This window comes from Grampus griseus (genome assembly GCF_964374135.1).
Source record: "Grampus griseus genome assembly, chromosome: 13".
NCBI classification, from domain to species: domain Eukaryota; kingdom Metazoa; phylum Chordata; class Mammalia; order Artiodactyla; family Delphinidae; genus Grampus; species Grampus griseus.
The window spans coordinates 50111525-50255703 of NC_139007.1; the positions used below are offsets into that span (position 1 = coordinate 50111525).

Below are 144179 nucleotides of genomic sequence, written 5' to 3' on the forward strand. Positions count from 1 at the left end.
GAAATACTAAACCCTGGGATAGCAGGGTTCTCAAGAAATGTTTATCATGGCAATACTAATACTTTATATTTGCTAAAAATGGATTGTTCACAAAATAGCTGTACCATATTGTCTACCGCAAAGAGAAGAATAAAGAAGATCCTAATTTGAAAAACACAGACCTTAATTAAGTACCATAGTCTTAAACTTCTGGGTCAATTAGTCATCAGAAGAAAACAAAAGGCAACCTTAAAGAATTATTCAGATTTAATAAAGATTTTAAGGGTTATTTGAATACTTCTACTTCTTTTAGAAAAACAACGTAAGTTTTAAAAATTATTAAAACTCAGATTAACACCTATAAAGGGATTCTGTCCAGCCACACCAGTCCAGTGCTCACCAATCCACTGCCGTACCATTTCTTGCAAAAGCCTGCCCTGCACTCTTGTGGTGGCTTCTGTCCTATGCAACAGATGGAAGAAAATTAATCCAAACTGTATAAGCCACTGCATTCAGACTTCCTGTATCTTTCATTGATGTTAGGGAAGAGATGGGAATTACTTAATGTATATGAAGGCACAGCAGCAATAAACACCTCTAAGAGCTAATATGAAGTACTTGAATGTAGACTATTTTGCATTTTACATTGATAGTGGTATGGTTAATGATGGTAATGATATTTGAAAATGTATGATTCACTTGAAATAACTAAAAGAAATGGATAGGATATATTAAATTTTTCTTCACTGAGGGCTAGAAATTAATTTTATAATAATACCAAGGAAAAACTTATATCTGCATTTTAGTATACTCCAAGCAGTTATTGTAATCATGCTACTATCTCAAAGATATGACAAAATGTCATCTCAATTATTAAATTATAATAGATAGATAGAAAAGATTTGATTTTATTCAGATGCAAGATAAAATCTAGAAAGGCTTTAGTTTTCTATTGATTTTCCAACAACAACAACAAAAAACTGTGCTTTGTGCACCACCTAGAGGAAATATGTAAAATTTATATCGAACATAGTTGCTTTGGTTATAGAGACTGAGTGAAAAATCTCATCATTAGAGTTATAAAATAGAAACTACTTTCATCTGCCTGAGGTGATTTTCAGGCAGTCCTGCTGGAATATGACTTCCAATCTTATCTAGATGATGTAGATGCCAGTTGGAGTCTAGCATAAATACTTATAGTTGCAGTTACTAAAAATTTTTCTTGAACATAATTTAAACTCGAATTTCCCTTCGTAAATTGAAAAGCCTACAGCTAGATTTTCTTCTAACATTAAACCAAAGTCTATCTATTTAAAATTAAATGTAACACTTGTGTTACCAACAAATAATTTAAATAACAAGGAAAAACCTCTCTCTCTTTTATTCTCCTTACCAAAAACAAAACAAAACCAACTGTATTACTGAAAGGGAAACTGAAATGTAGATTATAAAAACTTCCAAACCTAAATGTTTTATTACCAAAAAAGAGAAGGAAAAATAACTGAATTTCATGACCATTTTTATCAGATATCTTTCTGGGCCTCATAGCCTCTATGTAGCAAAGTGTGTTCAATTAATAGTTACACTACCCTCTATGAGAAAACATTTTTAATATGCAACTCTGTCTTTATGGCATATATTCAACTTATTTTCTAGAAAAATTATTGATATTACTTATAAACACAATTTTTTTAAATGAGAAGAGGGTCCTTACTATACTATATTGAAAATACTTAATCAAGACTAAAACGCTATGCCTTCAACTCTTCTCACTTATACTCTCTTCCTAATTAGTCTCATTCAAAAATAAAGTCTCAGTTAATAGTTTTACGTTATTGACTCCAAATTAGTATCCGTATACAGTATACAGATCTTACATCTACATATTCAAAAGCCAACTCAGTATCTCTATTTGCATATCTCAAGGACAGTTCAACTCAACCTGTTCAGAACCATTATGTTCTTTCCCCCCCAAGCCTCCTTCTCTTGCAGCTCCCCTTTGTTTAGGCTATGACACCATGAAACTTGAAAGTCATCCTTAAAAACTGCCTCTTCCTTGCTCTTCAAACTACTCCACTGTCCAAACCACTAAATAACTCTGAAATCTGTTCACTCCTGTCCATGTCCACTTCTGCAGCCCTAGTTCAAACAACCCACACTTCTGAATTGGGCAGCTGTCCTAAGGTCCAAACTCATCTCCCTTCATGACTCCCACCCAGGCTCAGTTTACCACTCAACAGCCAGGCCATTCTCATCACATTGCTCCCACCCCCGAAACCCTCTTACAATCCTTCAGTGGCTTCCCAGTGCTCCTAGGGATCAATACTCCAGTCTTGAATCTACCTAAGAAGGCTAGTTTCACTGATCTTATCTGGCCAGTACCTGCTTTATCCATCTCAGGTCACGCTGCTCCCCTTGTCCTCCACATTGTAGCCACTAGAATTCTTTCAGCTCCTCTAAGTGCCATTCTCTTTTCCCAGCCTGGACCTTTGTAAATAACTTTTGCTTTTTCTAGAACATGCTTCCTCTTACCCCATTTTAATCTAATCACCTCATTCTCAGCCTGTTCCTCAGATCTCAGCTCAAATTCACTTTCTCAGGGAAGCTGCCCTCTGAGATTAGGCCAGATCCCCTCTCTTATCTGCCCCCTTTGGTGTCCTCATGAGCATAGGAAAACTCTCTGGTTTTGCTTATCATTGTATTTTCAGTGCATGGCATAGAGTTATAACAAGCACTTAATATTTCTTGAATGAACAAATAAATACGTGAACGACAAAGGCCATTTTTGTCTTCATTCCAAGAAAAAAAAATCAAGATGAAAGACAGAGTACCTATGTTTATCTCCTCTCTTTCCCAAGACTCAATAAAAATAATATAGAGGTATACACAAAAATGATGTACATGGACAATGAGAAAGAGGATCAAAAGTATGGCACTCACCAAGTGATTGCAACAAATTTTGGGAAGACTGAAAGCAGTTGATGATGAACTAATGACTGATAAATTAAGGCATAGGAAGATGCTATAAGTATGCACACAGAGTGAGCTGTAGAAGAAAGCTAATCTGCCCGGTGGAATCCAGATGACTGAGAACTTTGAAGTGCCAACTACAGCGGAGAGCAGAAGTGAGGCCTGGGCTATAAACGAAGAGATTCATTGAAAGACTTCAGAGAAAACATGTTATCTCCCCCTACACCCTCCTCTCTCAGACAACATCTTTCTCAGAAGGTCCAATTACCTAGCATTCATCCTCATCCCAAAGCTGGGTGAAAGGAAGAAAGAAAGAAGAAAGAAAGAAGAAGGGAGGAAGGGAGGAAGGAAGGAAGGAAGGTGGGGGGAGGGAGGGAGGGAGAAAAGAAGAAAGGAAGTAGTAAAAGTAGCCATTCTTCTCTATAAAAATTGAATACAGTGCTTGAGAAGAAGTAGGGCAGCTTGTGTAGGAGTTGGAACTCTGACATTTAAGAGTCCCAAATTATAATGTTCATCTCGGCACCCACACACCTTCAACAAGCCTTGTCAGGGCAGTATAGCCTTTGACAAAAACTCGCTCAGCTTTTCTATTACCTCTTTCTAAAATATAAGTGAACAAGCAAGAACCACCAAATATCTGAAGAAAAAAAAACCTGCACTATGAATGAGAAAGATCAAAATAAGCAAAAATGGGGCTTCCCTGGTGGCGCAGTGGTTGAGAATCCACCTGCCGATGCAGGGGACACGGGTTCGTGCCCCAGTCCGGGAAGATCCCACATGCCGCGGAGCGGCTGGGCCCGTGAGCCATGGCCGCTGAGCCTGCGCGTCCGGAGCCTGTGCTCCGCAATGGGAGAGGCCACGACAGTGAGAGGCCCGCGTACCACAAAAAAAAAAAAAAAAGCAAAAATGACTCTAGGAAAAACAGAGGTAATTCCTCAACAAGGGGATTTTTTAAAAAAAACTTGTATCCTCAGAAATATTCAAGAAGATACCAAATCTATTGCATGTATAAAGCAAACAACAAAACAAGAACAGGATACTATTAAAGATTAAATATCAGAAAGCAAATGTGTTACAATATATGTCAAATTAAAATATGAATACTAAAAATCTTCCAGCATAATAGAACTAAAAGTCAAGAAATAGAAAATATAAAACAAGATGCCCAACATTAGAAAGAGAGAACAGATATCACAGAAGAGAGGTGATAATAATAGTAAATACTAATAATCATCCTAGAAGAAATCTCCTACAGCTAAAGTACTTCAGTGGAAGTCTGCTCAATGATATGTCTGGCTCAATTACTAAAAGGAAGACATTCACTGAGTCATAGCATTTTGAAACCTCAAAACAATAAACTAAGAGAATACACTTTAAATTTCTAGTGTGGAAACAAAAACAAATTCCATAAAAAGGAACAAAACACAGACTGTCCTCAGAATTATCAGCAGTACCCGATGATAGAAACCAGTGGATGAATGTTTAAAATTCTGAGGGAAAATGATTTTCCACCTAGACGTCTGTATACAGCAAAACCACCCATGAACTGTGAGGGCAGAAACAAGAAATATTTTCAGACATGTATGCAGTCGGAAAGTTCAGCCACCATGGTGCTTTCTGATGAAATTCCTTTTAGGATATATGCCAAAAAAAAGAAGGGATAATCCAAGAAAAAGTAAAATACCAGCAAAGAGTGGCTTCTTCTCAGAAGGGCAGTAAAGGTAAGCCGCAGGATGACAGTGGAGCACCGGAACAGCAAGTCATACTGGCTAATCATGAGGATGATGGAGGGCTCCAAGCAGGAGAGCTTGGCGGGAAAAAAATGTTCACAGTATCATAGACTGCGTGATGGGTAGTTTGAACAAAATGTAAAATACAGTAAAGGTAAATGATCAAGGAAAAAACAAAACCAGTTAGAAACCCTACAGGAAAGAAACAACTGTAGAAGGAAATATAAATAGAATGCACTACTTGCCTCTTCAGTGAATGACATTTATATTTTACACAATCATTAATAACATGAACAGTGTCTACTGAATTTTATATTTTAAAATCAACTTATGGACAAAGTATAAAGTCGTCGTGGTTATAGCGTAGAATGTATGTGGTGTGAACCGCGAAAAAAGTAAAAGTTCAGTGACAAAAGGTGAAGGCGGAAGGGAAACTAGGAAAACTGAAGAACAGGGCTACTGTTTGTGTTTATAGAGAAGTGTCAAAAGATACTCTATAGTTGGAGAAACAAGAAATCAAGATAGTAAAAAAATTATACTAGCTAAACTAAACTAAAGCTGCTACATAGAAGATTAAATTTTTGATAAAAATATACTGAGAAGCAGGGGAATACTGGAAAGCTTGGCAAAAATGAGCTAAATCCTGATCTATCATAGCAAGAAGTCGATAAAGAATAAAACTGATAAATCTAACAATAGATATATAAGCATATTTTAGCGATAGAGATTTACTGTGTGAGAGCTAAATTAACTTAACCACTATGCCTATTTCCTCGTCTGTAAAATAAGAACAATAATAGTACATACCCCATGGTGTTTATTGTGAGGATTAAATGAGTTAATATACGTAAAATCCCTGACCATCCCTCGGTGTCTTCAGGGTATTAGTTCTGGAACCTCCTCGGATATCAAAATCATACTCAAGACACTCAAGTCCCTAATATAAAATGATGTGATATTTGCATATAATCTACCTCATCCTCATGTGTACTTAAATGATCTCTAGAATACTTATAATATCTGATACAATGTGAAGGCCATGAATATAGTTACGTGTGCATGGCAAGTTCAAGTTTTGTTTTTTGGAATTTTCTGGATTTTTGTTTCTTATATATATATATATATATATATATATATATATATTTGTTGTTGTTGTTGTTGTTGTTTTCTTTTGTGCAGTACGCAGGCCTCTCACTGCTGTGGCCTCTCCCGTCGTGGAGCACAGGCTCAGGACGCGCAGGCTTAGCGGCCATGGTTCACGGGCCTAGCTGCTCCGCGGCATGTGGGATCTTCCTGGATCGGGGCACGAGCCCGTGTCCCCTGCATCGGCAGGCGGACTCTCAACCACTGCACCACCAGGGAAGCCCTGTTTCTAATATTTTTGATCTAGGGTTGATTGAATCCACAGATCGTAACATGTGGATATAGAAGGCCAACTGTACTGCTTGGTATATTGTGAGTGCCAAATACAAATGTGTGTGTGTGTGTGTGTGTATGTGTGTGTATTTTATGCCTCTTGATGAGTAATACGGGTGGAGATGGGGAAGGGAGCCACAGGGCTCTTAATATTCATTATTTACCCTTCTTATTTTTTATTTTTTATTTTTTCGATATGTGGGCCTTTCACTGTGGTGGCCTCTCCCGTTGCAGAGCACAGGCTCCGGACGCGCAGGCTCAGTGGCCATGGCTCACGGGCCCAGCCGCTCTGCGGTATGTGGGATCCTCCCGGACCGGGGCACGAACCCGTGTCCCCTGCATTGGCAGGCAGACTCTCAACCACTGCGCCACCAGGGAAGCCCTATTTTATTTCTTTTAAGAAGAATAAGTATTGCTCTGATAACAGGAAAAGTACTTGTTTAAAATAGCTTTCAAAATCATGTCTTACCATGGATTAAGGTTAGTTCCAAAGCTTAGAAAAGCCAAATTTAAATTTATATGATGAATTTTTAAGCTCTCTCATAATAGTAGTAAACATCTCTATAAAGTCAAATTGAATTAAAGGATTAATATGAGTGCAACTAACCCAAATTCTCATCCTTCTATGATCTTCCAGGCAAAAATGTTTTGGTGCTCTATTCCCCTTTGCTACATACACCAATTGTTCCTTTCTTTTTCCCCTTCATTTCCTTTAATTCCCCACCCCTACCCCTACCCCCCGAACCCACCCATCCCTTTTTCTCTTTCATTGTCTTCTATCCGTCTATACTGGTTGCCCTGCCTAAGCGTTAGGATGTTAGTGGCCTGTCTTACAGTGCTTACTTATCCCTCTTGGGGGTATTTAATACTCAGTGGATTGGTGACCATGGAAATAGTTTTCTCAGAAATTAAAATTTATATTGATAATATAACATAGTTATTGTAATACATATTATAAATGCAATTTATTCTATATTATAATGCTGGCATCGTTTCCTAGGATCTCAGAAATAACCACACTTTTAAAATGTAAGAAAATAACCTTTTAAAAATGTTTAAATAAATATTAACCATACTCTAAGGGTATTACAAAACTCTATTGTTCTAATGAATCATTGAAATACTCAGAGAAATCATGTGCCTTTAACATCATGTAGACACTTTAAAAAAAAAAACCTACAAATAGAGTCACTTGCTATGCATTCATGTCTTATCACTAAGTATAAAACTGATACTAACCAAGGTGAGAAAAATCTGATCCTAGGAAACAACTCTCTGAAGTACAATATTCAGTGATGTGGCTTTGCTAAGAATGAGCAATTTTAGTGCTGGGATAGTGGAACTTAGGAAATTAATCAAATTAAATACCATTTGGGGCTTCTTAAACTGAAATTCATCTTTCTTTAATAGACATTTTTTCTTATAAGTAGCCTTTTTTCTGCTGTATGTATTTTTCACTGAGCGGCCAAAAATAACGCGTGGATTCACAGGTCGCAGCAGGAATGCAGCGTGAACAGCAGAGGGAGCTAGAGGCACAGGCCAACCTGGGAATGTCAGTGAGCCTAGTGTCTCATCACTACAGCTGAACCATGCTCGAACTCCTAGGAGGCATGCGTATGCAAAACTCCGCACCCTGAGGGCGTACAGTGCGTACTGGTGGAAATAATTGAGAGATTTCTTTACTCTCAAAAATAGTGTGAAAATTTCAAACTACCCTTAATGGAGCTCATTCTTGCCAAATATTATTTCTTAGGCAAATATAATTAGGAAATTATATTTTTTAAATATTTTGGAAACACAATTAACATATATTTCACCACCTCCGTGATCGTCATTGTGAATATCATCAATCAGTGCAGAGTCTGGGATACTTTTATGAAGACTTGACGCCCTGGGTGGGGAATTAAGCCAAAACAAATCATCTGACTCATGACTTCTACTAAGAAGTACTTGCTAGGGTGGCCCAGTTACAGATTTATTCCCACAAGTGAGGCAATTTAAAATGCCTATTCACTACTCTCTACTCTATTGTCTCATGTTTTTCTCACTTATTTTTTCATATATTTCTTTTCCTTTGTATTTTACTTCTTTTAATCTTTCTTTCATTTCTACAACTCCTTTTCTCCAAATGACACCTATGTTTTCTTTTCTATTTTTATCCTTTGTTCCAATCACATTTTATTTCAACCCCTATATATATATATATATATATATATATTTTTTTTTTTTTTTTTTTTTTTTTAGCGGTACGCGGGCCTCTCACTGTTGTGGCCTCTCTCGTTGTGGAGCACAGGCTCCGGATGCGTAGGCTCAGCGACCATGGCTCACGGGCCCAGCCGCTCCGCGGCATGTGGGATCTTCCTGGACTGGGGCACGAACCCATGTCCCCTGCATCGGCAGGTGGACTCTCAACCACTGCGCCACCAGGGAAGCCCAACACCTATTTTTATTGCTCTTTAATTTCTTTTTCATAATTTATTCCTTTTTTCATTCATCCTTTTCTTCCATCTGCAAGCTTCCCCTCTTTTATAATCAGCCATTGTTTCAAAATTTTTCTTTTCCTTTTTCTGTTTTCATATTTATTGAAAAAGCTACCTCTTTTCCACTTTTGTGAAATGAGAATTACAAAATCTGCGCTGTAATCACTTATTTACTTATTTTATAAATGCTTAAGGCATGCCTACAGTATGAAAAATATGTGGTAGGCAACAGGGTTGCAGGGCGGGGTAGCAATAAGGAATGAATGAAAAAAACGAAAAAGACATTATTCATTTCCTTTGCTGCTCATAATATAATAAGAAATAGACACAAATAAATATCAAGGCAGTATAATATCAGTACTATCAGGAAAATATAATATTTTTCTATGGGGATATAAGGGATTAACATGAAAACTTTCTAAGGACACAACCTCTGAGGAATCTTGAGGGATGGAGGGTTATCAATGAGTGTAAATGGAGAGAACAAAATGAATAATAACACGAGGTGAGAGAGGGAGAAGTTTAAGCATGTTAAAGAATAACTGGGGGTTTTGTACGTTATTTGTCAAACAACGAGGATGGTCCGTCTGCAATATTCATAATAGACTCTCCCTTTCAGTTAACCTCTTCCACCTTCCTGTAGACTTGGTAGGAAAGACTGAATATCACAATTACTAATCCTCACCCTTCCTTTGCCTCTTTCCCCCTTCATAAAATGGGATTAAAATAGTACTTAATTCATAGGGGTTTGGTGAGAATTAAGTGAGTTAATAAATATAAAGCACTTTAATTGTTCCTGGAACATGTTAAGTGCTGTAAAAGTATTTCTTACTGTTGGTGTTTTTATTATATTAAGAGTTAATTGAGGCCAATTCAAATAGTACTCTACACTCTTTCCATGAAGTTTTTTCGAATCTCTCCAACTCACTCTGACTTTTAATTTCACTGTACTCCTAGACACTGTTACCCAGTTAATATTTATTCTCTAATTATTTTATGTATTTTCATTTTGTGTCTTCATTGGATCATAAGTTCCTTTTGGCAGGTCCCACAAAGTATTGTATGCTTGCTTGATTTGTCCATGAAACTAATATAATTGAGGACACCTAAGAGACACTCAAAGAAGCATCAGCTAAACTAATGAATGTATTCCATGTCTTAGAAGTGAATAAGTGACTAGTATGACATGTAAGCCTGCACATTCATTAGTGGAAAGTGAAAATTATAAGTAAGCTCAGAAGAAACCTGAGAACTGCTCAAATAAATAAACAGTATTTCACTGTTTCAGGGTTATTTGACAGTATCAGGGAACATTTGTCAGATATTTACTTTTACATATCTATTTATCCACAATGAATTCATTATTTAATTGAATTTTCACAACCACCTTCTGAGATTTTGTGAGTGAGGCTCAGAAAGGTCTACAGTCACACTGTCATTAATAATGACAGAACTGGGTTCAAATCCGTGTCTACCAAACTCCAAGTATGTGCTCTTCTATAACAGCTTCCATTAATAGACGTAAGATAAATTGGAGAAATAATTTTTTTGGATTAAACAGTTATATTACACAGGCAAAACAACTATGGAAATACCGATAAAGTGAGAATAAAAAATCACAATGCGTATTTCTAGAGTTATCCAAGGAAATTTAGCAAGAATTATCAAACGTCAAAAATTAACTAATATAAAAGATTAGAACTCTGTAAATTTATTGTAAAGTCTCAAATCATTACTACTGAAAAATTTTTTACAAGTGGTATGGAAAATCTTAGATACATGTTTATTGAGGGAACAAATAATAGCAATACAGTACCTTGATTTGTATTTCATGTTTTTAAGGGTCAACCTAAACTCTTTATTGACCCCATTAGTGGCTCATTTCTTTGATAACTTGGAGTAGGGTTAATACATTAATAAATGGAGACTGTCTTTCTGCCAGTTCCATTTTTTTTCTTTTTACGTATCAAGTATTGCTTATTCATTAAACCTTTTCTAGCTAATGACAAATATCACAGAGTAAGGTGAACTTCTTCCTTACCTGGGCCAGGACTGATGCCCAAGAAAGCGAACTCAAGGAGTAGTTGGGGTGCTGTAATGCTCACCTGAGGTATAGTTTGCTAAAACTGCCATGACAAAATATCACAAACTAGATGTCTTAAACAACAGAAGTTTATTTTCTCACTATTCTGGAGGCTAGAAGTCCAAGATCAATGTGTTGGCAGGTTTGGTTTCTTCTGAGTCCTCTCACCTTGGGTTGCAGATGGTCACCTTCTCATTATGTCCTCACATGCTCGTCCCTTGGTCTGCGTGTTGTCTGTGTCCTAACCCTCTTCTTATAAGGACACAAGTCATATTGGATTAGGGCCCATCCATCTGACCTTATTAATTACTTCTGTAAGGGCCCTGCCTCCAAACAGTCACATTTTGAGGACCTGGTAGTTAGAATTTCAACATAGAAATTTTTGGCAGGGGCGGTGGGGGAAGATACAATCTAACCCATAACACCTAGCATCAAGATCTAAATCATCTATCCAGTTAAAGCAAGACTTGAACTGTAGCACCCAATTACCTAACTAAGCACTAGGTAAAGCAGGAGAACCAAAACATGTTTTTGTTTGTATTTTGGGGTTTTTGTTTTGTTTTGATTTTGCAGATTTTGATATTTTTAAAAAGCATCAAAGCAGTCATCATGGAAAAAGCAGAACATTTTTGCATTTTCTTATACTTATTATAACTTATTGTTATATACTTATTATACTTATTGTACTTATGTTATATATACTTATTATACTTATGGTTACTTGGCCTCTAAGGGTCTTAGCCAGTCTGTGGCCAATCCTGGCTAAGGGCTAAGGGAGCAGCCCAGGTAAGTGGATGGGTAGCCAAGGCAGGGCTCTGACCTAACATGGGAATTAGAATGCAAATCAGAAGACTATGACTGAATTCCAGTTATAGGGTCCAGAGGAGTTAAGAGAGTTGAAAGGGAAGGCTGCCACTGTGGACGGGGAAAGCCACACCCTCACTCCACGCACATCAGCTAGGAGACCTGGGATACCAGGTTTGGTTTGGATTCCTTTAGAGTCCCCGAAGGGTAAATCCTAAACAAAGTGGTGGAAAGACATCAGCTTTAAAGTGAAAAAGTTCTGAATCAAGACACTAAATATGAATCATACTGTTTGTGAATCTATGAAAATGTGATCACACCTCTTTGGGTCTCAAATTCAGTAAATATCTCCATAAACACTAGTTCTTTTTCTTTACCCTTTTTGCACAGCTGAGTGGGACTGGAGGAGATAATTACCAATTACAAATGTAATCTAGTGAAAAGTAAACCAGAACTAAACTGGGCCGGTAGCAACATGGAATGTATCTTCAGTCACCAGTGTCACAAAGTCACATGTAGTAAATCTACAGTTTCCTGACTTTGCATTAATATGTTATGGAAGTATCTAAGAACAAAGGTATCTCCTTTAATGTCTATCTAATAGTCAAAACTTCCCTGAACACCACATATTAGAGTATTTTCTGTTAAGCTTAAACATTTGCTTATTGCCATAGTAGCGTGGTGTTGACATTTCTGGTTGCTAGGAGCGTCATAGTGTTGGGTACGTATACAATAGCATCTGTCAGCTCAGATGTGGGACCTTTTAATCAGCAGGACTTTCTTTTCCTATGCTGGTACAATAATCGAATGTATAGATTTACCATGCAAATTATACATGAATATCTGATCTCACTAATCCAGAGAAATAAAACACGAGTATTTAATAACTTATATTTAAGGATTTTTTTAGAGTGAAAGAATAAATAAATAAAAGCCTTGAAACAAAGTGGATGCCCGCCAGTAACATAATGGCTGAATATATTGTGCTGCACACACACCACGGATAACATGGAGTCATTAAAAGAAGTAAATTACAGCTACGTCAGTTGACTTGAAAGAATTTCCATCCTGTGTTGTCAAGTGAGGAAAGCAAAATGCATAAGACTATGTATCTATAGTAATGTTCATAGCAACATTATTCACAATAGCCAAAAGGTGGAAGCATTTAAAATTTGATTATGTAATTCTTAATATTTTATAACTTTAAAACATATTAATATAACCTTAATTTTAAATACTTTTACATTTATTTTAAAATACATTCTGTAAAATATATTCAAATTTGGATTTTAAATGCAATCATGCTTTGAATACAATTACATTTTTAATTATTTGATCATTACCATTAGAACACAGATTATGCAAAAATCTTGATCTTGACAAGATCAAATCTTGACAACCTAACTAATGATTTTGTTGAAATAAAGGCAAGAAAAAAAGTTTATAGAATAAACATATAATGATTTATGAATTACATATGTCTTTATTTTATTAGTCATCTAAAGCACTTCCTATTCAATGGACACCAGACAAAACTAATTAAATTTGGTCTTTTGGATATTTTGCCAATTTATTGTCATTATAAAACTGTAGTTTTACATATATCTTTCAAATATTATTATGAAAATATATTTGTCAAGGTAGGAAGATTTCTACCTTGTTTTTAGTTTGTTAACTTGATTTGTGATGTTCAAAGGTTCTAAAATGTGTATGCGGGCCTCTATTTTTACTTTTGACCCAGGCTACCCGAATCTCCTGAATGGGCCTGGAAAGCATTCTGAATACAGGATTTATGAGAGTCCTAAGGTTAGAGCACCCAGCACCCAGAACGGCAGAGGCTACTGGCTCAAGATATCTTGTTACTCAGTTCAGTTGAGAGTGGAGAAAGCCTATTGGCTTTCTGTTTCTAGTTGATGTTTCTAGTCGATACATGTATCCTGAAGTTCATTCATTTCGCCAAGGAAAAATCACTTCCACATCCATATTCCTAATTAACAAAACTTTTGGTGTTGGTTAATTTTTTTTTTGAATCAAATTAAGATAAAGCCTTCAGAGAGTGAGCTTTGCTTAAGCTTTCAAGTGCTAACTAACACCCCTGGAGTCTGCATACCTAACTAGGGCGATTCAAATGTTAACTAACTGCCCTTAGGGTGCAAATTACACTGAACTATCACACTATATACCACTGTTTAAATAGCAGTATTTTAAAGTAAATTATAGCAAATGTAACAATCACCATATATAAGGGCTTTATAATCATGAGTTCTGCCATTAACTAGCAGTTCTTTAATATGTTCTCGCATTCAAACAATGCCCAGACTTTTCTCTGAAAGGTCAGAAGTCATTCAACTCTATCCTAACAGACCTCAATTTCATATCTGCTGTTCAGAACCCACACTGTGAGCCCAGAGACTAGAAAGGACATCTCCCTTTCCATCTGGTCCCTCGATGCTGCTCATAGTAATTGGCTAAACTGTAAACAGGTTAGAAGTGGTTGCCACCTCTCCCTACACACCTCCTAGATCATGGCCCACATCTCTGACAGTGGTACCTCCTCACTGAAGCCAGTTTCTCCAGTTCAATCTTGTGTTCAAGGTATGGGTAAATTTCTGTACACAAGTCATATAACCCAACACATTTAATCATTGAGGGGGCTCAGATCTCCACCATCAAATGATTTGAATAAAATGATCATTTAAACCCCACTACCTAGAAAGATGAAGTCCAAACACCTATCTTGGCTACCACCTCCACGTGGAGCAAAACCAGTCCCAAGGGAATGGAAACCGGACCCCCTAGCACGATGCTATTCTAGTGGAAGGCTCACATCACAGGCCATGTCGCCAATCCACTACATTTTTCTAATGCTTCCAGTTCTTTTAAGTTTTCTGGCCTTGAGTTCTCTTCCTTATCAATATCTTTCAGCTTGGGTCTGGGCCTCCTCTAGGATATTGGTTTGTGGGGTACATAGATTCCTTCTCTTTATCAGCTATCTGTTGGGGTGCCTGTGAAAGAATACCTCCACATTGCTTCCAGAAAGGCTAAGAACTGCATTAAAGTTGTAGATCTCTCATTTGTACTAGCTGCTATACGAGTCACCTGGCTTAGCTTGATAAATCAATGCTTCCTGTCCAACATCAGTAGCTTGAAGAGGCTGGAGTTACGGTGACGAACCATCCTGGTTTGCCTGGGGCTGAGGTAGTACCCGGGACATAGGATTTGCAGTACTAAAATGGGAAAGTCCTGCACAAATCTGGACCAGTTTGTCACTGTTGTTGGGTGATTGGCTGGATTTTAGCACATGTGGCATACAATGGAAGTTTCATGTACAGCAGTGCCAGCCCAAGGCTGGTACAGTGATACTAACACATTTCCTACTTAAAAATCTCCTCCGGCCAGTCCCTTTTACATCCAAGTTGTAGCCTTAGAAAGAAAGAAGATTCTTCTTTGAACTTCCTGAAAATTTTAAGAAATTAACTTTCACAGTCTCCTAGCCCTCTACTTATTCAAAAGCCATAGGGTCTTTAAACATTTTGCTGCTATCGCCAAAGGTTTGTTTGTTTCAAAGACAAATGACCTCAAGCCTGGGACTCTATGACATTCCATCAACGTCTGGCATTTCCAGGATTCTGATACTTATTCCACAAATAGCTCCTCAATCACATACCTTTCAGCTGAGCTATCCTTAAGCTCCCCTTCTCTTCATTTTCTTCTCCTATAAACTAAAAAGTTTGTATGGACTGAGCCCTAATAAGTTGTAAGGTGTTTCTTTATTATTAAGTAGAGTACATTTTATGCAAAATGTATCAGAAACTCAAATTATTCATTAACAAATATTTATTGAGCTGTTGCTATATTATAGCACTGTGCTAACTGCTAAGGATACAAGAGTGAACAACGCAAGCACAATCTGCTAGGCTAGTGAGGGTTGCTGAGAAGTAAATGAGCAATGCAACGTGGCAAATACCATGAGGGTCAAGTTCCACATGCTATGGGGGCACAGGGGAGGAACAAGTCATCCAAATTTGGGGGTCATGGAAGATTAAATGGTTGGTTAGCACTTATCTGTTCACATATTCATTGCTTAATTCAATAAATATTTATTGAGAGTCTTATGTGTGCCAGCACTGTGAGAGCCATTTTAGATGAGAATAAATGTAAATATGACTTAGTCTTTATGCTGAAAGTGTTTCATAGCCTAGTATGAAAAAAACACATGTAATAAATGACAAGTAGTTATTTATTTAGTTATTAATAAGTGCTATTATAAAGGCCTCCAGGGAGAGTTTGACTGAAAGAGGTGACTTCAGTATGGAATTGTACTTGACCTTGAAGGTTAAGGAGGAACTTTCTTTTGGGATAATGGGGAAGAAGAAGGGCTCTCCACACAGAGGCAACAGCTCGTGGACATATGTAGAGGTATGGAAGCACATGATCTGCAAGGTAAGTACAAGATTTGGGTGTGACTAAGGGTTAGGTGTTTGTGGAGAGTGGTAGACAATGACTGAAACTGTAGGTGGCATCAGATCACAGAAGGTCATTTTATGCCATCTTTAAGGGGTTTGGATTTATTCTGAAAATAATGGGAAGCCGCTGAACAGTTTTAAGTCAGGAAGTGACCTTTTCAGATTTGTGTCTTGGAAAGATCTCTGTAAAGATTGTGAGCGTGGACTGGAGGAAGAAGCAGTTTATCAAATTCTCAAAACTCACTCTGTGAAGTGAGTATAACAGGTATTTTTACTCACATTTTACATGGAAGAATCTAAGATTTAGAGGTGTCAAGTGATTGGCTTAAGGCCCCATAGGCCATTCCAAAATTGACGAAAATCAACACTTGGTCCAGATAGGAATATAAATAGCTGGAAACCTCTATGCAGTTAGCCTTTGGCTTCATTCTTGCTATCCTTGAAAATAATAATTACAAGCTAGTTCTGGTTGTAGTGCCGACTCCAAGTAGTTTTGCATAATAGATTAGATAGAATTTATACAATTTGAATCAGACACTTTGAAGTTTCAAAGCACACCACAGTATGCTTTTCTATTTCCTAGGCAAAGGTCTGGGTCACTCATATTTTCTAATGTTATTCTATATCTTCTAAATCTTACATTCCAGGCTGCAAGTGAGCCATGGAAATATTCCAACTTTTCTAATTTGTAGCCAACAGGAGGCAATTAACTTTAAGAAAGTGACATTTTTATCCTCTAATATTGTAAACATTTCAAAATTGTTGACACTGGCTCAAGTATGTTTCTTCTGATATTTGTGGGATATTGTAGGTGGCAAATAATTGTGAATTAGTTTGATTTGGTTTTCTTCCCTTCTCAGTTTTATATTTAGGTGCAAACGAGCCAATAGTGATTTTCTTTTCCTCCAAATGTCTCTAATCAGTACTTAAAGTTTTCAAACAGTTTATTAATTACAATCAATATTAAAGATTATGTTCATAGAAAAAGAAAACACAGTAGTTTAAATTATTCCTGGAAAGTCTGGATTTTATTGAGGTGAAGGGTGAGTAGCAATAAGTCTGTAAATGTTAGCAAGGGAAAGTCAGTTTACTAATTTTTCCTATATAACAATGATTCTCAAAGTGTGGTCCGAGGGCCAACAGTTTCTGCGTTACCTGGGAACTTGTTAGAAATACAAATTCTTAGCCTGAACCCCAGATCTACTGAGTGGAGCTGGGGAGTGGGGGAGAAGAAGCAGTGTGTTTTTTCAGAAGCCCTCCAGGTGATTCAGATGTAGGTTAAAGCTTGAGGCACATTGGTATAAAGGAAGAAAGCGTATGTTTCAGACTATGAAAGACATGGTTTCCATTCCAACCCCAGACATTTGATTTTAGACACATCATCTATTTCCTGGTGCCATCATCACATTATCTGGTTAATAACCCCATAGCTGGCCTTGTGAGTATTATAAGTGATAACTGATCATCTGTTATATTGACAGTCTTCCGCCTCCAAGTGATTTGGATACATGCTTAAGTTTGAGAACCACTGGTCTATAAGTGTAATATATTGGAAGCAGACCAGCTACGTAATTTGAGAGGCCCAAAGCAACTTGAAGATACAGGGTCCTTTGTTCAAAAACTAAGAATTTCAAGATGGTGACAGCAGAGCATTAAACCAAGTAAGGGGCCCTACTAAGCATAGGCCTACAACTATACAGGTTGAATGCCCAAGAGGAGTTTTTGCTTGTATCTAACCACACCATTTTGTTTTGTTTTTAGATGGAAACAATACAATGCCATGAAAGTGGGCCACATTTTCTCCTCAGACACTATCTCCTGTGCTGTCAATCTCCACAGGCAGACGGTGCTCATTGGCCTCCCCATCTTTGCTCAGTGCTGTTTTCTTTTTAGCTAGCCAAATGCGTTTGTACTTCAAGACCCAACTTAAGGTCCCCATCCTCTGAGAATTCTTCCCTTACGACCCTAACTCACTCAACTCTGTCTTTCTAAATGTTTCAGTACTAGTTATATGACAAACTTAGCTATTTTTAAAATATTAATGATTGCTCATCATTGTGTTCGTCTTGTGTCTTAAGTCAGAGTATAAACATCTTAAGTATTGAGATGGTGTCATCATCATACAACGGAAAGAACATAGGCTTTCGAACTCAATAAAGCCTGAGCGTAAATACCCTCTCTTGTTTACTAGCAGTGATATAGGTAAACTTGCTCTTGAGTCTCAGAATCTTCATTGGAAAAACGGGATAATAAGACCTACTGCACTGGGTTGTTGTGAGGATTAAATGATATGTGTAAAACCCTGGGCATATTTAAGTGCTCATCAAATATTAGTTCATTTATTGGATGTCTCCCACCACACATCTGATTTTGTTTCAGCAAACAGATCATTGCTAGACACAAAGTCAAACACAAATTTCAATAAATATATGCTTGTTGGAAATTGTATGTATTTTATTTTTTATTGTATTAAATTACATGTACCCAGGAGGTAAACCAATCCTATGTTGAATTTCTTATAAAATGTTAATTATTATCTCTGACTTGTTTGTACATTCTTATGTTTACATTCTGACTCATAAAAAATTTTAAATTTTGTACAATTCTTTATATTTTCAAACCTCCTGTTATTAATGTTATCTTAAGGGATGAAAAGAGAGACAGTTTTATTCCCAATGAGGAGATGGGAAAGACCGGCACAGACAGATTAAGGGATAGCTCTAATTACACACACTACCAGTGTAATTAAATATCCACTAATGTGTCCTTGAAGCTGGGTCTAAACTCATATGCTGACTCCTTGTCCAATATTTTTTCCACTATACCAAATCTGTAAAGGACATACAGCGATAATTATCTTAAGAACATACCTGTAAAGTACCTACAGGAACAATTATTTTAATTGATTAAAACAGAATAAATGATACTATTTCTTTTTATGCTGCACACATAGTGCGCATTCCATGTCTGTTAAACAGCATGTAAGCTGCCTATTACAGTTCTTGGTTCACTGTAGTACGTGCTTAGTAAAGAGTGACTTATTTAAATTCCTCTATTTGATAAATGTGTTTTATAGGAACGATTTTTTTCCTAATGAAAATTTAAGGACAAGGTTCATTATTATTAACACAGTTTCAATTTGGGGCCTAGCAAATCATTCTTGAAAGCTGTTTTTTCCCCCCCCCGTGTGAAGTATTACACTCCTTCCTCCTGCCTGACTGGCGCAACCCACACTTTGCCTACCAAACTTATGACTCAAAGGCCCCTGAGGACTTTCTGTAGTCTTCCAGCCATAGCCCAAACATCCAAAGCTGCTTCCACGTGAAACAACCAAACACAGTCCCCCAAGCAGAAGATCCGCTACAGCGGGAGCTCCTATAGACAGGGCGAATGAGAAAGCAGCGTCCCCCTTTGCTCCCACCCCTCCCCATCTGCAGCATCCAATTGCTTTCCTCTGTTGTGCGGTCGGCTCCTGGGATTGGTCGGGAACGGGACCGGCGCGAGACCAGTGAGCACAGGCCGAGCGGGGAGACTGGTCAGTCACGTGCGGCCGCCCGGTTACCCCGCCTCACTGCGCGCCTGGCGGGGCGGGGCGGGGCGAGGTGGGCGGGGCCCGGGAGCTGCTGCGCCTGCGTTGTGGGCGTTTTCGGGGAGCAGCTGCTGCCGCCGCCGCCGCCGCCGCCGCCGCCGCCGCCCCCGCCTCCGCTGCCGACGCCTCCGCCTCCGCCGCTACCGCCGCGTTTGGGTGTAGAATTAGGAATTCCTGCGCCTCGTTAACAATGAAGCAGAGTTCGAACGTGCCGGCTTTCCTCAGCAAGCTGTGGACGCTTGTGGAGGAAACCCACACGAACGAGTTCATCACCTGGAGTCAGGTAAGGGTGAGGGCACGGCGGCCTCCGAACCCCCTAACTAACGTCCTTCTCTCTCGCTCTCTCCCGCGGGGTTGTCTCTCGCGGCCTGCGGCTCAACGCCCTCTGTGAGGCCCGCGGCGCGGGGGTGGCGGGGTGGCATGGGGCTCGGCGTGCAGCCTCGCGGGGGACCCCGGTATTGTTCGCGCGGGGAGCCGCGGGGGTCCCGGCCGGTGCTGCTGGCTCAGGCCGCGGTGGGGGAGGGGCGGCCCGCGCGGGGCGCCGCGGCCCAGGAGACCCCGTAACGGTCCGATCCGGGCGGCGTTCGGAACCAGCCCGGCGGAACGAGGGCGGCCGACGAGCCGAGGGAGCGGGAGCCACGTTACTGCACACTCATCCTCCGTCCTCCCGCCGGGCTCGCGGGCTGCGGCTCGCTGGGGGCACGGGCAGCTCTGGCCGGGATCTTCAACGCGGGGTTTATGTGAGGCAGTCTTTACCTTCACGACCTGATTCTCGCCCCTAAAACAGACACACAGTTCACCTCGCATCTGAGATCTTTATGACGGCAGTCAGGGAAGGAGGCACATGTTCAAACACAGGTTACTGCTTATCAGCAGGCTTGAAAATATTATATAGAAAATGGTAACGTTATTCTTTCGCGATTCTGAGCCATTTTTATAAACGGATTTTTATGATTATTCTAATAAAAGTGCCAATAGACAGGTGTTCAGTAACATAGTGGAGAGCAAAAACGAATCACTGAATTTCACTAAACAGTTGCCGGCAGTGTGGTGTATAGATGTCTTGATTATTGGTTTGATCCCAATTCTGCCGCTAAACAGGCTCCTTATCTCGTCTGACCCAAGTGTCGTCGTCCATAAGATGAATGGGTTACTTAGGTGATCCAAGACCCCCCTCTAGTTCCAAATACTGATTCTAATTAGAATGATTATTACATAAACAGAGCATTTGCGTTACAATACACTTAGGCTATTGGAATCGTTTTGTGAAGGGGAGTGGAGTTCTCTTATTGTAGATGGTCATCTGTTTTGGATATTATCTTGTTTAGAGGCCTGGAAAAGAGTAAACTACCTGCACAGTGCCTGGCACCTGTTAAGTGCTGAGTAAATGTTATCTCCCCTCTTTCTCACTTTCTTTTCTGTTCTGTTTCCTATGCTAGGAACCCTCAGTTTTACTATTTTATCTTAACAGGGAGCACTATATTAAATACGTGAAGTTTTGACTACTGTAACACCACAGTCTGCCTTATATTGCTGTCATTTGTTTATTTTCTTTATCTCCCTCTAGGACTTAATTTTCTTGAAGGTCAGTAGCATCGAGTGGATGTTGTGCATTAGGCATTTGATGAATTCTGTACAGTTGTACAAAGAAGGGGTGGGGTGAAAATAAGGAAGCCAGCCACCAGTATACACTTAAAAATAAACAGATGTCTCATGCTTTTCATCAGTCATAAGGATTAAAAGTTGACAAGGATGGATCAGCACAGACTGCAGTTACTCAGCCTTGTGCATGTGTAAGAGATTGGACTGAGAGTCTCCCCACTCCCAAGCTGACTTTATCACACCTATTTGTCTTGGGTGGGCCTTCTTGTTTTTCTTGCCTAGAAATGGTACCTAAATATATTGGAAATTGGTTTTAGTTAAGCGGTATTCTGTCAGCAGGTCTAATAAATTCTCATTAGCCAACATATTCTAATACTACTTTAATTTTATGGGCAGTATCAAATGTGTAGAGTTTCATACTAATCCATAAATGCATCATTTTATGAATTTTAAGCTAAATAAACCACTTAAAAATCATTCTTATTTTTTTTCCATTATTAAGTCTAAGCTTATGTTTTGGCTTCTCATTTTTTAATACATAGTGGGAGAATTAAAATATAAATTCAGGGTTTCCCTGGTGGCGCAGTGGTTGAGAGTCCGCCTGCCGATGCAGGGGACACGGGTTCGTGCCCTGTTCTGGGAAGATCCCACATGCCACGGAGCAGCTGGGCCGGTGAGCCATGGCCCTGAGCCTGCGCGTCCGGAGCCTGTGCTCCGCAACGGGAGAGGCCACAACAGTGAGAGGCCCGCGTACTGAAGGAAAAAAAAAAAAAAAAATATATATATATATATATATATATATATATATATATATATATATATATATATAAATTCAGTGAGGACAGGGACAGTATCTGTGCCAAGGGATACAGTAGGTTCTTAATAAATGTTTGATTAAGCAGTGAAATCCTTGGACTATGTAATGGAAATGGTAGGAATGATAAAAGTGGAATGATGCCTGAAGACAATCTCAAAGATCATCTGGTTTAGTCTCATTATGTAGATTTGAAGCTTAGGTTAGATTATTTGTCTATAATTACAAAGCTAGCATTATCGGAGGTGGGGCTCTAGCATAGATTTCTGAGCTCCCAGATCATTCTTCCATCAACGGCCCTACACTTAATACAGGTCGTCACAATATTTAGTTTTTATACCAAAATGTTACTCCTCCACAAGTCAGTAGACAATTCTGGATTAATGTCTTAGGCTATGCTTAGTTGCCTAAGGAAGTTGTCTTACATTCCCACAGATTTTTCCGAAAACAGTGTTAACAATGAAAGGTAAAACTTTAATTGAACAATGATGTTAGATGGAAAAACCAAAATAATTTACTCTCTTCTTTTAGAAGTTGCTATTTATGGTTGTTTCTGGTTTCCTTCAAATTTGTTTTGCCGGACTTCTGTTGAGGTAATTTAGCATTTATACTCTCTGAGTGAAAATCATATTAAGACCTTTTAGAAGTAGAAGATGTTTTGGAAAGGAGGCAATCTTTTATGCAATTGTTTTCACTTGTGGAAAATAATTTACTCTAGCTAGAGTGTAAGGCAAGGGGAGAAAACTTACCAACTGCAGTTTGAAAAGCTTGGCTTAATATTCCTGAAGACTTATATAACTTTAGTTTTCCTTGAAATTTGTAGTATGACAGAAATGAACTAATACCCCCATTGATGTCATTAATTGTAGAAATATAATATTCTGAACAATCAAAATAATACTGTTATAAACTCAAGTAATAGAAATGTCTTTAGATTCTGAGTGTCTTTAAAACATACAGTACATCCCCCAAATTCCCCACTGATATTTCTTTTCCCTTTCTTTTTTGTCTGTTTTTACATTTCCTATAGCTATTTTGGCTCTGGTAGGCAGTCTGTTACCAGAATCGAGGACAGGGATAGTACTGTTGAACAACCTAAAGCTGTTTTAAATGTAACAGAGTCCTCAACAGAGGGCACAGGTTTAGCTTGGTAGCAACTGGGGAAACTTGATCTTCAGGGACAAGAAGTTGTGGAAGTTGATTGGAAGTTCTTGCCATTGATCGTAAGGAACAGCCTTTACTGTTACTGATATATGATACTCAGTGTATGTTGAAGTGAAGCAATATTAAAAAAAGAAAGAACTGGAAAGTCACTGTTTTACCAGTGTTACTTCCTTTGTCTCAGTTCTTCAGGTTGCTTGAGAATACCAAGAAGTGATTTCCACCAAAGACTTCATACCCATCTGTTCTACCTTTTTGTGCCCTATGGCAGTCTGTACTTCCCTATCCATCTCAAGTCAGCAGAGACAGATCAGGAAATAGGAGGGAAAGGGAGCAAAACCAGAATTTGTCCAGTGTTTTCTAGCTGTTTTGGATGAATTTGAACAGTAGATCTTTAGACTTCCCAGTGTTATGGTATTGTTTTGAATTTCCCAGCAGTACTCTCAAGTGAAAACAAGAAAGGCCAAAAATGTGGCAGAATAGGGGTTAAATCCACTTTAGATGGACCTACAGAAAAGTTGACTGATTCACAGACTAGTATTTTTTATTTGTATACATAAGAGAAAGAGCTAGAGACTCACAAGGAATGGTTGGTAAACATTAAGAAATTATAGACCGGTTGTTTAAAAAAGAGACTTCTATTTTGGAAACTTTTAAAGTAATGGGGCTGAAGTATTAGATTATTATTAAGAGTATTTTGGACGTTTATAACCAAGAGTACCAGTTTGAGCAGAAACAATTACTATTTGGAAGCTTGCTAACATTTATGGGTTAGGCCTAAAGAGAAGCTACCATCCTTCTCACCCTACTGAGTAATAGTGGCTTTTTGTCCCTTATAAAATGCATAGGGAGAGTTCTGTGTTGCAGTGCTTAAGCTTCACAGGTTTAAACAGCAGTAAGGTAGAAATTTTGCACTCAAAGAAGTTACTTATTAATTTTGAAGTAGCGAGTGAAGGAATACCATAAGCAGAGACGCAGAACAATATTAGTGAGTTAGGGTTGTGTGTGTTTGAGAGAGAGAGCAATATAAACAAGATGCATTCATCTCCTCATTTGATATATATAATCCAAGAGTTGAAATTCTAAAAATATAATTTGGTCCACTGTGATCAAAGACTCATTTATTGTCACTCACAATAGTTGTGACTCTGTTACAACCAGACAGTGTGCTAGGTAGTAGGAATCCATTCAGTAGTTAACAAAATAGCTGCCTTCATAGATCTTACATTTTAGTGAAGGATACTGATAATTAAAAAGTAAGCAAACACAAATAATATAATTTCAGTTAGTGATAACAAAATAAAGCAGGGTAAAGAGAGAGTGCAATTAGGAGACAGAAATCACACAGTATTTTGAACAGAGAAAGTTTAATAGGATAACTATATTAGGAGAATTGGGGTAAAGAAAACTCTAAAGAAGATAGGCATAGCAGTTATAAGAAGCAGCCATCACTGGTAGGCCTAAGAGCAAGTGCCCAAATAAGAGCCCTTCCCCGAAGTCTAAGACCTTGTTGGAGAGAGAATGACTATATTTCACTGAATGGCAAAGACTTCAGTGATGCCACACTAGTGGGACTTACTAGAAATCCATCCTTCAGAACTTGCTGGGAAATATGCTTTCTAGGGCAGGGGTTGGCAGATTATGGCCTGTGGGCCAACCATGTGTTTTAAAAGTAAAGTTTATTTGGAATATAGCCATGCTCAGTCTACTTACGTATTGTCTGTAGTTGCTTTCTTGCTACAGGGGCAGAGTTATGACCTGCAAGCCTAAAATATTTATTATCTAGCCCTTTAAGAACATGTTTATTAGCCTATGCTTTAGGGTACCCTAGAAAGCTATTCATGGAGAGATGTCTGGCCAGAGATACTCTGATTTGAAGCCTCCCACGGGAGAGGGGAGTGTTGGGGGAAGCTGCTGGCCTTAGGGTGCTGCTGCCTTCTGTGCACTGCAAGAGCTAGGTGCTGGAGAACCTGCCTGCACAGCAGGAACCTGCCAAGGACACACTGGAACCAGGAAGGGTAATCCCTTCCTCTTGTAATATCTCTCTAGTATCTTCTATGACAAAGCTTAACACCATGCTCGAAAAGAAAGATATTTAAGACTCAGCTCCATATTTGCAGAGCAGACATTGAAGAATGAATTTGGCGCAGTAAATTCATAACTAGCATGTAAAATGAGTGGAATCTGTTGTATTTTAGGTAGAGTGACGATGAAGCCTCTTTGGGGAGGTGATATGTGAGCAGAGATCTGAATGATTAGAAAAGATGGATCTGGCAAAGGGGAATGGAAAATGTAAAGACCTTGAGCATAGCATGTTCATATGATTGCAGAAGGCCCATGTAGTTGGATTATCTTTAGATAACATGAGAGTGAGGTCAGAGAGGTAGGCAGAAGCAAATGGTGTAGGGCCTTAGGGCATGGTAAGGAGATTGGAAATGAGGGAAGTAGTTAGAAGACTATCACAGTTTTCCACTATGGTATTGAAAATAGCGTGGTTAAGACTAGGGTAATAACAGTGGAGGTGGTGAGCAGCAGATGTAATATCTACTTTGAAGGCAAGGTCACGGATCTTAATGATAAATTTTCTGGAGTTGGAGGAGAGATAGAAACGAATTAGAATGACTCATGTATTTGGCCTGAGCAACGGATGGATGATGGTACCATTTGCTGAGATGCGGGAAGATTCGGAGAAGTGCAGGTGGGGATTCTGTTTGGCCATGTTAACTTTGAGATTACAAATGGATCGCTAGTATTACTTCAGGCGTGTTTTGTTTTGCTTGCATTTCACTGACCACACTTGGTCATATGACGACACCTTATTTCAAAGGAGCTGGGGAAGTGCAGTGCTGGAAAGGAGAACAGCATGAATGACTTCTGTACTCCAAGACCTTCAAGTGGCAATGTTGAATAGGTTATTTAGATAACGTAAGACTGGCATACAAGGTGGAGTTTGGAGCTTGTGAGTGGTAAAGCCATGGGACTGGATGAGATCATCCAGGGAGACAGATGAAGATAGAAGGACCTGCAAGATAGGGTATTCTAATATTTAGAGAGTATGAAGACAAGAAAAAGCCAGCAAGAGAGATTGAGAAGGAACAGTGAGAAAGGAGAAAACACAAGGGAGTGAGGTCATATAAGTTAATGGAAGAAAATGGTTCAAGAAAGAGATGATCAACCATGTCAAATGCTGTTATACTTTTCTTATACACCTCTTCTGGTGTATATAAGCAAAAATTTCTGTAAGGTAGTTACACCTACATTGAGGAGTAGAATTTCTGGAAAATAAGGTATGGCACGCTCAACCTCAAGATCAAATTATTTTCCGGAAAAAATCAGCTTGTACTCCTTTTAGCCATGCATGAGATTTCCCATTAATTTGTCTCTTCAAAACTTGATATTCTCATTCTTCTGAGTTTTTACCAATCTAGTGGATATAAAATATTATATCAATGAGGTCTTAATTTATATTTCCCTGATAATTAATGTGTTCAAACACCTTTTCATATTTATTGGCCTTTGTGTTTCGTATTCTATGAAATGTTTGACCATTTTTCTGTTGGGTGGTTTATCTTTTATTATTTGTAGGAATTCCTTGTAATTCTGCATCTTTTTGGATGTACGTGTTGCCTCTGTCTTCTCCTAGTTGTGGCTTATCTTTTTTACTTTCTTTTGATGAGTATAAGTTCTTAATTTTAGTATAATTTAATATATCAGCCTTTTTTGTGGTTCATGTTCTTTGTTTCTTCAGGATGTTTTTGCTTTCCTACCCCAAGGAGAGAGAAATACTTTTCCATATCTTTTTTTTTTCCTGAAAATTTTAAAGGTTTGAATTTTATATCTAAATCTTTAATTCACTGGAATTGATTTTTGTGTGTGGTATAAGGGATTCTGTTTCATTGTTTTCCATATTTAGTTGTTTTAGCCCCTTTATTGAACAGTTTCTTCTTCCTCTAGTGATTTGTGTTGCTACCTCTGTCTTATAAGCAAAATTATATGTAGATTGTGTTTTTGTGTCTAGGTTCTCTATTTTGTTCCACTGGATAATTTATCCTTTTTCTTGTATCACATGTCTTAATTACTGTAGCTCTGTAAAGCTTTTGGGAGGGCAACCTAGTCTTCAGGAGTGCCTTGACTACTATTGGTCTTTGCTCTTCCATATATGTTTTAAAATCAAGTTCCATTAAAGAAAAAAACAAAGCAAACCTATTAGGATTTTTTTTTTATTGGAATTGTACTGAAACTGTAAATCAGATTAGGGAAAATAGGTATCTTTATGATATGATATATTCATGGGAACAAATCATTTTTCTAAATTCATTTTGTTATTTAATAAAATTTTATATTTTTTGCAATTAGATCTTGTACAGCTTTGTTAGATTTTATAGATATTTTAAGTGGTATCCTTTAATGAAAAGTAATTGCTGTTGCTGGTAATTAGAAACACAAGTAACGTTTGTATATTGATAATAAACCAGTGAGCTAATCATTTTACTGATTTGGATTCTCAAAGTGTACATCCATAGGTGTCTGGATATGACAGTTTTGTTCTTATTTTGAGAACCTTATACCTTCAGTTTCATTTTTTGCAGTGGCTAAGATACCTCAGGGTGTCAGATAGAAGCAGCAATCATGGGATCCCTTTCTCTTATTTTTAAAGGAAATGTTTTAAATATTTCCCCTTTAAGTTACTAGCTGTTAAAATTGAGAATTTTTAATTTGCCTTTTTGTTATTGATGACAGAATTAATTGGGTAGCTTAGAGGGGACAGGGCATGCCGGGATGGAGAATACAGGAAAAAGTTGACTTTGGAGGAGTAGGATGATGGGTTTGAAATAGACAAGTGAGTGAGTCAAAGAACATTGTGTAAAAATGTTAATGATTGAAAAATTCAAGTGGGAAATTTGAGATGGTCAGGGGCAGAGGCATAGTTGTGATAATCATTATACATAATAAAGTCAGTAATTAGAGAAGTTGGTGTGGATGAGACTGCCTAAGGAAAGAGTATAAAAGGTATCATAATCAAGGATAGAAACTTAAAAAACCCACTACCTCTTGACAGCTGGAAAACAATTGAAAAGAAACATGAGAGATAGGAGACCCATTGTATAGTTTCGAAGCCATAAGAGCAGAGCATTTAAGAAGGGGAGTGTCAGTAGTGCCAAATGAAATGCCACAAAGAGGTGTAGGAAGATGAGGACTGAAAAGAGGGCATTGAATTTGGCATTTGACATTTTAGAAAAAACAGTTTCAGTAGAGGCACAAAAACTGAAACCAAATTTTAGTGAGAGTAAGTAGATGGCCCTGAATTGGAGAAGAGGGCTTTAAAATATTTGTCAAATTTTGCAGTGAATGAAAAGACAGATGGGGTGGATAGATTGAGAGGAAGTAAGGTAGAGGGAAAGTCCTTTTAAGATAGAAAAAGATGTATGCATTTTTAAATTTTAATAGCTACTACCTAATAACCAACAGTGGTTATTTTTAAACTTTAAAAAATTTGCCAATCTGATAAGTGAAGTTCATTATTTTACTGTACATTTTATTATGAATGAGATCTGATCTTCTAAATTTCACATTGAGTGTTTCATCTTACTGATAGAAAATTTTTAATTAATGCAGTTAATCGTTTGTCATAAATGTTGGATATATTTTTATGTTAGTAAGCTTTCAACTTTATTGAATTTTTTAAATGTCTGTTGTCAGTTAAGTTTAAGTTCAGACACAAGTAATAGAAATCCAGACAACAATGGCTTAAACAAAATAGAGATGTACTCTATAGAGATGTACTCTTACATCTGAAGATGTACTCTTATATCTGAAGATACTGAGTCACCTTCTCAACCTTTCAGCCATACTTAGTTCCTTCTACTTCAGTCATTACTGGAGCTCTAGCCGTTGGCTCCAGGTTCTGAGCAGGAATATGAGATGTAGGAGTTTGACACTTTGAGTCTTTTCCCTTTTAGAAGCTTTTGTGGAAGCTCCGCTCAATCCATTTTGCTTATATCTTGTTTGCCAGATGTGTTATTTGGCCACCTCTGTTTCTAAGAGGGACTGAGAAATGTATTTGTAGCATCAGACAAAATTGTGTTGTTAGTAAGAAATTAGAGGATCATCCATGTTGTTGCAAGTGGCAGAATCTCTTTCTTTTTTAAGGCTGAATAATGTTTCATTGTGTATGTATGTATAAAATATATCAATATATGTATAAAGTATGTATATATCTCACAATTTCTTCTTTCTTTTTTGGACATTTAGGTTGTTTCTGTGTCTTGGTTATTGTGAATAATGCTGCAGTGAACATGGGAGCCACAGATATCTCTTAGAGATACTGATTTCATTTCCTTTGGGTATATACCCGGAAGAGGGCTGCTGGATCATATGGTAGTTCTATTTTTAACTTTTTGAGGAACCTTCATACCATTTTCCATAATGACATTACCAATTTACATTCCCACTGACAGTATACAAAGGTTCCCTTTTCTCTACATCCCTCACCAACACTTGTTGGTTTGTTTTTTTGTTTTTTTAGGAATAGCCATCCTAAAAAGTATGAGGTGATGTCTCATTGTGGTTTTGATTTGCATTTCCCTGATCATCAGTGATGATCATTTGTATGTATTCTTTGGGAAAATGTCTAATCGAATCCTTTGCCCTTTTTTTTTTTTTGTGGTACGCGGGCCTGTCACTGTTGTGGCCTCTCCTATTGCGGAGCACAGGCTCCGGACACGCAGGCTCAGTGGCCATGGCTCACGGGCCTAGCCGCTCCGCAGCATGCGGGATCTTCCCGGACCGGGGCACGAACCCGTGTCCCCTGCATCGGCAGGCGGACTCTCAACCACTGCGCCACCAGGGAACCCCTCCTTTGCCCATTTTTTAATTGGGTTGCGTCTTTTTGCTGTTGAGTTGTGAGAGTTCCTTATATATTTTAGATATTAATCCTTTATTAGATATGTATTTGCAAATATTTTTATTCCATTAAGTTGTCTTTTCATTCTGTTGATTATTCTTGGCTGTGCAGAAGCTTTTTAGTTTGGTGAATTAGCTTGTAGTAGTCATTTCACTGTGCATGTGTGAATATATGTTAAATCATCATGTACATCTTAAATATATACAGTTTTAGTTGTTTTTTTTGTTTTTTGTTTTTTTTTGCGGTACGCAGGCCTCTCACTGTTGTGGCCTCTCCCGTTGTGGAGCACAGGCTCTGGACACGCAGGCTCAGCGGCCATGGCTCACGGGCCCAGCTGCTCTGCGGCATGTGGGATCTTCCCGAATCGGGGCACAAACCCGTGTCCCCTGCATCGGCAGGCAGACTCTCAACCACTGCGCAACCAGGGAAGCCCCCAATTTTAGTTTTAAAAAATAAAAAAGAAAGTAGAGAAATCAAGATAGAGTAGGCAGCTAGTAGTCTCCGTGAATACATTTATTAATTTTTACCTGTATGACTTCTGGGGTTTTTTATGTGATGCTTTCAAAAGCTTGGTTATAAAGAGTGAGGTAACATTGAGTTAGCATTGAGCTTTTGTTTTTTCCTTCCAAATGGAAAGTTTATTAACTAATCCTTTTCCCTCCTGATTTTTCCTCCTGATTTGAATGCTGCCCTTACTTATTACCTATTAAATTCTCAAATAGATTTGCTTCTGCTTCTGTTCTCTCTAGTCTGTCCATTCAGCTATTTGAGTATCCCTTCTTTAGTACCAAATTCTGTTGTCTGTGTAAGGTATGGTTAACACCTCTCTCTCCATTGTTTTCAGTATTTTCTTACCTATTTGTTACATAATTTTTATGAAATGAACTTTAGTACCTAATATTTGGTTGTGTTAGCATCTATTCACCTTGTCTCCAAAACCTTTTTTTTAATTGAGAGAGAAGTCAACGTACTGGTTAACTTAATTAGACTTGACATCTTTACAACACTGTCTCTCTGTAGTTTAATATTTTCTTAAAGGTCTTGTGTATTCTTAAAATTTATTTTTAGATACTTGATATTTTTCTATTGTTGGAGTTTTTTATTCCATTTTAGTTTTAGGTTTTTGTTGTAAAATACATATATCTTAAGATTAACCATTTTAACCATTTTTACGTTTACAGTTCAGTGACCTTAAGTACATTCACTTGTCATGCAGCTGTCACTACCATCCGTCTCCAGAATGTTTTTCATATTCCCAAACTGAAACTTCATACTCATTAGACAGTAATTTCCAGTCCCCTCCTCCTTAGCCCCTGGTAACCATTCTGCTTTCTGTCTTTATGAAGTTGAGTATTCTAGATACCTCATATAAGTGGAATCATACAGTATTTGTCCTCTTGTGACTAGTCTAACTTAGCATAATGTCTTTAAGTTTCATCCACATTGTAGCATGTGTTCTTCCTTTTTAAGGGTGAATAATAGTCCATTGTATGTATGTACCACATTTTGTTAATCCATTCATCTGTCAGTGGACGTTTGGGTTGCTTCCATCTTCTGGCTATTGTGAATAATGCTACTATGAACATCGGTGTACAAATATCTTTTTGAGCCCCTTCTTTTAATTCTTTTGGATATATATGTAGAATTTTAGGATCATTTAGTCATTATATGTTTAATTTTTTGAGGAACCACTGTACTGTTTTCCATAGCAGCTGCACTATTTTATATTCCCACCGGCAGTGCAAAAGGGTTCCACTTTCTCCACATCCTGACCAATACTTATTTTTTGGGTTTTTGTATTTTTGTTTTTTAATAGCCATCTTAATGAGTGAAGTGATATCTCATTGTGGTTTTGCTTTTTATTTCCCTAATGATTAGTGATGCTAGGCGTCTTATGTGTTTATTGGCCATTTGTGTATCTTTTTTGGGAAGAAGTATCTATTCAAGTCCTTTACCCTTTGCTGATCAGGTGGCTTGTTTTTCATTGTTGTTGAGTTGAAGTTTTTTTAATGTATGTTATGGGTATTAACCCCTTATCAGATGTATGATTTGCAAATATTTTCTCCGATTTTGTGGGTTACCCTTTCACTCTCTTGATAGTGTTCTTTACGCAAAAGTTTTAAAGCTTGAGGTAGCCTCATTTGTCTGTTTTTGCTTTTGTTGCCTGTGCTTTTGGTTATCCAAGAAATTTTTGCCAAATCCATTGTCATGAAGCTTCTCCCCCTTGTGTTTTCTTCTAAGATTTTTATAGTTTTAGCTGTCCTGTTTAAGCTTTTGATCTGTTTTGAGTTGATTTTTGTATATGGTATAAGGTAAGGAGTCAACTTCATTCTTTTGCATGTGAGTATCCAGTTTTACCAGCATGGTTTGTTGAAAAGGCTGTTCTTTTTCCGTTGAATTGTCTTTTTTTTGGCTGAGTTGGGTCTTCGTTGCTGCGCGCGGACTTTCTCTAGTTGCGGCGAGCAGGGGCTACTCTTTGTTGCAGTGCGCAGGCTTCTCGTTGCAGAGCACGGGCTCTAGGCGTGCAGACTTCGGTAGTTGTGGTACGCGGGCTCAGTAGTTGTGGCTCGTGGGCTCTAGAGTGCAGGCTCAGTAGTTGTGGCGCGTGGGCTTAGTTGCTCCACGGCATGTGAGATCTTCTGGACCAGGGCTCGAACCCATGTCCCCTGCATTGGCAGGTGGATTCTTAACCACTGCACCACCAGGGAAGTCCCTCCATTGAATTGTCTTGGCATCCTTGTCAAAAATTCTTGGACTGTATGTATGAGGGTTCATTCCTGGATTTTCTATTCTGTTCCATTGATTGGTCTGTCTTTATGTCACTACCATATTATTTTGATTATTTTAGAAGGAAATTTCAAATTGTTTATTTTTTATATGGAAATACACTAGTGACTTTATTTTTTTTTAAATTTTTTTTCATATTGGAGCATAGTTGATTAACCATGGGTTAGTTTCAGGTGTACAGCAAAGTGATTCAGTTATATGTGTGTCTATTCTTCTTCAATTTCTTTTCCCATTTAGGTTGTTACGTAATATTGAGTATAGTTCTCTGTGCTATACAGTAGGTCCTTGTTGGTTATCTATTTTAAATATAGTAGTCTGTACATGTCAATCCCCAAATCCCAGTCTATCCCTTGCCTCCCACCCTTCCCTGTGGTAACCATAAATTTGTTCCCTGAGTCTGTGAGTTTGTTTCTGTTTTGAAAATAAGTTCATTTGTATATTTTTTTGGATTTTGCATATAAGCAATATTGTATGATATTTGTCTGACTTAGTTTACTTAGTATAATGACCTCAGGGTCCATCCATGTTGCTGCAAATGGCGTTATTTCATTCTTTTGATGGCTGAGTAATATTCCATTGGATATATGTACCACATCTTATTTATCCATTCATCTGTCGATGGACATTTAGGTTGCTTCCATGTCTTGGCTATTGTAAACAGTGCTGCAGTGAACATTGGGGTGCATGTAATCCTTTCAAACCATGTTTTCTTCTGGATATATACCCAGGAGTGGGATTGCTGGATCATATTGTAGCTCTATTTTTAGTTTTTTTAGGGAACCTTCATACTGTTTCCCATAGTGCATGAACCAATTTACATTCCCACCAACAGTGTAGGAGGCTTCCTTTTGCTCCACACTCTCTCCAGCATTTACTGTTTGTAGGATTTTTGATGATCGTCATTCTGACTGGTGTGAGGTGGTATCTCATTGTAGTTTTGATTTGCCTTTCTCTAATAATTAGAGATGTAGAGCATCTTTTCTTGTGCCACTTGGCCATCTGTATGTCTTCTTTGGAGAAATGTCTATATTTAGGTCATCTGCCCATTTTTTGATCGGGTTGTTTGTTTTTTTGATATTGAGCTGCATGAGCTGTTTGTAAATTTTGGAGACTAATCCCTTGTCAGTCGCATCTTTGCAAATGTTTTCTCCCATTCTTTGGTTTGTCTTTTTGTTTTGTCTGTGGTTTTCTTTGCTGTGCAGAGGAGTTTAATTAGGTCCCACTTGTTTATTTTTGGTTTTATTTCCATTACTCTAGGAGATGGCTTAAAAAAGATATTGTTGTGATTTATGTCAAGTGTTTTGCCTATGTTTTCTCTAAGAGTTTTATAGTATCTGGTTTTACGTTTAGGTCTTTAATCCATTTTGAGTTTATTCTTGTGTACGGTTTTAAAGAGTATACTAATTTCATTTTTTTACATGTAGCTGTCCAGTTTTCCCAGCACCATTTATTGAAGAGACTGTCCTGTATTGTATAGTCTTGTTTCCTATGTTGTAGATTAATTGACCATAGGTGCATGGGTTTATTTCTGGGCTTTTCTATCCTGTCCCATTGATCTATATTTCTGTTATTTTGCCAGTACCATACCATTTTGATGACTGTAGCTTGGTAGTATAGTCTGAAATCAGGGAGCCTGATTCCTCCAGCTTCATTTTTTCTTTCTCAAGATTGCTTTGGTTTTTCAGGGTCTTTTGTGTCTCCATACAGATTTTAAGATTTTTTTTGTTCTAGTTCTGTGAATAACGCCATTGGTAATTTGATAGGGATTGCATTGAATCTGTAGATTGCCTTGCGTAGTATAGTCATTTTGACAATATTGATTCTTCCAATTCAAGAATATGTTATATCTTTTCATCTGTGTCATCTTTGATTTCCTTCATCTATGTCTTACAGTTTTCAGAGTACAGGTCTTTTGTCTCCTTAGGTAGGTTTATTCCTATGTATTTTATTCTTTTTGTTGCAGTGGTAAATGGGATTTTTAAAAAATTTTTCTTTCTGACCTTTCGTTATTAGTGTGTCAATTAGTAGCTAGGTATCTTACTGAATTCTCTTGTGGTTTTTCAGTTGATTGTACAAATATATAATTATGTTTATTGATAAAATATGACTTTCTTTCAAATTTTATCTTATTTTTGTCTTAATTGCATTGGCTTTAAAACATTGTTAAGTAATTATACTAGCTACATACTGTATTTTATTAGTTTTTGATTAGAAGAATGGAAATCTTTCTAATATTTAACTATAAAGTTTGATGCAGCTTTTGGTTTGATACATACTCCTAAACTTTTGAGATTGACATCAAAAAGTTTAATTGCAGTTTGGAGCTTAATTGAAATTTGTAGCTTAATTGCAGTTTGTTTTTGCTGCTATTAACAGGAATAAAATGATGGTCTGAAGGTGTCATGGAAGGACTGCCAAGTTTTGAGGTTCATATGTATCACCTAATTTCAGAGGATCTTAACTAATTGACGTTTTCAATTTTTTTCAGAATGGCCAAAGCTTTCTGGTTTTGGATGAACAAAGATTTGCAAAAGAAATTCTTCCCAAATATTTCAAGCACAATAACATGGCAAGTTTTGTAAGGCAACTGAATATGTGTGAGTATGGATAGCAGTTTAATTGGAGTACTGTCATCAGTCACTGATTAAACCTTTTCCACCATTAGGATGATAAAGGAAAATATATTCCATAGAAGCACCATTAATTTTTTAAGTTTTTACTTTTGTCTGTTTAAAATTTTATTCAAAATCTGAATTTTGAATCTTTTTCAGATGGTTTTCGTAAAGTAGTACATATTGACTCTGGAATTGTGAAGCAAGAACGAGATGGTCCTGTTGAATTTCAGCATCCTTACTTCAAACAAGGCCAGGATGACTTGTTGGAGAACATTAAAAGGAAGGTGAGCTATTGTTAACATGATTTAATTAGGGCGTTAACATGTAGTATACTTGGCCAAGACATATTTCATTTGTTGACATTAAGAAGGTACTGAAATACACAGGTTTTCTTGTTGGGACAACTTAGACTAATGAAGCTTTAATTATTTTGCCCTTTATTTTTTTTTTCCTCTGCGCTCAACTGTATGGAGGGCTCAGTCTTTAAACACTTTTTAGAGGAAAGGAAATGTTTACATTCTGACTTAGGATAAGGAGTCATCTATATGGTGATGGCTCACTCCTTATAATTTAACTTAAAATCATAAGTTCCTACTAGAAAGTCAGCTGTCTGGAGGGCGTTTTTCTTTAGTTCACTGCTGAATATCTAGTGCTCAGAATAAGTCCCTTATATATAGTAGGAATTTAAATAATACATTTTTGAATGGATGATATGTTTTGCTGAAATAAGATATTTTGACTAAATTCACAAGGTGGGGTGGGGGGCGGTAAAAGGGTAGTGGACCATGAAAGAACATGGTCTTAGTGTGCAACTATTCTGCATAAATTTAATTAAAAGTGGAATGCAATAATAAATAGGCTTGGGGAAATTACTGGGAATTTGACAGAAGAAAATGAAAACAAAAAAAAAGCCCTTAAGTTGCTCCTGCTTATGGAAACTTTTCCACATTAAAAATAAATAAACTGATTATTCCTTATCCTCTCTTTGAGCTATGAAGTCTATTCTTTTCCTGGGCTTTTGGAACTAAATCTCACTTCCTGGACAGGCTACAAAAACGTCTTATAACAGGGAAGTTTTGAATTATAATCATGGTGTTTAGTATTTGTTTAATTTCCTACATTTACTTTTTGAAAGGTTTCATCTGCAAAACCAGAAGAAAATAAAATTCGTCAGGAAGATTTAACAAAAATTATAAGTAGTGCTCAGAAGGTTCAAATAAAACAAGAAACTATTGAGTCCAGGCTTTCTGAATTAAAAAGGTAAAGTATTATTTCCAAATATAATCCTAATATGGGAGTTGGTGTGTATGTGTGTGTTGAGGTTTGGAGGTTAGTGCTTTAAGTACCTAGATTACATTGTTGAAGCCAAGATCAAAAGCCTTTTTCTTAAGTATTGATTGCCTTTATTTTTTATTTGTAGCCATAAACTTTACCCCAATATTGTATTTTCATGATGGTGTTGAAAGAATATATAAACCTGGTCAGTCAAAACAATTTGATGCACAAGTGTTACTGATGAAATAATAGATCATTAAGTTGGTGTAGGAAACTATGATTCTACTTAGGTTGAATTTCATATGTTTACACACATATGAGGACCAAAAGCCATACTACAGGGACTTCTCTGGACCCAGTGGACCCAGTGGTTAAGACTTCACCTTCCAATGCCAGGGGTGTGGGTTTGATCCCTGGTTGGGGAGCTAAGATTGCACATGCCTCGCGGCCAAAAAACATAAAAAAACAGAAGGAATATTGTAACAGATTCAATAAAGGCTTCAAAATTAGTCCACATAAAAAAATCTTAAAAAAAAATACAGCATACGCTACCTATCCTTTCTTTTATAGAAGTTTCTTAGGACATTTTCTATGTGGCCTATCTTTTAGGAAAAAATAGGACACAAAAAATAGGGAAAAAAGGACACTAGAGACTTGTCCTACTTGATACTTACTTTACATAGACTTGGGAAAGTGATATTCAAACCTTTTATCTACAGAAAAGTGCTGTATTTTGTTTTACTACAATTTTTGGCACCATTATCCTAATGCCACAGTAACAACTTGTGTATAGAGTAGACCTATATTTCTCTTCTTAGTAAGTAGTTGGAATTCTCTTATAGTAAATAGGCGCCAAGGTCTTAAGAGTATTTATTTTATGTATTGTCTGTCCCATTTCAATTGTGGGACGTTAGTTTAGCTATTCTTAACTCAAGTATCTTCATTGAGAGTAACCTTGGACTTTGATTCCCTTTTTTAATAAGCCTTAATTTGAAGCTTGCTAGTTTTGCATGTTTTATTTAAGCACGTATGTTGGTTTACTCTATGTATCTTGTGTCTGTTGAAGTGCCCTTTGACCCAGTTCCTTGAATCTCAGATTTAGCTTTTAAGGAGTGGGATCTCAAATTCCTCCTGTAAGTCTTAGTGGTAACCATTCTCCTACTTATCTTTAGTAGGCAGATGACGGTATCTTTATATTTCTGAGTCAGAAAAAGTACAGTAGTTATTAAGTATCAAAATCTTATTTTCTGTGCCCTCTATATTTAAATTCAGTCCCTTTTGTAATAGTTTGGATTGAGGAAGATGGCTTTTGTGTAAATTAACAAAAGAGCAAAAATTAGAGCATTTAATAGAGGAATTAATCTTTCAGGCCTTCTCAAAATTATCATTGCTGCTAACATTTAATAACTGCAATTTCAATGGAAGATGGTGAATGAAGGAAAAAAAAACTATTACTGCTGGGCATATAATTGGTTTGTCATGTATTTAGATATGCTTTTAAAAAAACACATCTTTTAATATGCTTTAAAAAAACCAAACATTTATATGCGTGTGTTTGAGACAGATCTTTAGACAGTTTTAGAGTCTTACAGACTTCAGCTCGACATCAATACTTAACAAATTGTCTGTGTGATCTTGGGTAAGTCTTCTCAATTCTCTGAGTCTCAGTCTCCTCATCTATAAAATAGAGATAATTCCTTTCTTGACAGATTTTAGAGAAGTTTAAGTAATACACATAAAATGTTTAGAATAGTGCCTGGCATAGCAAGTGTTGGGTAAATGTCATTTCCCCTTTAAGAATTGTTTCCTAAGCACAAGTCCTGAATTCACATGGTAGCCATAGTTGAAAAGTTAGGTTATTTTTTAAACAGGAAGTAATGAAGCAGATTGTCAGAGGAGTAAATGGCCTACTATGTATGGATGTAAGCATAAATCTTAAGTTTTCATGCATACATTGCCATGAGTAGAAGATACTACAGTTATGAAGGAAGGATTCTGGAGTTGTGTCAAGGTTAGTTGCCATTCTGTGTAATTGAACCAAAGTTTTCCTAGTCTCATAAAGATATATAGTAAAAACTAGTTCACGTCTGGTGTTCTTAATTAAAGATATTGAGGTCTGGCTTATCTGACTGAATTTTTTTATTTTTATTTTTCATAAATGATAACATAGTGAGAATGAGTCCCTTTGGAAGGAGGTGTCAGAATTACGAGCAAAACATGCACAACAGCAACAAGTTATTCGAAAGGTAAGCTTTTTTCTCTGTGACTGTAATCTGCATTTGTTTAATGAGTACCATTTGTGACCCCCTCCCCAGAAATCTCTATTGAGTAGTCAGTGATTGATATTAGTTTCTTATGTATTGGGTACACAGAAGTAAAACTATGAAATCAAACAAATTAAGCCAAGTGTTACATATTCTTTGTAATAAAAAAAATTTCTTATTATTACTAAATGTAGTCATTCCATACTTCCAGATAATGTTTCATTAGCTTTTAGTAAAATTTTTTTGCCTGATATAACAACTTTATTATACTTAATTCTTAGGAGTATAATCAATATTCTACCAATTTCTTAATATTTTATGTAAAAGACATAGCTTTACTGTGTGGGATTTTTTTTGTTTTTTGTCTTACTATTTTTTATTCTAAAAGGCATAGATATGGTCTTGGAAGATAAATGACTAATATTTTCAAATCGGTCGATCAAATTATGTGTTCAAAAAATGAGTTATAAGTGTATGCCACTATTCGTATGTGCAGAAAAGCAGTTAATGTAGTGTTGTAAAATAAATCCTAGATTTTAGTATATGAGCTGAAAATTACTGGGGGAACAGAAAATCTCTGCTGCAATTGTGTCCTTGTGATTTAATCTTCTCATATCAGCTTTCATATGTTAATAAGAGGTGAAACATAAAAGTAATTAAGGCAGCTATTTTTTGCTCATGAGTAAACTGGACTAAGTTTAAGCAACAGGTTTTATCAGGGGAGGGAGGGTGGGAGAGCTTCAGTTTGTTCCTAGTCAGAGGCCGTTAGCTAAAAATAGTGTTATGACTGAAAGGATATGGGTGTAGTGGAGCAGGGTTAGAACACAGAGATGAATGGTAGCTGTACCCTTTGGCCCATAGTCAAAATAGGTATACTGATTTTTAAAAATAAGTATGCAAGTGAAGGTTGAATGTAGGATTCAACTTTAAGTGTTTAGTCCAAGTACATGTATTTTTAAAACTTTCATATTTGATTCCAACTTGAAGCCCTGTTTAAGAATACCTGATTTTAAATGATAGGTGTACCTTAACCTGTGCTTTATTTTTAAAATCTGTTAATCTTTTTCAGAAAACAATGTTTTGGTTAAATATCAACTCACAATACTCCATAATTTGTTGGGTTTTTTTTTTTTTTGAAAGCAAAGATAGTTGATAAAATACTTATTAACATTTCAGTTTTTCATGAAATCTAACATTCTTTCTGCTCAAATTTGAGTTTGAATCTATGTGTTTTAGTGGGGTTAGGGAGTTTACATAATTCATGATGACAGGTGATAATTTTTTCTCTATTCCTGGAATTTGTTTCTAATTCTGCCATTTACTGTTTGGCCTTGGATTAATTGGAATAATATATGGGAGGTGTCTTTATAGAACTTGTCAGCTAAAGAAGTCCAATGATGTAAATGTTAAATGCCTCATCTTCTCCTTCAGGAAACGAACTCTACAACATAATGCCAAAGTGTCAGAAGAGAACTGAAATACACAGCAAATTTCAGGAGAAATTTAGCCAGAGATTCATGTTCTTGTAAATTCAGCCAACTAATGTTTTAAGAATTTTCCCTAACACTTTTTTATAAATTAACAAAAGTAATTGGACTATTTCATAGATATCTTTAAGGTTAAATGTTGTCTTTTCATCAGGTGTCAGCATTTTCTTTTGAATAAGCAATTTAGTGGCTAACCTCCTTTTCATAGACTCTAATGCTGTCTAACTCTTCAACTAAAATGTCTATATTTTTCTCCATGGCAAAGTTAATACTGATTGTAAGGCAAGCCATTTAGTAGCCTCGTTTGGGGGAGAATTACAAAATTAAAGCTATACGGTGTGTATTTTCAATGGACAATTCTCTATTTTAATTGTGTAATTATATTTCATAAAGCTTGTACAAGGAACTCTTCTGCAGAGTCTAAATAGTCATCAGTCACTTGGCCTTTATTCATAACATCTCAGTGATATACTGCTGCTTTTTTTTAAAATAAATTTTTTAAAAAAATATTTATATATCTTTGGCTGCCTTGGGTCTTCGTTGCTGCACGCGGGCTTTCTCTAGTTGTGGCGAGCGGGGGCCACTCTTCGTTGTGATGCTCAGGCTTCTCATTGCGGTGGCTTCTCTTGTTGTGGAGCACGGGCTCTAGGCACGCAGGCTTCAGTAATTGTGGCATGTGGACTCAGTAGTTGTGGCTCGTGGGCTCTAGAACGCAGGCTCGGTAGTTGCAGCGCACGGGCTTTGTTGCTCCGTGGCATGTGGGATCTTCCTGGACCAGGGCTCGAACCCGTGTCCCCTGCATTGGCAGGCGTATTCTTAATCACTGCGCCACCAGGGAAGCCCCTATACTGCTTTTAATAGTTTACTTTTTTAACTCCTTTAGGCAGTATAATTTCAAGACATACCCTAAACCAGTTCTCACATTCATATCAGTATCACCTGGAGGTCTTGCTAAACAACACATGTTGCTAGACCTCATCCTCAGAATTTAAGATTCAGCAATTCTGGAGTGAGGCAGAGAATTTGCATATTTAAAAAGCTCCTAGGCCAGTGCTGCTGGTCCATGGACCACACTTTAAGAAACACTATCATAAAATATGAAGGATTGTTTGCATGTCTTGATCTGTTTAATAGTCTTTTTCTAAATTTAATCAGACTCTGAAGATTAAATCAGCTTCCCGTGATTGTCATCAGGAAGCTTTGACAGATGTTCAGTGTCTCAATAATAATTTTTCTAGAGTTAGCCAATAAACTTTTTCTAACTTGAAAATAGTAAGATCTTTTCTGAGAGAGTTGGCAGTTTCTTTTGCCTCTAATTGTATTACCTGGTATAAGAAAAATATCTGTCAAACATCAGTTTTCTTTTCTGCGTCATAATCTTCTTGAAAGAATTTTAAGTAAAAATAGGGATCTGTATCCAGGCATGCTTGGTACTTATCAAGACAAATAATTGAACTGAATATTTGATAGATAAATAGGTGGATGGGTGGGTAGGAAGCTAGATATATAGATAGATAGATGGGTAGATGGATGTCCTAGGTACCTCTATATCTTAGGTAGCAGCAACTTTATCACAGGTTGTTCTTCTGCCTGGATGCTGGTACATTTCTTTAAATATCATTGTAAGATGCATCCAAATTTAAAATGTTAATATGTGAGAAACTATGTGACTTAGAATAGAGGACATACAGTACCTGCATTAATTTTATAAGACTTGTAATATAGACTAAATAATTAAGAATCTATGATGGAATATTTCTTATTTACATTTTCCTTTTAGATTGTCCAGTTTATTGTTACATTGGTTCAGAATAACCAACTTGTGAGTTTAAAACGTAAAAGGTAAGATTTTATGATAATACATTCTGACCTATCTATAGACAACCAAACGTTAGAATTTAATCATGAATGGTTTACATTTGCTGAGTGTATGCGTGTTGTCCCAGATGAACAGTCCTCCCTTGTTAAATTATACTTCTAACATTTCAAGAGTGGTGGTGTTTCCTACTATTGTCATCTTGCTGTTTTTGAAAGATTAGAATAGGCTAAATGGTCGTTTTACATACATACGGTTTATAAAGAGTTCATCTTTCATTCACATTAGCAAATTATTGTAGCATTAGTCCTCAGTGAGAGAAACTCTTAAAGAGAGGATACATGCTGAAAAAAGCATAAAAAGTTTTTACTTGATATCTCATGTTTAATCCACTCACAAGGGTCTTTAAAAACCTGTATATTGACCATGGGTTGTGATACCCATAAATGTCAGTAACTACCTTTGTCACAATTAAAACATAAGGAAAACAGTGGACAAAGGAATAGGTAGAAGGAGAAAAAGATTATCTTGTAAGGCAAAGGATTTTAGCAGAGCTTGGTTATACTTACAGCTTATGCTGTAGAATTAACTCTACTTCCATTGAGTCTTTGGGATATTACCTACTTTTTACTATGTAAGAACCATAAAGAGTTATGTAGTTCAGTCAGCAATGAAGTATATTTGGGGAGAGTAATTTATAGTGTTTATTATAACAAAGATAACACAGAAGAATGGAGAAGTAAAAGCCGTGGATACACTATCCCCCATACCCCTCCAAAGAGGTAATCGTTTTTAAGAGTTTCTTGTGTACTGAAATTTTTTATTCATTATTAAAATGAGTGTGTTTATATGTGGCTAAATTATTAGAAGCAATTTAAACTCCATGTATGTTTGCTCACTGAACTTCATGTATATCTTCTGATTTTCAGACCTCTACTTCTAAACACTAATGGAGCTCAAAAGAAGAATTTGTTTCAGCACATAGTGAAAGAACCAGCTGATAATCACCATCATAAAGTAATTTTTAAAATTCTGTTTTATATTTATTATCTCAAACTAAATTTTATTACAGCAGTATGTCATGCATTTGAAAAAGTTTAGTGAATAATCTAACTGTTCATCCTCCAGCTTTTAAATCATGACATTTTTTATCATTTGCTCTAGATTATTTTAAGAGATAAACTATTACAGATACAGTTGTCTCAGTTACCTGTTCCCAAGTTCATTTTTCTCTCCCTCTCCAGTCTCCCCTGTCACCCAGAGATAAATCACTATTTTGAAGTAGTATGTGTCATTCCCATGGCCGATTGATATGTGAATCCATGAACAATATTTGGTATTATTTTGCATATGTCTAAGCTTTATATAAATGATATTATTTTGTACATATCATTTTGCAGTGTGGCCTCTTTCACTTGGTCTTGCTTTTGAGATTTATTAAACATAGAGATTTAGTTGATCTTAACTACTATATGAGATTAATTGAATATTATGATAATGTAATTATGCACTTGTCCGTTGGTTATTTTAAGTTGTTTCCAACTTTTATTATAAATGTGTACAGACCTAGACTCTTTTACTGTAGCAATTTCAAAAAAATATTTTTGTTTACCTTCATTTTTTCACAAGCTCTCTGGGTAAATTGTCAAACTTATACCCAGGGGCAATTAGTTGAGTCCAGACTTCTTTTAATATCTGATTATCATTGTTACTTTCAAATCTTAGAATTCTAAATACTGCTTTAGATTTATTATTAAAGTATTGAGATTTTTGTTCTCAGGCAAGTCAGAGTTAACCTGACATCTGGTTCCTCTTCCCACTGTTTAAATTATCAGGCATACCTGTTTTTAGGATTGAAGACTCATGTAAATGAGTGAAGATTTCTTAATTTAACTTGATTTGCATCTTTTGCCTCTATATTATCTAGAGTTGAAATTGATAGAATTTTCTATTATAATAATGACTTTAGTTTGCTTTGGAGAATTGAATGTTTTTTTATTAGTGTATCCATGGTCTGAATATAGCTGTAGCTGAATTTAAAAAAATAATAATTGCTAAAATGCCAGACTGACATTTAGCTGTGGAATAGTTGAAGTGTTTTTTTCCCCCTTTTAAAGAAACCATTTAATGAGTAAGAATAAAACATGGCGTCAAACAGAGTAGCTTGAGATGAAATAATCTCCATCAGCCCAGTGGCTATCTGGTTATGTTCGAGATTTCTGATGAAGTCCTAAGACTTTTTTACTCTCTGGGTATAAAAAATCTTTAAAATTTGAAGATCTTTTCATAGAAACATTCTGAGGCATGTCATCTTTAATGTCCCTTACAGTAAAAGAAATAGTTAAGTAGCATGCAGATAATACATCTCATACCTCTGTAAATTGGTACTTCTAATACCAATTTAGTGTATAAGTCCCATAAGGGCAGAAAACATATCTGTTTTGCTTACCATCGTATCTCAGTGCCCAGTTAACATTTTTTAAATGGTATGTTGTTTAGTAGTCAAAATAATTTCAGTTTTTTGATATATTTTCTACCTGATTTTTTAGGTTCCACACAGTAGGACTGAAGGTTTAAAGCCAAGGGAGCGGATTTCAGATGATATCATTATTTATGACGTTACTGATGATAATGCAGATGAAGAAAATATCCCAGTTATTCCAGAAACTAATGAGGATGTTATATCTGATCCCTCCAAGTAAGGAGATTGTGAAATACAATTTTTGAAAATATTACTCTTTTTTTATCAGAGATCTAAATTTAAAACTACTTTATTCTTTGATAAACTAATATCTGACTCATATTTTAATTATTGAACTGAAAAATTAAGCCAAATTATTCAAGCACATAACCCCCCTCCCTCCAGCGAAAAGACTCCCAGCAAAAAGTAATGAGAATTCATTCTTATTTTTAAAGTTTGGAGTTAAAGACCTTTAATTGATTCTTTGTGGTCTTATATTATATGAAGTATCAATATTTTCATTAAACTACACACCCAAGAAAAGCCTTTTGACAGGTGGTTTGGGGAGAGAGTTTCCATGGAGAGTGACTGGATAGGGTGAATTTATTGAATTAGTCTGAGAATGTAATTGGTTATTTCTCGTATTGCTGATCTAGCTGTAGCCAGTACCCTGATATTGTCATTGTTGAAGATGACAATGAAGATGAATATGCACCTGTCATTCAGAGTGGAGATCAGAGTGAACCAGCCAGAGAATCCCTAAGTTCAGGCAGTGATGGCACCAGCCCTCTCATGTCTAGTGCCGTCCAGCTAAATGGCTCATCTAGTCTGACCACAGAAGATCCTGTGACCATGATGGATTCCATTTTAAATGATAACATCAATCTTTTGGGAAAGTGAGTCTCATCTAAAGGTTGTCTAAGTTTATTTGCTTTCTTTGTTTACTTCACATGTTCTTTTTCTCTTTGAATGATTTTCCTTTCAGGTTATGAACCTATGTAGTCAACCTTTCTGTTCTGGTTAGTGCTGAGCTCTGCAGATGGTATTTTGAGAAAGATTTAATTATCCCAAGAGCAGTCTTGGGATCTTCTTGTCAATTCCTCAGATTTCTGTAATGAAATACTTGGTTTTGAATGTCTTAAAAAAGTGTGTATGATTGTGTGTATTTGTGTTTTTATCAGGACTGTGGAATAATACAATCTCTATGAAGGAACTTATTTTATAGCAAAGGAAAACTAGAAGTTAGTAGCAATATAACCAGTAATAAGAGGTTAAACATTTTATAATTTATAGTATAGAGGAAAAAGATAAATCAGACTGGGTTATTGCAGAACCTTTTTTCTTTAAATACTAAAGTTTTGTATAAAGGCTGTGGGTTCTCAATTAACCAAGTTTTTTTGAATCCTAAATAGTGAATAGGATCTCTTAAGGTTAAGAATTGGTAAGGATTCAGCAATTGCTAGGAATATTTTGCCTAGCTAGACTGCAGTGTGATTTTAAACATAAAAGCAAGGAAACCTAATATTTGATTTTTTTAAAATCTTTTTTCCTTAGGGTTGAGCTGTTGGATTATCTTGACAGTATTGATTGCAGTTTAGAGGACTTCCAAGCCATGCTGTCAGGAAGACAGTTTAGCATAGACCCAGATCTCCTGGTCGAAGTAGGTACTTTGAATATTCTTTGTTGTACCGGCAGTTTGTGTATTTATGTATAGTATTTATAAATCAGTGCATCATATTCTTGAATTCTACACTGTTTTTGCAGTTTATTTTTTTAAATGAATGGTTTTGTTTATTAGAATGAACAGATGGGTTCAGGAAAGTGAAGGAGGGAGATCACTATTTGTCTCTGAGTAGAAGTTCAGTTAATCCCTGTGTAACAACATATCAACTCTGTTCAACAGTACTATTAAATCCAGGTCTTGTCTGGACTTGTTGCTGTGTTATGTTTTGCTCTAGAGTAAATTGTCACTGAATAGAAATCAGTGCAAATAGTGTAAATAATTAGCCAGGAAACAGCATGGAAGCACTTCTTAATACTTTGGGAATTAATGTTTTTCAGTCAAATGTATTATATGTTATTATATTTAAAAATTTTTTGGATTGAGTCCTAAGATTCCCCTATTCCAGTCCTCACCACCACCTATATGAACTTGATTCCTATGTTGTCTGGACTTTGAATCCTTGTCTATCATTTCTGGTACTAACCTTGCTCTCTTTTCTCTTGTTCCTACCACTCCTCTCTCTCTTACCTAAAGCTTTCTATGTGGCCTGGTTTTATCCAGATGAATCTTGTTCTTTCCCCTATTTCCATTTCCTGTTGTGAACATTTTCTGTTGTGTTATTTTTTTTTTTTGCGGTACGCGGGCCTCTCACTGTTGTGACCTCTCCCGTTGCAGAGCACAGGCTCTGGATGCGCAGGCTCAGCGGCCATGGCTCACGGGCCCAGCCGCTCCGCGGCATGTGGGATCTTCCCGGACCAGGGCACGAACCCGTGTCCCCTGCATTGGCAGGCGGACTCTCAACCACTGCGCCACCAGGGAAGCCCCTGTTGTGTTCTTTTACTTGAAAAGTTTTGTTGTTCTTTGTTTTGCATTTTTTTCCTTAAAATACAGCTTCTCTCACATCAGAGGATTCTACAGTTTGTCAGTGTCACATGACTTATTTTTCCTAAATCATCAGTGCCTCACAGGATGGATTTCACCTTCTTTGAAGATTTCCTTTCCATGTTATTCTCTTAACTGAATTCAACATCCATGTTAATGACCTATTTGGACTTGTTTAACAGTAACTTGACAGCCCTTCTTGATTCTATCAGTCTTTGTCCCCAATCTGAATCCAGAGACCTTTTAGAATATCTCTCCGTTAGATCACTAAGAAGGAAATAAAATCCTGTAATTCTGACTCTACAAATCCTCACAGTCTTCAAGTAGGTCATTTTAATTTAACTTTGGAACAGTTATCACGTTCTTTTGTCCTCACGACCTTATCCAGCCAACACTTCCCTATTCACAGAGCATAATTCACCATGCCCTGATACTCTCATCAGCTGTGGAATCTCATATCCTTTCTTCTTAGAGGAAGTACTTCCTTTTTAAAGCCAGTTTGTACACCTGCCCCCCGCTTCTCTGTTTTTCTCTCTCTATCCTTGATCTTTTCCAACTGCCTTCAGTGGGTACAGATCATCTCCATTTTGATGTGTTGCTCTACTCATTTACCATACTGCTTCTCCAATCCTTTTACTACAAAACTGTAGAAATGAGTGGCTGTATTCGTTACTTTTTTTTTTCCACTCTATATTTCCTTTGAAACCCTGGATTGTCTTGCTTATTTACTCAAAGCTTGTGCTGTCTTGGTATATCCACTGTAAGTAGCCTGCAGCTTTTTTTTTTTTTTTTTTCTTCAAATTAGGCCACTGGGCTAGTGGAAGAAGGTTTGTTTTGAATCAGACAGATTTGGGTTCCATTTTTGGCTCATGTTACTTACTAGCTAAGTTACTAATCTTGGGAAAGTTAACCTCTCTTGCTCAGTTTCCCCATCTGTTAAATATGGCTGATGCCTGACATGAAGGGCTTTTGTAAGGATTATAAGTAATTAACACTATTACTGTTTAACACTATTGATTTTCTACTGTAGAACTTTTCCTGTTGATTTTAAAGGCACTGGACCTCTTTGTTCTCTTCCTATCTCCCTAACCATTCTGTTTCCTCTAAGAGCTTTTCTTTTTCTTGCTGTCTTCTACTTGTGGATATTCCCCAAGGTACCCAGTCTTTTATCCTGTTTTTTCCTACCTCTCTTCTTTTTTCTATCCTGCCTCTCTGGAGGGATTTTAGCTTGTAGGATTGCTCTCAAATGTATATCTCCAGCTCTTAATATTTTTTAAAGTAACCTTTGCTTGAATTCTAATTCCATGCCTTTGGGATCATCAGTTAGATCTTGCCTTAAATTATTTGTTTTTAACACCAAACCTTTGTTTATTTTCTAAACTAGCTACCTTTTTAAGCTTTATTTTCTGTAGTGGTATCAGTCTTCTGTTACCCACACAGGATAGTAATCACAGTAATCTTGGTTTCTTTATCTCCTTGTTCACCAAGCCTGTGTATTTTCCAAAATAACATTCACAAACCATCCCTACTTTCTTTTGGGTTGGCCAGAAAGTGCCTTCGGTTTTTAAGTAAAAATAAGACAATTTTTCATTTTCACCAAGAACTTTATTGAACAATGTATTCACCATTTTGTTCCACTACCTTCTGCCATTTTTCATACACCTTCATAATTCCATCTTCCCAAAACTTTTTATCTTTTTGAGCAAAGAACTATTCCAGGTGCCTTTTACAGTCTTCCAGGGAATTGAATATTTTTCCATTAAGAGAATTCTGTAAAGATCGAAGTAAATGGAAATCTGAAGGTACAATATCTGGAATATGGCTGATGAATCCGAACTTCCCAGCCAAGCTGTAACAGTTTTTACCTGGATATCAAAGAAACATGTAGTCTTGCGTTATCCTGATGGAAAGATTATGAATTTTCTGTTGACTAATTCTGGATGCTTTTCGTCAAGTGCTGCTTTCAGTTGGTCTGATTGGGAGCAGTACTTGTTGGAATTAATCGTTTGGTTTTCCAGAAAGAGCTCATAACAGAGGACTCCCAATCCCACTATATACACAACATCACCTTTGGATGAAGACAGGCCTTTGGTGTGGTTGGTGGTGGTTCATTTCACTTGCTGCATGATCTCTTCTGTTCCACATTATTGTACAGTATCCACTTTTCATTATTGTATGGTATCCACTTTTCATCACAATTTGTTTGAAAAAGGAATGTTTTCTTTACATTTAAGTAGAGAATCGCATGTAGAAATATGTTCGAGAAGGTTTTTTCACTTAACATATGTGGAACCCAAACTTCTAAGCGATTAACATACATATTAACATAACAAACTTCATAGTGACTTTCAATGCTCAATTTGAATATTTTGAATATGTCAGCTATCTGCCACGTGGTGTAATGTTGCTTGTTCTAATTAATGTCTCGATTTGATCGCTATCAACGTCAACTGGTCTACCCAACCGTGGAACATCGTCCAGCAAGAAATCTCCAGCACGAAACTTTGCAAACTACCTTTGACACGTTCAGTCAGTCACAGCACCTTCTCCATACACTGCACAAATCTTTTTGTGCATTTCAGTTGCGTTTTTACCTTTCTTGAAATAGGGAAGCATAATATGCTGAAAATGTTGCTTTTTTTTCTTCCATCTTCAATATTAAAATGACTACATAAGAATTCACCAATTTTAATTTTTTTTTAAATGCACGCTGATATGACAGCTGTCACAATACAGTCTAGCAAGATTGTTTCAAATGAAGTTAAAGACAACTAAGTGCTACTAGAGCCATCTTACAGAAAAACCAAACGAACTTCTGGGCCAACCCAATATTTTCACTGTTGCCTCTCATCTAAGACCTTCATTGTTTATTTCATCCTTGAATTTTGGGGTATTGTCATAAAAAATCTACCCATAGGTTGCCTTATTCTCTGAGATGGCAAAGATGGTAAGAACATGTGTTCTTACCATGTGTAACATGGTAAGAACATGAATAAGTATGCTGAGAAGCTCATGGGTTCTTGCTGCAGAGTTCAGTACAAGTGACCCAGTGTGGAATCAGTAGGAGAGACTTGACCTTAGAATTCAACTCTGTCAGCTCCTCATACATGATCTATTTTCCTACTTCAGACCATGCGTCTGCTGGGAATACATGAAGGTATCCCTGAGTCAGTGGGTAGAGGGATTGAGGCAAAGAAGGAGTGAGGAGTTTATACTGCTGGTCCTCCTCAGATGCCACTCTCAGTAGGGACAAAATCTGGTCAGGCCTCTGAGGCAAGTACAAGCTGAACTGGTAGAGATGGGCAGTGATGTATAGTTACCTACTCTTAAGAAACTGAGTCTCTTCCTCTTCATGGATCAGTAGGAGGAAAAGTTATGAAAGGAAGAAATGTTAATGAAAGGAAAAGAAGAGCTGGGGATATTTTTAGGGCCACAATGAATGTGGAACTTTAAGGAAAGGAATCAGTGTTTAGAGAGGGTGGAGGAGCATCTCTGCATTTCATTCTATCCTGCAAACCATTTGGTGTGCTCATTCTCTTAAAATGCTTTAGTCAGTATATTTCATTACTCAGGCCACTCCCAAGTCTCTTATTGCTGACAGAATGTCCTGTCCATTCATTGGCCTTGCCGTACCTTTTGAACCTTATGTATACCACTTACTATTCAACTCAGGACTTCTGCATTATTTGGACTTACCATCTTATTTGTAGAACTTACCTCACAACCATTTCTTCCTCTCTGTTGTTGCTAATGCTGTAACAATGTACTCCTTCATCCTCTCCTTTCTAAGTCCTAACCATTCTCCAGGAACTACATGTCACATAGTTTTATCAAGACTTTTTGTTTCATCTGAGGGACGGGGTGTGTGTGTGTGTCTGTTTTCCTTTCTCTTAGCTCCTTAGTACTTTTGAGCCCCACCATCCATTATTATTGTAATACTGGATTGTATCTGATCATATGTTGCTATTTGATGTTATTCTTATTTTGCCTTTTAGATTGTAAGCTCCTGGAGAGCAGGAATAGTGTCTTCATCTTGTATTCTTCATGATGTCATTTATTTCTTAGATGCTCAGTAAATCCTTGTGGACTGGATGACTTTGAAGCTTATGACATAAACAAAAGTTATGTTTGTAAAGTGGCTGGTCTGAGGAATGCAGTAAGCAGTAGGCAGTGGTCTTTGCATTTATGGCTTCCCTTGCTAGGTGAGGTGAAAAGAACCAACATGGACTTAAGCCATTTGGTCGGAGGGCTCTACTTGAGGTGTAATTTAGGAACCACTGTCATAGAGCAGATTCTATAAGTTTATCACATAATTAGCAGGTAGTCAGTGAAGGCTCTTGTCAGGGCAAGGGACTCAGCCCTGGGTGCCATTTAAGGCCAGAGGCTTTTCGGGAGGAAAAAATAAAGGAAATGAAGGAGAGGGGAGGTGGGGAAAACCACTATTTGTCTCAAGTGATTTACCCTACTACTTTATAGAATAGAAATTCTTAAAACAGCTAATGCATGGGCTAGCTTGCTCTGCTTTTGTTCGTTTTTCTTTCCGCTTTTCTCTTCCAAACTTGCTTTACTATATGGAAACTTCCTAGTGCAGGAGCTACATCTTTTCACCCAACATGGCTGTATAGAAATTTTGAACACACAGTTAATTTTTTTTAAATATTTTTTAAACTTATCATCTTTCTTGTTTGGTCTTTCAGCTTTTCACTAGTTCTGTGCAGATGAATCCCACAGATTACATCAATAATACAAAAGTAAGTTTTAATTTGTGTTGCTCAGGACCCGTAGCTGTAAGAATTTGAAAACAGTCCTAGTAAGTAGAGAGCAGTATCACTCCCAGTTACAAAAAGCATTTTATATTCTTACCTAATAAATGTGATCAAGATAATAAAATTCTAGATGAAAAATTAGCTTTTGGTTATGGGGTGAATCATTGCCCAATTCTTCTGTGCCTTGTGCTGTTAAGTACCAGTGTGAAATCAGCCCTCAATGTGCTGGGAGATAAACTGACTAAATTTGGCATATTCAGGTATATCACTGAAAAAAATTATTAGAATATGATTTCTTCATGTTCTGTGTCTTCATTTTACATTCTTATTCCATCTATTAAAAACTTCTCAGCATTTTTTTATTGAAAATTTAAGGGTACCCATATTTTAAAATAAGTTCCTTCATTTTATTAGTATACAGTAAAAGCACAGGGATTTATACTATTTGTAGGTAAGGTGAGTTGAAACAGTGAAGTACGGATTTTGGACTTTTTTTTTAAGTAATTGTTTTATTTTCTTAAATGTATAGTACCTGCAGTTGGGATTAGCAGATGTTAACAAATTCTTTAGAACTGGTTTTTAATGAGTAATAAGAACAGTGTGAAGTTGTTAGAGCAGACCTTTAGAAATCATTCTGTTTCGTTGTATAGCTTATTGTCTTGAGTAGGTATATACTTCATTTATCTTGTATTTATACCAAATTGTTCTGTAATCCCTGTTTTTCATTGAATAAAAAGGTAAATCAGGTCCCCTGAAATGTGTACAAATTCTAGATTAGTGGAATCAAAATTTTTGTGTTCTTTATAGTAAAAAATGAACACATATTAAATAAATATGAGGTATTAGAGTGAGGAGGTGGAATTTTTCTGACCATTGTCATGTGTGAGGATGGCCTGACCACATTTTCTGCATTTTCAAAGTTATAGCCTGGGTAACTTAAAGTTGAAGGAATTTGTGAATTTTTGAACTAGAAGGTTGATTATACATTCAGTATTTGGATGATTTATATCAGGGGTTATCATACTTTTTCTGTGAAGACTAAATATTTTTGGTTTTGCATGAAGCCAGGTGTTCTCTGTCACAACTAGTCAACTGCAATTTGTAGTGCAAAAGCAGCCGTAGACAATACATAAAAGAATGAGTATGGCTGTGCTTCTGTAAAACTTTACTTTCAGTAAAGTCAGGATGCTGAATTTGGCATTTGGACTATAGTTTGGCTAGGTTTATATTATAAGAATCTGTGGACCACGTCAGTACTGTGTTTCAGTAAATATATTATTGAATGTGAGACCTTAAGTTGAATGAACCCATATCATGCATTCATTTAGTGAATGTGCTGTACTGTTTGTTTATTGTTAGACATTGAGTCGTTCTCTATTCTTGAATCATCTCCTGTTCCCAGAAGCTTTTAGAAATAGCAGTTAAACAGCAAGTTTACGTATTGCTCTATAGAAAAATTAAAATGGAGAGTGATTCTTTTTATCATAGTTTTAGAATCTAGATTGTTTTTAAATAATTGACACATCAGCTGTCATTCCCTTGCTCATGACAGGTATTATGTGACATGTATTACAGCACTCTTTACTAATGAGTCAGGATGCCTTATACTCCTCACTGTAGCAGTCTAAGTGGTCACTACTAATAAGCAACAGTTTGTATGGGAGATGAAACCCATTTGTCATCCTGGTTCTAATATGCATTTAGAATAACAAGAGTGGCATCCTTGGAAAATACCTATTTTAGGAAGTAGAAAAATACAGAAGGTATTATTTCATTAATGTTTATTTATAGTGAATGCTAAATGAAATATTTTAATGTAAATTTTGGTGGAAGTTTAAGTAGTTTTTATTATGTCTTGGAGTCATTATTATCTATGAAGCCTGGAAACTTGTACTGCTTAATTTTGTGATGAATATCAGGGAAATTATAGGAATTAGTATGTTTGTTACATCATATATAGTTTACAAGTGTGCAGATATCTGGGACTTACAGCTATTCAGGAAAAATTGTGAACCTCAGCACCTCAGTTTGAACATCGTTGAAAAGAACACTGAAGAACTTAACATTTAAAGATTAATCCCCTTACAATCAGATGTAAGGAGAGAAGACAGTGGTTGAAAGAAGCAATTTAAATGACAGAAAAGAATTGAAAGAGCCAAAAAGGAAATGAAGAAACACCACCTCAACTTTGAGGCTTCCAAATATAGGGATAACTAGTTTGAAGGATGTTATCCTGAGCTACTGTAAACGTGTTCAGTTACGCTAAATATTCTGTTTGTGAGTGAAAAGAAATGTGTAATACGTTTTAAATCAAAGCTGTTTAAAATGAATTTAATTATTTAAAGAATTATCTCTTCATTAGCAATTAGAAACTAGCCATCTTTGATTCATTACCATCTTCTACTCTTGTCAAATTCTGTCTGTTCTACTTTTGAAATGCTCCCTCCTTTTTGTACTTAGTGTCATCCTAGTTCAGGTTCTTTGTTTCATCCACCTGATGACAGCAGTAGTTTTCTTAGGCAGTTTCATTACCTCTACTCAAATCTCTTTCTCTCCCTAGTTCATCTTTCCTGATGCTCCCCTTTCCTATATATTTCAGAGAACATACCAATATTCTTATATTTTACCAGTTTTTAATTTTTTGCTATTTTTCAGGAACATATAAAATATGAGACAAGTATTTTTATATTATTTTTTCTCTTTTAGTCCGAGAATAAAGGATTAGAAACCAAGAGCAATGTAGTTCAGCCAGTTTCAGAAGAGGGAAGAAAATCTAAACCCAAAACAGGTAGGTATAAATGTAGTATTAGTTTTTTTAAATAAACATTTCTATGTAGAAACTGTGGGCCAAGGAAGGTTTTGCCATGCTTAACAATTGAACACAGATTTGTATTAGTCTCAGTTCTATGCATAACGTATCAAGGTTCCAGCATATAAAGGAAATTGAATTGGTGTGGTAATAGTTCTTAAAGATTGTCATTTTTTCCCCCCTATTTAACTTCAGGAGAACTGAAAGAACCCTCAATTCTTAATTGTTGAATAAAAATGTACATTTTCTGACTTGTACATTTTTAAATTTACTGACACAAAGTGTGATATTTCTTGTTTGGCTATATAAGGGTAATGATTGCACATATGCACATCTGCTTCTGTTTTTTCCACCATATAGCTTGAACTCTATATAAGCTGGTGATAAAAGATCAGTCTTCTTATCTTTGTTATAGATAAGCAGCTTATACAGTACACTGCCTTTCCACTTCTTGCATTCCTCGATGGGAACCCTGCTTCTACTGTTGAACAGGGGAGTACAGCATCATCAGAAGTTATGTCCTCTGTAGATAAACCCATAGAAGTTGATGAGCTTCTGGACAGCAGCTTGGACCCAGAACCAACCCAAAGTAAGCTTGTTCGCCTGGAGCCATTGACTGAAGCTGAAGCTAGTGAAGCCACACTGTTTTATTTATGTGAACTTGCTCCTGCACCTCTGGATAGTGATATGCCACTTTTAGATAGCTAAATCCCCAGGAAGTGGACTCTACGTGTATATATTCATCAAAATGATGAACTATTTATTTTAAAGTATCATTTGGTACTTTTTTTTGTAAATTGCTTTGTTTCGTTTAATCAGATACTGTGGAATCAAAAGCACCTTTTGCTTTTCTCACTAACCACACACTCTTGCAAAGCTTTCAAATGTTACTCAGCTACGTAGGTACATAAGATTTGATGCGTTAAATCACAGTATTGGCATATCTTTAAGTTGGATTCAAATGGCCATTTTTCTCCAATTACAGCAAATTGGATTTGTTTTTTACATGTATGTTCATTAACCCCAGTTAAACTTTTTGTTTCTTTGTTTTACTTGTTGATGCTGTCTTGTTTGCATTGAGTGTAAGTCACTATAACTAATGGTAGAACTCCTAAAGCTTTCTCTGTTCCAGTTGCTTTTATTAAGTATTTTTCACTTGACTTCTTTATAAAACTGGGAACATAAAGTGCCTGTATCTTGTAAAACTTCATTTGTCTCTCTTGGTTCAGAGAAGCTCATTCATGTCCAACAGGAAAGGCAACGTGTACTTGAGTGCTTGCTGTCTGAGGCAGTCGCAGCTCCGTGTACATAGAAGGGGGGTGGGTGCCGTCAGCCCATCCACCTCGCTGGACTAGTTTTAAGTAAAAGTTTTCTGGTTTGTTTGTGGTTTTTTGAAGCATAATATTTAGTAAAATAAATATAATGAATGTTGCGTACTAGTAGTGTCTGTTATGTGTCTTCTTTGGAGGTGACATCCATGTGACAGTTTTTCCTTTTCATAGGAAGTAGACAGACTTAAACTGTAAACTTTGTCTGTTATCCATTATTCTTAATATGAGTCATACCAAGATCTTTGTGCCTCATCTCAGAAGATAGACTGTGTATTGCAACAAGGAAGACATTTAATGCCTCCAAATTTAAAAATTATGCTGGCTTGCTTTCTATGTTGCTAATAAAGAACTGAGAAAAGTATGCTTCCAGTTGTCCCAAATTAGGTAAGAACATTATCACTGGATGCCAAGGGCCTATAATTTTTGCCCTGAGAGAAGATAAGAGAAACAGTTAAATCACTTCTTTCCTTTGGAACACTTGCTCAGAAGAATTAGACTTAATGCAAGGCCAGGGCACCATCACTTGAAGAATTGTACCTTCAAGCAGAGGACTGAAAGCAGTGAGCTAGTATCTGAATATTTTCTAGGGCAGTTGGATGAGCAATTGCCAAGATGGCCTTCCTGTTGGTTATAGTCTCAGTATCTTGGAACTCTCTTACTGTGATGTAAAATTTCAAATACAGCGTAGCACAGAGGGATAAGAAACCCTTCCTTAGCAGATCCTAAAATACTTGGCTCTGACAGTGGGATCTTGGTGAACTAATTTAAGAACCCAGAACAGTTTTCTGCGTAAGCTTTAGGGGTCACTTTCTTAGAGATTGTTAAGATGTGAAGAGCTTAGAGACTGAGGAGAAGAGAGCTTCAGAGGCTTTTTCTTTTTCGCTTCCCTTCCTCACTGTGGGATATGATTAAGTTTCTTCTCCTTTGGGGATAACTCTAGAAGTAGTTAAAAAATAATTTTGAAAACCTTATACCTCCTAGTACTTTTTAAGGTGACATTTAAATTTTTTCATCTTAAGTATTCGGGAAGAGTTTAGGATAGTGTTAAATACTGCCATTTAAAAAAATAGTTGTTACTTGCTTTTAAATGTATTGGAAAGAATCTAAATACCATAGTGATTTGATGTTCTTCATCATCCATTCCACTTCCTCCAAAGAATTTTATCCTACTTTTATTATGCGTGACAGTCATACATTGAAGATAATTGTTGCACTTCTCTGCAACAAAATTTGAAATTTTATTCTGTAACCTTAAGATTCTAAGCATTAAAGTTTGTCTCCAATTATAAATACACAGTTGATTAAAACAGTATAAACCTATGTGGCAGAGACTGTTAACTGATTGCTGAACCATTTCCTATCATGCAGTTAGATTATTTCCACCTTTGTAAACAGGGTAGCTATGTAATTGAATTCTAATAAATCAGGAAAAGTGATGTTCAGAACTTGCAGGTCTGGTCTGTGAACATCTCCCCCATGCAACCCTCCTCACCTTTTACCCATCTACTAGCTTGATGCAGAGGAATATGTGGCTTCCGAGTATACACAGGAGAAGGGAGAAACCTGGCTTCCTGAATCGCCGCTTAGAGGAGAGCCACCCATCAATCCTGGATATTCATTTAGACTTCAGGTGGGGCAGGGAGGCGGGGGACAAACCTTTATTATATTCTGTCTCTGAATTTTGGGGGACTGATCTGTTAGAGATTTTAGTGTTTGTTAATAGAATATAGTCCAAATTTTGATGAACTGTTAAACATACAAAGTAAAATTTTACCAGAAATACATCTTTTTGTGGGGTGAACAGATCTCAGGGATTTTTTTTCCCCAAATGTTTTATTATCTGGGGGTAAGTTTATATCAATATAATAAGAGCATCAATTTTTTTTGTTTTTAGAGTCCTAAGAAACTTTTATAATATAAAGAAGAGATTTTGTTACAGCAGTGTCACTCAATTATTTGAAGTCCTTCAGAATTCACTAAGTATTTTAAAATTTATTAGCTGGTAATTTCATTAGATCATCCTGATTCAATTTCATTGAAAGAAATAATCACCTAAAGATTTTTTAAACCAGTGTCGTTCTCTTACCAATATTTAAAATTGTTTCTACTTCTGTGTTTAGCGGTTTTATCCAAAGTGCCTTGGTATTAAGACTCAGAATGAATTAAGAGGTATTATATATCCTTTGTTTTGTCAAATGTGAAAAGAGTAATTGTTAAGGGGGATGATGCCTTGTCCTGAGGCATCTTTTCAAGCGCATCAACTTTAGGAAATTTCCATGTACGCATGGAAATTGAACATCTGGAAACTGATTCCTTTAAAAGTAACCTAACTTGTGTTTACTGCAGAAAGTCTGTGTGCTGTTTGGAAAACAAATAGCATAGTATGAATACTTTAGAGGGTACCCCTCATCTTCATCCCACCTCCAAGCTTCTTTTGCCTCAGTGGGATACAAGTAGGCCCACAGGAGAGCCTGTGACTTACAGCTAAGTGTTCTTTTGGGGTGTGTCACTGTGTGTTTCATAGGGATGGTATATACTCAGGAATTTAGAGGCTGAAGTGTGAGAACAAAAGGTCCACAGACTGGGAAAATGACACATGATGAACATACATAAAATGCTACATTTGAGAATTAGAGCCTAATTGAAATATCAAGCATACATGAAATATTTTGAGAATCAGTTGCATATTAGGCCATAAAGCAAGTCAAATTTCAGGGAATTGGTTTCAAACAGAGTAACTGCAATACAAATAAGCTAGACCTTGACAATTTTGAGGTGTACTGGCATAATATTTTGTAGTGCTCCTCAATTTGGGGTTACCTGATGTTTCTTCCCATTAGACTGGGATTATGGGTTTTGGGAAAGATCATAGAAGTGAAGTGCCACTTTCAACACATGAAAGGTAAATGCTATCAACCTGATTTTTTCACTGCTGATATTAACCTTGACTTACTAGATTGAGCCCAAAGCTTCTGTAATACCTCTTGTGCAGTCTCAAAACGAACCCAAGCAGCCCGATTTTGGACTTGTCAGCCTCTGTATTGTACACACACACACATACAAACACATACCCTATTGGTCTGTCTCTCTGGAACAGGATAGTACTAAAAAGGGTGGAACAATGGCCAAATAGTGACAAGTTGTCTATTTAGGTCTTCTGCCCATTTTTTGATTGGTGTTTTTTTTTTAATATTAAGCTGTATGAGCTGTTTGTATGTTTTGGAAATTAATCCCATGTCAGTAGCATCATTTGCAAATAGTTTCTCCCATTCTGCAGTTTGTCTTTTGTTTATGGTTTCCTTTGCTGTGCAAATGCTTTTAAGTTAAATTAGGTCACATTCACTTACTTTTATTTCCATTACTCTAGGAGACGGGTCCAAAAAAGTGCTGCAATTTATGTCAGTGTTTTGCCTATGTTTTCCTCTAGGAGTTTTATATTACCTGGTCTTACATTAGGTCTTTAATCCATTTTATTTTTGTATATGGTATTAAACAATGTTCTAATTTCATTCTTTTACATGTAGCTGTCCAGTTTTCCCAGCACCACTTACTGAAGAGACTGTCTTTTCTCCATTGTATATTCTTGCCTTTGTCATAGACTGTCCACAAGTGTGTGGGTTTATTTCCAGGCTATCCTGTTCCATTGATCTATGTGTCTTTTTGTCCCAGTGCCATACTGTAGCTTTGTAGTATAGTCTGAAATCAGGGAACGTGATTCCTCCAGCTCATTTTCTTTTTCAAGATTGTTTTGGCTATTCGGGGCTTTTTGTGTTTCCATACAAATTAAAATTTTTTTCTGTGAAGAATGCCATTGGCAATTTGATAGGGATTGCATTGAATCTGTAGGTTGCTGTGGGTAGTATGGTCATTTTAATACTGATTCTTCCAAGCCAAGAACATGGTATATCTTTCCATCTGTTTGTGTTTTCAGTTTCCCTCATCTGCATCGTAAGTTTTCAGAGTACAGGTCTTTTGCCTCTTTAGGTAGGTTTATTTCTAGGTATTTTATTCTTTTTGATGCAAAGGTAAATGGGATTGTTTCTTTAATTTCTCTTCCTGATATTTCATTGTTATGGAATAGAGCATTTTATTATTATTATTTTTAATACTATCTATCTTAATTGTCAGAGAAAGAAGCATCAGTTGGCCACTCAGGGAAAAAATGCCTGGAGGACACAGCAAGTGTAGAGTATCTATCAATCAAATGAATTAAAAATATTTTCCAAACTTAACTGGTCTCCCTCCTGAAGGTTCTTTAGGAGAACACCTCTTGAATTACCTTTGAGATCCACTCAGGAGTTTCTTACAGAGGACCAAAAAAGGGTAAATATCACCTTAAAACAACTCAGTTTTTCAGTACAGAAAATGGTCAGTTAACCCTCAGTGTCACGTACACAGGAAGAAAGTAGATCTGAATATTACACCACCTAAATTCAAACTGCTAAAGAATTAATACACCACACACTTTCTCTGAATTCATTTATTTAAAGATAGAACACAGCCATTTGAAATCATGAACACAATATCAACACAGGTGGGAAATTAAATTGTTATACTTCATTCACATTAATATCTTAAAAGAAGTAAATGTAGATTTTAAGATTCATTAAGACACTAATCACACAAGTAACTAAGAGTTTCTACCTAAGTTAACACTGATACTGCTTGATTTTCAGGTTGAAAGATTATAATCTATATATTTCAATTGGATGGCAGCAAATACAAAAGCATCTTTTGAACTGTATAGTATACTGTAAGCAGGGGTTTACAGCAGTCCATCATTCTCCTGGCCTGTGTGTAGAAGGCATGCTGGACACCAGCAACTCACATCACATAAATTATCCACCACTCACAAGGTGTAAAATCTATTATGCATATATTTGAATAGTAATTATTTTTGAATGGCAGAAAGAATGCCAGTTGTTTTGACAGACTTGGGATTTCCCAGCTTTGCCACTGATAAGCTGTGTTTAAGCCTATGCTTCAGTTTCTTTTTTTTTTTTTTTTTTGCGGTACACGGGCCTCTCACTGCTGTGGCCTCTCCTGTTGCGGAGTACAGGCTCTGGACGTGCAGGCTCAGCGGCCACGGCTCACGGGCCCAGCCGCTCTGTGGCATGTGGGATCCTCCCGGACCGGGGCACGAACCCACGTCCCCTGCATCAGCAGGCGGACTCTCAACCACTGCGCCACCAGGGAAGCCCAGTTTCTTCATTTTTTAAATGAGAAAACTAAATGAGACTTTGTCTACTGAAGCCTATTTTGCAGTTTCTTCCTGTTCTGTCAAAAGTTTATCAACTCTGATTTTCAAAACAAATTTCCAAGTGATTTTCAACTTCCTTCTAACCCATGATTATGCTTTTCAAGGCCTTTGTCTAAATCCTTCAGAGTTCCTAATCACTCCACTGAACCCACTGAACACATTTTAACACATCTGCATGTGTTTATAATGACCAAAACAAAGTTCACTATGTAAGTATGGAAGGCCATCCCTACCCAGGAATCATTACAAACCACCTTGGGTATTCAATTTAGTACCCACCACCAGCAATCTTTCTTTGAAAGCTCTGTATCTCAGTCTCCACCATAAGCCACACTGTTGTCTATCAAACATTCCACACCTGTGTAAGTTCCTTCTCTTCCTATCAAGGGAAAAATCTGAAAAGATTTTTTAGAAAACTGGCATTTAACTGACTTGTTTATAAAATTTTAGGATAGCCATGTTCTTTGCAGTATCCTGTAGGGCAAGGCATCAAATATTTCAGAAGGCAGCCATAAATTTCTTTTCATATTTTTCTAAAACAGCTTAAGTTATAACACAATTTAAACATCAAACTGTCAAGCAGTTTTGTTTTTATTCTTTTCACAGGTACTGAGCAAAGGATAAACCTAACAATGTCCACTTCTCCTAACTTACCACCACCAACATACTCAAAACTCTGCTTCAATCTAAAACACCTATCAATGTGCTTGGCAAGACTATAATGAATAAAATGGCAAGCGGTAAAATCTAATTCATGCCAGAACACTGGAGAAGTTACATGGGAAGCACACATATACGCAACTTTACAAAAGTTGGGAATACTGTTAATTTCAAATAAGTGATGATCAAAGTGAGACTTTCATGCCAGAAGTCCCGTTCAGTCAAAATCACGATTTGTAAGAACAAGTGGTGCCACCAGTGTCCAAACATACAGCACAATGCCAATCCAACTAGAAGAGATTTTCACCCAGACAGCTGTCCACTGACTTTTCATCTCACGAGAAGGCTCATACCTAAGATTTAAGGAAGAAAAAGTGGGGGAGAGGTTGGATTATCGGTCATCAAGCCATCAGGCTTCATTACTTCAGAAATATTCTTTGTATATAATTTGTGATAACAGATATATAGTTGCTGGACTAATTATCTGTTGCCTTGCTTTTCCACACCACTTTGATAGCTAATGTGAAGGTAAAATCAATTTTCTTTAAAGGAGTAGAGGACACAGGCCTCTGAAATAGCTCTTTTAGATAATACTCAGAAAATCTTTGTTTTTCTGGCTCACTAATTACAAGATAGAGAAATGGAATGTGACCTCTAGATAAATAAATAAGACATACAGTTTAGAATTGGTAAGTCTTTATGTTATAAAGAATATAATCTGTTCAGAGTGTATATGGGAACCCCCTCCACCTTCTCAGATTTAAGAAACTGGGAGGGAAATACATCCCAAAGTTAGCTGACTTTTATGTTGATGAAACATACCAAAAATATTTTTCATCTAATCTTAACATTTACTATTAACCTGACAGCCAAAGCTGTGAATTACTGAGAACTATTTGGGTTCGTATACCTTAAGAAACTGCAGTGTAGGAATTTTAAAATATATGTATTTTTCAATAATAAATGCTGGTAGAGGCTGCTCTCAAAGAAATAAAGCAAAGAATAATCTTCTCTCTACATCTTTTGATGGTATTCAGAGCCCTCTTACAAACTGTTAAGGATATTATGCATTAAAAATTATTAAAACTAGAACTGCCCTACCACATAGTTCAACTTGAATCTTAAATCTTTCAGTAGTCCTTTGGACAAAATTAGAATTTTTAAAAACAAAATATAAACCGCTATCTTCCAACTAACTAATCTTCAAAAAGATTAGTTTTGAAGTGATAAAAAAACAAAAATTAGTTTTGAAGAATTCTAAGAATCCATCTATGTTAGTGTATTCACATCTCAATTTTGAAATCTTCAAACATTTTAATGACAAAGTTTGAACAAAACAGAAGAAAGGTATCTTTTTATTGCACTATGTTGGGAACTGGTTAGTCAGTATTAAAAAGAAAAGCAAGCATTGTGTTTGATCAACTGTCAACATGTATTTCCCTAAGCAATGTGTTAGTTTCATGAAACTTTATTTCAGTCTCTTCAAGATGTGGAAATATTTCAATGATTGTTATTGCTGAAGCAAGGAAATAAAGCCTGCATTTCTGAAACTGATCTCACTATTCATTTAGTTGTAAATTTTGAAATATATTGGAGGATTAAAAAGTACTCCATACCACATTTAACAATGAAATCACAAAAAAGCCATCAGTTTCCACATGCAAAGTTTTCATAAAATATAAGTACCTGTACCAGTTGGTAAGGGTCATCATGATATAAAGCGAAGCCAGGAAAAGCATGAAGTGAAAGAAGGAGTAACTGTAAGTGACACCATCCTTTTCATTATCTACAGCTCGGTGAACATCATCTCTATCCTCCAGTGATCCGTCACTTCTGGCTCCACCATCTTCTATTAATGTTGATTCATCACTTGTTAGAGTCAGTTTATTAACCTGACTATTGTTTGAAGTACGGATGCTGCATGGAAGACAGTTTAGGAAGAGAGAAGGGAAAAAATGGGGAATTTAAAGATTCATATATGAATAATAGCTGGACTTTTAAAAAAATGAAAATCCATAATTTTTCTTACCTTGAATAAAACACACACAGTAAAAAGAGGATTAGTCCAATAATTCCTTGAGCATGCCACCACTGTACAGACTGCCCCTCCTTTGGGACAGTGCTTGTTGTATTATATCCAATTATGCTCAGTAGACTTGGGTTGCACTCTGTTTCTATAATGTAAATTAAGGTCAAATTAAAATCTCAGAATAGTATAAAATTTTTTTCAGAGCACAATGTAGTTCTTTTTAACTCTTATATACTCTTGCAAATTCAAAACATTCTGTTAGAAAAAGGCACAAAAAAAATACTTTAAGACAACTTTATTTATAGAGACCTTTTTATAAAAATTTTATAGTGCTAATTTTATAGACGTGCTTGGAAAACCATTTTCAACCTCATGCAGGAGCTGAGACATTAAGCTTTTCGTTGATCAGGAAACTGGTGAAATTTAGACGACCTCTAAAGCAAAGCTCAAGTAAAGAATAAAATTCAGATATTCTAAACTAAAATGCACTGGCTTTTCTACTACAAAGTGTGAGATAAACTCAATAAAATGACTATTGTTATTATCAATTTGCCAAACTACATTGTTATATAGTTTATACGTAAAATCAGTTACTAGAATTTTAGCAAATAGTTTGTGGAAATGAGCAAACAAGGCATAATGACCTAATGCTTATTCAGCCTTTTGACTCCCGTAAATAAAGAATTTAAATAGGGTTGGTATCCACTTAAGTGTCCCACATGTTTTCCTCCCACAAAGCCAGATATGTCAATTGCCACCTTATCAATGAAAAATGTTTTTTATCTTTAAGCCATTCATATAAGGATAATCCCTAAAGCAAATTACTATTAGTTTTTTTCTAGACACTTACCTGGACAAATATAAGGAATCTTTCTCTAGTAAACTAAAAAAAACAAAAACAAAAACATTTTCTCCAACTAGTGATAAAGCATCTATAAAATTTATAAACTCAATGAAATATAAGATTCAGAAAACATTTTATAATTTTTCTTTATTCTGAGAAAGACCATTTTTTTCCTTTTCAAAAAATAGTACAGTTGACTCTTGAACAACAAGTGGATTAGGGGCATCAACCCCCTCACACAGTCGAAAATCTGCATATAATTTTATGGCTGGCCTCCATGTCCAGCCATTCATATCTGCAGATCGTGTAGTAATGCAGTACATATATTTGAAAAAAATCTATGGATGAGTGGACCTGTGCAGTTCAAAACTCTGTTGTTCAAGGGTCGACTGTAATTATTAACTTCTAATTTGTTTCAGTGCAAATGACATATACAGGCTTCTACTCCCACAGAATGCAATAAAACTGGCCTATAAAAAGATTACAAAGACCAATTAATTATATTCACTTTTAAGGTAATCACAGACAAAAAATAATAGGTGGAAAAAAACTATACTATTTACAGTAGAATCAACAAACATTTTAACAGCTCTTATTTCCTTCTACGTATACTATCATATGCACTGTACAAATTAGGTATATTTCTTATAATTTTCATATAATTTCTTATAGTTTTGCTAGTGAAAGAAGAAACTAAGTGAAAAAATATAGCAATACATTAAAGATGAAAATAGTATTATTCCCATTCTCTTCATTTCTCTGTGAGCTTAATTTTACAAAATGACCATCTTTGAAAAAAGAAAAGCTGTAGGATTCATTAAAAAGAAACAAATCCAAGCAAACGAACATACCTGGTTCATTAGTCATAGCAGACCATGTCAAATACATTGTGTAGACCGTAATTACCGAAGACTGTAACAAGCCAGATCTTGGTTGTGATTCCTACAAAAAAATAAGCAAAACAGAAAAATATTGTTATCATTCAAGATTTAGGAAAACTTAAAAAATAGAAGCTTCATAAACATTAATGAACTAATCCAAGCTTACTTGGATTTTTGGCAGTATAGACATTATAGAAGCACCAAGGCAGAGGAGCATGTTGACACTGATGAACGCTTTATTTTCTGCACAACTGGCTGGATGAGTATAGTAAACAAAAAACAGGACGATAGCAACTAAAGACAGCAGATAATTCAGAGCTGTAGCTGATAACAAAGCTGTGAAAGAAATACATTGGACAATTAGATTTTATCACTAATATTAGGAATTAGGCATATGGCTCATTTTACAAGCAATCTTATTTCATTCAAAAATATTACTTTAAGCAACTAACATTACGTCAGCATTACACAGGCTATATAAGCAGGTAAAGATATTCTGAGCTTTATCACATTAAGAATTTTATAGTCTTTATATATAGCTCATTATGATGATGTGTTTTCAAGGACAGTAACATACTATGATCTTCATAGAGTTTCCAAAACACATTCAGATGTATTAGCCATTATTTTCAAAACACAGAAAAATAACTAGGAGGGAAATATTAAGGTTTTTAAAGAATGATAATCATTCAGTTGTAAACAAGGGCATTAAGAAAATTATTTTGCCTGCAAAACAATGCTTTTCCTCATCAACTAAAATCTTAAAAAAAATTATTCAAGAGTAAGTCGTCATTATTTAATAAGACAACGTAAGTTTCTTCTATCACACACACACGTTTTAGTTTCTGTGCTAATGTATGCTTAATATACATGTATTTATGTCGATGTGCCTCACTGACAGGGGATCCATCCAACAAATACTTACTGAATACCTACAAAGGCCCTAGGGATATAGTAGGGAACAAAGCAGAAACTCTTACACTAGATTTAACATTAAAAAATGAGATATTCTATATAAGTAAATTTTCCAAACGACCAAAGTTCATTTCTTTGAATACCAAACCCTTTATTTTAACCACTGAGATCGAATACCACAAATTAGTTGTATGAGAGAAAATATGAAGCTAGCAGACATGCTGGATTTAGCTTTCACTCTGATTTTTTTAAAAAAATTGTTCTTTTTTTTTAGCTGAAACTCAGATCATTTCACATAAAAATCCAGATTTATGGCTTCTTTTGGAAAAATCAGAAAAGTTAAGCAACACTGGGTTCACATTTCCACAAGGCAACTACTAGATGGAACTGAGCAGTAGCTATATGCATTTTAGATAAAGGCCTTTACACTCTCCAATTCATCACAGTCCCTTCTATTTGCAAAAGGATTGAAAATGCACTTAAACCTGGTTCTCCTCCCTCATTTTTGTTACCTGTTGTAATAAGCATCTGAAGTTTGATCCCTGTTTTAGAGCATAAGCACAGGACTCAAGCTCATCATTATAAATAAACATTAAAACACTACTGTAAAAATTCCCTTAGGTGTTAGTTACACATAAGGGCATTCTTTGCACTTACGCAAAATGTTTCAGAGTTGCTTTTTTATTTTTCCTGCTTGCTGCTGTTTAAGAATTGTACCACTGTTTGTTCATCTATTTCTAGCAGTCCTCGTCCCTTTAATATTTTACTTTTAACCTTCTGTAGGCTTCCCAGGAAATTAGGCTGTAAAATATACATGCATTCAGCAATAGGTTTTGGAACTTCTATTTTAGCCATTCATGGTCTTCTGGATTATTTCCTGGTTCTTGGGTATGTTCCTAGTTGACATGCCAAAAACTCTCTCTACAAGTAAAGTTGCTGATATAATGTGATAAGATGCCACTCACAAACTTAAGCTAAAAACCTCCTCACAGAAAATTATACCATAAAAATCGTGATTTTCCCATAGTCTACATATCTGTTCTCACTTTCAAACTTCAGCTATCTTGAAGATGTTCTGTAAGACAAAAAGCTTACCTGCGTACCAACATCTTGAGTTCCCTTCTTCCATTTTTTCAACCCATGATTCATTCCACGAATGGGCAAAATCAATGAGTAAGACTAGCTGTATGAGAATGAAGCAAAAGGCACCTGCCATGCCTACGTAAAACCACACTGAAAGAAAAAAAAAAGCAAAAAACCACAAATGAGTGACTGGTTCACTTTTCATTATTTCATTTTCACAATCAATATACAAAAGGAAAAATAAAAGTTTACATAAATGCCTTGATTTTGCCAACGGGGGTGGGGTGGGGTGGGGGGAACAAATAGTTACAGTTCCAGGCAACAATTATTTCAATTTCCTTATAAAATATCAACATCACACAATTAAAGGAAAAAAAAGATTTCTTACCAGTTGTAAAAGTTCCTTCTGGAATGAAGAAGGCCCCAATAATAATTGCAACTGCTGCAGCAAATTTAAAGAACCAGAATCTAAAACAACAAAAAAAATTTTTTATTAATAAATATTCATTCAACAAGTAGTTTCATGTATGAAATCTTTGAAGAGCTATTCTTAAAGAACAGCTACACTTTATGTGACTATTCTATTCTTTCTGAGGATATCCTGAAAACGAGAAGTGAAGAATATCATGTAAACTATTTTAGGAGAGTTTTAATTCATTATGATAAAATGAGAATATTAGTTTCATTTCACAGGTTTATTTTACATATACACCAATAGCTATTATAACTGGTGTATATGGAAGTGTAAATAAGGTACACTGTACAAATGAATAGTTTTGAAAACACACAATAAATGCCTGGACGACAGATTTCCACTAGCTAGCCAAATGAGTTGAAAGAACCAGAGAAGACATAAAAGTTTAAGAATTCTGCCACAGGAAGGCGCAAGAAGTGAGAAGCAGGTGTTCAGAGTCAGAGAGAACCCTAGATATAACAGGATCAATAACCTTATCTGAAGACAACTAGTAGAGATTTGAGGCATCAGCTACTTCAAATGTGAAAGCAATGCAAAACTACAAGGAACATGAAGAATCAAGAAAACATTTCACCACCAAAAGATAACAATAATCCTGCAATAATTGAGCACAAAGGCATAAAATATTGCAGTCTAGCAGATAAAGAATTCAAAACAGCTGTTTTGAGAAAACTCAATGAGCTATAAGAAAACACAAAGATAATTCAACAAAAACCAGGAAAAAAATATATGAATAAAATGAGAAAGTTAACAAAGAGACAGAAATCATAAAAAAGAACCAAACATACTCTGGAGCTGAAGAATTCAACAAAAGACATGAAAATTACAATAGAGATCTGCAGAAGGGCAGATCAAATGGAAGACAGAAAAAACGGACAGGAATTTTGATACAACCCAATCAGGGGTGAACAGAGAAAAAAAATGAAAAAGGGAAGAAAGCCTCAGTAATCTATGGAATTCAAGTATTAGAATGATTGGGTTTCAGAAGAAGAGAGGAAGAAGGGGGCAAAAAGTTTAAAGAAATAATAGCTGAGGGGCTTCCCTGGTGGCGCAGTGGTTGAGAGTCCGTCCGCCTGCCGATGCAGGGGACACGGGTTCGTGCCCCGGTCCGGGAAGATCCCACATGCCGCGGAGCGGCTAGGCCCGTAAGCCATGGCCGCTGAGCCTGTGCTCTGCAACAGGAGAGGCCACAACAGTGAGAGGCCTGCGTACCACAAAAAAAAAAAGAAAGAAAAGAAATAGCTGAGAACTTCCTACGTCTGGACATCCAAGTTCACAAAGCTAATAGATCACACTATTAGCTCAATGCAAACAAATCTTCTAAGCCATATTACATAATGAAAACTGTCAAAAATCAAAGAACAAGAGAGAATCCTAAAAGCAGCTAGATGAAAAAGACTGTAATCTACAAAGCCATTTCCATCAGGCTCTCAGTGGATTTCTCAGTAGAAAACCCTATAGGCCAAGAGAGAGTAGAATGACTTTAAGTGACATACTCAAAGTGTTGAAAGGAAAAAAATGCCAGCCAAGATTACTCTGTCCAGCAAAGTTATCCTTCAGATACAAAGGAGAAATAAAGATTTTCTCAGTCAAAATCCAAGGAATTCACCACCACTAAATCTGTCTTGTAAAAAATGGTGAAAGGAATTCTTCAAGTTGAAACAAAAAGACAGTAAATTAGTGACACGAAAACATACAAAAGTATACAACACACTGGTAAATGGAAATACACAGATTTAGAAAAATCTAATTCTTTAATAGCATGGTGTGTTAACTATGTAACTGTTGTATAAAGATTAAAGAGTATTAAAAAAAAACAACAGCTATTATAATTGGTTAATGGATATACAATATAAAAAGAGATAAATTATAATATCAAAAAATAAAAGAGGAGTAAATGGGTAGGGCTTTTGTATACAACTGAAGTTGCTATCAGCTTAAAATGGGCTATTTTATCTATAAGATGTTTTATGTAAGCCTCATGGTAACCACAAAGCAAAAACCTAAAGTAGATTTACAGAAAATAGGGAAGCAGACCATACCACCAATTTACAAAGAAAATCACCAATTTACATAGGCGTTAACAAAGAAAAAAGAAATTATGGAAATATGGAACAGCCAGACAGCAATGAATAAGATGACATTAGTAAGTCCCTCATATCAATAATTACGCTAAATGTAAATGTAATGAATTCACCAACCAAAAGGCACAGTGGCTGAATTAAAAAAAAACTGAAAAAGACACAACCAAATGGAAAGATAACTCGTGTTTGTGGATCTGAAGAATAGTTAAAATGTCCATACTACCCAAAGCCACCTATAGATTCAAAGTACTCCCTATAAAAATTTCAATGCCACTGAAAAAAAAATAGAAAAAACAATCCTAAAATTTGTATGTAACTACAAAAGACCGCAAATAGACAAATCAGCCATGAGAAGGACAAAGCTGGAAATATCACACTTACTGATTTCAAACTATACTACAAAGCTACAGTAATTAAAACAGTAGTACCATAAAAGTAGACACCTAGACCAATGGAATAGAATAGAGAGAGCTTAGTAATAAACCCTTCCATTTCGGATCAACGAATATTTGACAAGGGAGCCAAGAACACTCAATGGGCAAAGGACAGTCTCCTCAACAGTCTTGGGAAAACTGGGTAACCACAGAAAAATGAAAATGGACTCCTTTATTACACGACTCACAAAATTAACTCAAAATGAATTAAAGACTTAAACATTTAAGACCTGATACCATAAAAGATATCAATACTAGAAAGATGCTGATACTGGGAAGAAGAAAGTAAGGAAGAAACTCCACAACATTGGTCTTGGCAATGAGTTTTTGGATGAGACAGCAAAAGTACAAACAACAGAAGTAAAATCAAACAAGTGGGACTACATCAAACTAACAAGCTTCTGCAAAGCAAAAGGAACAATCAACAAAATGAAAGGACAACCTACAGAATAGGAGAAAATATTTGCAAACCATGTATCAAAAAGTGGTTAATACCAAATATATATAAAGAACGCATACAACTCATTAAAAAAACAAACAATCCAATTAAAAAATGGACAGAGGAACTAAATACTTTTCCAGAGAAGGCATACAAATGGCCAACAGGCATATGAAAAGGTGCTCAACATCACTAATCATCAGAGAAATGTAAATCAAAACCATTATGAGATATCACCACCTCAGACCTATTAGAATGGCTATCATGATGACAAGAAATAACAAATGTTGGTGAGAATGTGGTGAAATGGGAACCCTTATGCACTGTTACTGGGAATGTACACTAGTTCAGCCACTATGGAAAACAGTATGAAGGTTCCTCAAAAAATATAAAAATGGAACTACCATACAATCCAGCAATCCCACTTCTACGTATATATCCAAAGAAAGTGAAAATAGGGTACTGAAACGATATCTGCACATCCATGTTTATTGAAGAATTATTCATAATTGGCAAGATATAAAAACAACCTTAAGTATCTGTCAACAGATGAATAAAGAAACTATAGTATATATACACAATGGAATATCATTCAGCCACGAGAAAGAAGGAAATCCTGTCATTTGCAACAACATGGATGGACCTTGAGGGCATTATGCTAAGTGAGATAAGCCAGACAAAGAAAAACAAACATACATGATATTACCAATATGTGGAATCTGAAAAAGAAAAATGTACTTTAAAGCTTCTAAGAGACTAGATCTTAACTGTTCTCATCACAACTAAGAAATAATAATTATGTGATGTGATAGAGGTGTCAGCTAATACTATGATGGTAATCATACTGTAATATATTAAAGTATGAAATTAACACTTTGTACACTTTAAACCTGACACAATGTTATATGTCAATTATAACTCAATTAAAAAAAACCATTAACAGTGACATGAGTGCTTAGTGCATGTTTTGAGAATGTTATCTCATGAAATGACTGTGATAGCCACCCTGTAATACATTTTGAGAAGTGTTTAAAAATACATTTAGTAAAGATGTTTTAAGACTGCAAAAAAAATTTAAAACAACCAATGACTAAGGGAACAAAACAAAATAAAATCAACCTGGCACAGCACATCTTTTTTCATTAATATTTCACTTGTTCATTCTTCTTGTCTTTGGTAGCATGTTAATAGATAAGCAATAGCAGATATTCCAAAAAATTTTTTTTTATTTATGAGGGGAAAAAACAGTGATAAAATTCAAAACATTCAAAATTGAGTGTGAGAAGTAGTGCTCTATATTAAGGGAGACTGATAAAAGGGACCCTGAAGTTTCTAGGTTGTTCAGTATAACCATTTAGAAAATCAATCAATCACCTTGTTTCAAAGGAATAAAGTTTTTCATTTTGGCTGCACTGTACATCTTAGGAACTGAGTTCAGTTTTATGTAGTGAGATTGGCCTACAAAAAGCTAAGAGGAGAAGGAGGAATAAGCTCCTCATTATTAGTCACAGATATGATAAATCTTCCTTTTTAGGATGAAAATACAGTTGACCCTTGAACAATGCTGGAGTTGGGGTGCCAACTCTCTGCATGGTTGAAAATCCATATATAACTTATAGTCAGCCCTCTGTATCCGAGGTTCCTCATCTGTGAATTCATTCAACTAGAGATCAACATGGATTGTGTAGTACACTGTATTTACTGTTGAAAATAATCTGTGTATAAAGTGGAACTGCACAGTTCAAACCTGCGTTGTTCACATGGGTCAACTTTATTAAACATAATGCAGAGACTATACCAATAAATGACCCAAGGCTACTATTTAATATTTATATTTCCAAATTCCAACACATTCTCTAATAGAGACAAGAGGATTTTCTTACCTTGTCATTCATGAATAAAATAATTCTGCAGATTGTTCAAGTTTATTTTACCTTAAACTTTCTTTAGACAGACTCAAAATTACTGAGAAGAGACTATGCAAACTTTATATTGAAGTTTATTAAAAACCTTACCCATTGTGTACTGCAGCTCTAGGATCACTGCTGCTCTTCACTTTGATCATTAATAGAGATAGGAGAAGGTAGAACATAGCCAAGCCAAAGCACAAACGGTATACAGCTTTATAGCCAACCAGAATATTACAAGGGACCACTCCTTTCTCATTCTCACAAAATCCAGGAATCTGAAAACAAAACAGCAATTTGTGATCTAGAATTTTCTCAAGAAAAAATGAAAATTCTGTAATCAAATAGTTTAAGGTTTAGAAAATTGAAGTTCACTTTACAGTTTATGCTGAAATGTAATCAAGCTACGTCTACACGTTTTCATAAGACAGAAGTGTAACTCTTTTTTTACTTTATGTGAGCACCGGATAAGCTACAAATGTCAATCCTAAAGTGGATGCTTATTTTAACATGCAGACTTATTCTAAGTTTTTTTTAAAACTTGCATTCCACTGGGATATATTCAATCACATGTATAAGAGAAAAATACAATCAATAAAAGTGTAAATAATCACAGAGTAACTAAATCGGTTTCTAAATACTAAAGAGAACCATGATGGCATTTTGAGTTTTGGTCCCTCATTCTACAAGTGTTATTTCTGATAATGGATGGATTTGGATTAACAGCAAAATGGCTGGCTGTATTTTTATTTTTTAACTTAAAATCTTAAAAAAGACTGATGACCATTTCAGAAAATCACACTGAAATCAGAGTACAAGAAAGTATTTTTAAAATATTTTTAAGTGAAATAAATGGGAGTAGATACACTATTCACATATATCAGAGTGAATTACTGCCTCTAGAAACGTTAAAGCAAACCAATATGCCAAAATACAGCTGTTAATATGTGCCTTTAAAATCAAGAACCTAAAATTTTATTTAAGTTGATGCAGGTGCTACTTTCTTTTTGCTAGCTCCTGTACAGTCTATAAGCTCTTTCTTGGTCTCACTTGAACCCTACTTTCCCAACTTAGTTTAACAATTATGGCAATATGTACTTACCCATACTCACTTGCAACATGTACTCACTAACACCCTTAATTATCCCATGCCCTTAAATGAGAGCAGCACACCACCTGGCTAATTCCCATCATTAAGTTTTAATTCAATCACCTATATTAGGTTAAGTTGCTACAGTAACAACCTCCAAATATAGGTGGCTTAAACAGCAAAGATGTATTTCATGGTTGGTTCTACTTAGTCAACTAAAAGAATCCAGGCTGCCAGAGAAGCCACCATCTCAAATGATATACAGGTTGCGACAGAAAAGAAAGGAGAATCTGCATTACCAAGTAGAGGGTGATGTTTATCACTTCTACGCATAACTCACTGACCAGTACTAGAGACATGACCCTACATATCACAAGCACTCTAGGAAATGCAATTCTCTGATGACCTTCAGAAAGCAGAGAAGCAGAAACATTGGGGGTTACAAACTAACTAACATCTATAAACTAAACCGTTCATAACAACAGTCAACTGGATCCATGACAAAAAACATATGAACGTCTTCTGCTTATACGAAGGACCTGAATAACATTAACTGAGCATCTACATATGCCATGTACAATGCTACTTTGAAACTGTAATAAGCTCATTTCCCAAACTTACACTGTTTTTCCTTACCCCAAAGTCAACCCTAAGCAGACAACTATGGTTTAAAATGGAGGTTATCTGACATAAACACTCTCTCAACCTCAAATTTTCTATTGTCATTCATTTTTCCTTGGAGGAAAAATAACTTCTATATGCCTTCTCTTGATCACATTCTCTCTCACGGGTTAGATCCCTTATGACTATTCTCAAAATACAAATAATTAAATCTCCCCAGCCTAAAAACTTCTTTAATTCAGCCTCCCTCTAAGACTTACTATCTGCATTACAAAACTCCTTAAATCAGCAGTCTATTCTCATTGGATCCATTTCCTCATAGCCATCTAACTCTCCCTCCCAATCCTTCTAGGTCAGCACTCTATAAATGGTTTTTCAAGACACTAGACATATACTGGCTGTCAAATCCCAAGGCTACTTCTTAATCCTCACACTCCTTTACCTTTTTTAAACAGACATTATGCTGTCATTCTTAAGACTCTGTTCCTAAGGCTTACTAAACAGGTTCTTGGTTCTCTTTTTTCACTGTTCCTTCAGAGGTTCCCTTTTCTCCATCAACTCCCTTTAGAGCTTTTGTCAAAGCTCTAGCTCTCCTCACTCCAAATGGTCTTCTTCAGCGTATGCTGCCATAGTTTGAATTTCATCTCTATCTCTGATTTCTTTTATGAGTTACACACCCAAATTTTTTCCTTCCTGCTGGACACACACACACACACAATGTGGTGCAGTACCCACAAGCTAACATATTATATACTAGATTATATTTTCCCCATCTCTTTGCACAACCTGACTCCCTGGGGGAAAAAAAAAGTTTAATAAAACACCTATTCTCTTTTTTTTCCTGAGTTAACAGCAACAGTTTCCTCTCAGTTATCTAGGATCAGAACCTGGTTATTATTTATTATTCTATCACTGCCAATATTTAAATCCAGATTCAGTCAATTCTACATTCAGAGAATTATTTCAGGCCCTCTATGCCCTTCTTGATTACACCATTCCAAGAGCCACCATACTTAACTGCTGCCTTCTATCCTAATTATCAGATAAATCTTCCTAAGGCATACATACTTAGCTCAAAAAGCTTTTATCCTCATTCTGCTTCCTATTTTTCAATTTCTGCATACAAAAATTTACTGATTCTTAGAATGTCCCTTTTTCCATGAGACCCACAGTGATTCTGACATTTCCCTGGTTAGAATTACTGATTTCCTCATATTAACACAACACATTTTCTGCCCTACCATCAGAGAATTTTAATAAGCTGCCTTTCACTGTTTGTCTTTCCTAAATGATCATGAACTACTAAAACTCGGATTAAGTATTCTTCCTTTTTACAGTATTCTGTTTCCAATACACAAGAAGCAGTTTTATGCATATACATACTAAAGGTTCAGTTAATCATTTAAAAAAAAAAAGAAAACTAACCTTATTTAGTTGTTCTTCCATTCCAGGTATCAACATTACACAAGATACACACACTCCAACAAGCAAAAAAAGTGCATAGATCAACCTAGTTACAGTGGAGTTGTTTCCACTAGGACAGCATCGGCACAGCAAACATGGGGCACTGCCACACAAACATGGTATCTGGAAAAAGAACTTTAAAAGTCAGTATAGTTTAAAATGATACAGTGAAAACTTACATTCTATCTACTCAAAAAAGAAAGGATTGGAGTTAAAGTAATTACCAAGAGATTTGGTTCACATATATTATCTATAAACTATAAAATTTAGTAACTTCTGGGTAAAACTGAAGCAAAGTAAAACCAAAAAGTGCTTGCCCTTTATATCAAGCAAAATGAGTAAACTCAGTTAAAACAACAAAAGGGGGGAAAAAACAGCAGCAGCAACCAAAGTTTAGCTAAGAAAAGGAATGGAATATTCACACTTACAAGCTGATCTCCAACTCCTGCCTTTTAACCCCAGAAATCATGCTCGTGAATTCACAAAAGTCTGATATTTCTCAGATACGCCAGAGGAGGAAAAGAAGTGAATTGATATCCTTATCTTTTCCCTCTTCTGACTTGGTAGTAGTGATAACAGTAAAATTTTCTATTAGAATCAGGCAAAACAGGATAAGTGAACAAGTGAGGCTAGCTAGCATTGTCTAACAGAACTCCACACTAAACTAGTAGTATATCCTAGGGAAAAAGAATATCTCCCTCAGCAGGAGAGGCAAATACTAGTAATGGAATTTAACAATATCTCAGAAAGGCAAAATGAAAGTATCCTCAAAAGAATTGAATATAATCTAGGCTGAGCTCCACCATACCATCAGATACCACAGGAAGGGAGAATTGTAGAAGCCAGACACACTATAGTAACCAATATAAGGTAGGATAAGAACCACTTATACTAAACTTCAGTAAGATAAAAATAAATGTCGTGGAAACAATGCAAACACACTTTAGCAAAACATAAAAATAAGCAAATATGTCCCCTCAGACAAAAAAAAGGCATTTGAAAAATCCAATCTGAAATAAAACATAACTCAGTAAGAAGAGGAAATTCCCTAAAATTGGTACACCTGAAGCAAAAAGGAGAGCTCAAAATGAAAAGAATAGAACAAGCTGAAAAGGAGGATTGCAAGGCTGAGAAGAAATGAGAAGGGGAAAAACATGCTTAAAAAAACAGTAATTAACTATCATGGAACAAAACAAAAACAGCTGAAAATAAAATCTGATCGATGAATAAAGTCTGGGATTAAGTACCATAAACTCAAGCCAAGATAGAGTAACAGTGACCAGACTTACCCTACTGCCTTAATCCAAGGGAAAAAAATTAATGAAACAATGGTTTTTCAGACAATTAACAATAGGCAATGTAGGACACTAGTTTCTGAGAGAGATGAAACAGTGTGAACTCTATGACTGTCCCAATCTTTCTGCCTGGGAAAAAGTTTCCAGTGCAGGGAGGAGAATCCAGACAGAGGACAGCAGTCTACTGAATTGAGGAGACAGAGTTGGGACAGTTGAGAGTTCAGGGAAGTGAAGGCAGCTAAAGTTCATAGGGCAGAAACAAGGAGAGGAGAAAGCTACACCAAGAGTGAACTCCAGAGATCTGCAGAAGCTTCAACTTGTGTCTTCAGCAGAGCACTGATCAGTACATGCATTTGATTAAATTACTCTGTGGGGTGGGGGTGGGGGAGTGGGGAGAGTGGTATTACCAGCCAGAGTGGAAGAACTTTATAAGGCCTTGAGCAGAGTTATAAGGCTATTATTATTACACAGTATTGGGCAGGGGTGGGGGGGGTAGGGGGTGTGTGTGGAAATAAGCCATAAGGCTAAAGCTACTCCAGTCTCACTTAACAAAGCCTAAAAGCAAACACTGAAAAGATCAAATTCTCTTCAAATAACTCACCTATGTCTAAGAATAGGGCCCAAGAATGTTTTTTAAAAATACAACACATCCAGCACCCATCAAGGTAAAATTTACAATACCTAACAGCTAATAAAAAAATTGGTAGGCATGCCAGTATGGAAAAAACAACCTAGAATGAGGAGAAAAGTCAATAAATCAAAACCAACCTGAAATTACACAGATGACTTAATTCAGTTATAAATAATGGCACTCTAATGTTATTGTAATTATACTTCATTTGCTCAAGGAGAGAACACAGCATGTCAAGGAAAGATATGGAAGATAATTTAAAAGATCCATATCAAACTTATGGAGATGAAAAATAAGATCTCTGAACCAAAAAGTACATGATAAGACACTGCAGAAAAGACTAATGAACTTGAAGACATAGCAAAAGAAATGATCCAAAATTAGAGATTAAAAAACTAAAAAAAAAAAAAAAAAACAGAGGATTAGTGTTGTGACACAATTTCAAACAGCCTAATATATGTGAAATTGGGGTTCCTGAAGGAGAGAGGAGACAGGAAAGTCCTTTTGAGGAAATAATTGCCAAAATGTTCCTAATTTAATGAAAACTATAAACTCACAGATCCAAGAAACTCAAGAAAGCCCTAGTGATACAAATATAATGAAAACTACATCAAGTCACATCATAAACTGCTGAAAAACAATGGTAAACAGAAAAATCTTAAAAGCAAGCAAAATAATAAAGGCACATTATATAAAGAGGAACAAAGAAAGGTATCAACTTCTAGTAAGAAATACTGCAAGCCAAATGTCATTACTGAATGAAAAAAACCACTGTAAGCACAGAAGTTTATACTCAGCAAAAATATCTTTCAAAAATTAAGGCAAAGTGAAGACATTTTTAGGCATAAAGGATCAAAAACTAACAAATCTATCTTTCAAGAAGGAAAGTTACACCAGCAGAAATGTGGATCTACCCAAAAGAAATGAACAAAGGAAGTAGTGTGTATTTTTTTCTTACATCAAAAAGATTACCTTAAAAGATTATTATTTTTTTTAAGCAAAAATAATAGCAATGTATTCTGGTGGTTATAACAAAGATGGAAGTAAAATGTGTGACAATTACAAATAGGCTGGAAGGACTTCCCTGGTGGCGCAGTGGTTAACAATCTGCCTGCCAATGCAGGGGACACGGGTTCAATCCCTGGTCCGGGAAGATCCCACATGCCGCGGAGCAACTAAGCCCATGGGCCACAACTACTGAGCCTGCGCTCTAGAGCCCATGAACCTAGAGCCCGTGCTCCGCAACAAGAGAAGCCATGGCAGTGAGAAGCCCATATACCACAACAAAGAGTAGCCCCCGCTCGCCGCAACTAGAGAAAGCCCATGCAGCAGTGAAGCCCCAATGCAGCCAAAAAATAAATAATAAAAAAAATTAATTAATTAAAAAAAACAGGCTGGAAGAGGAGACATTCAACTATACTTCTGTATACACTTAAATTAGAAATAAAGTGGATATCACACAAAGGTAGATTGTAGTTAAGTTAAATACTAAAAACCCTAAAGTGACTTATAAAAAAGCAAAACAAAGAAATACAGCTAGTAAGCTAAAAGATATAAAACAGAATACTAAGAAATGGCTAATTAATCCAAAATAAGGCAAAAACTAAGGAAAAGAGACAATGAACAGAGAGGATAAACAGAAAACAAATAGAAAGGTGGTTGATTTAAGCCTAAACATAATCTATAATCACATAAATGGACTAAACACTCCCAATTAAAAGGCAGATTGTCAGATAAAAGAGCAAGATCCAACTTTTCTACAAGAAACCCACTTAAACACAAAGACACAATTGGTTAAAAGTATAAAGAAAAAAGTGTACATACATATATATACAAAAATAATACATACACACACACATATATATATATACATACACACATACCACGCTACAGCAGTATCAGACAAAGTAGACTTCAGAGTAAAGAATTTTACCAGGGATAAAGAGGGCCATTTCATAATAAAAGGGGACATATTGATACATGGAAATATGGGATATTCATGGAGGAAACATACAACATACAATCGTAAATATTTCTGCATCTAAAAGAGAACTTCAAAATGCATCAAGGAAAGAATTAATAAAACTAAAAAGAGTAACAAACAAATCCACATTTATGTTCTTTCATTAATTGAAATAGAAGCAAAAAAACCCAATAAATATATAGAAAACTTGAACAACATTATTAATCAACTGTGTCTGACATTTAGGAAATACTCCATCTAATGAAAGCACAGTAAAAACTATTTTCAAAAGCACAGAGAACACTTAACCAAAACAGACTATATTCTGGGCCATAAAACAAATCTCAAATCTCAATAAATATAAAATTATTCAAATCATACATGGATTCTTGGTCCACAATGGAAGTAAATACTGATCAATAACAAAGATATCTCTAGAAACTAAATAGCATAGTCTAATTAACCCACAGGCAAAAGACATCAAAGAATAAATTAAAGACAATGAAAATAATAACATATCACATTTCTGGAATGCACCTAAAGCAGTGTTTAAAAGAAACCTATAGCATTAAATGGCTATATTAAATAAGAATAAATATATCAAATCACTGATCAGAGCTTCCACCTTAAGTTATTAAATGAGCAAATTGTAGCCCAAATAGGCAGAATAAAGATAAATCAATGAGGTAAAAAACAGGAAACAAGGAAGTCCGTGAAGCTAGTTTTAGAAGAACATTACAATTTAGAAACCTATATAGTCAGACTGATCAGGATAAAAAACAGCAAGAGAGGGAACACACAAATCATCAGTGTAGGAAATGAGAGGACATTATTACAGATCTTACAAGCATCAAATGATTATGAGAGAAAACTATGAGCAATTTTATTCAATAATTCAACACCTTAGATAAAATGGACATGCTCCATGAAAAATCCAAACTACCAGAAATCATTCAATGAGAAATATATAGGATGAATAACCCTGTATCTAGTCAAGACACTGAATTTGTAGTTACAAACCTTCGCAAGCATAGACGGCTTCACTAGTGAATTCCATTAAACATTTAAAGAATAAATCAAACCACTCTACCCAAATTCTTACAGAAAACTGAAGAGGCAAAAAAGTGATACTAAATCCAAAGATATCATAAGGAAACAACAGACCAATATCTTTTATGAACATCAAAAAAAAAGTCCCTAATATCTTGTCAACAATATAAAAAGTATACAAAGATTTCCAGTTTCCATTTCCACAGGTAAGGAGCTTAGAAACCCCACTCCATCCTAACAACAAGTAAAAAGCCAAGCAGACTAAAAAAATCAACAATTCTTCTAGGATCCATAAGCTAGGTGAGGACATAGGGTAAGTCACTGCCCCCAAGACTGAAGAGACAGACAGGTGAATATAGGGAGTCGTGGCTTACTAGAGCCCACAAGTGGAAACTCACTTGGGAACCACTGTGCAGGGAGGATATCCTGGAGAATAACTGAAGAATTGCTGGAGCCTCACTGTGGACAAGTCTGAGAGTTAAAAATTCCAGGAAAACCCAGTTATACAAAGGCCCCACAAATTTGTGAACTTTTCCTCTAGGACTTCAAACAGGTTCTCATAGTAAACATGAGAGAAAAATTCCCCCCTGCTTCTTGCAGCAAAGGGGAAAAGGAACCATTCTGAAATATACTAGAACACTGCTCTTAACACTCGACCTCAAGAGAAACTAGTTAAATAGAGTCTAACTTGCTGGGGTATTATCAGAGGATAAATAATCTAGGGGAAGAGAAATACTCAACTCCAACCTATTCTAGCCATCCTCCCCCATTTAAGGGGGGAGGAAAAAACTGAGAAACACTTGTAAAGTTCACAGTCCAGAGGCATAGGCTTATTAAAAGACTAAGACCTAATCAGAGAATGATGGAATGTTTCTCCTTCCCCCACACCTCACCATGACACAATCCAAAGTCTATTTATAGCAGTTCCTTTTAGTTGGTACATAGTGTCTGGCTATTAGGAATAAAATTACTGGCATAACAAAAGGCAAAAAACACAATTTGAAGAGATAGAGCAAGCATCAAAACCAGCATGGCAGGTAAGTTAGACTTACCAACCAAAAATTTAAAACAACTATAATACGTTAAGGATTCTAATGGATAAAGTAGACAGCCTACAAGAAGCAGAGATGAAAATCCTAAAAAAGAACCAAAAAGAAATGCTAGAAATAAAAAACACTAACAGAAATGAAGAATGCAGACATGGCTAAGGAAATAATTTCTGAGCTGTAGACTATCTCAATAGAAATTTCCCAAACTAAAAAGCCAAGAGAGTAAAGACTGATATTTTGTTCAACAGAACATCCAAGAATTGTGAGACAACTACAAATGGTATAATATAATGGGAGTACCAGAAGGAGAAGGGAAAAAAAAATTTTTTTAAATGACAGAATTTTCCCAAATTAACATCAGACATATATACCCCACCCTCCACAAAACAAACAAACCCTACACCTAGATAAAGCGCTTGTAACTACAGAAAATAAAAAGTCTTGAAAGGAGCCAGAGGAAAAAACACCTTACCTATAGATAAACAAGTAACGAATTATATCCGAGTTCTCCTCAGACACCACGAACAAGAGTGAAGTGAAATATTTTAGCATTGAGAGAAAAAAACTCACCCACCTATAGTTCTCTACTCTGCAAATTATCCTTTGAAAGAAGTAGAAATACTTTCCCAAATTAAAGCTAACAGAATTTGTTGCCAAATTGTAGACCTACTTGCAAGAAATGTTCAAAGTTCTTTAGAGATGAGGAAAATAACATAGGTCAGAAACTCTAATCTACATAAAAAAGGAAAGAGCATAAAGAAAGGGTAAACGAAAGTGAAATAAAAACTTACTTTTCTTAGTTGAGCTAACGTTTGCTCAAAATAACAAGAGAAACAATGTATTATGTATGCACATATATGTTATGCCTATACACATACTTCTGTAATACATACATATATGTGGGTATATATATACACACATTGTTTATATATACACACACACACACATAAAGTGAATGACAGTAATGTAGAAAGGAAAGGAGGAAAGACTGTTCTGCTATTACAAGGTATTCACACTAGCTATCAACTGGTACAGCATTATACTGAAGTGTGTATAGTGGTATACTGTTACTTGAAAGTGGATTAGTTGTAAACGTACACTGCAAATTCCATGGTGCTACAGATTGAAATTCATATGTTGAAAATCTAATGCATACGATGATGTTAGGAGATAGGGCCTTTGGGAAGAATTAGATCAAAAGGGGAGAGACCTCATGAATGGGATTAGTGCTCTTATAAAGGAGACCCGAGAGAGATCCTCACCTCTTCGGCCATGTGAAGACATATGAAGAAGTTCGCAGTCTGCAACCCAAAGAGGGCCTTCACCAGACACAGAAGATAACCACGCAGGCACCCTAATCTTGGACTACCAGTCTCTAGAACTGTGAGAAACAAATTTCTGTTCTTTACATGCCACCCAGTCTGTGGTCTTTTGTTAGAGCAGCCCAAATGCACTGATAAATAGGGCAACAAACCCAAAAATAAGTAAATAAATAAAATTTTACAGAAGTTAAAAAAATTTAACTGATATGCTATATAAGAGAGAAAATGGAATCATATACAATGCTTAAACAACACCCCCCAACACACAACAGGAAAAACAAGGGCAACAAACAGAAAACATTAACGAGTATGGTAAATATGAATCCAAATCTATCAATAATCACCTTGTAGGTCAGAGATCTAAATTTATCAATTAAAAAACAGAGACTGTCAGAGTGGATCAAAAAATAAAACCCAATTATGTCATCTACAAGAAATCCACTTTAAATATACACACATATACAGAATAAAAGTACATGGATGGAGAAAAATACAACAGGCTAACACTAAATGAAAACAGGAATAGCTATATTAGTTTCAGACAGAGCAGACTTCAAAACAACAAAAGTTATCTGGGATAAAGAAAGGCATTCCATAATGATAGAGGTCAATTGTCCAAGAAGACATAATTCTTAATATGTATGCACCTAACAGCAGAGCATCAAACTATGTAATGCAAAATTGATAAAATGCCAAGGAGAAATAGATGAATCCACTATCACAGTTAAGAGACTTCAACACCTGTCTCTCAGAAATGGACAGATTGAGCAAGCAGAAAATCAATAAGGATACAGTTGAACTCAACACCACCAATCAAATGGATAACTGACATTTACATACTACTCTATCCAATAACCAGAGAATACACATTCCTCTCCAAGATCACACAGGACATTCACCAAAACCACATTCTTGACAATAAAACACATTATCAAGCTTAAACCAGCAGAAACCATACACTGACTACTCTCAGACTACAATGCAATTAACTAAAAATCAACAGCAAAAAGATAACTGGAAAATCCCAAAATCCTTAGAGATTAAACAATACACTTTTTAAAATAAACACATAGGTCAGAGAAATCTCAAGAGAAATTTAAAAAAATTTTTGAACTAAATGAAAATAACACAATTTATAGAAACTTGTGGGATTCAGTGAAAGCAGTGCTTTGAGGAAATTTATAGCACTGAATGCATTTATCAGAAAAGAAAATCTAAAATCAACCATCTAAGCTTCTATCTTAGGAAACTAGAAAAAGAAATGCAGATTAAATCAAAAATAAACAGAAAAAATAAGAACTAGATCAGATATCAATGCAATTAGGAATAGAAAATAGTGAAAAATCAATGAAACCAAAAGCTGGTTCTTTGGAAGGATCAACAGAATTGATAAGCCCCCAGTAAGGCTAACTGAGAAAAAAAGAGAGAACACAAATTACTAATACCAGAAATCAAAGAGGGGATGTCACTACAAGCCCTATGGACATTAAAAGGATAATGAAAGAATACTATGAACAATTCTATGCCAACAAAGTTGATAACCTTCATAAATGGACCAACTCCTTGGAAGATACAAGCTGCCAAAACTCACACAAGAAAGAGACAATTTGAACAGGCCTCTATTAAAGAAAATTAATCAATCATTAATAGCCTTCCAAAACAGAAAGCACTAGGCCCAGACAGGTTCACTGGTGAATTCTACTAAACACTTAAGGAGCAAATTATATCAATTCTCTACAGTCTCAGAGAACAGGAGTAGAGGGAATACCTCCTAACTTATTCTATGAAGTCAGCATTACTCTAATAACAAAACCTGACAAACACATTACAAGAAAATAAAAGATTAACCTCTCTCATGAACATAGAGGCATAAGTCTTAACAAAACATTAGCAAATCAAATCCAATAATGTATACAAAGAATTCCACACCATGACCAAGTTATCCCAGAAATGCAAGACTAGTTCAACATTCAAAAATCAATTAATGTAATCCATCACATCAAGAAGATAAAATAAGAAAAATTATATGATCACATTTTAGATACAGAAAATGCAGTTGACAAAACCCAACACTCATTCATGATAAAAACTCTCAATAAACTAGGAATAGAGGAGAACTTTCTGAACTTGGTAAAGGACATCATCAAAATACCTACAGACAACATCATATTTAATGGTGAGAAACTGGAAGTTTTCCCGTTAAAATCAGGCAAAGATGTTCCCTTTCACTACTTCTTTTCAACATTTTCCCGGAAGGTCCAGAATGTAGTAAGACAAGAAAAGGAAATTAAAGGTATACATATTAGTAGAAAAAAATTAAATTGTCTTCGTTCACAGGTGACATTGCCATCTACATAGAAAGTGCAAAATCAACAAAAAAACTCCTGGAACTAAGCGATTACAGCAAGGTTGCAGAATACAAGGTTAATGTACAATAGTCAATTGTTTTCCTATACACCAGCAATGAAAAAGTGGAATTTGAAATAACACAATAACATTTATGTTAGCATCCAAAAACACAAATTACTTAGTATAAGTCTAACTAAGTATGTACAAGATCAATATCAGGAAAACTACAAAACTCTTGATTAGCAAAATCAAAGAACTACAAAATGGACAGATATTCCATGTTCATGGATTAGGAAGACTCAATATTGTTAAGATGTCAGTTCCTCAAACTTGATCTACAGACTCAATGCAATCCAAATCAAAATCCCCCCAGTTTGGCAGTTTCTTACAAAACCAAACATTTCTTCCCATAAAATCCAGCAATTGCATTCCTTGGTATTTAACTAAAGGAGTTGAAAACTTAAGTTCACACAAAAACCTGCACATGGATGTTTATAGCAGCTTTATTTGTAAATGCCCAAACTCAGAAGCAAATGAGATGTCCTTCAGTAGGTAAATGGATAAATAAACTCTGGTACATTCAGACAGTGAATATAATTCAATGTTAAGAAGAAATGAGTTATTAAACCATGAAAAGACATGGAGGAACCTTAAATAGATATTACTAGCTGAAAGAAACCAATCTGAAAAAGCTACATACATACATGTATGGTTCCACCTGTATGACATTCTGGAAAAGGCATAACTATGGAGACAGCAAACAGATCAGGAGTGGGTGGAGGGATGAACAGGCAAAGCACAGAGAGGATTTTTAGGGCAGGAAAACTACTCTGTATGCTACTCTGTATGCTACTATAATGGTGGATACATGTCATTATACATTTGTCCAAATCCACAGAATGTCCAGCACCAAGAATGTAAACTACAGACTTTGGGTGATTGTGATGTGTTGATGTATTGATAGGTTCATTAATTGTAACAAATGCACCACTCTGGTGGGGAATGTTGGCAATGGGGGAGGCTTTCCACGTGTCGGGGCAGGGGATATATGGAAAATCTCTACCTCTCATTTTTCTGTGAAACTAAAACTGCTTTAAAAGAAAATAGTCTTAGAAAAAATATACAAAAGGATACATTGTGATCAGGTGGGGTTTAGCTGGGAAAAAGCAAGGCTGATTAAGCTTTTGAAAAATCAATCAAATCAATTCACCACAGGGCTTCCCTGGTGGCGCAGTGGTTGAGAGTCCGTCTGCCGATGCAGGGGACGTGGGCTCGTGCCCCGGTCTGGGAAGATCCCACAAGCCGCGGAGCAGCTGGGCCCACAAGCCATGGCCGCTGAGCCTGCGCATCCGGAGCCTGTACTCCACAACGGGAGAGGCCACAGCAGTGAGAGGCCCGCGTACCACAAAAACAAAAACAACAACAAAAAAAATCATTTCACCACATTAATAGACTAAAGGATAACCATTCTGGCCATCTCAGTGGAAGCAGAAAAATCATTTGAAAAACTCAATACCCATTCATTATAAAACAAACTAAAAAATTTTCAGCAAACAAACAGAATATCCTCGAGTTGATAAAGTACATTTACCAAAAAAACAAAAAACTATAGCTGTCAACCATACTTCATGGTGAAAATCTGAATGATTTCCCTTAAGATCCAAAACAAGGCCAAGAATCTCTGCTCTCACCACTTGTATTCGACTGCACACTGGAGGTCCCAGCCAATATAACAAGGCAAGAAAAGGTATATACTTTGGAAAGGAAGAAATAAAACTGCTTTCTTCCACACATAATTGTCAACATGAAAAAACCCCGAAGAACTTACAAGAATGTTACTAGAACTACAAGAAAGTTTAATGAGGTCACAGGACACAAGATCAGTATGGACATATCTATCAATTATACTTCTGAGTATTAGCAGCAAACAACTGGAAACTGAAATTAAACCAACAAAAAGAAATACTTAAGTATAAATCTAATAAAATATACACTAGCTTTCAAATGATGAAAATTAAAAAACACTAATGAAAGAAATCAAAGATCTAAATAAATGGCAAGATAAACGGGCTCATGGATTGGAAGAATCCATATTAAGATATCAATTCTTTCCAAACTGATCTATGAATTCAACCCAATTCCAATCATAATTCCAGCAGGAGTTTGGTAGAAACAAACCAGCTGCTTCTAGAACTTTTATGGAAAGGCAAAAGAACTAGAGTAGCCCAAAGTATTTTGAAAAAGAACAGAGTTGGAAGACTCACACTACCTGATTTCAAGACTAACTTTAAAGCTACAGTAATTAAAATAGGGTAATTTAGGCAAAAGTATGGACACATAAAAGGAACAGAGTTCAAAAACAGACTTAAATATGGTAAAGAAGTTTTTGACAAAAGTGCCAAAGCAAATCAATATAGAAAGCACAATTACTTCTACTTTTTGAAGGACACCATTCCGAGAATGAAAAGACAAGCCACAGACTTAAAGAACATACTTGCTGGTGAGAATAAAAACTAATATGACCATCTTGGAAATCAGTTTGGCAATTTCTTATAAGTGAAATGTATATTTACCATATGATTTAACCATCCTACTGCAAGGTATTTAGGTAAACAAAATAAGAAGTTATAGTCACAGAAAAAAACTTTACAGGAGTGCTTACAGCTACTTAACCACCAAAATCTGGAAATGCCCCTCAACTGGTGAGTAGACAGACAAGCTGTGGTACGTCCAAGCAATGGAATACTATGCAACAATAAGGAAGAAACTACTAATACACACCACAATATGAATGAATCTCAAATGGATTACACTAAGTAAAAGAAGCCAGACTCCAAAGGCTATATGCTGTATGATTCCATTTACGTGACATTCTGGAAAGGGAGGACTCTGAAAAAAAAACAGGGATTCTCCAGGATGGGGATGGCATAATTCTTTAAGGTGATAAATGTTCTGTAGTGGTTACACAACTACATGATCTGTCAAAACTCACAGAACCACATACTACAAAGTATGAATTCTATGTAAATTATATCAACTAAAAAAATGACAAAAATAAAAATAGGAAAAATAATATGGAAGGAAAACTAAGACAATATAACATGAAAGTAACTCATGCCCTTAAAATAGAGAATCCTCTAAATAAATAAAACAAAAAAGGACATTCAAAGATATAATACAATAACAACTTCCTTAAAGAAATAAGTCTGTATTTTCAAAAGAACGATATTTTCCAGAAAAAAAAAGTGATAAAAGATTTAAAGTCAGACATACTTGGTTAATTTCAAAGATAAGTAAAGCTCTTCAGATACCCAAGCAGAAGAAACAGGTCAATTATGTATATGAGATGTGTTGGAAGGGAATGACTACCAGGGTGGGATAAGACAGAACACAATTCATAGAAATAACTACAAAGTCCTGAAGGAAATGGGTATACTATTATACCAGTCTACAATGTCTCTCAAAAACATATGAGGCATTTTTAAATATGAAAAATTCAGGGATTTCATCATCCATAAATCCTTTTTGAAAAAATCTACTGGTCGACCAAATTTGGTCAATTATGAGATGACATTAACATTAAAAAAAAAAAAAACTGGGAGAAGCCATGGTAAAAAAGAATGCTTTGAGTTTTGAATCCATTTAAGTGTAGAACTGTGGTTTTCCATCAGAATCACGAGGAGAGCATATTAAAATAGAATGCTGGGGCCCAGTCAGTGTTTCCAGTAAGTCTCCTAGTGTGCTGATGCTACTGGGTCCCAGATATTTTAAGGATGACTGGTTTAGTTCTAAGATTAAACAACTGTGGGAATTATGGTTATAACACAATACAGCCATATATAAAAAATAATACAAAGGAATTCTGGTTAAAGATGGCAAACTGAATATATGAATTACTTTAGAAACACCAATAAAATGAAAAATAAAAGGATTTTTAACAGAAGGAATAAACTTAAAAAGTAAAAAAAAAAACAAAACCCAGGAGAATAAACTGTAAGGAACAAAATAATAACTGATTTAATGGGTCAAGAAAGTTGAATTATAAACCATCAAAGGAAAAAGTAAGGAAAAAGTTAAGCAATAAAATTTGTATAGAATCCTCGAATACATCAGGAATTGGTGGCACCAGGTGCCTCCATAAGTGAGGCTGAAGGTAGAGGTGAAAATAGGATGATTAGTTGAATGCTTTTTTAAAGAGCAGCTAAGACTCTTAAATTTCATTCCCTTTCTTACACTGGCCAAGTGAAGAGGATAAAGCAGGATTTCTCAGCCATGGCACTACTCACATCCTGGGCCAAATAATTCTTTGTTGTTGAGGACTAGCCTGTGTATTGTGAAATATTTAGCAGTATCCTACCCACTTGATGCTATTAGCACCCCTTATCCCAAGTTGTGACAATGAAAAATACCTGCAGACATTGCCAAATATTCCCTGTGGGACAGCTGAGAACCACTGCTCTAGAAACACCTCCTTAGAGAACTCTTTCATCTCCTGATGAAGAAATGTTTACTTAACATTCAGCAATTCCTTTACTTTTATATTCTTTTGTTAAATTCAGAAAAAAAAATTAAATTCTTTAAAAATACATGTCCACCATGCTACCGTTCCTTAACAAGGTATTTTTGTCTGTTCATTCATCCAACTGTATATATGCATTGAGAGAGAAGAAATGTTATTGGTGGTGGGACTTTGTTGGTGACATTTACATTTTGTACTCTGCACTGCTTGGCTATTCATAACAACTGTGAATCATTTCTACAAAATCAAGTCATTGTACTAAAAAATAAAAATCTAGCAGAGGCTGCACAAAATAAGCAGTCAGGAATCACAAGCTCCTTCTTCTCAATTACTTAACTACATTAAATATCTTGGGCAAAAAGTGATAGTTACTGTATATAAAGTACAGTGATTCAAAATATCAATGCTATTCACTAACAGCATTGTAAGATTGGGGTGGGGAAAAGCACTTAAGCAGGCATATATTGCTGGTAATGTAGTTACAGGATTAGGCAGGAGGTCCACAGAGGTTTATAATAATGCTTAAAGTAATCATCAATCAAATAACCATGCTTGAACCAAGGATTAAGATCAATCTAATTCTAGGCCACTTAACAGCAAAAACACAAAACAAAAAAACCACAAAATGAAATTAAAAAATTAACACACTAATCTCTATACAGTAGTGTTACATGTAATCTTTTTATACTTTTTTTCATAGTTGAGGTATTTTCTACAGTTTTATAAAACAAAAAACCTTTACAAAAATTGATTAAGTCTAAAGAAACTGGAGCAAGGGAAGAATGAGGTTCATTTTAATTCTGGCTTAACTGATCTAAGTTAATGACTTACTATATACAAATAACAGGCCCACTTGATAAATGGACAAAATCTGACTTTACAAATCGAATTAAACATCCTCCAAATTAAGACAATTCTATAATAATCATTTTGTAATACATTTAAATTATTACACTAAATATGCCTCTTATAAGATACTCAATGGGTTCAAGTGATTCTCTACTTTCTGAGCTTTGAAAGAAAGAAAAATATACCAGCTTTCCACACCGAACTACAAGAAAAAAATAACATAATCAAGACAATGACCTGGGTTGGAGTAACCTCTATGTATTATTTAACTAAAATTTAACACTTATAGTTCAAGCCATATCAAAAACTTTTTAAAAAGAGGTAAGGTATGTAAAACACTAAAAATGCTGGCTAATGTATATAATGGGGTCATCTGAGAAGTCAGACCAGCAATTGTTATAAGTGGAATTTATAAATCATGGATTAAAGAAATATGACTTGAACCCAAATATCTCGCCCCATATTACAAATATCTTTATTAACTGTAAAGTCAAATTTTGTCTATTGGGGAGCGGGGGAGTGGTTATATCAAACTCAAATTTATTTGTACCACATGAAACAAGAAATCTTGCCACTATAATGAAGAATAGTGTCACTCTAACAACGCTATCTAATCAAAATGCAACGTGCACCTAATTAAAAGTGAGATGTCAAATTACGCAAGCATCTTTATGTCAAAAAACTGGTATTTAATACCACAGAACTGACCTGCTTTTCCAGATACATAAATTATTACTTGAGAAGTACCTAATTTTCTCATACCATTGAGGTCGAGGACCCAGTCGCAGAGTTAGGACCATTTAAAAAGGATATAACTATATCAGTATTACTGCCAAGCTGCCCTACATATCCGTCACTTATTTGTAGCCTGCGCGACAGAACAAAGAGGCCGACATGCCTCCAGGGATGACAGTGCTGCAGTCTGAGGTCGCTGGGAAGAGATGACGAGAAGAGATGGGGTACTCCACAAAAGGAAGGGGCCTAAAACCTTTGTAGAAATAGCCTAGGCAGACATAAGAAAAATCGGACAAAAGGGGGCCTGGAAGAATCGGGAAAAGCTTTCACGAAAGACGGGTAGGGGAGGGAGACTACCAGCTCTCTGCTACACTTCTCCCATCGGGGTCAACTTCTCATGTCCACTGCTCCTCACGGCCACCCCGGTCAGCTCTTCGAAAGACTCAGGGCCCCGAAGCTGAGTCGGAGTGGCCAGGCGAGAAAGGGAGAAAATGGGGAAGGAAGGCACTGCCCGTTGGGTGGGGTACCACGGTCTCTCTAGGCCTCACCCGCCCAGCTCTGGTGCCTTTCTTCTGTCTCTCACGCTAGCACCCCGAAGGCCGCTAAAAACCACCTTACCCAGCTCGCCATGGAGCACAGTCCCAAGACGCTCCCCATCTTCACAGCGTCGCAGGAGTAGCAGATACTAACAAGATGGAGACAGCTCCTCTCGCCTTTTCGTGCTTATTTACTAACTACAAGCCACTTCCGGCGCAGAGCCCACCCCGCCCCTCAGTTGCGTCACTTCCTTCGTGGCCTGGGGAGGCGGAGGGTGCAGTGCTGGGGTTGCGCATGCGCGTTCCGGAAACCCGAGGCTGTCTCCTTCCGCGATTACTCTTCTAATTCAACTCCCGAACGCGTCTCGTTTTTCAACTTCTGCATCTTTTTTTTCCCACTTATGTTCTCAACTTATTTCTGAAGGCCAGTGCCTAGGCCAAGTTTTACTGGGATATTTCTACTCATTTGGGTGCTTCCAATTCTATCACTATTTGCGATTGAGAACGCATTTTAATTTCTTGTCCTTATTAAGATGTTACAAGAAGTTTGCACATTTAAAAATTTTAAATGAGTTAGATAAGACATAGTAATAATTCAAACATGTTATTGATTCTACTGAATGTCACGAGCTGTTGAGGAAACATTTAGAACCCTGTCCATAGGTGATAATGGACATCTCCAGGGAATGTATTCACTAAAAGTTCCAGTTATTTTTATAGTGATTAGTCCCTGAAGATATTCTGAGAAAAGAGATCCCTTGATACCTTTATGGATAAAACCCATATAGCAGTTAATCTTAATTGATCATCTAGAGAGCTACTCAGTTGCAATTTATGACTGCAGAGCTGTGTCTTTTCCTCAGGTAGGCTTATAGTTATTTATATGAGATCGACCTCTTGTATGCAATCCAAAAATAAAGTGGTATCTCCACTATAAAGATCATAGCTTCTACACAAGTTTGATTTATCACAATCCTTGGGAAGGCATTTTAGGGACTCTACAATTATGGGAGATCAGAAGACGTACCAAATCCAGTTAAGGAGTGGCGTGCAAGTAGTACAGAGTTCCAAGACAGAGGGGCAGATCCACATTTTCATCTCCGTAAGGGGATTCATCTGGATGCCTAATGGGCAATTAAATGCAAAGTGTAAGAAAGTGAAGTATCACCCAATAAGCTATTAATACAAACATCTTTAAAATTTGAAATATTTTGACCTACAGAAAGGTAAAGAGAATAACGTCATAACCATGAACTTTCCCCTGTCTTCAAGAAATAAAACACTACAAATAGAATTGCTCCTCCCCCTCCACCAAGAGATGATCATAACGAATGAATGTTAGGGACCAACTAGCAATCTTGCTACAATGTCTTCAATTTATTGACTGTTGTAAATTGCTCTTCAAAGTGGTTTTACCAATGTACACTTTCTCTAGCAGTGTATGAGAATTGCTCCACATCTTTCTCAGCACTTGGGTTTGTCACACTTCAGCTAACATGAGAGAAGTGAAATGTCTCATTATACTATCAATTTGCATTTCCCTGATAACTAGTAAGATTGAGAACTTTTGTTATTGACCATTGCAACATCATCTTCTGAATAAAGTGCCTTTTCAAGTTTTTTGTCCATTTATCAGTTGGGTTATCCATCTATACTTTATTGATTTGTAGATGGTTTTAATATATTTTTGGATACAAATTCTTTGTTATGTGTGGAGCAATTACATCTCCCAGTCTGGACTTATTCTTTCACTTTTTTGTGGTGTCCTTTGATGACACCTTAGCGTAGTTTAAAATTGACTATAATGTAGTCAAATTTGACAAACTTGATCCTTAAGTTACATGATTTTGTTGTTTAGAACTGCTTACTAGTACCAAGATTTTAGAGATATTTTCCTTTGTATATTTTCTTCTAGTTTTAATGTTTTGCTCTTAAACACTTAGGTTTTTAATCCACTTAGAGCTGATTTTTGTGTATGGTATGAGGTGTAAATCCAGTCAATGATGTGATGGTAAACTGCCTCTCCAGGGGGGGAAAAATAGCCCCGATATGTAGCATTTGCAGATTTCCAGTATAAATACTCCCACTGTGGCTGATTCCCATCTACCATTGTTTTAACAATACACTTGTGAAATTCTTGACTATTTATTTAGCAACTGGTCGGTTTGATCTAGCACCAACATACCACTAGGTCCACCTGTATTCTAGTTTTTCTTATGGATAACCAATTGTTCTAGTATGAATTTTAGAATAATAATCCTTTCTCTCTCATCTCATATGGCAGCAATACCATTGCCGTCATATGTCACATTTCATACACATGTGTCTGTTTCTGAACTCTATTCTATTTTATGGATTGAGTTGTCCATCTATACATAGTTTACTAACACATAGTTTTATAGTTGCGTCTCTAAATACGTGGTTTTAATTATAGTTGCTTTAAAGTAAGTCTTGATATCTGGAAGGGTTTCTATACCTTACTCTTCATACTTGTTTTGGCTGTTCTTGATGCTTTATATATATATATATATATATATATATATATATATATATATATATATTTTAGAGTCAAGTTGTCAAGTTTGGATAATAAATTATATAGCCTCAGTAATCATAAGAGTTTGATCATATTTTAGAGGTGTGTGATAAATTTGACTATAAGCTTCTTAGCGGCTAGAGTTTCTCAAAGAGACATTATTTGCATTTTAGATTGGACAGTACTTTATTATGTGAGATTATGCTTTATGAGACAGATTTGTTAGTATTACTAACCTCCACTCACTAACTGTCAGAATTATCCCCTACTCCTAATTATTGTGATACCCACTAAGGGACAATATAACCATTAGTTGTAAACCAATAGTAAAGCAAAGAAAGAATTATTAGTTATAATTAACAGATTGTCTCCTTGCCAACAGTGAAAGAGTTAAAATGATGGCTTTTTTAGATTTGTGTTTGAAGATAACCCAAAACATGTTTTCAGTACAAATCAGCAATTCAGTAGGAGCAGTTTCTCCAGGCTACTTCTTATAGTACAAGTCAAAGTCATAATGCCAAAGCACAAATCAGTAAAAGTAAGTAAATTAGGAGTTTTAAAAAATGCTAATTGCTCATTTCTCCTATGGTGTGACCTGATTCAGGGATCAACTTTAGAAGATCTCAAGTGGGCAATTTCCAAAAATATTAGAAATGCTAATAGGTATCTACCCCCGAAAATATTTCAAATATGTTTGGGTGGTACTGCGTATTATATTCTTGTGATTGGTGTTGCATGTTAACACTTGAAACATTTGACTTTTAAAAACCCTTTTTTCTTTTCCAAGAAACATGTATTAATATCTATCATAATTAATATTCTGTGGAAGATAGTTTAAGATATGCTGATGGAGGAAAGGATGGACTGCAGAGCCTTCTGGCAATCCTCCTAAAATATCATTTTTCATAACTGAGCTTTTGGTCATTAGATCAAAAGATTAGATCTTTTTGAGCATTAGAGAGCTCAAGGTTATATTCTTTGGCAAGAATGTGAGCATGCTCTATGTTGCCAATTAAAGACAAGATATAAACTTTGGCATTAAAATAAATGGAATTTAAAATTAATAGTCTCAGGGAAATTCAGGAGTAAGACCAAGACACAGGTCAGAATAGACATGCACAGGAGTGGGCTGAGAGAATTCTGGAATACTATAGGCAGGCTTAAGATTTTCCTCAGGAAACATTCTGGGCTCATTCTCACTTATGGATGAACAAAGAATCAAAGCTCCCAAGTAGAGCATGATTGTGATAATTTTAGCCTGAGAAAAATGTAAAGCAGGGTTACCAAGTTTATCCTGTTAATAGTAAATGTTTCAATAATACATTAATAAAAATCAGCTTAGACCAGTGTAATCCCCAGGATGAACTGGGCACAAAATTTACCCTAATGTAACTAAATAAGTTACTCTGAAATTTAGGCTTATTGACTATCAGTCATTAGTATTGTGAGAGTATCTACCCAAATAATAATTTTGGTTTCAGAATTTACCTGTATGGCAATAAAACCATATCTTCAGTGTAAAGGAAAATACTTAATATTTTTTCTGGCAATCCATGCCTATTTTCAAGTCATAAAAAGGATCAAAACACATCTTTGCTCTATAATACTCTGGAAATTACTATCTGATCTGGAAGGAGACCATTCGATTATCCCTATTTCTCAGATTATATTAAAGTACAAGTTTAAGGAAAACAAAAGTAGTCAGGCTTCATATTAAATTGATATAGCATAGTCCATGACTGACTTTTTCCTCCAGAATAAGCATGAATAATGAAAGGTCTTTCTAAACATTAGTTATAGATATCTCATAGTCATGCACTACTCCTTCTTGAGTGTTTATTATTACAGAGTAATATAGAACCGACATTCTGGACTTCATGGCATTGTACCTTTTGGAGCCTACCTCATACTTACTGCTGAGCTGCTGTAATTTCTGCTCCCTGATAATTAACACTGTTGAAATTCTTCTTTTTTTTTTTTTTAAGAAAGTTTTTTTCTTTTAAATTTTATTTATTTATTTTTGGCTGTGTTGGGTCCTCGTTTCTGTGCAAGGGCTTTCTCCAGTTGCGGTGAGCGAGGGCCACTCTTCATCGCGGTGCGCGGGCCTCTCACTGTCGCGGCCTCTCTTGTTGCGGAGCACAGGCTCCAGACGCGCAGGCTCAGTAGTTGTGGCTCACGGGCCCAGTTGCTCCGCGGCATGTGGGATCTTCCCAGACCAGGGCTCGAACCCGTGTCCCCTGCATTGGCAGGCAGATTCTCAACCACTGCACCACGAGGGAAGCCCGAGACTCTTCTTTTAAGAGGTGGAGGTTTTCCCTTTCTTACTATCTATGTATAGACTGGGAAGAAATTAGTTCAGTATCTCATTCAGGTGCTGGCAATTTAAGGAAGCATGCGGAGTATATAGAGTTCCTGTTGTAGATTACCAATGATGACCTATGGGACAATTTCCACTGCTGCCTTGGCTGGTTGCTGCTGCCATGCTCCTCTCTATATTGTCTAGTGATCATCCGCAGAAAATTCCTTCCTCACTAAAGGTTACTGGAGATGCCTGTGCCCAGAAGCCAGCGGTCTGTAACCTTTCACCCTCTCCTGTAATTCCTCACCCATATCCATAAGGAAATGGTTTAGTATCTTGCACAACACTTTAAAAGTTCCCAGTTTAACCTAGAATTAGTGTCCTTCCATCAAGGTTAACTGATATCAGACTTACCTTTGGTCCCAAGGTTTTCCTGCCTTTATACAAATTTATGTATCAACTTTAAAGCTAATTTCTTAATGGGCTATAGCTATGAAACATTGTGAAAATAGAACAGATTTTTAGTGGAAAATAATCAGGTCATATTTCGCTGTAAATTAGGGATTTTGTTATTTATTTCCCCTGTCCTCAGTAGACCAACACTGAAACTATTGAGGGATAAAACACCTTGGGCCCTCGAAATAAATTGTCTTAAAGGATGAGTAAAATTTTGCATTTATAAGGAGAAAAAAGGCCTATAAAAAGTATTTTATGACTAATCCTAAATGTAAACATTTTTAAATATTTCACCATATGTTCTTTAAGAATAAGCCAGAAATAGATTAGGACATAATAGCCTATAGAGGTCAGTATAAACTTAGAATTGGAAGAGACCATATCCTGATTTAAGACAGGCTTTTTTCAGTGATCTTGATATTTAAAATCATGATAGTAATAATGTTAAAGGCACACTCTCCTAAACTATTAACTTAATATTAAAAATATAAATGGGGCTTCCCTGGTGGCACAGTGGTTGGGAGTCCACCTGCCAGTGCAGGGGACACGGGTTCGTGCCCTGGTCCGGGAGGGTCCCACATGCCGCGGAGCGGCTGGGCCTGTGAGCCATGGCCGCTGAGCCTGTGCTCCGCAGCGGGAGAGGCCACAGCAGTGAGAGGCTCGTGTACTGCAAAACACAAAAAACATAAAAATATAAATGAATCTTTTTCTTTCCACACAGATTTTCTTTTTTTTGCCCAAATCTAAGCCAGTAATTCTCATGGACAATCAGGTGTTTATGCCAGTGAAGTAGATGACTACAAAAATAGAATATTTATTTCAGGCAGAACATATGTAAATTTAGGAACAAAAAGCAAATATTCACAATGTAAATAATGAAGTGGATAGAGAATTCAAATGTTTCTAATGTTTAATGTTTTATAATCATTGATAGTGACTACTTGAAGAAACATTAGCGGCATTCTAAAACATTTTGCCTCTCAAGGGCAGTTAGCTGAAATATGTTTAGTATTTACTGATCGCACATAGAAACTGATCAAGTATAATGTTACTATATTGAAGATATATTAAAATTTTAAAACCAAGCATTCAGTTACCCAAAAATGTTATTTATTATGCTACAGAAAAGAGCCAACTATTTCTGTTGGGACATTCATCAGATTTTTGAATTCTTATTAAATATGTTATGAAGGTAATGTCTAAATCAGTACTGTGCAATAGAAATATACAGTGCATCCGTAATTTAAAATTTTCTTGTAGCCACATTAAAAAGAAAAAGAAAGATGAAATTAATTTTAACAATACATTTAACCCAATACATCCAAAATATTATCATTTCAACATGACATTAATATAAAAATTATTAATAACATGTTTTACATTATTTTTCATAAGTCTTCTAAGTCTGGTTTGTATTATAACTTACAGCGCATCTCAATTCAGATCAGCCATATTATAAGAGTTCAATAGCTCACATATTGGACAACACGTATCTAAATGCTGAGAGAAAAAATTGAGGCAGTTACCCAGGTGATCCAGTTCAAGCTAAACAAACAAGCAAAACATACTTTTCTTTGGATAAATTATTAAGCTATTTCAGGATAAAGTGGTTTTAAGCCTGTACATTTACTTCAGGTATTGAATCTGTTTCATCTAATTAATATTTTGTATAAAAATCAAATCCAATAGACTTCACTGAAGGGTAAATGTTAAGTTCTTATAATTATTTAGGCTATCATACTGCTATTTTTATATGTATGAAATGCACCAGATTTGATTTTCAAGCATTCCAAATAATCCATAATCTGTTTTAACCAACTTATCATCTGATAAGTTTCTATGGCCTTAGCTTTCTCCCCTCCAGAGTTAATTGTAACAATAGGGTGCTCCCAGGAAGTCCTTGACACTTTAGGCAGCCTGATTTCAAATAATTCCAGACAGTGCTTGTTGATTCTCACTCAGCTCTCCACACCTCATTCCACTACCTGTATTCTCTGTTACCCCATATAACACTTCTGCAAATTCTTACATAAAGGTGATCTCTTCTTGTTCTCTTTTTGCTGAATGATCAAGAACTTTGGGTACTCTTTTTTTCACAGTCTTTCCTTTCTTGAAGATTTGCTTTAACTCCAAAAACAGTTAGAACAAAAGTGTGGACACCCTTCCACACTTTCCCTACCCTGTTTTACTCAACCCAATAATTAACTGGTAAGGTCCTAATTTCTTCATAAAGCATCGCAGTATTTCCTAGTACCCCAGTCTTCATATATGGAACCCATTCTGCATCACCTGCAAAAATCCTATGTGTAGCTGTTGGTAGCATCCAGTTGTGTCATTTCTTCTATTGTTTTCCCCAAACTTGTTTCTGGTATAGCTTGGCCTCGCTTCCACGAACTCTGCCATATTGCTCATAGATCTGTCTTCCTCCAGAAACAGTCCTATCTTCTTTAAAGATCTGGTGTTAGACGAAGCTCATGTGTGAGCCAACCAGAAACCATCTTCCATTGACATCTCTCAAAGGGAATTTCCTGCCTCAATTGGCCCGTCTTATTTATATTGTATAGTAGAGTTCAGTTTTGGGGGGATCATCCAGTTTTTGAAATCCTGTCAGGGGCTATTGGGCTGAGAGCAGAGCTCTCTCCATCTAGTTTCTCTGCCATGGAAAGAACATTTCCAGTACGATTAATATAAATGCACATTTCTCCTTCCCAGAAATACTCATCCAGCTACATATAAAAGTGTACTCCTTTTTCTATGGTATGCTTTCATCCAGGCATGGTTGGACAGCAATTTCAAACAGTAGTCTTTAGTAAGAGAGAAAAAACATGAACAGAATTGGTTAACATAATAATACATGGAAATTACGCTTTAAGAAGTAGCTTTTACAAATGGAATCCAAAAGATGGACTTTTCCCATTGTATCTCCATACAGAAAAGCCTTGGATTGAATGGCAGTTGAGAGAAATGTTTTAGAGAAATGCTTAAACCTGAAGTAAGGCTGCCAGTGCTTAAATGCTAGTTCCACCTCAAATTAGCTGTCAATTTTCTTAATTTCAAGTCCAGTAACTTTACTAGGATATATCTTAGTATTAAACACTCTGAGTCAAGTTTCCGTGAAGTATGAGGAACCCTTTCATGAGCAAATTTAAGGTGTTTTTTTTCCAGGAAAGTTGCCTTGAATTGTATCTTTAATTATTTCTATTATTTTTATAGAAACACCAATTATTTATATATTGACTCTCTTTTGCCTATCTTTCATACATATTATCTTCTTTCATAGCCTTTTAAATTCTTTACAGTTGATCCTTGAACAACGCAGGGGTTAATCTGTGTAAAATTTATAGTTGGCCTTCCATATGTGCTGTTCCTCCACATTCATGATACAACCATCGATGGAACATGTAGTGCTCTACTATTTACTATTGAAAAATATCTGCATATAAGTCAACCTGCACAGTTCAAACCTGTGTTGTCCAAGGGTCAACTTTATTTCTATTTTATTTTGTTCAGTTTCTTCCACTTAGTGTCTGACCTCTGCCAATTCACAATTTCTCTCTTCCTACACTTTCCCCATCTCTTCACTACGTTCTTATGTCTATTTTCACTTATTCAATACTTCATAGAAGTCGATTTGCTTGTTTAAGATCATGGTTATCTATTTTATTTGCTCTACCACATTGCTTTTCTCGTCCATGATCACCATCTGCCATTTGTTTTTCTTATTTCTTTTCTCCTTATTCCTCATAATATCCTTAGATAGATCTTGTGCTCATACTATTTTAATATTTCATCTTTAAATGGTGAGTTTCATCCTAGACTTGGTAATTAAAGGAGATTCATATGGAGAAATACCTAGCACCATGTTCTATCTATCTGAAAATTTCCTTTTGACCTTGGATATTTTGGGGGGCGGGGGTGCAGCTGTGTCATTTTTATTTCATTTCTCCTTAGCCAGTGAAATTTTTCCCACTCCTTACTGCCCCACCAAAGTTTTTTTATTTCTCCTGTTTCCTCTTTTATTCTACTACCATAGAGTCCTTCCTTCCTAAATGAACTTATTTTCATGATGCTTCAGTTAACCCTACCTCTGCTTTTCAAACCCAAATTAGGTCCAGAGAAGCACTGCAACATTGTCTACCAATGATTTTAATGATTGCAAATAAGGAATTGAGGTTTTCACCTCCAAGTGTACTCTTTCCCATTGAGAAGTGGATTTTGCTGGTTCTATTGGGGATCTACAACCAAGGCAAACCCTCTTTGCTTCCTCCTAAATGTACTATTATTTTATCTCCAGTAATTTATGTCAGCCTTTCCTCCAATTTCATCTAGGATTTAGCTATTCCCTAATTTTGCTAAAAATGAGATTGTGTAGTTTTGTTTTCTTTCTCCTCATTCCTTTTGGATGATTTTAAGGAATAGAATAGGGAAAATGCCAACTTCCACTTCCATCTTGCGACTGGAAGCCCAGTATTATAACTTGCATTTCATCGATCACTCCATGTTACTAGGAATTTACCCAACATGCCATGAACTTTCTTATCTTTCTGTCTTTGCTCATGTATATAATTCTACATGAAATATTCTCAGCACCATTCCCCATAAATGCTTGTATCTAGCTGGTACCGATTCATCCACTAAAACTCAGCTTAGGTGCATCTCCTTTATGGCATTTCCCTGACAGCCTCCCCTTCTTTCCTTGACTAATTCCTAACATTAAGTGTGATGACTTAACTACTCTCTATGTAACCTATGCATTTTTGCAAGAGTGCATTTACCTCATTGTATTGTCTGTTGTATTTTATTAACCTCCCAAACCATCCTAAGCTTCTTGAGGAAAGTGAGTGTGTCTTAGGCATTTTTGTATCCTCAGGCTAAAAAAACGTTAGGCCTTTGATAGGCAATCAATAAAGTTAGTTGAATGAATAAATGTATTATTTACAAAAAAACCCCTGAAAATATCGGTAACTGATATGTGATCAGTAACATCACACTCCTGAACATAAATTCAACTAGAATTTAAAGTTTTTAGAAAGTTTGACAAATAATTATTCATAACTATAAAAAGTAGCAATTCAGTCCAGGGAATATAGATTTGTGTGAATAAGATTACAAGTGGATCTATTTATTTCTTAGCGATCTCCATAGCAAGTCCATTTGCTGTTCAATGGAAATGTAATTTTTGTTGCTTCCAGTAACCCATGCTCCACCTGTGATCTGTCAGCAAGTAGTGTTATTTCTGTCTTTTGTATCCTCATCAGCAATAATTATTGCAATTGTATCTTAGCTGACAATTCTCATTCTGTAGTGTAAGAAAGAAATTCTATTATTCTTTCTGCAATAAATAAATAACTGGAAAATTCAGCTTTTTAGTAAAATTTTAAAGGTAAGTATACTTTCATACAATCTAGAATCATATATCTTAATGTTAAGTTTAAGGGTACAGTGTTTTGCTTTTAGCCCCTTGGGAAATGTATCTCTGACATTTAGCAATATAAATCTGACATATATTTTCCTCAGTTGTGCATGAGCAAAACTGCACTGAATTTGGTTGTTTACTCTATAAACCTTTTGGAAGTAAAAACAAGCACATAAAAAAGAGTATCATATGATTTTTTTAAAAAATTGTTTTTGCTTTGTTTTGAGGAAAAGGTAGTACTACATAGACTGCATACTATTCTTCATTTACTATAAAGAATAAATATAAAAGAACACATTTTATTGTTCAACCAAATAAAAGATATAATAAAACTAGTTAAATATATGTGTATTGATAGGAATAATAAAAATTATGTTGCATGATAATTAGTTATAAATAATAGGTTCTAATATGCTTACAGTTGCCATCTTTATTTATTTAATTTTTGGCTGCGTTGGGTCTTCATTGCTGTGCGTGGGCTTTCTCTAGTTGCGGCGAGCAGGGGCTACTCTTTGTTGACGTGCGTGGGCTTCTCATTGCGGTGTCTTCTCTTGTTGCAGTTGCAGAACACGGGCTATAGGCACACAGGCTTCAGTAGTTGTGGCCCACGGGCTCAGCAGTTGTAGCTTGTGGGCTCTAGAGTAGTTGTGGTGCATGGGCTTAATTGCTCCGCAGCATGTGGCATCTTCCCGGACCAGGGCTTGAACCGTGTCCCCTGAATTGGCAGGTGGATTCTTAACCTCTGTGCCACCAGAGAAGCCCCAGTTGCCATCTTTATCTTTATCTGTGTGTGAAAAATAGAAGGTAAACATGTGTTTTATGTAATGTTTGACTAAGTGCATGGTGCTTAAACAGTTTACCAATATATAGAGAGAGAATATTTTTTGATATTTTACTTGTAGAAGAGTGAGTTTTAAACAAAGAAAGCAGTTAAGACTTCTGTGACAAAAAATCGATACCTCTATCACACTGCTCCAATACTTCTATGTTATTTTTAAACAATTACCTGCTCTACCGTCCCTAATCTAGCCTTGATTAGATAAACCACTCTACCTTAAGCTGTTCAACTATCATTTCCATGTGGTGGTGTTTAGGGGGTCTTGGTCCATTTCTGAGAGAGATAGAGAGACAGTGGCAGATATCTCATCAAATTCCTAGGAGTGAAACAAATGGAAAACATTAGAAATGGAGTACTGCCATCAAGAATAAACAAAACCAACATGTTTATCATGAAACTCAAGCAATCACTCAAATCTTTAGTAGTGTATGCTTACAGAATTTTTGTCAAGGTACAAAATAAAATCTAAGGAAACTATCAGCACTTTGGTAAAACACTTCAATCATAAAATTGCTACTAGGTTGATATCCTGCTTCATATGTATGTATTTCCTTGCTTGATCATGAGGAAATTTAATGATGATTAAGGGTTCAGTCTCTCTCTTTTTTTTTTTTTGCGGTACGCGGGCCTCTCACTGTTGTGGCCTCTCCCGCTGCAGAGCACAGGCTCCTGACGCGCAGGCCCAGCTGCCATGGCTCACGGGCCCAGCCGCTCCGCGGCATGTGGGATCCTCCTGGACCAGGGCACGAGCCCGTGTCCCCTGCATCGGCAGGCAGACTCTCAACCACTGCGCCACCAGGGAATCCAAGGGTTCAGTCTCTTGAGCAAACTGCTTAAACAGTTTTACCTTGGTTCCCTCATTTGTGAAACACAGAAAATTTGAGTATTACTTTATAGGGCTCTTATGATGATTAAAAGATATAATATGTCTAATATGTGTAGTGGCACAAAGTAAATGCTCAAGAAGGTGCTGTATTATTTTCCTATGGCTGCTGTAACAAATTACCACAAACTTAGTGGTGTAAAGGAACACAAATTTATTATCTTATAGTTTTGAAGGTCAGAAGTCCAAAATAGGTCTCACTGGGCTAAAATCAAGGTGTTGGTAGGACTGTGTTCTTTCTGGAAGCTTTGGGGAGAATCCATTGCCTTGCCTTTTCTAACTTCTGGAGGTTGTCCATTTTCCTTGGCTTACAATCCCTCATCACTTCAACTTCTACTGTGTTGTCATATTTCTCTCTCTGACTCTCCCTTTATTTTATAATGATTCTTGTGATTATGTTGGGCCCAACTGGATAATCTAGGCTAATTTTCTATTTCCAGATTATAAACTTAATCATACCTGAAAAATCCCCTTTGCCTTGTAAGGTAACATACTCACAAGTTCTGGAAATTAGGATGTGGCCTTTTTTGTAGGGGCCATTATTCAACCTACTACACATACTGTGATTTTGGCAATAACTGCAGAGTATGTCATTGTCTGGTTAATGAGTTTTTTATTCTCCTTAATCTTTACATAATTTTTGTCTGTGGAAAATAACTTTTAAGAAAAGATTTCAATATTATTCAGAAATAAATAACACATTTGCAAAATATATACTTGAAAATTTTAATGAAGCTTCTGGCTTGTTTTTTAAGGTCTTCTCTGGAGAAGCATACCGTTACACATTTAAGTAATGTGTAGCCTTCACCATGTCCCAAACACTATACCCAGCAGTTAATCACACAATACCTAAGCAATTTACTGTACTTGCAAAATGAAAACATGCCCTTTACATAGTAGGTATGTTTAAGTAAATGTTTGCTGAATTAATTAATGAATTACAGAGCTGGTGTGATATGAACTTGACTATTCCTTTTAGTTCTGTTTCCCTGCTTGAATACCCCACTATAGTATAAATTACATAAGGTCATAGATTATTTTATATGCTCTGATAGTTTTATTTTATATGTCTGATAGTACTCATCATGCATCTACATATAATATACATTCGATAAACACTTATAAATGAGTGAATTTAAGAGTGAACTTGATGGCAGGGGGAGATAAGAGAAGGTGGATTTGGATGACACTAAGTACTTACTTAGGGTCCCTTTTTGCCTTCTCTTACTCTTGCAGTGAAAATATCTCTTTAGGAGATGAAAAATTTCTTATGTCTTTCAAAATTATTTTCTTGGAAAATAATCTAAGTTACTAAAATCTGGAAATCATGTTTATTTTTTCCCAGATTGATTATTATTTTCTATGAAAAAAATCGAGCAAGTACATTGATAGTCTTAAATAAATAGCTATTATTAAATCTCACAATATTAACAAATTTAGAGATAAGCAATCTGTGACATTAACCGTTGAGAAAATCTCCTAGATTTTCTTGCTACTTCCTATCCCATCCCCCCAAATTCCAGTAAAATAGAAGGGCTTTAATGCTGTTGGGGAGGAAGAAAGGTTTCTCTACCCTTCCAGGTTCTTGGGGCTGGTCAAAGAATTAAATTAACATGAGATAGATTAACCAGAGAAAAATCAAACAAAATTTTAATAACATACACCCTTGGGTGAGATCCAGAAAAACTGAGTGACTTGTCAAAATGACTAAAACCCTCACCTTAAGTACTATCTTCAGCTAAAGACAAAAGAAGATGTTGGGGGGGGTGGCTTGGGACTTCAAAGGGGAGGAAGGCAATTCACATGGAGATGGCAAATCAAAAGTTTGGTAAACAAATGTTTGCTGGGCCGCACAGAGACAATAGGACACAGAGTCTCTGATCTCTAAGTTTTCCCCACAATACCTAGCCTATGTTCATTGCAGACATCTCTGGTAATAGCTCTATTCTTGTAATTAACCCTCTAAATTCTTTAGGCAGTTAGGGGAAAGGTCAAAGTTTCTTCCTGAGTTTTTTGGGCCTTGATTATTTTTAGCTAGAAATAATCTGAATGCTAAAGAGATATTTGGGGATGGCAAGTTCTGCTCCCCTACAATACAAAGCAGTATTAAATTAAACTAGCTCACAAAGCAAATTTTCATTTTCTATTTTGTTCATCCTCAGTGATAGAAAGGGTAATGAGTGTGGTATATTATGATAAAATATCTCAACAAAACTTCACTTGTCTAATGAATGGGACATGAATGGGACCTGAAAACATTTGCCCTCTTCTGTACCTAAGTGAGTAGAACAAGTGACTACCTTGGAAACAAAATTTGAATCTATGATTTGTCTTAGAATTTAATTGAGAAAGCCAGAAATTTGAATTGCCACAAATTGTAACATTTAGAAAGCCAGGAACGTGAGATGCCACGAATTTTAACTAAGAAAATCCTTGCAGCCTTGAAGAATTTAAAAACTTTTCCTCTTAGCTTTTAGAAATATTAAGTCAATTTAAAGGTTCACAGTGTTCAAATCGTCCGCTATTTCAGCAGGTATCAGCCTTGACTTAGAAAATTGGGATTAAAGAGATGTGGAGAAGGAAGCAAATCTTTCAGAAAGTATGGTTGCTTAATTCATGAGATGCTTTCAAGTCATTGAAGAGAGAAGCAAAAAAACAAACTGAACTGAAAAAATAAAGCATGATTGTGAATGTTATGTAAGTGAATGAAAAGTAAAACACTTTACCCATAGTGTGATTACAAATAATTCCATATTATAGGTACATCTTGTTTGTCATTTGCTGTTCCCAAAACTCACAGACAATTTTTAAATTGGTATTTACTTACAAGTAAAAATAAAAATTTTCTATTGCATATACTGCCTCTTCCAAAATTGCCTGCAGCCAATGTTAATTGCAAACGGGTTGATTTTTGATTCTTTAAGAGCTCTTCATTGTTTCCTCAATAATACCCTCTTCTGTAGGCACTGGTAAGGGAACGTCATAAATTCTTTTGACTTCTACAGCTTGACCTTTCTTTTTTATTTAAAGACAGAATGTAGGCTTCATAAAAAGCAGACATTATAATCCTTGAAAGATTTGTTTGGGCATTATTTATGCCAACCAAAAAATATGGTAACTTTTATATAAATAAAACCAATGTTTTGTCTGAGAAAGTAGAACAGTAAGAACAGTGAGAAATAGTAGAACTATTTCTTCTAGAAATAAAATGTTGATTCTATATATATTTATCTTTGAATTAGAATTTCAGTTTCAAATAAGAGTTTTATTCTATATAGATATTCAAATTTTATCTTGAAATTATACATTAAAACACTTGAAAGTTGGGTTAGTATATTTAAGATTAAAGAACCCTGACTTATTTTATAAGGTTGTTGGTATGTCCTGGGGTAGGGGAGAAATATATAGAGTACAAAATAGGCTGCAATTTAAAAGAGATTGTGTATATTATCTGTTTGCAGTAGTAAGGTTTAGTCCTGTCCAATGCAAAGTAATTGAATACAATAGATGCACTTTAAAATCTTACCATTCTGACATTGGTTTTAAATTATAATCAGATTTGCTTTTTCTTAATACTCTAGGCAGTGCTTGAATTATTAGAGGTAATATTTTGTCCATTAATGACTTTTTATTTTGTAACACATATTTACATTTTTTTTTAAATTTTTTTATTTTTTCGGTACGCCGGCCTCTCACTGTTGTGGCCTCTCCCGTTGAGGAGCACAGGCTCCGGACGCGCAGGCTCAGCGGCCGTGGCTCACGGGCCTAGTCACTCCGCGGCATGTGGGATCTTCCTGGACCGGGGCACGAACCCATGTCCCCTGCATCAGCAGGCGGACTCTCAACCACTGCGCCACCAGGGAAGACCCCATATTTACTTTTAAAACATGAGAACCAAATTAAGAGAGCTGACACTAATGGATGATATTCCATTTCGAAAGTAAAAATCTGGGCTTCCCTGGTGGCACAGTGGTTAGGAATCTGCCTGCCAATGTAGGGGACACAGGTTCGAACCCTGGGCCTGGAAGATCCCACATACTGCGGAGCAACTGAGCCTGTGCACCACAACTACTCTAGAGCCCATGAGCTGCAACTACTGAGCCTGCGGGCCACAAGTACTGAAGCCCGCACACCTAGAGCCTGTGCTCTGCAACAAGAGAAGCCACCACAATGAGAAGCCCGTGCACCACACCACTTGCCGCAACTAGAGAAAGCCCGCACGCAGCAACAAAGACCCAACTCAGCCAAAAATAAATAAATTAATTAATTTTTTAAAAAAGTAAAAGCCAACAAGAATATTTTAGTTGATTATTTTACAAGTTAGTTCCTCGGTTTTGTATTTGATTTAGAAACACAGACATTTATTCCAGGGTAGTAAAAGTAATCATATAGCTGCTTTTCCTCTATATGACTTTTAACATTGTCATCAATCATAATAATAACAATAATAATCATATATTAATCTAAAACCTGTATTGTATGCAAACCATTATTATAAATATTTATATGTGTTAATTCATTTAATCCTCATTGCAACTCCATCAGGAAAAATATTATTAATATTTCTATTTTACAGATGAGGAATCTGAAGCCTGGAGAAATCAAATGACTTGTCCAAGGCTACTCAGTCAGTAAGTGGGAGAACTTCAGGTAGCCAATTACAGGAAGAGGGATTTTATTTGTTTCTGTTGAAAGAAGGAGTCCTGAAATAAAAAAGGAGCCAAAATAAAGAGATCTTTTTCAAACAGGTTTGGTACTTTCCCTATTAGAGATTCACATCACACATTACTTTTTAGAGGCTTTGAGAAATGATGTGATAAAGCTATTAAGCCAGTGTTTCTCATATTTATATGACCTCAGGACTTTCTATCTTCTGAAACAAAAAAAGACAACCTACATCACATCCCATGGATTATGTATAGGGAAACACTGTTAAAATATACTCTTTTAGAATGTGGTAACTAGGTGGTCTATATTTCCACTGAGAATAAAATTAGACAAAATGGGAAAACTGGATTAACCTATTACATGAGATATAAATAAGAGATCTAAGTAAGAATTTACACACTAAAATTATTTCCCAAAGGAAAATTAGAATCTTGTTTTAAAAATAGAACAGATAGTCATCAATAAAGTATTTATTTGAAGGGTTTGGGTTAAAATATCAGAACAAACTAACATGTCAAAGCATTATTCTCTAGGTAAAAGGCAGATGTATCAGCAATAAAAACAACATGAAATGCTCTGGAATAATTTGGAGTCTGGATAAAATCAATAGTATGTGACTGGAATAAAAAAATTAGGATCCAAGGGAAGCACACACAGCAAACAAGAAACAAGCAACAAAGGAGTGGTTAATGCGTTTCCAAGTCAAAGCTAGAAAAGAGCAGAGATGGTTAAAGACGGCTAGTTTCACGGCAGAAACGTCAAAAGCAGTGTTACTTCGGTGACTGAAGTCATCTTCAGCAGAAGATGAAGTTCAGGTTTATGACCTGAAGGGTGGTGATAGAAATCCTTAGCAGATTGAAGAGTGCCTGAGGATTGAAACACTCAACTGCATCTGCTGATGTCTTCTTTGTCATGAATTAACAATGAGTGTGCTTGAATCAATTGAGAATAAGGGAGACATGATGCCCCCTTTCTGCTTCGTGGTCTTCTAGTTAGAGGGATTAGTGTTAATAAGTTTTTAATTTTTTGGAAGAATGTTTGATCACAGATAAAATCTACACTATGACTATTTTTCTTGTATATTTTACTTTTTAAAAGTGCAACATTTTAAAACTTTCTTAGTTGAAATAATTTCAAATTTACAGGAAAGATATAAAAATAATATAAAGAAAATTAATTGCTCCAATACTATCTATAGGGCACATTCAAATTTTGCCAATTATCCTAATGTTATCTTTTATAATAGATAGATAGATAGATAGATACATAGATAGATAGATAGATAAAAGAATCTGGTCCAGGATCCAATGAAGGATTACATGTTGCTTTTAGCTGTCATGTCTCTTTATTACCCTCCATTCTGGAACTCATCCTCATTCTTTCTTTTTCTTTCATGACCCTTTTATTTTTTGAAGAATGCAGTCTAGTTAATCTGTAGAATGCCTTTCATGTCTGGATTTTGATTCAATTTTTCCTACTACTAGTGATAATAACTTTTATCACTTGTTTAAAGTTGTATCTGCGAAGTTTCTCCTTTGTAAACTTTCTGTTTTTCTCTTTGTAATTAATAAGTATTTTGAAAGGAGTTATTTTGAGATTATGTAAATATCTTGTTCTCAATAATTATTTACCCATTCATTTCAGCATTTATTGGAAGTTCTTACCTCAATATATATTTACTATCATGGTTGTCAAATTGTGATTTTCTAATTTCATCATTCTTTCTACATTCTAGTTGCATCCTTCTGGAAGTCATAGCTTTCTTGCCCCTCTCTTATTTATGTATTCATATGATATATGTATATGTGTATACACATACATGCTTATAGAGTTCTATTGATTTAAGGGGTTGATGATCATTGATATAATTATTTATTTTGATGCTCAATTTGCTACTTATTTGGCAAATGGGATGTTCCTCCCTCGAGGCTGGACCTTATTTTTGACATCTCCCCATCACTTTCGTTTTAGCCCTTCTGTACTTTCTGGCACAAGATCTTCCAGGTTCATATTGTTCTTTCATTTCACCAAGTAGCTCTCATTCTATATAGTGGAGAATTCTATTTAGAAGCTAAGATCTGAGCGGTAGGTTTGCTCACTGCCCCTGGGATGCAATTGCTTCTAGGCTTTCCCACCAGGCAGAGAAAATATGTCTATCTATCTATCTATCTTTCCATCCATCTATATTCACACATAAACATTTATATCTATTTCTACATCTACCTCTATATATTAAGTAGCATGCATTCATAGTGACAACTCCAACTACAATTCAATACCACAGGGCTGATTCTGACCTTTGGCTTTTCCATATTTGTAACTCCTTTTTCTGATAGTGAGAAATCTGGTTCCCATTATTCTCAATTTACTTACTTGTTCATTCTTCCTGTATGTAATCAAACTACTGACCCAGCTATGCCCTGCCCACTTCAACAGCCCCAATAATCTCCTTGGCTCTACCAGTGTCACTGGCCTTGGCTGCTTCAAGGGAAAAGAAGTGAAAGGAATCAACAAATATTTTTTAACTAATGGAAGGGGGAAGAGGAAAAAACTTTTTTTAAACAAGGGAATTTTTAAAAATCAACTCTGTCCTCTTAAAATATTACTCATCATTGAATGAGTTAGGTTTTCTTAGACTGGTCACTTGTCAGAGGTTCCTTTGGGGGAAGAAGACAAGGTAGAGTTTTAAGCTAGCAAGTTTTCATAGTGCAAGGGCTTTCTCTTCTTCTGTCACAGAGTCATGCTGCTTCCTGCAAATATAACTTTTCTTTATGATTCTTTTTATAGCCCCACCTCTTCTTAGGAGGAAAGATATGCCAACTCAATCTAGCTAGTCCTTGCACCAAAGATCATAAACTAGGAATATTACTTATTGATTTCAGGATGACCCCCATTTTCAGGAAGTATAGTTTTGCTGGTGCTTTTTGAGATCTATTTTCCCTGGGCCCCTGCTCTTGAGACTTCTCTCCAGGGATCCTTGTTTCCCCTGTCTCCTTCGTGATCTCAATGAATGTCATCTGCTTTTGGCAGTTTACATATAAAATGGAGTATGGAAGTTAAATACGTTTCCAAGTTCTCCAAAAAAGTTTGGGAACTTATAAAAGCTTCTTCCTGTAGCCTGTGAATAATTCCCACAAGGAGGGGGAAACACTTTATGCAGTGATGTTCATAGTTGTCACATGTTGGGTTCCCCAAGAAGACTCTGACATGAGGTTTAACATAAGGATGTTTATTAGGTTGTGCCTTGGGATCAATAGCTGCAGTAAGAAGGAGAAGGAAACAAGAATGGGCAGAGACTCAATGCAGCCTCAGCTGACTCCATGGGGCAGCTCTTGACTTGCTCGAGTGGGGCTAAGGTGACCAGACATTTATATCCCAGCATCAATCAGTTGTCAGTATAGGGCTCTAGAAGGGGCATGGTGACAGGCAAGCCAAGGCTTCCTGCAGGGCCTGACAGCTGAAGGCTAACTGAAGACAGCACTTCCCACAGCTGAGGCAAGTCTTTTCTTGAAAATAGATCTCCTCACAGTGTCCTGGTGGATGTATTCTGAATAGGCACTCTTCTGGACACTAGTCTTCATCTGATTTCAAAGCTGTTCATGACAGCTTTGACAATGTAAAGCTTGTCATTTACATGACAATGTAAAGAATCACTGTCTTACTGGGAATATTTATTATGTCTATACCTTGACTGTTTTTATCTAGAAAACTTTGAGCTGAAGTTAATTTCTGAAACTACTTGCTAAAGATAAGTACTCTGTTTTTACAGTTGGCAAATTTCCTTTAGTTGTATGTGAGGATTATGAGTACTGAAAACCACCTATAACTTTATTACATTACTAAAAGTGAATATCCACCAAGTGTGGTTTGGTTACACAGGTATTTCTGAAACATTTGGAGGTTTTATTCAGAGGCTTTAAGCCATTTGTCCCAGTTCCTGAGGAAGTATTGCTTAGAACCAAGAGGGGGCAGCAGAGGGCTACCAGAGCAGTGCCCTAGAGGTAGAGGACACAGTGAGGATTCTGGCTTGGTCTTGGAGATACAGATAAATAGATTCATCTACTTACGCTAAATACAGAAGGTGATGTTTGTATACTGGGTGAATCACCAGTTTTTCACTGGTAGTACTTATGGGATTAAAAACTCTGAAAAGAGGAAAAGAAAGTAGAATCCAAGTTTTAGGGAAGCCATGAGCTTCTTTTGGATCTATGACCTAGGGTGATTTCTGGACTCTAAATCTGCATTACCATTGAGTACCTAGGAAACAATATGGGACCAAAGACAGGCTCAGTAATTTTTCCAGAATTATATTTTGTTTCCACTAATTCCTGGACCAGAATAAGGAATATCAGAGATATTATTCCAAACAAAAATTTCCCCCAAAGACCAGCTTTTTCTTTTATAAATCAAACTACCTTTTTATTCAGTTTCCACTTTATTATTTTCATTGCTCTAACATTTTATGTTTTATTTTCGTTAAAGCGCTTGTTCTTTTAAATTATTTTTCCCTATTAAATAATTAAGTATAAGAGGTTATGCATTTGCCTCCATATAACTTTGCCATGTCTTCTACATTTTAATAGAACGAGTTCTTATTTTTAAAAATGTTCTCAATATTCTTTACCGGTAGCTTTGGTTTTCTTTTAACCGAACAATTATTTAGGACATGTTTTTTCCATTCTCCACAATGATGAGCCTTTTTGTTTAAACTGTTGTCATTAAATTACAGCTCTGTTATTGATACATTGTAGTCAGAGAATATGGCTTTTACCATTTCTACCCAGGTTTAGTTGAGGTTTTGTGTCCTAGTAGTTGATTAGTTTTTGTTTCATGCATTCTTGAGAAGGATAATTTCCTATGATATCTGTCTATCTAAACTCAACGTCATTTATGAGGTTATCCAAACTTTCTGCATTAAAAAAAAAATCCTTTTGAGCTGTCAAAGTATGAGAAGTATTAAAATCCTCTATGGAAAGTTATGGGGGTGGTTCTCAATTCTTTCTGTTTCTAATAGATTTTATTATATATACACATGTATCTAATAAATGATGCTCTGTGTTTCAACACATAAATGTTCATTGTTCTATAACTTTGATATTGCTAGTTCCTCATAAATAGAACCTTCTGCCTGAGGTTCTACTTTGTCTTTTTCCATGAGATTGAGAGCTCCAAGGAGTTTTCTAAAATGTTTTTCTGCTTGATTAGTATACAAAATTCATAGGCTTGTCCTTTTTCTGAGCTTCAGGTTTATATTTTCTTTCCCTTGTCCTTCAGAATCTTTTCCTAGGTCTTAAATTTCCTTAATCATCTTTACATAAGGGGTGGTCTAGCTAGTCCAATATTTGCAGATTTGACTTTGACCTTCCTCTCTGTAGATTTAGGTATATATAATTCTCTTCTTGGGTCCATGGCCAAATTGAAGGTTGTTCCCACTAATCCTGTTGCAGTCATTTGTGTACTGTGGCACTGCTGGGAAGAAATGAGATCTTTCTCATCTTCACCACTTACCTTATTGCTTGCTTTAAGTTTTTAACTATTTTCTTAAATTGTCCTTAAGAGTCATGAGGTATTTCTATTTTTAGTTTTTTGTAAGGAACCCCCATACTGTTCTCCATAGTGGCTGTATCAATTTACATTCCCACCAACAGTGCAAGAGGGTTCTCTTTTCTCCACACCCTCTCCAGCATTTGTTGTTTGTAGATTTTCTGATGATGCTCATTCCAACTGGTGTGAGGTGATACCTCATTGTAGTTTTGATTTGCATTTCTCTACTAATTAGTGATGTTGAGCAGCTTTTCATGTGCTTCTTGGCCATCTGTATGTCTTCTTTGGAGAAATGTCTATTTAGGTCTTCTGTCCATTTTTTGATTGGGTTGTTTGTTTTTTTTTAAATAGAATTACCAATATGACCCAGCAATCCCACTACTGGGCATATACCCAGAGGAAACCATAATTCAAAAAGACACATGCACCCCAATGTTCATTGCAGCACTATTTACAATAGCCAGGTCATGGAAGCAACCTAAATTTGTCCATCAACAGACGAATGGATAAAGAAGATGTATGTACATATATACAATGGAATATTACTCAGTCATAAAAAGGAACAAAATTGGGTAATTTGTAGAGACGTGGATGGATCTAGAGACTGTCATACAGACTGAAGTAAGTCAGAAAGAGAAAAACAAATATCATATATTAACGCATATATGTGGAACCTAGAAAAATGGTACAGATGAACTGGTTTGCAGGGCAGAAATAGAGACACAGATGTAGAGAACAAATGTATGGACACCAAGGGAGGAAAGTGGTGAGGGGGGAGGAGGTGGTGGGATGAATTGGGAGATTGGGATTGACATGTATACACTAATATGCATGAAATAGGTAACTAATAAGAACCTGCTGTATAAAAGATAAATAAAATTCAAAAAAAAGTCATGAGGTATATGCTTATGTTAATAGAGATGAAATTTAAAAAAATCTATTAGTAATTCAACATCAATTACTAAATCCAATTTCATAGAGGCCTTGAGTTTTCTTTTCTTTCTTTCTTTTTCTTTTTCTTTTGGCTGCACAACACAGCTTGTAGGATCTTAGTTCTCCGACCAGGGATTGAACCCAGGCCACGGCAGTGAGAGTGCCAAGTCCTAACCACTAGACCGCCAGGAAATTCCCCCCTTGAGTTTTCTTGTTTGAGAATTTGGTTTAATAATTCACACTAAATCCAAGCACCAAAAATTCAGAAACCTTAAATGTAATGCTATAGGATTAAGAAAACATTCATGTATCTTAGGAATATTAAGAAAAGCCTGCTTGCTATTTAGAATTTTGCTACCTTTGTGACCTTAATCAAGCCATAGAACTTCTCTGGACTTCTATTTACCCCGTTCCAAAAATAGGGAACAGGCTAGTGGTACCATATGGTACCTCCTTCCAGTAGGTATTTGGAAATATCTAGGTTTGTTTGTCACAGTAACTGAAGAGTGCTACAGGGCAGGGGCCAGAATGTTAGTTATCCTTTAATTCATGGGATGCTGTTGTACTATAGAGAATTGTTCTGACTGAAATGTCAATGACACATCCCTTGGGAAACATCAGTAGATGATCATTAAGCTTCTTTGATATCTTTCGGTTCCTGTGGTCCCTGAACATGTGTTGAAAAGTAATGATCAAAATAAAAATTGCCTCTAGAAGAAATCTCATTTCTTTTTTCATATCAGAAAAATACTTAATATAGAAGATAATAATGTTAATATTTTAAGTTGTTTTTCAATGTCCTAAGCTTCTTGTATGACTGATTGATAATTGCTGGCAACATTTATTGAAAATACCTACATGAAAAGCTCATTATCCACACATTAAGTTAAAAAAAAAAAACTTAAGAAAATTTTAGAATAGATTTACCATAAAGATAGTACAGGAAGTTCACATATAACCTGCACCCAGTTTCCAAAGTTTTTTGAATACTTTCAGTGAGAGTACTGGTGGTGATAGTGGGTAAATGGGATGGAAGAATACAACTAAGAGAATAGGACTTAGCCTTGCACCACAGAAATAAGACTACACATAACCAATCCTTTCAACTATGCTTCTACAGATAAATCAGTTTTATGATGCGTTTATTGAGACAGAGGCCAGATTGGCCCATGGTAGGGAAAGCTCTTTCCTTAATAACCTTTTCAGTATTGAAGTCATTGGCTCCTCAACGAGATTAGGAATAATGGAAGAAAATTCTCAGCAGGCTTTGAGTTCCTAGGTAGCAGAGGCTATGTCATGTTCATTTTTTATATTCAGTATCTAGCACATACTAGGTGCTCAATAAATATTAATAAAACTAAATTGTAATGCTGAGGAAGAGAACAGAAGATTGTCCCACTATTTCAACCTTTTTCTACAGATAAATTTTCATTTGCAGTACATTTATACGGTTAGTACAGGAAATAATTTTCTTTGAGTCTTTTCACACATTGCTAGTTATAAACCTTTACACTGTGTAGCTGAGAGTTCACACAAAACATGCTGCCTGAGATTGTCTCTAGAATTGTTCCGATTGCTACAGAGAATAGAGAACTTACCTCTTGTTGCATGCATGGAATCCTAGTTTATTTCTATAAAATAAGTAGATATTGCATTCTCTTAGATGCAGGGAAATTCATTTTGCTATATGTGCCCAATGCATTTTCTTGGTATGCTAAATATGGTAATTTCCAGGTTTTTTGGAGATGAACTCTGCAGCTCATGAATTATGTAGATCCTGGTTTCTTTTCTCTCAAAGGTCACTCTTCAGTAATTTTTCATAACTAACTACATATCTACCTTGAAAGAGTCAGACAAGGGTAGTGAGTCTCTGAAATTTTCATGTAGCAATCCTTATAAAGATTTAAAAGTCACAGAGGAAGTAAAAATTATGCCTCACGAGAGGCTTATATATTACTTTTAAATTTATTCAAATGTTATCACTATTATGGATAGTTGGTATTTGATGTTAATAATTTATACAAATGTTTCTATTTCTTTTTTGGGCCTCTCACTGTTGTGGCCTCTCCCGTTGTGGAGCACAGGCTCCGGATGCACAGGCTCAGCGGCCATGGCTCACGGGCCCAGCCGCTCCGTGGCATGTGGGATCTTCCCGGACCAGGGCACGAACCCATGTCCCCTGCATCGGCAGGCGGACTCTCAACCACTGCGCAACCAGGGAAGCCCCAAATGTTTCTATTTCTTAAAACCCAATTCCAAGTGGCTTGAGGAAATAAAGAAATTTACTTTGTATTTCAGGGTGACTGAATCCAGGGACTTAAATAAGCTCTTCAGGATTTTCTTTTTCCTTCACTTGTCTCTTTTCTTTTATTCTTGTAGCTTAATTCTATTCTACTACCACAAGCTTCCTTCATGAAGGATACATATCATTCCATTTAGTACCCCAAAAGAGAGGACTTGTTTATTTAGGGGTATTACAGGGCAGACTGAATACCTAGCTTTAGTTCTGCCCATTCCTCTGCTACTTCCTGTGGCCAGTGCAGTGGACAATCATGGTTGTCAGGCCTTGGTCACATAACCATCTCTTGGTTCATGAAGCTGTTCCAGGCTAGGGTCAAGGAAGGACAATCACCCAAAGCAAGTGAGGACTCCAATACCAAACAAATTTAGGAGAGACAAAAGATTATGGGAAGATCAAAAAACAAAACGAAACAAAACTCAAAGAGATTTCTATTATATTTAGCCAAACATATGCAACTACATTATATCAATAGTTTCTGGTAATGATAATGAGTTGATTCCAATGTCTTTAATGGCAGTTCCCAAAATATTTTCTAGAAGTTAAAACAGACAACTATCCACATTCTTTGGAAAGATGCTAACAAAGGTATATTCATAAATGGTTTTTTCAATTCCCGATTCAGTGGGCTGGGCATACATTTATTACATTTGGTGGTAGACTGCAGTAATGAGTAATGAGTCTTCTTTCTGAGGTCAATGGTTGTCAAGTCTTTTGATCTTCATGATTATGGTTTTAATAACCTTTAATAATCTGGGTTCTTCCTTATTTTAGAATCTTTACCATCAATTAAATGCATTTTCCTTTTGATAAAATAATTCATTTTAGTATAAAGTTCACGTTGTTTTAGGGAGTATGGGCCTTGACAACCTGGAATAAATATGAACTTAATGAAGCACTGCTTTTTTTACTATATAGTTCAAGTAGCATCCATGCCATTAAGGTATCAGTGTCCAGCCGCTGAGTGCAGGTGCTCAAATAGCATCATCCTTCATTTAAGATTCCTTGAAAGCTGATGCCAGTCTCTCTTAATGCACTTTTTTGTCTAATTTTAGCATGTTTGTTAGAGACACCTGGGTGCTCAGAGACAGTTACTTCCCATAGCTTGAAAAATGATTTAGCACATTTTCACAGGCTGTGCTATATTTTCTGGCTTGAAATTATCATTAAAATATTTTTTGACCAGTTATATAACATCTTTCATATTTCTCTCGTATTTTGGTATAGCCATAACTGTATATTTTATTCACTGAAGGACAAACATTTTACAGCACATTAGTGAATAAAATGTCTTGGTTTAAAAATATATAAAGATTTGCATTGCAGACACTTTTCAGGACATATCCTAACCTCTTTAAAATTGTGGTGGTATCTTAACACACCAGCATCTCAAGATTATATTTTTAGTTCAAGTAATATAAAACACATTTTTTGTGTGCATTTTTGAGATATAAGGAAGCATTAATGCTTTAAAATAACCAGACTAGGGTCTTCTAGAAATATTCCTTTTTTGGGGATCTGTGACTTCCCTGTCCTCTTATGTTTCTCCTACCACTTTTCTTAGTGGAGTTCTCTTTTTCTGCTCATTCTTTAAATGTTCTCAGGTTTCTTTCTTTGTCCTCTTCTCACTCTGTATCATAGATCATATATCAAATTGGTGACCCCATAGACCAAATCTGCCTACAGATAGTGAATAACAATAATAATGTTGATAGTGATAATGAAAATAATAATTTGGCCCTTGCAATATTTTGAAATAATTATATTCAATATTTTTAAATTGGGGACTACCCATTAAATATGTTTTCAGCTTTTCCTGAAAACACTGGACCATTTGGACAACCTAAGCTAGTGTTTCTACCTGGCAATAGTTAGCTAGAGCTGCCCATTTGGATAGGATATGTACTGTAATCTTTTCCACTTACTACTCTCTTTGCTATCCTTCACACGTTGACCTTAAGCCTCAGTTATTGCTTACCTCAGTTATTGATTTTCTTATAATAGAGAAGTATTTCTTGATATCCATGTTTCTATAAAAAATTGAAAAGTGAAAGACCAAGAGAGCTTTGTGTTTTAAGGAAAATTGGAAGAATGCAAATATTAATGTGCAAATGGCAAGTTTATCCTCTTGTCCCTGAAAGATTTCATTTACTTCCATAAGATTTCAGCTACCATTTTCAATTAATGTTTCTAAATATATCTCTCCCATTCAGTTATTTTCCCTCACCTTCTGACCCATATATCCAACTGCTTGCTCAGCATCTGTGCTTGGGTGTCTCATAGACATTTCAAGCATCACATGTCTGATGTGAACACATCAACTTATTCATCAGACTTGTTCTTCCACCTGTGATCTCCCTTGTGGCAGCTTGTATTATTGTTTCTAATTATTCATTCTCTTCCTCCCTGTAACAGGATTGTATATCTCAGCCACTGCCCCGTGCTGACAGTGTTTTCCTTGGGAGGAGCATACCTTCCCACACCACAGACACCGAGCTCTGCCATGGGCATATTTTGGCCAAGGAAATGTGAGCAGAAGTCACAGTACACTCACCAGAGCAGAAACTTTTATCTAAACCAGAGCTGGTTTCACCAGCTCTCTTACTCTTCTTACTCTCTACATTGAGAAGATCAAACCACAGATGAGTGTTCTCCTTCTACCTGGGTCCTGGAGTGCAAGTACGGAACAACTGAATAAAAGACTTTTTAAAATGTATAACTGTAGGGAAGGCCTTAAAGTCCAGAAACAATAAGAAATTATGAGTCTCTCTCCCGGTCAGTGCTGAAGTCAGCATTTGCACTGAGGGCATCTGTTGATCCCTGGCAATTTAAAGTTTTATTTTAATGGGTAGATTGTCAGGGTCAGGAACACTTGGGCTCATATGCAACATGAGAGATTGGAGCAAGACACAGAGGCAAATCCAGGAATTCCAAAGGGAACACGTTAAGGGGGTGAACTATCTTAGCCAGGAGATGGTGATTATTAAGAGGCTTACCTTTCTTGGCCTTTGTGCTGGATAAAAGGGAAAAAAGAAAATTCTTTCCTTGAGAATTCTCAACAAGCCTTCTCTCTGGTTTGGGGCCAGAATTCCTATGCCCCATATGCCTGGGAAAAACAGAAGCCACAAATTTATGTGAAAATGGTCCTGGACTGGTAGTATACAAAAGTTCTTGGCATTTCAGCAGACTCAAATATCCTATAGTAGAAAGTGTAAATCTCAAAGAGCACAAACATAACTGCTTGGGGCTGGGGAGCAAACCTGTGCCTGTCTTTCTGGAGGATATAGTATAAATATAGAGTTTTTTCTTTTTCCAGTCATTTGTTCTTCACATCATCCAGGCAATTCTATTCATCCTCACCTTCAGGCTTCAGATCGGCCTCTCTGGGGACTGCTTTTGATTTAACATGACCCCACAGGAGATCTCAGGATGAATCAGAGTTGGCTTTCAGTTCCCTCTCCCTCTTGCACATCCATCTTTCATAATTCTGATCACTGATGCTCAATCACTCGGCCAAGTTCTTGCCTTCAACTTCCAACTCTCTTTGTGCCTTCTGCTAAGATCAACTCTTCGATGATGAATAAGTTCTTTTTCCTTTTTAATATTTAATAGGTAACTGTTCCTGTAAGCTTTGCCTGAATTCCCAATTCTGATTACTCTGCTGCAGACCTCAGGCTTGGCCTCCTTCACGTTGGTACGCTGCATCCAGTTTTCCTGTGTCCCAGACCCCTCTATTAGTGGGGAGGCCAGAGGCTAGTCCAGCTGCTGTGTGTCCTATTTTGCAGCTATACCACTGTTCATTCAGACTTAGCTTGTAGCAAGAGCCAGGCTGATGGAAACTGAGGGGATATGGAAAATTTAGAATCAAATAGGACAGGATAAGATCAGAAAGCAGAAGAGGTTCCACCAAATGAGGCAATACTGAAACAAGTATTGAGAATGGGAGTAGCCAAGGAATGAAGTTAGGGAGAAGACACAGGGAACAGTGGAAAGGTGAGCGATCCCCGTTGAATATTGGAGCAGGGGAGATTCTTTCCTGGAGATTCTTTAAGTTCCTTCAGGGACATTTGGAAGATATCCCGTTTAGAGCTGGGGTGAGCAGACAGCTGATTCTAATTTCCATTCTAGCTTACTCTGTGCTGATAACCTTACTCCCACCCATGGGCCAGAAAGATAGAGGTACCCTGGTCACGTACGGATCATCTGAATGTTTATTTAGTGGATTCTGTCTTAGAATCTCAGAAGTTTTAGAGATAGCAAGGTTTTTAGGAATATTCTAATAACTCAAGGATTTTGCTTTTTGTTTTCAGGGGTGACTTTTTATTGATACATACAATAATGGTTATGCTTTTAAAAAATTATTATTTATTTATTTACTTTTGGCTGCGTTGGGTCTTAGTTGCTGCGTGTGGACTTTCTCTAGTTGTGGTGAGCGGGGGCTACTCTTCGCAGCGGTGCACGGGCTTGTCATTGCAGTGGCTTCTCTTGTTGCAGAGCACGAACCCTAGAGCTCACGGTCTTCATTAGTTGTGGCGCACAGGCTTAGTTGCTCTGCGGCATGTGGGATCTTCCCGGACCAGAGATCGAATCCATGTCCCTTGCATTGGCAGGCAGATTCTTAACCACTGGGTCCCCAGGGAATAACCAGTCGTTATTGATACAAGTGTACAACTCTTGGATTTTTATCAAGTGTACCCATCCTAACAACCACCTAAATCAAGTTATAGATTTCCAGTACCCATGAAACTTCCCTCATGCTCAGTACCAGACATTATTCAACTCCCAAAGTAACCATTATTTTGACTTCCATTAAAGAATTTTTAAAATGTTTTTCTTTCTAGCACCTCTAGGAAATGTCTACATAGTGGACAAGTATTCACTAAGCACCTATCATACACTAAAAAATGTGAAAATTGTCTCCCAGATAATCAGTGTCTGATCTTTTCTCTTGCACAAAAAGATGGTCTAGGGCTTTAGCCTGGAAGGGAGTTTTGAGATCTGGGCCTGGATGTTAGAATGGAGCCTGCCAGAAAAGGCAGTGTCCATGACAGAACTTGGGTGGGGATTTCCATCCCTCTCCCAATAAAAAATTAAAAAATTATCTGAATAGATCAGTAGCTTCAAAAGGATCAAGCAGAGAGCTGAATATATAACACTGAGAGCTGAATATATAATATATCACAGAGCAGAGGCTGGCATCCAGGACAGCAGGGGGTTATTGGGGTTAAGATGTGTGGCTAAGAGGTAGAGCCTGGAGAGACTGCCCTGGGAGCCCATGTATAGAGTCAAGGGGTTTCATCTATGGGTGATGAAGGCCCAAGAACAGGGTTCTTCTCTTAAAGGTTAATTTCTCTTTAATGGAAGCCTCCCAATTAACAGTATAAATATGGGGTGACTTGGTGAGCTGAGGCAGTGCAGGTCTTTAGCTGCCAAAAACTGTGAACAGCTTCCTCTTCTGGAGGTCAGTTTTTTGGGTGGTAAAGGTAGAAAAGCAGGGGAACAAAACTGCCAGTAATATCTGATGTACCCCAGTACCTCACACTTCAGAGCTGTGGGTAACACAAAGTTCCCTTGGATACAATACATCCTAAAACCTATACCCTGAGATGTGTCTTATCACTGGATCGCTGGCCACACTTCTATCCTCAGAAGGATGCACAACTTTTCAAGAACACTGAGGGTGTTTACAATAACCTTCCTGCCTCATAGCAAAAGAATTATGAATAACTTTATGTTTTAAAAGGCTCTAAATGAAATATTAGGTAGCTATTTCACTGTTTACTACAGTTTGAAAATAGCATGGAAACTGTTTGTGTTATCATGTCTAACTTTACAAACAAATTATGAAGACACCAGGCTTATAACTATATTAAAATGGCCACAAATAGGAAAAAAGTAAAGGGGGAGTAGTATTTTAAAATATAATTTCTGGTGTTTTTAGATGAACAAGCAGTGATTCATTTGTTGTTGTTGTTTTTACCTTTACTGTGTTCTCCAAGTATTCTTTAATGGACAGATGTATTTTTTTAAAGTGCCAGTAGAATAATGTATTAAGTGCTAAATATATGCAAAATCAGAACTTAGGTACAGTAGGAATAAAAAGATGAATAAGAGAAGGGGTCTTTCTTAAAGAGTTGTATTGTAGCAGGGGAGGCAAGACTTACACACAAACACAATACATAGTAGGACATAGCAAATGTATTAGGACGGCTCAGAATAACTGCTGTACAAATGCAGGGAAAGACAGGATTATGACTACTGTCTTGAGTCATTTTTTATTTACTTTTGATGCATGCAGGTTGGCTTTAGATCAGTGAATAACAAAGCTAAGTCCATAAAATAGATCCCTGTGTACCATTAGAATATTTTATTTACCATTCATACTCTAGAACCTTGCTGCTGGTAGTTTATTGAATCTTTTTCTCCCAGATTTGGAAATGTGTTCTAAAGGAAGAATAAAGGTAATTTAATTTCAGCAGACCTGTTTTGACATACTCTAATTAATTGGAAACACACCTGGGAATTACAGTAGCTTAAAGACAACTCTCAACTCATTTTCTGGTCTAAAAATAAATTCACAGTGAGTTTTAAATATGAAAATAACCTTTTATGAGGTTTTTATGGTGAGGACTTTAAAAGCTTCTATAATTTACACAATGGTTTATAGATGTTCAAAGGCTGAACTCTTGACTTCCCGAGTAGCTCTGAAGCATTAAAAAAAGAAATCTCTTAGCAAATGTAAAATCTCATCCTACTCTTTTCAGAATGGTCATCTAACATCAAGATGGAAAACCATACATAGAGAATAATAGGACGAAAGGACATCAAATATTGGTAGTATCTGTCATTTCAATTTAGAATACAGTATTGTGATAGTTACACAGGTCACATGGAGATGCTATTCAAAGTATTTCAATAATAGGATGGCAGAATGAATACAAAATACAGTTAAGCGTTTTATTTTATTATTCACTTTTTATGCTTTATTTTAGGTTATAAAGAGAGATAAATGGCAGGTGCATATGGAGGAAAACGGAGTTAAGTAACTAGAGTTTAAATTAAATTATTCAGAATAAATATATTAAAAGTATAATGAACAATATTAGCATTTTGGGAATTACAAAAGAAGAGGACAATTAAGCATATTTTGATGGTGCTTTGAATTCATTCATATGGAAATTTTAAGAAGTTTACTTAAAGAGAAAGAAGAAATACTTTCTTTGGTAGCTACATATATCTGTATAGATAAATAGTTAATATCAAACTTTTAAAGGAATGTTTTGCAGGACAAAGACTTCTTCTTTTGCAAAGACCTCTCCATGTTCTAGCACACAGGTCCATTTCAATAGTATTGTGAGGTTCTGGTAACAGTGACTTTTCAACTCTACTGACTACAACCTATAGAAGGAGATACACTGTAAAATCACAGTATTTGAAGTAAGCCAAGAAAATAATCTAGTTCATTCCCTCCCTTTGAGTCTGACTCATGTCAGCTATTGGCACAGATGTGAAGCTTTTCTATTCTTAACGCTACTATGATTCAGCTCATCTGTAAAATGAGGCTAATAAGATCTGCCTCATTAGAGCTAGGATTAAACCAAAGGATGAAGGTAAAAGACTGAGTATGAGCATCTAATACGTAGGAGGTGGTAAAAAAAAATTAGCACCTATTACTTCTATTATTATTAATGAACTAATATGGTAACCTCTATTAAACTGTGAAAACATTTATTTTTCAAGAAACATTTTCTCTTATACGTCGTTTAGACAATTGAATTCCCCATGCTACAATTCATACTCTACATCTAGCACTTAATGGCAATGTCCTCCCCTTTATTTGTTTCATGTTTCTCTCGTCACCCTTCTGTCATCTTCCAATTGTATGAGCTCCTTCAGGGTAGGAACCCTGTCTTATTCCAGTTTTATCCCCAGTGCAGAGCATTGAGACAGGCACAGAGTGAATTCTTAACACATATTTGTTCAATGAGTGTGAACATGCAAATATTTTAAACTAATATCCTTTTATTCCTTTTTACATTTTTTTTGAAAAAGTAATATATACACATAGTTTATAAATGGAACATATAACAAAATACATTTCTGTCAATCTCTCCTGCAATTTTTTAATTCCTTCAGAGATTCCTTCTTCATACATGTTCATATTTCTCAATAATATGCCTATACTCCTATATTTTGATTATTCAATTTTAAATATTATCGATTGACTTTCTAATATGGTGGTTGAGCATTTAGCTCCCTGAAACTTTCATCTCCTCTGGTTCCCTCCCCATTTCCCACAATACAGTTACATTAAAAGTTTTGTCTAGATTTAATTAATTGCTTACATTATTATGACTATGTAAATAATATTTATAGCTGAGCATTTTAGGAATTCACTAAAATTACACTTCCTTTTAAACTTTCATTTTTCTTGACATTGGTAATAGCCTTGCTTTATTCATTAGATTGGTTTTATTTAAATCTTTTGCTAATTTTTCACAATAGCCTTTCAGTACCATTATCCCCAAGATCATTCTTCTCAGGTAATCTATCAGTTCCAATTATTTTGTTATGGAGTCATCCATCTGGAGAAGTCCATTCATTCTCTACTTGAACTGACTGCTCTTTAGGGATACTTCAAAGCACTTGTCTAGGAACTTTCCCTGTCATGCTGAGAATTCCCTTGTTTTTCTTCTAATTTGGGTATCCTGCTTTCTTGATTCCCTCTTTTCGTCTTTCTTGCTTACTCTCTTGTTTTATTGGAGTACATCCTCTAATTATTTCCTGAGAAAAGGTGCATGGGAAATACAATATTTGAGAATTTGTGCGTCTGAAAATATCTTTATTTTACCATAACACCGGTAAGTGGTCATTGATTCCTACATTGAAAGATTCTTTTCTTTATATAATAATATTGAAAATGCTGTTCCACTCTCCTCTAGAGAAAAGTGTTGCTGTTGAGATATCTCATTTGGTTCCTTATTTTTGCATGGCATACTTATTGTCTTTTTTTTTTTTCTAACTTGAAGCTTATCTCTATTTACCTGAAATTTCACTTAGTTAGGCCTATTTTTCATCTTTTTTTTTGCTGTCACTTAGTGAGTCCTTTTAATCTGGAAACTCATGTCTGTGAAATTTTCTTAAATTATTTTAATGATGGTTCCCTGGCTTTTATGATGATTGCCTGTTTCATCTGATTTCTCTTTTGGAAACTTCTGTGATTCAAATATTGTACCTCCTGAGCCATCTTCTTCTTTTTTTTTTTCCTACACATATTCTTTTTTTTAACATCTTTATTGGAGTATAATTGCTTTACAATAGTGTGTTAGTTTCTGCTTTATAACAAAGCGAATCAGTTATACATATACATATGTCCCCATATCTCTTCCCTCTTGCATCTCCCTCCCTCCCACCCTGCCTATCCCACCCCTCTAGGTGGTCACAAACCACCGAGCTGATCTCCCTGTGCTATGCGGCTGCTTCCCACTAGCTATCTATTTTACATTTGGTAGTGTGTATATGTCCATGCCACTCTCTCACTTTGTCCCAGCTTACCCTTTTCTTATCTTTTCTCTTATTTCCCATCTCTTTGTCTTTGTACTCTAGTATCTGGATGGTTTCCTTGACATTATCTTTCATCACTACTATTGAATTTTTCATCTCTGCCATCATGTTTTTTGTCATGTTCTTTTTTTTCCACCAAATGTTCCTTTATACTGCAAGAAAGTCTTGCAATTTTTTTCCCTGTTTCTTTGAGAATAATTGAACTTTCTTCTCCTTTCTAAGGTCTTTATTTCAATTATTATTTTGGTCTCTATCTTTCATGTTAGAGGCTTCTTCAGACATCTCATTAACCTTGCCTTCTCATTTTAAGGGTGGGAACTAAAAGGTTGTCAACATTGAGCCAGGAAACGAGGAAGGAAGAGCACAGGGGGCTCAACATTCAGTATGTCTGTTTTCACCACATTCGCCTGATTTTCACACTGTTCCTGGCACATCCCAGTCCAAAGACCTTCTATTTTGTCTTCAAAGAATAAAACTCCAGTCTTTCTGCTGGGTCGAAGGAGGGCAGTCACCCCGCCGCAGAGTGTGACGGAAGGAATCTATGGATCAAAGTACTTAAACAACATTCCACCATTTGTTTATTTTCGGCATCTGCTTTCTCTGCCAGTTCTAAGCCTTTTGTGAATTCTTGATGTAAATCATGTTGGCTCTATGCTGTCTCTACTGCTGCCTCTCAGCTCGGAATTCACCCTTTTTACCTGCTCTGTGAACACGGAGCAGGCTGATGGAATATTGTGATTAGCAGGTAACAGAATAAGCTTTGTCACTAGAGGTTGCTGGAGAGACACTGCAGGAGGACAGGCTTTTCTTCCCGGTTCCAGCGTGTTCCTCTTGTCTGGCGCCTGCAGCCTGGAAATGCATCGCTCTGGAGCATTAGGCTCCTCCAGTACAGGCAGCTTCCCCAGTGCCCCGCTAGGCAGTTCACGCTGGGCAGCAGAATGCAGCAGCCAGCAGATTCCTCAGTACCTCTACCCTTAGGCATTTTTATAAGGAGTGCCTCCAGCTGAGTCATCTGCCCTTGAATAGTTTTTGCTGGCACCCTGGAGGGTGAATTTCCGGTAAGTTCCACCAGGGCAGCATCACAGCATCCTCTACATCCAGTGAGCCACTTCTGTGCCCTCTCCAACAAGGTCGGGATTGCAGCCTTGGGGGTGGAAGCAGGTTGGTCTTCAGGCTCTATCTACCCGAGAGGGAGTGGCTGCTCCTTGTATCTGGGATTCCTATATTCTTTAGACTTGTTTTTACTTCTTACTAGCTAATCCCTGGGCACTCCAATCCCATGTTATAGTTAGCGATTCTTTATGTTAAACCATCCCTGTTCAAATTACTGTGATTCGGGGCTGACTGCTATAGTCACTTTGAGCCTGTCCTTCAAGCCCATGAGAGGTTGAGTGTCCCCAACAGGATAATAGGATGTCATAGGATGGTGTGCAGTGTTCTTTGCCATCAGCCCCTGATCACCTAATCATTTATCCCCTGGCTATCCTGACTGCCCTGTGCTCTGCTCCACATCTCTAAACACTTTTATAAAAAGTGCTGAGTTATTTTTATTTTGCAGGATTCACAAGGAAAATTGATACACCTGGGCAATAAATGGGTACAGTTCCCTCACTCTAGAAATACCTTAACTCAGAGTGTCATCATCTCTCAAAATTGTTCAATGCAACTCTTTCTTTTCTTTCTTTCTTCTTTCTTTCTTTCTTTCTTTCTTTCCTTTCTTTCTTTTCTTTCTTTCTTTCTCTTTCTTTCTTTCTTTCTTTTTCTTTCTTTCTTTCTTTCTTTCTTCCTTCCTTCCTTCCTCCCTTCCTTCCTTCTTTCCTTCTTTCTTTCTTTCCTTCTTCTTTCCTCCTTTCTTTCTTTCCTTCTTTCTTTCTTTTATTGGGGTATAGTTGTTTTACAACGTTGTGTCAATTTCTACCGTACAGTGAAGTGGAGTTCCCTGTGCTATACAGCAGGTTCTCATTAGTTATTTATTTTATACATATTAGTGTATGTATGTCAATCTCAATCTCCCAATTCATCCCACCCCTCTTTCCCCCCGGTGTCCATATGTTTGTTCTCTACATCTGTGTCTCTATTTCTGCCTCAATGCAACTATTTCTAAAAAGGCTTCCTTGACTCTTTCTCTCTCTTGAAATTAGTTGCTTCTTTACCTCTTGCTCCCTTAGGGCACAAGCTGTTCACAAGTCTCTCTCCCTGAGTTTACAGTGAAAGCTTTCTCTTTCTTTCTGTCACCAGCGTAGCATGTTGCCCTTTTGCACATATTAAGAACTCAATAACCTTTGTGAAATAAATGAATGTGTTTAATTTTTAAGGAATCTAATTTACAGTTTCTTCCATAGAGAACTGAACTATGAATATAAAGCAAAATTAAGGTGAGATTTCAGGAGGGGGAAAAATATTAAATGGTAGGATGATTCTCCCTTGACGTGTAGCCCTAGTTCCTCCGCTGTCTCCACAATTACAGCTGCACCACCCTGCCATTTCGAAGCAGCTGTCAGACCAGCTTGAACCTGGAGCTCTTCACAACTCACGAGTTTGGATCAAAGTGACACAGGTGCTTCTAATTTAGTTGGAGCAAAGTGACACTTCTAATTTAGGTGAAACAAATTGTCAGTGTATTCTCATATTCTGGTCGACATTTGCATTTATAGGACAACAGGTATAACTGAGAATCTGTAGTTCTCAAAAAAAATTTAGAAATTAGCTTTTCATAGCTCCCTTAAATTTACCAAGTTAAAATTACGTACTACTGAATTGGGATTTACTTGGGCTGGAATTTGACCTAGACATGAGGACTCCTAAACTAGATGACTATGACTGTAAACTACTAGTGTTTTTTTTGTTTTGACGAAATAAGACATTAGCCTACAATAATGACAGAAAAAGTTAACTCCAACTACGAAGCAAAAATTCCTGAATTTTCTGGGTACTATCTCAATGATCTTCTTTGAATTAAGGTATTTAAATATATGTTAATTAGGTTTCTAGTTTGTCAGACACTGTGCAGGTTGGTAAAGGTATAATGTTAAATAAATCTTAAGAGTACACAGGTTGTCCCTAGAATGCCTCACTAAATGTACTGATATATTTATTAGGCACAAAATGTCTGCATAACGTTTGTATTTGACTAGTGTTTGTACTCACTTAAAAAACTGACATTTTCAAGAAATCTGTAACATGGGCAAGAATTATTATCTTCATTTTACAGTGGAAAGATAACTGAGCAGTGGAGGGCTTATCTATCAAAGGTCACACAGTCAGGATGTTGGAAAACAAGGACTTTAATCATGGGCTCTGTCCACTATTCTGGCTGGGATAACTGCATAACTTTGACACAGTAAACTGTAAAAAGAAGAACAGCATTTTAATTAACTGCTCAGTTCTTTCTCTTTCTTATACAGAGATTCATGCACAAATGTGCCACCAAAAAAGAAAAAAATCAGCTAATTAAACACCATATATCATAAACCACAAAATACCATACTTTTCTAAGTGACCTCTAAACAAACCAATTCAAGGGAATATTCTGTTAGTGACTTTAGGTAATTGCTTACACAGCTGTTTTGGAAAAATAAATTCCTCCATAAAGATTTTAAATAGCATCATCAGCAAACTGCAGGTGAATAGATGGGGCGGTACCGTGGAAGATCCAGGCAAATCAAAAGGTAATAAATTCATCCATTCATCTACTGAACAAATGTTTATTATGCTTCTCTTTGTTCTATTCACCAAGATAGGCACACAGAGATAGAAAAACAACAATCTCTTGTGGTCAGCACTCTAACAATTATAAGCCAAACGCTGTGGGGAACCCAGAGGTGAGACTGATCAACTTGTTTGGGTAAATCAGGGAAATCGGAGAAGAAGTGATATTTGAGTTGAGTCTTGAGGATGAACTGAGCAATCCAGGAGATGAAGAGGAGGGAGGTCTTTCCCAGGAGAGGGATCATTTATGCAAAGACTGGAAGCTGTAAAAACATACAATGTATTCTAGGAAAGGTGAGGAATCCAGTATAGCTTGAGAATAGGCTGCATGGGTGGCTGGAAGGATAGTTGAGGGTTGTATCTGAAGCAGCCTTTAGGCTATAAATTGTTTGCTTTTTATCTTGTAGGCAGGAGGGAGGCATTGAAAACGGATAGATTTTGGCAGGCACGATTGATAAAACCCAGTATTTAGGTTGAAAGTATCAATAGAAGAGATACCAAGTGCTAAAAGCAAGGAAGAAATATAAAGAAGAAAAAGGACCTGCAGAACTAGTTCTCAATGTGGCATTCTCTCTTTGATGAGAGAGGAGGTGTAATTTCATTTCCTAATTTTGTGCTTTTCTATCCTGAAGGCCCTCTTTTCCTTTCAAATTGCCATTAGGACTTTAGCCTCTGATTCCATTTCTTATCTTAGTGTTCTGCTTTCTTTCAGAACATTACTTATGGCTGGCTTGAAGATTCTGTTCGCTATCATTTAACTCTTCCTTATTAGTGATGATATTAGGAGGATAGTCTCATCACAACATGCAAGAAAAAAATCACCACCTCAGAAATATACAGACGTGCATAATACAGAAATACCACACAAAGCTTCAGAGGCTTGCCCCCTTGGTGCAACTTCTAGACGTCTTGTAGTCTGGAGCATATTGACACATCCCTGTGAAGATGAAGGACAAGTTGCTGCAACTGCCTCATCTAACACTAAGAAAGAGTCAAACACCTTGTGGGCCTCTTTGGATTTTGGGAGACAATATCTATCCATTTGAACTACTTATTCCAACCTATTTACCAAAGGCTGCCTTGAGTAGGACCAGAGGAAGAGAAGGCTCTTTATCAGGTCCAGGCTGCCATACAAGCTGCTCCACAACTTGGGCCGTATGAATGAGCAGATCTGATGGTTCTTGAAGTGTCAGAGGTAGATAGGGATGCTGTATGAAAGCTTCGGTGGGTCCCTACAAGTGAGTCATAGCACAGAGCTTTAACAATTTTGGGATAAAGCTTTGCCTTCTCTGTAGAAAACTCTCCTCCTTTTGAAAAGCAGCTTCTTCCTTGTTACTGGCAAGCCATAGAAAGCGTGATCATGGACCAGTAAGTTACTAAATCACTTGAGCTACCTATCATGAACCAAGTGTTGACAAGAAGCCAAGACATTGGGCCAGTACAGCAGTGCTTCATTATCACATGAATGGAGTCATATAAGATCAGGAGCAAGCAGGTCTTGAAGGCACAAGTTAGCACAGAGCCAGGGTCGCAGATGCTCATGGCCCATATTTCTTCCTAAGTTCCTTCCTCCATCTCAGTTTGTACCTACGGTCTCATGGGGAGCTTCCCATGACCAACTGACTACAGAAGAACAAAATTTGTGGTCTGGTTTACATGTGATTTTGCACAGTATGCTGGCATCACTTTAAAGTGGAAAACCGCAGGACTACAGCTTCACTCAGGGGTAGCCTTAAAGGACAGTGGTGGTGAAGGAAATCCTTCCAATGGGTGGAAGTCGGAGCAGTACACATGGTTGTTCATTTCTGCCTGAAAGAAGAGATGGTCAGAGGCATGGGTCTACCCTGATCCATATGCAATGCTTAGTGTTTGGATGAATAGTCAGAAACTTGGAAGGAACACAATCAGAAAATTGGTCACAAGACAGAATAGGGAAGAGATATGTGGATAGACCTCTCTGATGGTATAGAGTATGAAGATATTTGTGACTTATATTAATGCTCACCAAAAAGTGACATCAGCAAAGGAGGATTGTAATAATCATGTGAAAAGTTGCTATTTCTATGTATCCCTAGCTACTGCTGTCCTTGCCAAATGAACACAGAAAGTGGCCATGGAAGCAAGGATGGAGGCTTTGCATTGGCTCAGTAACTCAGGCTGATCTAGCCATAGCCACTGCTGAATGTCCAACCTGCCAACAGACAAAATCGGAGACACCCTTATGTCCCCATTCCCCTGGTAATTTTCCCAGGGGAAAATTCCCCAGCCACCTGCTGGCAGGATGATTACATCAAACCACTTCCATCATGGTGCTTTATTTTCACTGGAATAGATACTTCTCTGGATATGGATTTGCTGTCCCTATCTGCAATGCTTCTGCCAAAACCACCATCCATGGACATACAGAATGCCTTAGTCAACATCATGGAATTCCACACAGCATTACCTCCGACCGATGAACTTATTTTTGCAACAAATGAAATGTGGCAATGGGCTTAGAATTCACTGATCTTAGCATGCTACCTTATCACCTGAAGCAGCTGGACTGATAGAATGGTGGAATGATCATGTGAAAACTCAGTTGTGGTGCCAGCTGGATAGGAACACCTTTGAGGGCCGAAGTGTGTTCTCCAGGATTACGTATACTATCTGAATCTGAGACCAAAATAGGGTACTGTTTCTCCCACAACCAGGATTCAAAGGGTAGAAATAGAGGTATCTATCTATCAGCATTTTTGCTTCTTATTCTCTATGAACCTACTGAAGCAGAAAAGGCAATTTAATGCCTTCAAATAACTGAGAAGCACATGTTGTATACATAGGCTGTGGGCATGGCTGATTTAGATGCTAACATGTTATCAAGTCTCTCTCTCTCCGCACCTCTCAGCTCTGCCTTCTTGGTTGGTTGTGTTCTCAGAAGCTTTCTAAGTGGTAGCAAAGATGAGCATTGGCAGTTCCAGGCTTATAGTCTTCCAACAACAATGCCAATGGAATAAGAATGCTCTTTTCCCAATGCTTTTTAGCAAAAATCTTCAGGCTAATTTGGTTGACCTACTTTGGGTCACGTGCCCATTTCTTAAACAGTAATTGCGGATTCTGATTTTGAATTATCAAGTCAGAGCATACTCCTAGACCTGGAGCAGCCCATCTAAACCTTGTGCATTGAAAATGGAGGGGTCCATAAGAAAAAGGGGGGGGGTCTGCTGCCAGGGATGCTTGATAGCTAAGACCAATACATCTCTATTTTATCACACTTGGTTGCCCAGTAAACACATACATTTTCTTTTAATTCATACATTCAACATTTCTTTTTATATACACATTGTTCCTATGTAACACATAAGGCAACTATTCAATATTTTATTTGCAACAAATACCACATTCAACTTCTGTCTAAAAACTACAAATGTTTGTTGTACAGTTACCATATTACCTCTAGATCTGGATCTTTGCTTTGTGCCTATCTTTCTGTCAGGCTCAGATGTAGCTTCTCATGATTCAACAGTCTATGACTAATGGTATATTTGTTTAACCATCTACAGCAAACATAATAGACAATGGTGGAGTAAATAAAGGATAAACTCAATAAAATTCTCATTTGGGAAAGAAAAGAGGGGAAAAATAAATAAGCAATGGTTCTACTCATCAGGGACTGCTAGTACTTACTGCCCTGGAAGGTCAGTGAGTCCCTAGGTCAGGAATCTGCAGAGAATTTCACTTGACAATTATTTTCTTGTGACTACATTTGATCTCTTTTTTTGTTGCTGCCACATGTTAGCAATGCACTCCCTATTGGTAAAGTTTTAGTGGTGGAGGGAATGTTTAGGGATTAAGTACTACCATGCATATGCTTGCCAGGTTTGAGATTTCTCTAGAAGGAAAACTTCCTTAACACCTTGGTAGGCATCCAGTTAATTTGCATTTGGTCAATGCTCTAGACTAATAACTAGAACCCAAGATCATGTTGAGTCAAAGTCTCAAGAGAAATCTGAGTCTGTAGTTTCTGTTTCTTACCATTAGGCCTCAATGCTCTATTCATTTTCTAAATCTCAGCTTAAAGGTTTATCATGGTGTAGAACAATTGGTTAGGATTGGAAGTCACATCTAATCTTTCCTGTACCTCTAGGTGGCATGACAGGAAGAGTGCTTTCCACTGTCTTTTTTTTTTTTTTTTTTTTTTTTTTTGTGGTACGCGGGCCTCTCACTGCTGTGGCCTCTCCCGTTGCGGAGCACAGGCTCCGGACACGCAGGCCCAGTGGCCATGGCTCATAGGCCCAGCCACTCCGCGGCATGTGGGATCCTCCCGGACCGGGGCACGAACCCGTGTCCCCTGCATCGGCAGGCAGACCCTCAACCACTGCGCCACCAGGGAAGCCCTCCACTGTCTTTTAATTAAGATAATTAGATTGGAGTTTCTGTTACTTTCATCTAAAAATATCCTACCTAACACCTTTTGTAGTCAGGGAGTAGCTATTGAGGTTCTTAGGAAGGACCTGGAGAATCCTATTGCAGCTTCTTCTAGATTCTACTATGATTTGCAACATTGTTGTCAGCCTCCCTGGATTTCCTTGCACTAACTTTTTGTTGGGGTGGAGAATTCGCCTTTTATAATTTTCAAAGCACATGGCTATTGAATATCAGCTGTCTTGGATTGTCAGATGCAGTCATAAAGCAAAGTGTTGTTTTCTTCTTTTTTTTTTTGCTTTTAAACAGTCAAGCTTGACATATTGAGAACTTGTTACTATAGTTCAGAATCCTGACATTTTTCTACCAAGTTCCCTGAGGTTCTAGCCTCAGTAGACACATAACCTGAGTCCAAAGATATGACAGGTAACAGTTTAACCATCTGCTTTGCTACTGCATAGCACAGATGGACCACATTGTAGCTAATACTAGGGGAATATTTGCCACCCTGCAGCCCACCTTGACTTGGCCAACCAAAAAATTTAAAAATTTGTTATTAACAACAACTGACTTCCATATTAACCAGGATATTTTTAGGTGAAATGACAGCAACTCCTTCTAGTTATCTTAATTAAAAGAAAAAGGTATTAATTGGTTCACAAACATAAAAAGGCCAAGGACAGACCTTGGCTTGAAGCACCCAGATCTGAATATCCAAGTGCATTAACAATGTCATGAGAAATTTGTCTCTCTCCATTTCTAGCTCTGTTTTTTTCTGTCTTCCCTTCACTCTCAAATATGGCCATAGGCAACTAATCTTCTAGCAGTTGAGTACCCTCCAATGGAAGAAGCCATCTATTTTTCAAAATTTCCAGCAAAAGTCCTGAACTAACTTTGATAGGCCTAACTTTGGTCACATGCCCAGCCCTGTACCAGTCATTGTAAACTCTGACTAGTCAGGCTGGGATCTACCACCCACCCTTGAATATGAGGAGATGAAGAGGGTCTTGAAAACAAAAGAAGGTATTTAGTTATTATAAAAGGGGTGCTGGGCAAGCAAGCACAGCAGACATGCACTACTGTCATAAAGAGCACTGTGCCAGGAGTCAGCATAAACATAGTCTAATCACAAGCTCTGTCGCTTTCTAACCATTTGACTCTTTCTGAGATTTAGTTTCCTCATCTGCAAAATAAGGACATTAATATTAATCTCAATTACTTCATAAGATTTTTGTGATGACAAGTTGAGATTTTATATAGAACCTCAGAAGTTATACATAGAAAGCAGATATAAATATTAAAATATTTTAGAAGATCTTTAGAGTAAGGCTTATATTGCTTTAAAAACATGTTATTTTCCATATAAAACCAATATAACTGCATAAGCCCACTCCCCCAGCACAATCAAATATTATCATTTTGAAATATTTCATCTCACCGTTCTTTTTTTTCTAGTTTGCTTCTTCCCTCAAAAACATTTTCTCATACAGCTATGTAATCTTTGTAATTCTCGGCTGTCATGGCAGAATTTCATTCATCAGACATACAGAATTTTCCTAACCATTTTTATATCGTTGAATGTTAAGATTATTTCTTATTTTTTACATTATAAATGACACTATGATGAATATACATATAATTATTTTTATGGAGTTGCCCTTAGTACCAACATTTCTAAGGCTCTTGGCATATAGATAGTCAAATTCCTTTCTAAAATAATTGTGGCAAATTACATTATTCCTGAAAATGTGTAGGAGTACAGATTTCACTATGCCCTCACTGGCTGTAGTAAAATTGTCTTCCCCAACTTCCTTGAAGAGGATCATTTTGGTATACTCCATGACACCAGTTGCTGGCATCTGTATCTATGTGCTTACACTCTTTCTGGGATACAAAAAGCCTTTCTGTCCAATTGTGTGTTGCATGTCTGAAATGCTGGGGAATTAACATACCTCAGGAGCATCCATCAAATAATGACTGATGGGAGCTGATGAATAAATACCTTTGAAGCTGTGTTTTACATCATTATCTGCAAGATTAAGCTTCAGTCACATACCCACCAATAGTAGCTGACTTCGTAACACAGTCCTTTTCTCCCCCCATTTAAATTGAGATATAATTGACATATTATGTAAGTTTAAGGTGTACAACATGATGATTTGATATATGTATATATTGCAAAATGATTACCACAATTAGATTGGTTAACACATCCATCACCTCACATAGTTACCATTTGTGTGTGTGTGTGTGTGTGTGTGTGTGTGTGTGTGTGGTGAGAATGTTTAAATCGACTCTCTTAGGAACTTTCAAGTATACAGTACAATATTGTTAACTATTGTCACCATGCTGCACATTAGATTCCCAGAATATATGCATCTTATAACTGGAAGTTTGTGCCCTTTAACCATCTTCACCCATTTCTCTCACCCTCCTGCTCCTGGCAACCACCAATCTACTCTGTTTCTATGAGTTCAGTTTTTTTAGATTCCACATATAAGTGAGATCATACAGTATTTGTCTGTCTTTGTCTGACTTAATTCATTTAGCATAATGCCCTCAAGCTTCATCCATATTGTTGCAAATGGCAGGGTTTTCTTCTTTTTCATGACTGAATAATATTCCATTGTGCGTATGTATGCATTTATCATCTATATCTAAAATCATATATTCTTTATCCATTCGTCCATTAGTGGACACTAAGATTGTTTCCATGTTACAGCTACTATAAATAATGCAGCAATGAACATGGAAGTGCAGATATCTCTTTGAGATAGTGATTTCATTTCCTTTGGACATATATCCAGAAGTGGGATTGCTGGATCATATGGTAGTTATAGTTTTAATTTACTGAGGATTCTTCATACTGTCTTCCATAGTGTCTATGGAATAACACACACTTGATCTGCTATCTTCCCTTCCCTGTCTTGTTTCACTAATCCTCTGCTAAGGTTCCTTGTACTACACAGATACTTATACTTGAAGCCTCATCTCAGAGTTTGCTTTTGGGGGAACCCAAAATAAAACACCAAGATTAGTTGTCATCACTTCATATTTAAGTTGGCTAACTTAAAAGGAAATGAGTTAGCAATTATTTGTACCAACATAGATAAATCTTAAAACCTATTTTTAAATGAAAGGAGCAAACTTCAGAGAATTCATAAATAGAGTAGTATTTGTGAAGCAATAATATACACACAAAAATTTTATGCATGCAAAGCAATGCCATACAGGCAAGAATTGCACACATGCAAAGTGATATAAAATATGTCATAAAATATATGATAAAACCTGTTGAGAGTGATAAAGCCAAAGTCAGAACTGCACTAACCTCTAGAGAGAAGGAAGGGCAATTCTACTGAGAAGATAACATAGGAGGTTTCCGTTATATCAGTAACGTTTTATTTCTTTCTATTTATTTATTTTTGCGGTACGCGGGCCTCTCACTGTTGTGGCCTCTCCCATTGCGGAGCACAGGCTCCGCATGCGCAGGCTCAGTGGCCATGGCTCACGGCCCTCGCCGCTCTGTGGCATGTGGGATCTTCCCGGACCGGGGCACGAACCCGTGTCCCCTGCATCGGTAGGCGGACTCTCAACCACTGTGCCACCAGGGAAGCCCACGTTTTATTTTTTAAGCCGCATTGTAGCTCCATGTAGTTACATCATTCCATATGGTTTTTGTTCGTCTGAAATATGTTATTATAAAAATCATTGTCTAAACTATATAAAGTAAACCAAAATATCTGTAAAGAAAATTCACCTAATATTTGTAAAGAAATATTCATCTAATATTTTAATTAAAAAACCTTTATAAGTACAAAAGACAAATTAAAAAGTCTGATAGAACTGACTCTTAAAATGTAATTTTTTGAGATACTGTAATGGTGGATACATATCATTATACATTTGTCCAAATGCTTAGAATGTACAACACCTAGGGTGAACCCTAATATAAACTATGATCTTAGGATGATAATGCCATGTCACTGTAGGCTCATCAGTTGTAACAAATGTACCACTATGGTGGGGGACGCTGATAATGGGAGAGACTATTCATTTGTGGGGACAGAGGTAAATCAGAATCTGTACCTTCTTCTCAATTTTGCCGTGAACCTAAAACTGCCCTGAAAATAAAGCCTATTAAATTGTACAACATAAAAAGCAAACTTTTGTGTGTCAAAACATTGAAACAAAATTGTCCAAACTAGGAAACTACCACAAATATGGAAAAGATGATAATATGATATTCTTAGTATGTAAAGGTCGCACAAATCAATAAGAAAAACACAAAGACCCTGATTGAAAAATGGCAAAAGATTATGAACTCACAATTCTCTAACAGGAGGTAAAAATGGCTACAAGACATAAAAAAACGAGTTAACCAGTTTTTACTTCATTAGTATTCAAATAAAAGCATAATAAATAAGAGTTAAAATTTTCATCTGTAAAAATAGCAAAGATTGAAATGCTCACAGAATTTTAAAAAGTTGGTTCTTTGCCTCAGTAATTTGCCTTCTTGAACTTAATTTTGTAAACCAATCAGAGCTGTGGTTTTCCTGGTCAGAGAAAAGCTAGGGCATCAGACAGATTTTGGTTCAAATACCTTCTCTACTTTTTACTGGTTATGTGACTTAGGGTAAGTTACTTTTTTCTTCTCACTGAATCTATTTCCTTGACTGTAAAATGTGGATAATTGGGCTTCCCTGGTGGCGCAGTGGTTGAGAGTCCGCCTGCCGATGCAGGGGAACCGGGTTCGTGCCCTGGTCCGGGAAGATCCCACATGCCGCGGAGCGGCTGGGCCTGTGAGCCATGGCCGCTGAGCCTGTGCGTCCGGAGCCTGTGCTCTGCAACGGGAGAGGCCACAACAGTGAGAGGCCCGCGTACCGCAAAATAAATAAATAAATAAAATAAAATGTGGATAATTATATATATCTTATAGAAAATGATGAAGATTAAATTAAATAATGTAATTAACAAGTTGGTATAGGGTTGAATATTCACAGTTTTTTACCTGCTGGCCATTTTATTACAGCAATGTTCTTGTAGCAGTACATATAATCTTAAAAATTTAGACATTATCCAAATGGCTAATACATAGAGGGATAGGCAAAAATATTATGGTATTGTTTTCAAAGGGAAGAGTACACGGCCATTAAAGATAATTTTCAAAAATGTTTACTAACAAAGAATATACTAAAAATACAATGCTAAATGAAAAAATAGGCCAGCATACAAAGCTGTAACAAATTATGATTCCATGTATTAAAACTTATGCAGAAAATGCATCCCAAATTAATATTGGTATTTCTAAGCTGTAGAATTATGATGGACTTTTTTCCTTCTTTATGTTTTTTGGTATTTTCCAAATATTCTTCTACCACAACAGCACTTCCCGGTCTGGGAAGATCCCACATGCTGCGGAGCGGCTGGGCCCGTGAGCCATGGCCGCTGAGCCTGCGCGTCCAGAGCCTGTGCTCTGCAACGGGAGAGGCCACAACAGTGAGAGGCCCACGTAACCGCGAAAAAAGAATTAAGATGAGGTGGTGCCTCTTCAGAGATCTCACAATTTGATGGGAAGACGATGACTACACTATAACATCATCTATGGGGTTATGTAATACGTGTTGTGAGTGCACAGAGGCAGGAGCCACTACTGCCTTGATTAAGGCATTCAGCCAAACATTATCATGAGTATATTGCACATTAGGACTCCTAGAAAAATGGATTAAAACCTGACTTATGTTATTTTTAGTATAGAAGTATATGGTGGAATAACTTTTTCCTGGAGCGAGGGAAGCAGGGTTGGAGAAAGGTCAAAGAAAAAGCAATAAGTTGACAGATCCTAGCTATGAACCTCGAATTTGGACTTATTTTGTGTACATTTTGTTCTAGGAGTTTATAGTTCTATTGTTTTTCAAATAGACTTGCAGAACAAAGGTGATCAAGAGTTTCAGTTTGTGAGTTTGAAGGATAAGTTGGAAGATTGGGATTGACATATACACCCTGCTATATATAAAATAGATAACTAATAAGGACCTACTGTACAGCACAGGGAACTCTACTCAATACTCTGTAATGGCCTCTATGGGAAAAGAATCTAAAAAAGAGTGGATGTATGTGTATGTATAAATGATTCAGTTTACTGTACACCTGAAACTAACACAACATTGTGAATCAACTATACTCCAATAAAAATTTTAAAAAAATCTTCCCAGAAAAATAGCTTCCATTTGCTGTCAGATATAAGTGAAAAAAAAAAACCCACAGAAACCAGTACTGAGGAAAAATGGAATGGTTTCTTCTCATTTTAATGGGTAAGACAAACATTTATTCAAAATGCATTAACTGGAAAGAAACAGAAAAGAGCGTAGTTAGGGGAAAAATAATTTCTCTGTAAAATTCAGGATAAAGGGGTAAAACCTAGTGGGCAGGTGCACCATTTTAGGATGGTGTTAAAAGAGAGGAGAAATGTGATTGATGACAAACTGAGTTAGAAGGAAACATGGAGAGAAACAGTAAGAGCCAGGAAGGTTGATTTCTACTTCAAATGTGAATGAAATGAGACTGGGGAGCTATGGAAAAAAAATAAAATCAAGGTTTAACCAAGACATTTTCAAAGGGTTTGGCAAATGAGTTAGCATAATCTACGATGCTTCGAGCTGTTAGGTTGCTACTTACACCAAAGGGAGGAAAGAAAAGTGATACAGTTTTTGACTTCACCCCCTTGATATCTTTCTAGAATCTTGAATTCTACTTGTTCAAAACGGAACTCATCAATTTCCCACCAAAAAAACCCGATTTTCCTCTGGACTTAACTATTACTATTAATTATAACACTATTTTTCTAGTTACCTAGGTGCCAAACTGTTACTTTGTCTTTTCCATTTCCTACGTTCAATTATTTGCCTAGTTTCCCAGCTTCCCTTTTTCTGATCTATTTTTACTTCTTTCCCATTTCCAAGGTCACTACCCTAATCTTGGTCTCTGTTACTTCTTGTCTGGGCTCTCAGAGCCTGCCAGCTTTTCCCACAATGTACATGGTTGATGATGTAATCTTCTGACTGCCAGATCTGATCACATCACTCTACCTGCTCAAATCCTTTCCGTGTCTCCTCATTACTTCAGAATAAAGTCAGGAGTTCAAGGCTGCCATAACTTACCTACAGCCTACTTTCTCAGGTTTATTTCCAATTCCTTCCTTACAGTCTTCTTATATTCTAATCAAATAGGGTATTTCACTGATGTACTGATACAACCCATGTTTTTCCATTCCCACATCTTTGCATTTGTGCTCTCTCTGCATAGAATATCCTTTCTTTCCTTCTCTAGGCTACATGCCCTAACCTATTCTTCAAGACCCATCTTCAAATCCCTCTCTGAAGATCTTCCTGGCACATCAAATTCCTTGGAGTTGTTTTCTTATTGGAATTCTCTTTATTATTTTTATGCCACTTTCTTTACTATCTTTTCTTAGAATAATATATGAATTATTTTTATTTCCCATACTGGATTACAGCCTCTTCCAGAGTAGGGATTTGTGTTAACTCATCTTTTTGACTCTTCACATCAGATTAGGCACTCAATAAATATTTATTCAATTGAATGAGCATTAATCAATAATTAGTAACAAAGCAAAGTACTATTTACAAAAATAAATGCATTTGATCATTCATTCATTCAAATTTTAAAATTGAAGATGTTCTATTTCCTAATGAAAAGTACTACACAACAAAATAAAGGTAATCTTCTGGTATTTTCTCTGGGCCCCATGTATCAAGATCAGATTGGAAATGATAAATATTATTCCTGAAAATAAAGTGGCAGTCTCTCCATAATTCAGCTTGAGGAAATATGAATTGTTCTCACAGAAGTAGCCACATCCAATAACTGATATGAATTAAACACTACTAGATGTCATTTAGAGTTCAGGTGC

General features: G+C 36.4%; 2 protein-coding genes across 5 annotated transcripts; one reads left to right on the plus strand and one right to left on the minus strand.

Moving 5' to 3' along the window:
- Positions 1-19623: 19623 nt before the first annotated feature.
- On the plus strand, positions 19624-56322 carry HSF2 (heat shock transcription factor 2). 4 transcript variants are annotated; one of them, XM_082669284.1, is made up of 13 exons: positions 19624-19800; positions 35274-35382; positions 35557-35684; positions 36536-36660; positions 38846-38921; positions 42207-42268; positions 43172-43259; positions 44792-44940; positions 45360-45599; positions 46258-46363; positions 52006-52059; positions 54781-54862; positions 55299-56322. In XM_082669284.1, the coding sequence occupies exons 1-13, from the start codon at positions 19708-19710 to the stop codon at positions 55589-55591; spliced, it is 1605 nt and encodes a 534-aa protein (XP_082525410.1). In that variant the 5' UTR covers positions 19624-19707; the 3' UTR covers positions 55592-56322. The 4 variants fall into 4 exon arrangements, with proteins under 4 accessions (XP_082525410.1, XP_082525412.1, XP_082525413.1 ...); XM_082669286.1 differs by having other exon boundaries at positions 55413-56322; XM_082669287.1 differs by having other exon boundaries at positions 55244-55325.
- A 4357-nt stretch (positions 56323-60679) lies between these two features.
- Positions 60680-92920, minus strand: SERINC1 (serine incorporator 1). The gene is made up of 10 exons (XM_082669084.1): positions 92781-92920; positions 76362-76523; positions 73334-73503; positions 68275-68354; positions 67899-68036; positions 66055-66224; positions 65859-65949; positions 64164-64308; positions 63821-64051; positions 60680-62487 (listed from the first exon to the last, which is right to left on the minus strand). Exons 1-10 carry the CDS (start codon positions 92817-92819, stop codon positions 62352-62354), a joined length of 1362 nt encoding a protein of 453 aa, XP_082525210.1. The 5' UTR covers positions 92820-92920; the 3' UTR covers positions 60680-62351.
- Positions 92921-144179: the final 51259 nt, after the last annotated feature.

Excerpts from the sequence above, each read along its gene's own strand:
- HSF2 (XM_082669284.1), top strand. The coding sequence starts at position 19,708 with ATGAAGCAGAGTTCGAACGTGCCGGCTTTCCTCAGCAAGCTGTGGACG. Across the intron at positions 36,661-38,845 it reads AGGCTTTCTGAATTAAAAAG|TGAGAATGAGTCCCTTTGGA; the intron begins GTAAAGTATTAT and ends ATGATAACATAG. Across the intron at positions 38,922-42,206 it reads AGCAACAAGTTATTCGAAAG|ATTGTCCAGTTTATTGTTAC; the intron begins GTAAGCTTTTTT and ends TTTTCCTTTTAG.
- SERINC1 (XM_082669084.1), bottom strand. The coding sequence starts at position 92,819 with ATGGGGAGCGTCTTGGGACTGTGCTCCATGGCGAGCTGG. Across the intron at positions 65,950-66,054 it reads CTATACTGCCAAAAATCCAA|GAATCACAACCAAGATCTGG; the intron begins GTAAGCTTGGAT and ends ATTTTTTTGTAG. Across the intron at positions 62,488-63,820 it reads ACCCTTACCAACTGGTACAG|GTATGAGCCTTCTCGTGAGA; the intron begins GTACTTATATTT and ends CTTAAATCTTAG.